Here is a 144,179-nt window from a genome sequence, read left to right as displayed (position 1 = left end):
TGAAAATTTCTCAGCACGTTTCTCGCTATATCTCAGTAAGCAAGCAGAATGTCAAAATTCTGAAAACGCCACTTTGTAGAGATTTTTTAGCCAAGTGATGTGGCGTATCTAACTCAGTTTACCCCAAAATGGCGTTTGTCATAAGATAGCACAACAGAGAATTGACCATTCGCGAGAGGGAACGAAGGCCAGTTTTCCTCAGTCATATCAGAACGAAGCAATTGTTCACATGCCGGAAACGGTCGATATGTTTTTTTCTATTCGAGTTTTGTGGTTTCTTTTCCTTTTGCTGGTTCGTCTTCTATAGGAAAAATGTCTGAATTAATTGTATTTCAAATCATTACTTAAAAATGTAGTACTGTCGATTATCTCATGTATTTATACTGTTTAGTACTTACTTGGCTTAACCAATAGTTAATAGGCATTCTGTTATGCTAATGCTACGGAAATAACTCAATTTTCATTCCTGTTTTCATATTATTTTTGCAGTTTAATATAGATAAAAGCCCCTCTTACCACGACACCATACATGTGCAATTCCTACTATCTGCAGGAATAGTACCTGGCATAAGAAAAAATTAAGACCCACTCGGATACTCCTGTATACGATTCCGCATTTTATTCAAACGATCGACGGGTAAAATCGTCACGCTAGAAACCAAGAAAAAATCATCGCGAAATAGAAAAGTGAACGTTACCGATTTATTTATATGTAATGTAATGCTCCCCATAGTCGGCTATCCGGAGTTCAAGTTGCTTATTTGACCAATCGTATTAATACGTTAAATGATAAATTTCCCAAATTATCAGCAGCCGGCTGCCCAGAGCAATTATTACATGTTAACACTATTGATACCCTTACTAACAACTCTCTATTTTCCGTGATCCATGTGGAGATGCAGAGGATTCCTTTTTCTCTAGCAGGGACATGTATCGGACTAACATTCCTTCCTTTCCCAGAAGATCTGCATTCGGACGTGGCCGGCGGCGGTATTGATCAGCTGATTATTCCCTAGCATGTCTCATACTTCGAGTATGCGTTCAATGAATGGATAGACCGAAGATGTTCAATGCATAAAAATTACTACAGAAAAAGTGAAGCAGGTGGAAAAATATGATATCGATGTCTAATTAGAGTTCACAGTGTAGTTTATCTGCCAATGAAGGTCAACAGTTTGCAATGTTCGAAGCATAGCGTTCTTATGCAACGTATACATTCCTCGTCCTTCAGAACATTTTTATTGATATACTATCACTCCGTTCTACATGCTTTATAAATATAATGATAGCTTTATGCATGGATCCGAATAACACGGTGGAAAGTGTATCCATTAAGAGATCACACAGAATTTTCACCTTAACGGGGTGGTGCGTAGAAAAAAAAACCCTAAAATCAAACGAGAGTCATAAAAAACTATACAATTACTTTCTTGACATCACCCGGCTAAATCATGTTGCGCCATGATCCGGAATGCACATTCGCCTTTTCTGTTGCTTGGTATCGTTTGTAATCGTTATTCCCCCGAGCACATATTATGTCACCATTTTCACAAGTATTCGCCATTCATAGCTACGAAAACACCCGGTCGCTAACTATAGTAGAGCTTGTTTCAATCACCGTGTCGTGATGGTGTTTTTGGAGAACGATTCTCGTTCGTCCATATGATGACTAACTACGCCTGAAAAGAAGCGCGCGCTGACATGGGGTTCGTTTTTTCATAACTTCGACTACTGCTGTACGCACTGTTTTCACTATTTGGCCACTGCTGATGAAATAACCTCAAAATTTTCAGATCTAATAAGAAAAAAAAATATTTCGCCAACACTCATACACTTGTTTGTCCCTAATGTACAATCACATACCCGTAATGAAAAACCGATGGTACTAATACGTCGACACTTGAAAAAATGCAAGTGGGAAAAGGCTGCCGTACGAGACTACCGAGAGACTACACTGAAATATATGTTACCCTTCGGTCACTCATACCAGCACATAACGAAACATGATTCTGCGCTTACCTTAAACATACACCTTATAAATCCGATAACTGGTTCTCCGGGTGTTGTGTGTTCCGTACGAACGAGCATGCCTTGACTATGGCTTTGTGCAATGAGCAAGTCATGACTGCGCCGCGATACGGTAAATAATACACAAGTACAGTTCTCATGCTCTGTGTATATTGTATAACTTATGTAAAACTTCTCCCTCCACTAAAGCAACCTTTCACAAAGCCTGTTTCACTTCGCGACTGAGCTTGTTTTCTTTCTTTTTTGCCGCGCTCTATCGTAGACACCGCGGTTGATGTTGTGTATTTCTATGCTTCATTCGTCTCATCACCACACGACTCGCGACCATCATCAGCGGCAACACGACATTCATTGGTCTTTTTTTCTTGTCAGATTTGGAAGTTATATTCCGCTGCTGCCGGGCGCGCACGATCTTCTACACCCAATCCGGATGATTGGACATCGTCGGATGGGGCCGATTGAGCTCTGGCAAAACAGATCCATATGTGTGTGCGTTTGTGTGAGTGTTTCATTATGACGTATGTACAGTCGTGCCTGCCAGGTCGAAAAAGATTAATTTTGTTTTTGGAGGGCATTTCGTTTCTTCAGTTCATTTTTTATATCGCAAGTGAATTGTAACGGTCACCAGAAAGTCAGACAAGTACACTTGCATATTGATGTAGACGGAGAAGGTTAGCAGGCACGGTTTGTAGGGTACCCAACAATCAACAGACACATAGTGTGGATCGATTCATTTGTTGCCAAATTGCTCCAGTGTCTTGGAATCGGAGCTTACGTTCCAGATGATATTTTTGTGTTTAAATTTTAAAATTAATCAACACCCTTACTGTTATTATATCTTTTCTGTCTGCATTCTGTGCAGCGTGTTAGTAGGAATGTCAGTTCCAGTGTAATAGTAGTGAAAACAGAATTAATGCCTTATTATGTGTGTTTAGTTTGGATGCTCAAACATATCTCGTAAACAAATTAATACGTTAAAACTAGGGAATCAGGTCTGGCCTTTCCATAAATATTGTCTGTGGGGAACATCCTTTGCTCAGAAGTTTAACATTGGTTTTCGTTTGTATGTTATGACTTTGACGTCGTGCTGGATAATACCTGTGCGCTAATTAAAATGGATGATCAGTATCCAGTGTTTCTGTTGGAAGCATCTCGATTTTCATGCTAAATAGAATCTGTGCGAGCAATTCCGAATTGAAATCAACGATGAAAATTAGCCTACAAATACAACGAACCCCAAATATTTGTATTACTGGTTAAAATTTGTTTAAAGCATAAATTTACAACAGCATGTTATGTAACAATTATTTTACTGTTGAACGATGAAATCATACCACAAATTAACATTAAGGTAGAACGGAGAATGGTACGAAAACAAAAAAAAATCCGCATCGTGTGTTAGATCTTTATTTAAGAAAACCTTAAATATCATTATATCTTTTAAATTAATTTTTTTACGCTAGATGCGTAACATATTTTTGTTTTTTTCGTATATTTACTGTAAAAATCGCCAAAATCCAAGCAAAATCGATTTCAATTTCCCATCGTTATGTACCACCCAAAGACCGTTTGACCCCCTTCTTCATGAACAAGCGTGGGCAATTTCTGTATATTTACCCCCTGCTCACGATATCCATGTGAACTTTTCCGATTTTTTGTCAAGTAGTATCAAAGCAAAGGTTTCAAATTCAAGGAAAATGCAGTAGTTTAGACTGCTACAACGCTGGTTGTAATCTGGAGAACTGAATGAACATCGTTCAAACAGAATTGCATAGGTTTTCTTAGCTTTTACCCAAATTACGTAAGCCGTGCAGACCAAAGTTGTATACACAGTAAAAGCTACGTTGCCCCGCCTACCCTGAGCGAAATGAATGAACCTCAAAAAGTGCGGCCACTCAGGGAGTTTAAGCCTGCGGAGGTGGCCCATATTCAACTACACCATACTCGTAATGTGGCACTGCCATTGTTAAATAGTTTCACCGACGTAGAAAAAAAAACATGCAATGCGACGTCGAATATGACAACGTTCAAACCAAGATTCTCGTATATTTGAAGGGCGATAAAACTGAAATACGCCTACATGGTTTGGCATCGCACACAACCATAGATTGGATGGAAAAATTCTAGAAGTGGCATCCGTTACGAATGATGTTCCTTCTTACTGGAATTTTGAATGAAAAGGTCTTATATTCAAAGAACGCAAACACTAAACAAACTCTGCAACCAGACGGCACATTAAGGTTCAACGAACTTTGGGTACGCGTCTATAAGAACTGAGTGCTTGATAGTATGCGTTGGAAAAATTGTGTTCAGTTTCACCTCCATATAAATCTCTAAATGAAGAAAATTAGTCTATTTATTAGATCAAGTTTCAAATCACGCAAAATAGTTGAATGGTGCTTTTGAAAAGTCGCTGTTTTTGACACACTACCACAACGTGCTGAGGGTACACAACACAGCAGCGTACTGAAAAAAACTGCAGCCACTTCTTCAAAAGCACCATTCAGCTAAGTCGATAGTCATTTTGCGTGATTTGAATCGTGATTATCTAATAAATCGACTGATTTTTTTTTGTTAGAGTTTTGAAAAGTTGTTATATGGATAATCTGGTTGCAAAGCTGAACACAATTTTTCTGACGCATACTACCAAGCGTTAAAATCTGACACATGCTTAAAAAAGTAACTTGAGCCTTAAGGGAAACCATATGCCAAATCTGCTATGGAATATTAAACTCAATTAACAATATCAAACAGACTTCGACATCTGCGGCTAAATTACAGACAGCATACCAAAGGGTAATCCTCGATATTTCCAATGCAACAGCTATTACATTGAGCGAAGTAACAATTGGTTGAAGACGGTTATAACAGAATCACTCATCAGAAACACAAAAAACAGTTTAGTCCAATTTTTATTGCATACTACCAGGCGTTTGGTTTCTTGAACCAAAAGACAAGAGTTCATCTTCGCTTTCTCGTCAGCAAACCAGAGCTATATTTGCTTCCCGGGACATCACTCGGGACATGTTACTTTAGGCGTTCACATATGTCGTGTGAACTGTTTGGAATTTTTTGTGTCTAACTAGTGCTAATTTGGGTACTACTTTAGATACATCGTCTAACTAGACACCCAGATGGTGCTAGTTACAGATGAGATGAATTCGAAACACAAAAACAAAACTTAATTAAAATTAGATCTTGTGTCCTTAACGCGCAAAACGGTTTAGTCCAATTTTTATTGCATACTACCAGGCGTTTGGTTTCTTGAACCAAAAGACAAGAGTTTGTCTTCGCTTTCTCGTCAGCAAAGTAGAGTGTTGCGGGCGCAACGTACGTCGTGGACGCTCCCCTTCTAATATCATCGAAATTGACAGTCAGCTCCTTACTCACATCTAGGTAATATTAAATATGTACGTTAGTGTAAGTAGACGGTGCAATACTTGACAGTGTCTTGTATCCGTTAAAATGTAAATGTTCCTTACAAATAATCATTGTACTCTAAGTTCGACCACCGCCATGCGCGGTTGGTTTGTTTCGGTCGTAAATAAATCGATTTTACCAAGAAAATATGTCGAGTTAATTACGCGACGTGCCCTTGAGCCGCCAAGAATTGTACGTATATTTCGCTATTCTTCGCCGTTTCTACAGCCTAAAGAGGAACAAATGAGTGTCGACTGGTAAACCTACCATCATGCCTGAACCAACTAAAGCAACGTAGGACCTATCACTGGCGCGATCACAGAGCTATTTTGCTTCCCGGGACATCATTCGGAACATGTTACTTTAGGCGTTCACATATGTCGTGCGAACTGTTTGGAATTTTTTGTGTCTAACTAGTGCTAATTTGGGTACTGGTTTAGATACATCGTCTAACTAGACCCCCAGATGGTGCTAGTTACAGACGAGATGAATTCGAAACACAAAAAAAAAAAACAAAATATATCAAACAGTGAAAACCAGAACTGCTCTAGAGAACAAGACGTGGAAGCCCACTAGAGCAAAGCAGAGGACGCAGACTGAGCGATCAACAGGCAGTATAGTGCAGAATAATTCCTCACCGATAAAAAAAGATGCTCGCACGCAGCGGCAAACAGCGCACCCTGAACAGACGTCAGCAATGATTCGTTTTGTTTAATTTGAACTACTAAAGCTGAATGGTCTCTGAACTTGAACAGCTGACAGCAAATATCTAATGGATTATTCTGGCCCTTCTGCGTGCGATGGGTTGAGCGTCGGAGAAAATCGATCCTACGGAAAGATTTTCCCGGAACGTTGGGGTCAACTTTTTCTAAAAGCGCATGAGAGTATGTTGTCTGTCAGCAGGTCGAAAATGAAAAAGTCGTTGCACAAAAATCCGTCTAATTCTCAGCGTAGGGAGATTGGTTAGGGCGCAGACATCTTCATACGGAGGAAGTTGGAATCGATTTTTCCAGGGTAACTGAGGAAGTGATAAAGTTCTTCGCATTCGATACGATTGATGTGGATGGTGCGATACGGATCCCAAATAGTAGTTCCATATTCAAGAATGCTACCAGTGTGACGTATAGTGTTGGTAGACAATATACTTCATTGAAATCGCGAGTGTTGCGTTAGATGAGTCCAGGTACAGCGTGGGCTTTACTGCCCATAAAAGCATAAGAGTCCCATATGGATTTTTGTCGAAAATGAGTTATCTGTCGGATTGTATTCTGTATCACCACTCAAATGCACAAATAAGATTACCAGGTTTGTTTAGAAAATATCGAAAAAATACCAAAACATGGTTGTCCCATCCATAAGGCTCAATGAGAATATAAATCTTCAACAGCGTTTTTCTCGGCTTGCTGCTTTTCAATATGGGACTCTTATGCTTTTATGGGCAGTTTAGCTATAACGTAATAGAAATGTGCGGTAATGCGTAACTTACGATCCAGAATGACACCATGACGGATGTTACTCGTTATACGGGAGTAGAACTCATCAAGTATTCGAACACAATTGGAGAAGGTACTCGTGTGAATGTGATAGTTCTGGATTCTTGAATATTTACACTTATTTCTGCCATTCAGGTTGATCCTGTTGGTGTCTTTTTGCGATGCACACCACCAGTCTACCATAGTTGTTACAACACGGTTAATTTTTAGATCATCTGCATACGTGACATTAAACGACGAAAATTTTCTACAAAGATCGTTCACAAAAAGCACAAATAGTAGAGGTCCGAGATGACTCCCCTGTGCAACGTCCGACGTGGAAAGTATTCAAAAGTGTAACTCCAAGTCGCACAGATGTGCTACGGCTCGTAAGATATGACGAAATCGCAAATTCGTTTTACATTCTTATAATGGAAAAATATGAGTTAGCGTGGACAATACCCATACTCCTAGTATAATTCCCTGGGTTAAAGCTTTAAAAGCTTTCTCTTCTTGTAACGTTTGTTTCAGTCTGGACACAAACGCATATGCCGTCACAACCGTTTCAGACCAATTAAAATGAATGAAATCAATGAAAATAGTTCCTTCTTTTGAAATATTTTTAATGATAGACTAGTTAAAACCGGCAATGAGGTCAGTTAAATTTTTGTAGTCTATGTATTGGCTCAGGTGGATGGGTCCAGGCTAACACAAGCTTTTAAAGTTAAGACTACCTGCATAATGGTAGGCCGGTGGCTTGTATGAACATAGTGGCTGTCTCTTACTCGATGTACAGTGAAGACCCGATGTTATCAGCACCCGATATTATCAGCCCCCGATTTTATCAGCTTCATATGAATATTGATAGTTGGTAGTTTGGTGGTCTCTAGCAGACGAACCAAGTTGAATTCGAGTAAATCCTTTCTTGAGCATATTTTTCTTATCCTACAGATCCGAAACATGTAAAAAAAAATTTAAATTTGCGCTGTCGGACGACCCCCTTAAAGAAATATAAGCTAAATAATCAGGAAAGGTTATGAGGCTATATCTAGGGACTAAAGAAGAATATTTCAAAAGCTTCGGTTTCTTAAAAAGAAAGAAAAATATATGTCCTGATTTTATCAATGTCCCGGTTTTATCAGCCTAAAATTCACCAAGGGGCTGATAAAAACGGGTCTGCACTGTATTTCAGGAGGATGTGCACCTTGGCTAGTTTGCTGTCAAAATCAATAATAATTTTTAATAACTATTATTTTAGAATCTCGCAAAAATAAGAAAAAAAATATTAACATTTTTAATTTTTTTTTGTTAAAATTAACTAATTAGGAAAACAAGAATTGTTTTTGTTATTTCTTTCATTGAATGCTTTTCAGTGCATGGACGTGGACTTTTACATTCCTCTTATCATCCCCTAAATTGCTCACGGGGTATATTAATGGCACCTTAAGGAGTGAATGTTAGGTTAATTCGATGGCGACTTTTATTGTCCACTTATGCCATGGTCAAAATAAGGTACAAAGTGAGTTTAGGGCCAAGCTATCTCTGAAGGTACACTGGGTTCGGCAATGAACCTCGGGTTGGGATTCTTTTAAGCTTGGAATGTCCCATGCCAGGACTCCCGAAGAGGTCCATATACCAGATGATCTTTGGCAGCCACTTGCAATCATCGACGAATGTTGGGTTCCTAGTACCGAATCTTACTGGCGAGAATCGGTTCTACGGTACTGAAGCCCTCAGTACTGGTAAAATACCGGTACTGAAATAATTTTGACAAACAAACTGAAAAGCAACAGAGTGAAATAAAATGATCAAAAATATACTTATAATGATAAGCTTTCATATGCTTCAGTCTATCTTCTAATCCCGCCCAGACCAGAAGCAAAAGATCGCTCTGTTATAGCTATCAATAAAGTAAGCAATCAATTTAAAAATATAGATTTTAAACCACTCCGAGAAAAAGGGGCAAAACGAGACCTTGAAATTCGAAAAGTACAGATCAGAGGTTAAAATATTCGCTCATTCTCACGACAAGCAGTTTATCGCACAGCTTTTTCATCTTTAATAGGCACGGACCCAACTTTTCACCTTTCAAGAAATTGCGAGAATTTGCTGACAATGCAGTATGGAAGCGTGATAATTTCGCAGCTTCGAACCTCGTGATAAATTAAGTTCAATAAAAACCTTTAATATATTACATTATAAAATTTATTTCCCCACATTATTGCAGTATTTTCATTGTAAGGATCTGTATCTACTCCTTTTTGTGAATTTTTGCGAAACCATTGATTATTCGGCAGTTTTACATTAGGCGCGAAAATATCATCTCATATTATACTGCGAAAAGATGAGATCCAATGCTATCTTGTCGAGAAAAGTTGGAGAGCAAACAATGTTACATCGTATGTTAGCTTTTTTATTGCTGGTCGAAGTAGGTGAAATATTGCGTTATTCTGTTCACGAATGCGAAAATTGTAAAGGTAGAGATGATTTCGAATGTATAATAATTGACCGTTCGAGCTGTTTAACCTGACTGTACAGAATACATTTATAAAAAACGAATTTGCTATCAATCCACTTACGATATGTTTGCAAAAATTAAACATATTTCGAATCAAATTCGACAAACATGCTGAAAAGATCAACAAAGTTCTTTAAATATCCTTTAAATTAAAACTAGTTGTGCTCAAATCGAATAAAAATTGAAAGAACATGTTTTTTTAAGTGAAGATAGATACTGTGATTTCGAAAATGAATTTCATTAGAATTGTCTGATACAGCGACGTTTATATTCCTATTAAAAATCTAATTCTCATTCGGTGGTCACAAAATTTTGAGAATATGTCATTCAATATATAAGAAACCCAGGAATATCAATATTTGAAATGTCAATATTTGATACATAGGTTTTGTCCGACCTCCGATCTTAGTGCAACGCTACACGCATACCTACGCCTGCAATCTCCCAATTATGTTACAACACCGGTGATAAAGGGAACCGTCTAGCCCTTATAGATTTACAAACACGGTCGCAAACCTGTACGTACAAAGGCCCGTGTTGGTACGATCATAAATCGGTCACGTTCGGAAGTCTTCACTGTTAGCAATTTATGCCTATGCATTCAGTTGAAACAATCATATTCGCGATCTGTGCGATCATTCAATAATACACTCGAATATGCAAATGGCCACACGTTTACAAAATCGAATTTGTTCACGCAAAGTTCCATACGCGCTGACCCACGCGACAATTACTTTAACATACAAACGCTTGAGCCTCTTCGCGATCAACTACACCTCTTTGATAAAGTCAACTTTATAAATTTACATCATCACGAAATACGAATATTTGATATCAAACCTTATGGAGAAACATTTTTATTTGCTGAAGGCCAACAGTAGTACTATTGGGGACGGGCATAGCGTAGTTGGTAAATCGATTGCCTTGTACGCAGCTCACCTGGGTTCGAATACCAACCCCGCACATAGGGTTAGAGATTTTTCTAACTCGAAGAGGCGAACGACCTTAAGGTTAAAACCTCTACAATCGAAATAAAAAAGTAGTACTGTACAATTCACTTTTTCATCACATTCTGCAGCGCAATCGCTCGTCAAGCATACATCAATTCCTTAGTTGTATCCCATCCCACACAATGATTCTCTCCCATGACGTTCTTATGGTCTGCATGGACCATTCAGCCATTATTCCTTTTATCACTGGCCGTGGACTGACTTGTGTTCTCATGATCTTACCAAACACGTGTCATGGTGACATGACCAGGAGCTCTAGTAATATAGAAGAATTCACTCTCATCTAGCATCTGAACCGTGCATCGAAAATTAAGTACCAGATTCACGGTTCGTGTGCAATCATCCAAGAACGCGCGCGAATATGGGAATGGACACACACACGCTAGCACGTACGCCATCCAGATGCTCACGCGATCGAACATGTTAACGTACAAACGCTCGTGCCCTTCACGATGATACGCGCGATCGTGAAGTCCCTACGCTCGCACGTATCTGAATCGTACAATGAATATCACATTCAGAACCAAGGCCCGCTGCAATTGGCCTTAAGCAGTGTTGTAGTGGGTAACATTTCCCGTATCGTTTACGTTTCGAATTTAATCTCATCACTATATGACAGCAGTTTTGACGTATAGACGTTAAATGCAATGACTTATTTATGTTCACATAAAAAAAATTTAACGGTTGTTGCTAGAACAGGAGATTCTAAGAGACCAAAGCGATATCGAAAAGTGGTTCGGCTTAGCAAACCAAATGCAAGCAAGCAAGTGTACTCTTGCCTCAAATAACAGTTGATAAAATAAGGAGTTGTCAAATGTTGGGAGAAGTGACAGGAGTATCTGATAGAATCGGTATATTCAGGTATCTGTTGTAGAGTTTTTAACCTAACGATGACAAACTCATCTACTTTTTTTTACTGTTGTTCAAGAATTCTAAATGTTTCCAGAAAAAATCAATAGTTATCTGTTCAAAAACTACGTAAACAGTCCTCACGTTATGAACAAACGCTAGAAAGCAGAATCCGAATTCAGCAGTGCCCCCCTATCAAACTCACATTCCTCTGAATTGCTTATTTATTCGAACCTTTGCCTCAAATGGCGTTCAACAGGAACTGAGGTTGGTTGCAGTGCAAGACTTCTTTCATAACATTTACAACAGCGCGTTCTGGGTTAAAGTGAATGTGCCCAAAATACCTATCTGTACAAAAGAGAGTGAGATAATGGCATTGTGCAACTTTGTGCTTATACACATAAGTAAAAATATTAAACACAAAAAAGTGCAGAAGAAGAACACGATTGAAAATACCGGTTCAATAAATAACACTTGCACAAGAAGAGCTGGTTCTGCCCGAAACCACTAGCCTCGTCGAATGCTTCACTGAACTAACGTTGATATACACATCGAACGGAACTCTGAGACTGTTTTCGTTATTGCAGGACTGTTGTGTTGGTTGGTGAAGGTTGCGCGCGGTGTCAATATTTGAAAATACAATATCAAGTCAGATTCCGGTAAGGCTTACACCAACTCCTGTTTGGGAAGTGAAATTTTTCTATTCCTTGCCTTCACTCTTGTGTGTTAGCATTGCGTTTTGCTCTGATGCAAAGACGCGTGAAACATTTTCTCGTTGTAACTACCTATATAGCTTGAGTGCAAAAGTAGGCGAAAAATGGCTTATCAGATTGTTTGCGAGGGGGAGACACTGGTCCATTCAAGCCGGGGGTGGTGGGTATAGCATTGTATGTATTGGCGCAAAATGCCACGAAAGCGCATGCCCATCTTTCGAGCTATGTATTATCGATCGATGCCATTAAAACAGATGTTTGCACCAGTAACACTATCTCTCCCTTAGCTGCACACAAACATTCGAGCTATAGGTCCCGCATCCGTACCACTTTCCCCTACCGATTGCTTCTCTAGCGGGATTATATCTGCAAAATGTAGAACAAAGAATTTTTCGCCTAACAGGTATCTCATTTTATTTCACTTTTATTTATCTCCACAGATAATTACGGCAATTAACTGTTAGCGTTTTCGCTAGGAAAAAAAAGTAAAAAGTAATCAACTGCATCCAGAGGAAAAAAATCCAACAAAATGCAAGCACGATGAAGCGCGGTCGAACAGAAGAGATTCAGTTTGGGCAGCCTCCGCGATCCGGTGGGACTGCCCCCCATCAGCGTCTCATCGCAGCGACCCAGTCACATAATGCTGGGCCCACGATACAATATCAGATATCGCCCAATGTCATTAAAACATCGACACCGGCCGAGGTTGTGGCTAGTTTGCAGTCTCAGCAGCAGCAGCAACCTCAATCGCAGACAGTATCCCAACAATCACAGCAAGTTCCCCAACAACAACAACAACAACAGCAGCAGATTACCCAGCAATCTGTACCACCGTCTCAACAGCAGCCCAGCGTTCAATATACTACTACTTGTAAGTAATCTCTAATTATAATGTACGAATCTAATTATTATTCTAAACTATAACGATGCCGATTAATAGCGGTGTTTCAGCGAATGTACTTTTAAAACCAGGCAACTCATTTAGTTTCTCTATTCTTGCCCCTCCTCCAATAACAGCCTACACCGCTGCCATCGGTAGTGGGAATCTGGTGAAAACGACTGGTCACACTCAACCTTCAGTTCCCCAGTCGACACAGCAGATCCATGTTGTCAACACGACCAATCAAGTTCGTGGCCATAAGGGTGCCCCTAATGTGACCGCCAACACGGGGCAGGTAATCACCACAATGTCAACGAATGTTATTCCAACAGCTCAGTCTCAAGTACCGCCACCACCCCAGGGACAAGCGCAATTCCAGCGACTAAAGGTCGAAGATGCCCTTAGCTATCTGGATCAGGTGAAGTTTCGTTTCGGCAATCAACCACAAGTTTACAATGATTTCCTCGACATAATGAAGGAATTCAAATCTCAAAGCATTGATACGCCCGGTGTCATCCAACGAGTGTCGAACCTGTTCAAAGGCCATCCCGAACTGATCGTTGGCTTCAATACGTTTCTGCCGCCGGGATATAAAATCGAAGTGCAAGCAAACGATCAAGGATACGCTTTTCAGGTGTCCGTCTCGGTGCCATCAACATCGTCGGCTGGGACAGCAGTTGCCCCACAGCCTTCGCCTCACAAATACAGTACAATTTTCCAGGGTGGTGGCCAAATTGTGCAAACCGGAAATACAGCAGTCAATTTGATGACCTACGGGCACTCAACTGGCTCGGTACACACGACTATTCAGCCAGCTGTATCCGGTGGGTCAGTATCGGCAAACTCCAACGTTAGCAGTATTTCAACGATTCCTCAATCGCCGCAGAATTTCTCAAGGGATCGTGAACGAACGATCTCCGGGGGAAGCGCTGGACCGAATCTTCCTCCAAATACCGGTTCAGCCTCTACAGTCCCAACTGATCCAAGTGCAATGACTACAAACCAACAGCAAAACCTTCACCGAATGATCTCCCAGCAAGTGATATCCCATCAACAGCAACAACCACCACCACCGGAACCACCCGCTGGAAACGCAACTCCCAACCAACCGGTAGAGTTTAATCATGCCATTACATATGTTAACAAAATCAAAAATCGTTTCCACGCACAGCCGGAGAAGTACAAGCGATTTCTGGAGATTTTGCACACCTATCAAAAGGAACAGAAGATCTACAAGGAAGGTCCTCCAGGAAGCTGCAACATCGGCGCGAAACAACTGACCGAAGCTGAAGTTTACACGCAGGTGGCAAAACTGTTCGATAATCAAGAAGATCTCCTGCGCGAGTTCGGTCAATTCCTACCGGACGCCACAAGCCATACACCACTTCACGTCAATAAAAATCACACTATGCACGAACCGGTACAACCGCCTCCGTCGCAACAAACGCATGGTAAAAAAATGTCCGGTAGCATGATGAGTGGGAATGTGAAAGCATTCAACAGTTCACACCAGGCAAATTTAGTGCGGTTACAAGATCGAGATTACGGGCCAAATGACAAGGATTTCTCAACGGGCGGGCCAGTAGGTGGACGAGGTGGTAGCGTAGGACTTGACAAGGAACCGCGAAATCACATTAGCAATCAAAAGTATGCCCACAATGCATCTGGAATGGGCAGCGGGCAAGGCGGAGGAAGTGCCGTTAAACGGTCACCATCGTACTCGCAACTAGGATCATTAGGTCAAAACCTGTCCTCACGGGATCGCGACGGTCCCCCAATCAAACGCCATAAGCCAATCTGTCGCGATATAACACTCGCTGAAGCTTCCAAGTTCGGCACGCTTAATGATTATGCATTCTTTGATAAGGTGCGAAAAGCACTGAGGAGTCCGGATGTTTATGATAACTTCTTGCGTTGTTTGACCTTGTTCAACCAGGAGATAGTTTCTAAATCTGAATTGCAAACTTTGGTCACGCCATTTCTTAGTCGGTTCCCAGATTTGTTGAAATGGTTCCAAGATTTCCTCGGCCCTTCAAATGTACCCGAGTGCATTCCGTTAGCATCGGCTCAACGGCAGGATCGATCTCAAGGCGAACTAGCGACCGATATTGATCTGTCGACTTGCAAACGTCTCGGTGCTAGTTACTGTGCTCTTCCAAAATCCCACGAAAATGTCAAGTGCTCCGGAAGAACAAATCTTTGCAAAGACGTACTAAATGACACCTGGGTATCGTTCCCAACGTGGGCCGAGGATTCGACATTTGTCACGTCACGAAAAACGCAATACGAAGAGTTTATCTATCGCTGCGAGGACGAACGATTCGAACTGGACGTTGTGATAGAGACTAACAGTGCAACGATACGAGTGCTGGAGGGTGTACAGAAAAAGCTCAGCCGGATGTCACCGGACGAGGTCAGTAGATTCCGGCTGGACGAATGTCTCGGAGGAACATCATCGACGATACATCAGCGGGCGCTGAAGAGAATCTACGGTGATAAAGCGGCCGACATCATCCAAGGGTTGAAGAAGAATCCGGTCGTGGCGGTTCCGGTTGTACTGCGAAGGTTGAAGGCCAAGGAGGAAGAATGGCGCGAAGCGCAGAAGGTATGTTGGTTTGTGTGTGTGGTTGAAAATGGAACCGGAAGTTAAACGATATATTTTGTCCTACAGGGTTTCAACAAGCAATGGCGCGAGCAAAACGAAAAGTACTATCTAAAATCCTTGGATCACCAGGGTATTAACTTTAAGCAGAACGACATCAAGGCGCTACGATCGAAAAGTTTGTTCAATGAAATTGAAACACTTTTTGATGAGGTGAGTTACATGAAGGTAAAAGCAACTGTCCCTGGTTGTGATTGTCAGGTTTACTACAAGAATGGTATTGTTTTTTTCTGTACTTTTTGGTGCTGATCAGCGTCACGAGCAGAGCGAGGAGGGTAGCACCAATCCGTTGACCAGTGGACCGCACTTAGTTCTACCCTACAAGGACAAAACAATACTGGACGATGCGGCCAACCTTTTGATCCACCACGTGAAACGACAAACGGGCATCCAAAAGCAGGAAAAGGGTCGCATCAAACACATTCTTCGTCAGTTTGTGCCGGATCTGTTCTTCGCACCCCGTCAGCAGCTGAGCGATGACGAGCGAGAAGATGGTGAGTACGGCTTGGCCGGTTGATTAGTTGATTGGGAATAAATCAAATGCTGTAATGAGGTTATGCGGGCCCTATTACGAAGGGCGTCGCGTTATTTCGTTGATTACTCGGCCCTCAATCGATACAAAGCCTATAAACTAGTATTAATATCTTTGATTCGTTTGTAAGTTATCATCATCATTGTGGTCGAACGTTACGGGTATTTTATATTTCCATGTTACTCGATCTAGGGCCGCCATTCTCTAGTCTTTAACGTTCGTCGCACACACATACAATGGCACACATTCAGCGAGTGCGGGGTCTGTCCCGAAATCGACGACTTCATCCAAGTTCTCTATTGAGTATAGCTTCAGCTGATCTCTTTTCCGGCATTCGCACTAAAGTTCCAGCCCTCTAAGCTTTCCGTGTCAGTAAGTTTGTAAATTTGTACAGCCGTGGTTCGCCGGTTTCCATTTTCTACTGTGCCACTGAGTATTGAATGCAGAACCTTCTCTAAAACACACCGAGCACCCGACTCTCTGCTTCCTTCTTCGCCTATTTATGGCCATACGGAGCAACAGGGAGTATCAGCGATTTGTGTACATTTTGTTGTATCTACACTAGACTGACCAGAAAAATAATGAATTTTTGAAAAATCTATCGGCCCATCCCTGAGTCAACTCCTAGTCCCAACAGGAGCACTTGTACCAAATTTGAAGCAAATCGGACAAGTCCAGCTACCAGACCAACGTGCCTGAAGTTTGTATGGGATTTTTCAACATTTTTCATGGAGAAAACCCACTAGCGCGCATTTTCGCCGCTAGGTAGCACTGTATGCATTATGAATATAAGTAATATAAAATAAGAAAGATTTAATTGTCTACAAATTTGTCGAAGACTGCTAGTCAATCCGGCTTTGTTAAAAGAAGTTATTAAACTTTTAACGAAGTGATGTCTGAGTCAGTTTTGCATGAGGCCTAGCAGTGAATGGTTGTGTTTCGGGTCTCGATTCCCACCAACTATACATTTTTGTAAGATAATGGTTAGAATTAGCTGAATAGTATGTTCAGAAGAATTGTAGTACATGATACGAGTTATATTTTGGTTGGAAAATTTTAGTTCGACATGCTACCGCATAGAAGGCGCCAACACTAACTTTTCATAGGAGACAGATAGAATATCTAGATGTTCGGAAGTATTACTGCAAAATACCTGTTCTACAACTTTGTCGAAGACACCTAGTTCCTATCTCTCTCCGTTGAAAAGTTAGTGTTGGCGCCCTCTATGCGGTGACATGTGGAACTAAAATTTTCCAACCAAGATATAACTCGTATCCTGTACTACAATTCTTCTGAACATACTATTCAGCTAAAGCTAACCATTATCTCACAAAAAGGTATAGCTTGTGGGAATCGAGAACCGATACACAATCATGCACTGCTAGGCCCCCTGCAAAACTGACTCAGACATCACTTCGTTAAAAGTTCAATAACTTCTTTTAGCAAAGCCGGATTGACTAGCAGTCTTCGACAAAGTTGTAGACAATTAAATTATCTTTCTTATTTTCACTTACAGTGATAGCACGATGCATACAGTGCCACCTAGCGGCGGAAATGTGCGCTAGTGGGTTTTCTCCATGTAAATTGTCGAAAAATCCTCCTATAGAAACCTCAGGCGCGTTGGTCCGGTAGCTAGACTTATCCGATTTGCTTCAAATTTGGTACAAGTACTCCTGGTGGGACCAAGAATCGACTCAGGGGTGGGCCGATAGGCGTCATTTTTTTCTTGTCACTATCTACACCAACAGACCCCTTGGCCATAAGTTTGCCCGTCTGTAGGCTATTGGGACTGCCTACACAAACCTAGTGTTCCAAGAAACGTGAATCCATCGACAACCTGGTTCCGTGGCCTCTTCATTTCCACCGTGGAACCAACATCGTTCGAACTGCCACCAACTGCATCCAAGGATACTGGATGAAATCTGATGGAAGGAGTGAAATACAAGACCCGACAATTCACATTTACTAAAAAGGGAGCTTTTTTCATTATTCTGTACGATTTTCACTTGCACGATTTGATTTTTCAATAAAAAGTTTGACCGGTTGACACACATTTCTGTTTGACTAATTTTTGACCGTTATATCGCAAAGGATAATATGGGTGGAAATGAAGCTTAGTCTTATGGAAGTCGCCCTCAGCCAATTTCACCACACACGTAATACTACACTGAAAAAGTTCAAGAGCTTGGCCATGACTGAAAGCTTTGCTATGGATATCAATGTGCAATGTTAGAATCAAGGTACCAGTTTATATGGACGATGATAAAATTGAAATGCGTCTGCACGATCTATTACGCCGTAGTACAATAAGTTAATTACAACTGTCATGTCAGAATATAGAGTGGTGGAATCTGTTAAGCGATCTTGTGAGCGCTACCTTGGAGAAGATAACAGAGTGCATAGCCTTTCTTCTTGTAACGTTTGTATATCATGGTTAATATTAAGTCGATTACGCACTAGGGATCATCCATAAATGACGTAGCATTTTTTGAGTGATTTTTTACACCCCCCCTCCTCCCCCATCGTAGCATTTCGTCACAAACCTCTAAATACCCCCCTGGTAATTACGTAGCTTGACGGTAGCCCTGCGCCCCCTTGTCACCGCAATTTTTTTTTTAAATTCTATTCTATTCCCCCTTTAAAAAAGCTACGTAGCATGACATGACCCCCTACCCCTCTGTCGTCACACATCATCACAAAATACAAAACTCCCCCCTACCCTATATAATGCTACGTCATTTATGGATGATCCCCTACAGAAATTTATCAGTATTGGAATTCAAGAATTTTTTGGCATCACTGTTCGGCAGAATATCAACCACTCGTCGAACGCATCAGAAGCATCAAATCACCAATGTGGATACCTTTGTAATACTACAACGTGAATCAGCTTCACCGGATGTCATCAGCCGCCCTGAAACAACAGAGCGAAGAGCAAGTAGCAGTCTCGGCATGGCACAATGTGACAGTCACCTTTCACTACCCATTGTGGTAGCATGGGAATCGCTGATTCTTCAGCAACATAAAAGTGGCTTTTCGAACCGGATAAGTTTGTTCGATAGAACTATCAATCGAGAGGTGTAAAATCGACGGACGTGAAAAAGCCGTTTGCGAGCGTAGAAAATAGTCATTGTTCGTCGGAGATCACTGTTATCGAAAGCTGGAAATAATTTTAGCTGACGATCTCTAGCCTGAAAAGGAACTGATTTTTAAAGCAGTCCGGCCGCATGATTCTACGCCGTATTCATTTACTGGAGAAACCAATAATAAGCTCGGTTCGCAAAATTGTCATAATGCTGCTATATTTTCCCCTAAGGAGCAAAAATTGGGTGAGTACCAAAATTTCTCCCCAGGGAAATTTTTTTGGTGAAACCACTCTTTGTGCGTAAAGGGCACAAATCCTAACTTAATAAAGAAAAAGATTAGCGCCGGCTTGACGCTAAATCCCAAAAAAGGAAACACACTTTATGCTTCAATCAAACGACTGGTCAAACGTGGTGTCCCGTTCGAGCAGAAGTTCAGTTTATGCCGATGGTCACAGTGAAGCCTATGCGAAAGCACTATTCTACATTTCCCCCTAAGGAGAAAAAATACGTACCAAAATTTCTCTCTAGGGCGAATGAGCGTTAGGGTCGGTTTCTGATGATACGAAGTCGAAACGCAACCATGACTTTGTCCATCATGGGGAACAAGCGGTACAGAGAAAATTATCAACCACAGGAACTGAATGTTCGGAAGCGTGGAGAAGCTCGGTTCAACAAGTTCAGCAGTAGCCAGTGCGAACGACTGTTTTAAAGAAGCCGTTCTGGTTAGGATCCATAAGAGCTCATAAAGCGATACGGTCCGGAAAAGAGCTTTGCTAATCACAGTGGCATCAACGCACGAACGCGGGGGTGGTCGATCTAGTGCAAAGCCGAGAAACACTTCAATAGACCGTAAAAAGAGGTCCTGTGTTTGAATTTATAATTGTTATAGACATCGGTGGCGATTGTGACAGCTCTTTCAATACAACTGTACGATCCTTCTCGATAGATAATTCGCACCACGATTCCGGGCGTCCACAATGACGCTGCGCGGACCTTACACATTCTAAAATTCGATACCTATGAAAGCAGTACTCGCCAACCGAGAGTGAACGAAGTTAATAGCGGAAAGCGTCATGGTTCCTGTGTGAAGCAATGATCGGGATCCATCTGAATCTGGCTACATGGACATTCACATGAAGTAAACACGTAACGTTCGATGGTCAATGAACACCGTGCATAAAGGGGTCGGCATGGTAGTCGCCAGACATCGACATGAAGGATGCTGATAGGGAAGTGAAAACGCGGGCCCGTGAGAAATGAATGAAGAAAGCAAATAAATAGATATGGGGAAGATAGATTAGGAGAGGAAAGTGTGAGGAGAGGGTGAGGAAGTGAGATGGAACGGGAATACATTTATTTGGCTCGTGTGAATTTGCCCATACTAAACGGTGCGATCACGGTGTATTTGTTTCCCGTGAGGTCGCAATCTACATTCTATCCATCGAACTACATACTTTAAGGCGCACTACTTCATGCCTTACTGCATTTATGAATGTAGGTTCGTTTCGCTTGTTACATATAGTGACATCATTTGATGAAAGGTATTTATGAAGATACATCTGTACAGGACCATATAATATGATGAGCATTGACCTCACATCCTACGATGAAGGGTTTGTTCATGTTTCTGTCGTATCTTATGAGGGCGCTGATACCAGAAGGTGGTGCTCTATCCGTATCAGCAAAGTAGGCAGATGTGATCACCATATCCTGCTTGCCGCTAGCCGTCGGTACCTCAACCATTGGCGTCCTTTTTGAATGAATCCTGTAGTAATTGGAGAGAATTTCATTAATCCATTTATCAAAACAACAGCGTTACGAGTTAGGTGGTATTAAAGTGAATTCTACACGCTCTTTCGTGAACCATCGGCTAAGGACGGCAGTGGCACCTTTTGCTTGGTGAAGGTTCAGTTGTGTGTAGAGTATGCTGCTCATTTCAACGTTGTTGGGTCATCAAGCTCTGGAGCGTATTCTGGTCGTCGAGTTTTAGACCGGGGCCGACTGGTCGCAGCCTGTGTGCTGCGCGACGTTCTTGTTGGTCTTCTCCGTCCAGTATTTGGTAAGGCTTTTGCCTTGTTTTGCTTTATTAGCGTCCTTATGCCGATAAGGTGTTGCAGATCATCTCGCATTGTAGGTTGTGAGCCGCATGCCTTGTACACAGCACGTAAGACGAGCTGCCACGGATGCACTCGTTGGCGTTGTTGCAGGCTGGCTTTGAGCAGAGGTCCGTTGTGTTTGCATTGAGCCACCCATGTGAGGCTTATCATCCCATACTTGCCTAGAACTAGCACGTTCGTTGAATATCGGAGCTTCCCTCAGCTGGCCCATTTTGGTCTTCTTACAAACGTAGTTCAGCTGGTTTTGCTGGGAGGTTAGCAGTTTTACTGAAACCTCATCTACCACCAACAGGAGCTGTACAGTTTTGAGGATAGTACTTTTTACAACTCTCCAGTGTTCTGATGAGAAATTATTTTTCTGTTTCTACACCAAGCCAATAATGTTTCCATATGAATTGACGATGTTGTCTGAAAAATACCCAATCTACGCAGCTTCAAAAGCCTCTAAAGTAGCGCCTAGGGTTTGCTCGCAGTTTTCACTCTGAAAAAAAGAAAATGATCTGGCAAGCAATATGCAGCTGCGGACAAAAACCAAATTTTGAAGCGTAATTATCAACAAAAAAGAAGGGATATATCTTTGCAATTCGTAGTTTTAAATAATAAATCAGTAAACTTTCAACAATAATACGTTCGTGTGAAAATAACATCTCATTGAAGTTTTGGGTTCACTTGCTGTGGATTCATTCATTTTCCTTGAAATAGTACATTCCGGGAAACTTTTCCCGTAAATGGCCATAGAAAATTTGAAAAATCTTGTTCATCTTCTAATAGAATCTTTTCACTTACCAAATCCAGCCAATGATATTATGATCCCAATGAAGAGCCTATTTTAATTTAAGAAATTAAACAGAAAAGATCAAGTCTACAAAAACATAGAACATTGAAAATATTACATTCTAAATCGGTTTTTCATATTTTCCATGCAGACATGGACGTCGATCAAGAGCACGAAGAAGAAAGTAAATCAACAGCAAAAAATGGCAATAAAAATAGTGGAAGCAATTGCACAAGTAGCTCCATCGGCGGAAATGGTGGCAGCAGCAGCAGTAGTAGCATCGCCGAACAGAGCAAGGATTCTACTGTGCCTATAGTAAAAGAAGAGATCCCAGATAGTACAACCGGTGCTAAAGCACCATCAACTGCTTTAAGCAGTGCACCACCCGACAATGGAACAGCATTAGCAGCAACAGCAGCAGCATCGGCCGGATCGGTAGCTGCTGTTAGTGGAAATCAAGCATCCAGCGCAGCTGCCGGAGAATCTAGTACTAGTGTGAATCGAGAGTCAACAACGGACGACAGTGGTAAGGAGAGCTCGACCGAGGATGCCATTAAAGTGGAGATCAAGCAGGAGAACGATACAGACCTACAGGTGGGTGCAGCTCAAAGCACTCAATCGTCGCAACAGCAAACACAACAGGCTTCGTTGAACGCACCGTTGCCACCTCATGCCATCAGCAAACACTTGGTGAGTATCGCGGGCAGAGAAGACTAACTGTTGGGCAAAGAGATAGAAAAACCAAAACATATGAATGAATGTTAGAATCGATCAAACACAAAGTAATAAATATCAACAAGGAATCCCTTAGAAAACAATAAAATTAAGAAAATTTAAATATTACATGAAATTAAAACGATAAAATGCGGGAGGCAAACCCAGGACATATGACAGTGCACATAGCAAAAAGGGAAGCAATTCGAACAAATCAATCTAAAAATTATAATATCTTATTTTTGTAACTCTTTATAGGAGGAAGCATACACGCTGTTTTTCACCAACAACAACTGGTACCTGTTCTTGCGGTTACATACGATTTTGTGCGAACGGCTCCGTACAATCTACGAGCGAGCACAGATCATTGCGACCGAAGAGAGAGCCTATCAAAGCACGCGTACCAATAGCACGGCAACCGCCCTTCGATTAAAACCCAAGAGCGAAATCAAGGTGGAAGACTTCTATGCCACTTTTCTCGATATGCTGAAGAATGTTCTGGATGGTAACATGGAGGCGGGTAATTTTGAAGATTCCCTGCGGGAGATGTTCGGCATTCATGCCTACATTGCATTTACGCTGGATAGGGTATGTATAGTTTTACTTGATCAATTGAGGATTTTTTGTATAGCGTTTTGACTATCACAGGTCGTTCAGAACGCTGTAAGACAACTGCAGCACTGCGTGACGGAACGAGGTGCTCTCGAGTGCGTAGAATTGTTCCTGCTCGAGCAACGCAAAGGTGGTGCCGGCGGGCTCTGTCGCACCGCAAATCGTCGTGTCGCCAACGAGCTAGCCTACCAGCGAAAAGCCGAAGCTGCTCTACAAGATGAGAACTGCTTCAAAATTTATGTTGTAAGTATTTTGTTGAACTCTCGCTATTGAATCGTGTTAATTTACACTTGTTCTCTCTTCTCAACAGTACAAGATCGATTGTCGGGTTACAATTGAACTGCTGGACACGGAGACGGACGATACGGCGCAGAATTTTAAGAACGCCCAAAACTTCAGCAACTACGTCGACCGGTTATCGAATCCGGCCGCAGCGGGAACGGGAAGCGAAAGTGGAGCCAGCATAACCGGTGGTCTCGGTTCGACCGGGTTACATTCCAACGTGGAGATAAAAACGGAGAAACCGGACGATGATATGGTAAGTGGTAGCCAAAATAATGACAAATATTTTCGATATTTATTTTGATTGCAACACGGTACTGTGTGATATGGCGCACAGTAAAATTGCGAGAAATAATTTTTTTAACTGTAAATAACAGCATCAGTTCATCTATCAGCCATCCGTTGATCTGTTTCGATTATTAAGAACTTGTTTTCAAGTTTTTATTTTAGTTTTGTTTGGGGTTGTTGCAAACTTACATCTCTTAAATTGTGGGTTCGTTTTTCGTCCTTCGTTTGGCGTTTCCAATAACATTCTCTGCCTCCATTGGATTCGCACCTCCCCTCTAGTACTAAGAACATAATCCACTAATTTGAGCTTTCTCTTCACATTGATCTTTTTTCTCCGTGCCAGGTCAAACAAGAATGAATGAAAGAATTAAACGAAGAAGAATAGGAACAGTCGTAATTCGATTATGTAGTTCAGTGATAAAACTCGTTGTAGGAAAGTCAAGGCATAAAGTTTTAACTGTAAATAACTCCAACTCATTTGCCATATTTGATTGCACAACCAATATAACTGTGGAATGTGGTATCTATTACTGCTCTTAGTACTAGCATACTCTCCTAGTGAGAGCAGCATGAATGAGTGAAGATTTGTTACTGTAGGCATTTATCATATATTGTAAATAATTTTGTTTTCCTCTCAACGCCAGTCGTCGGTATTACAAGATCTAATTAGTGAGAGTATTATTTCATAGTTTGTGCATTGAAAACGCTCGCATTTGTTCCTTACCACGAAGAGCAGCAAGGGGCAATTTGTTACTCTATATGTGAAATATTAATACATGATGAAGAAAAGTAAAGTGTTGAAATTGGATTTAATGATGCATTGGTTGTTTCAAACAACATAATGGGTTTTGTATGTTCCAAAGAGGATGAACGCAGCTTTGTCACGTACATAAAGTTGGCATGTTGGATATTCTGCAACTGCAATGGGTAGTAAAGTATTTTGTTTCTTGAACCGTGTAAATTTTTTACGCTGTTTTCACTGCATTTATAATTGTTATCTTGATTTTTTTTTAATTCACGGCCTTCAAAATAAAATAATAAATAATGAACTACGTCTCGGACGTTTTGGTAGAGGCACCTTGTGAAAAAGTGTGCCCCAGTTCTTACTAAATTGGTTACTTAATTGTTGCAGAAATAAAAATTTTAATGGGCATATTATGTTAGCATGGTATTGAAAGCTAACACGTGTTACTGGACATGAGAAGGGCTCTAATGCTTTGAACTGAAATCAACCATTATTTTGTCCTGGAAAAATATTAAATAATTCCAATCCCACCAACACTTGCATTGGCGTATGAGTGGGCGCACATCGAGCATCTTCCTTGATGGAACATAGTGACTTTGGTAATTTATAAAAAGAAAAGAATATTAGATTTGTACGTTTCGATATAGTTCCCGCGTTCACCCAGTAGCACCCAAAGTCGATTAATTTTACCTTCGGATCAATTGAAAGGAATCACAGCGAAGATATCAAATCTATGAAATGTTGAAACGTATTCCTTAAACTACATATATTCTCCAAAACTACAAATGTAAACTGTAATTTATTGTGTTAGATGCAAATTTTTAAATTTACTAATAAAGAGTAAACAATCCAATCGAGCAGTCTAGCCTTTTATTTAAATATCGCTCCACATTGCTGCTGAATCTATTCGTTCATTCATAGATTGAAACCAATGTATCTATAACAAAGAATAAGAAGAAAAACCTCAGGACAGTTCCTATAGTGCAGAACACAAAACTGAGTAGGTATCGCTTAGAGTTTTCAACTTATGCTCTTATAATTTTCAAACTATAATTGTATTGCGAAACAATCCAACACTATTTATTTGTCTTTACTTTAAATATTATGGTGTACAGTGGGATCTAGTATATTTTGTCTATGTTGATATTTTTTTCTCCTAGAGTAATGTATTTTTTACTTGCTATGATTTGTTCTCAACTAAACCGAATCAGAATTTGTTTTTTTACCTACAAATACATCGTTGTTAGGATTCTTTTAATTTTTCCATACTCTACCATTTCTTTTATAATTATTTTGGCGACAAGCTGCTCATTTATCGTGTACGTTCTAAAACAATATTACAACCATAAGTAAATAAATACGTTGAAAAATAATCTTAAGTTTGACCTGGTACTGATGAAGAGTTTGTTCTAACTTCTAAAAATCGTAACGTACCAAAATATTAAGAAATGTGTTAGACCAGAAGAGGAATGAATGTATTATTTTAATATTGCTGTGTAACGATGATTCCATTTGCTTCACGTAGAAAATTTAGGTTGGCTTTTTTTTAGTTCCAAATCTATTCCGACGGCATGATTCCGATTCCGATCAAGACATTTTATTTGCATGTTACTTTTTTCAATGTATGTAACTAGTAAAACCTCTATTTCCGAATCTGCTAACAGTATCTTTGCTTATTCTTTAAAAACAGAACTTCATCTGCGGTCCCCGGAAGGCACTGTTCCTGCAGCGAAATCTGCGTCGGTGTAAAAAATTGAATCAAGTATCGGCAATCGAAATGATGGCGTTAGCAGCGTCGTCGTCGTCGTCGACGACAACACCAGCAACAACAACGACAACAAAGGAGGATGCTGCGGCTGACAGTGTCAGCGGAAGCAGCCGTTGTAAATCTCCTCTGGTCAGTGGTGGAACGACGACCACTGGTCCGAAAAATAATAACACGGTTTCCACTGAGATTGGGACGAACAATAATAACAACAACAACATCAGTTCGAGCAAAAAAGGTGGAGACGATGCCATTATCACGGTCTCAACGTGGAACAATAAGTGTAAGACACCCCCGGAGCGATTACCTAGCAGCAATGGTGATCAAAATTATTTCGTGGACGATCGCGAGCAGTTTAGGTTAAACGTGAACAACTACAAGATTTGCTACGTACTGAACAAGGATCACATCTTCTACAAGCGGAAGTCGCTGTTGAGGGCAAAAGAGGTAAGATCAAGATTATTTTTCTTATATTTGAATAGTTAATGCCGGGCCTGATACCATCCATTGGCATATATTATTATTAGTCTTCGGTTATTATCATTAGCTCATCCGTCTTTCATGGCGGGTTTGTTTATGCGAGCTAGAAGGTTGAGAGATGTTTGTCCTTACTTTCATGTTTATTGATCAGCTCACTCGGACGTACGGAAAGTTGTTGCCTTTTTTGATTTTGGTGTGTTAGGCTTTCAGGCAAGATTGTAGGACTAGCGGCTGAGAGATAACTAATTTTTCGAAGAGTTTTATAATTGTTTATGTGATATGTGATCTGACCCAGTCGGATCAGATGAAGATTCATTTCGAGCAAAGATGAATATTGCCCACGTCCTTTATGTGCAGATTCATTTTTTTTTTCATTTAGTTTATTTGATAAGGCACGTTTACGTTAGCACAAAGGTGTCAATTTCATTGTTTTACATTTTACATTACAAACTCGAATCGACTCCGAAAACTTCAACCCGAAGTGCTGGTACGCATACTCTGTACTCTTTCTTAAAGAACCCGTAGCTAGCAATATCATGTGCCTGATTCAAACTATTTACCACGACCCGAAGCTTACCAGGGAGATTTTTCGATATGTCTGTCACGATCGAATGTCGCCCCGTCAGAACTCGAGAAATCTGTAATGGATTTAAACATTTTTTGTATTTGGCCCTTAAGTAGATCACGTAAAGTCCGGTGGCCAAGCATCGATATACCCCACACACGACAGAAGAAAAAAAACTTCCAAAACCTCGACGAAGCGGAGAAGGCTCAGGATAATCTTAAAAACGGGCTAGCTAGCTTTGCTTTACTGCGCCGCACTACACAGACTGAAAAAGAACATCTATGCGCCCTGAGAGTCGGTTGTACGACTTTCCCCCGAAAACCATTCCCCAGAAACTAAAACACCGGAGTTTTTCCCCAGAAAGAACCATTCCGTCGAAAGTACCAATTACCAGAAAACCTTTTCCCAGAAAGTATTTTTGCCCAGAAAACCGTTACCCAGAATGAACAAATACCCAGAAGTTCATACCCCAGAAAAAACCATTTCCCAGAAATTGAGGTATTTTAACTGAAGATGACTTATTTATTAGTATTAATATTCAGGTTCGGTTTTGTAATATAAGAGCTATTGATAAAATGGTATCGTTTAACCCATTATAACCCAGGGGTTTCAAAAAGTGAGCCAAATGCAGTGATATCTTCAATTCCACCAAAAAATGTATCAAGGATTATGGGAAAAATAAAATCACCGCTTAAAATGGTTTTGAGAATGAAAATATCTCGTGCAAAAAAATTCGTGCGCTTAAATAAAAACAACAAGTTTTAAGTTGTTTGACATATTTCTTCGGATTTTCTGATAGACAACACTTCTTTTACACCTGTAGGAACGTTTTGTCACATAATGGAATTATTAGCACGAATTCCAACAATAAAATTCAATTAAATGTATTGCTTACTTTTCAGCCGCCATTTGCCCCAACTATACATGGTTCAAAAATGTAAACAAAATTATAAAAAATGGCAGTTGTCTTGTTTCATAATGAAATATGAGGTGCAATGATCCCATTAGTGCAATAATAAAGCAGTTAGATGCCAAAATTCTGTAGTAAATACGCGTAAACCGATGGATAGTTCTGCGTATGAAATTTCATACGCTAGGATATAATGGGTTAATGTTGTACCATCTTCTTGATCGACAATTAAAACTTCTTTTAATTTTTTATCTCTTCTACCTGTTTTTACAGCGACGCCGGTTTACCATATCTCCTTGCAGATATAGCATATATTCCGCCGACGTGGACTGCTCTTCCTATTTGAATGCTTTCACAACCGCATAAAGTTTAAGGTCACTGGTACCTTTTAAGAGTGCATTTAATTGGTTATGGTACCCTTCTATTGCGTTTGAGGTTCTGGGTTTGTCATTGAGGGTGTTGTGTGGCATGGTCCATAATTCAGGGGAAAATCTGGCCTGTGCCTGTGCGCAGTGTTTTCCAATCCTTCGCTTCCCCAAAATGTATTTTTTATGTAATCGAAGTACGGGGGACATTTGTTCCGTAGCTGAAGCACGGATAATACCCAAGCCTTTAGGCACATCTTGAGGCTTCAAAAAATCCAAGGCCTGGGTTTGTCTGAAAGAGATTTGCATTTGCACGCTTTTCAAATAAATTCCAGATAATCCCAATTTTTGGATCCGTTTTCACCAATTTTTCGTTAGGTGGAAAAAGCACCCTATAGTACAGAATTGAGAACAATCTTTGCTATAGCGTTTGTCTCAGCGGTTTCAAAATCTGTCAATACAATCGATGGATTAATTATAATATTGTTGTTGGCTGCTATGGTTTTTATCAGTTCTAGAGCTTTTTTGTAGTTGGATTCTGATTTATCTGGAAGGAGTATGTGTACTAAGGGCAGGAAAGTTCGTTCAATGCTCAATGTTCCGATTGACCCGTGGATCGCAATTTATGTAGCAGATGTATCAATAAGGGCATGACCTGTGATCAACTCGTATGCTCGGTTTATTCGAACATAGGAGTTGACTCCTTCTTTCAAACATGAGCAATTCTTTGAATATGTATGCCAAATAGCCCTCGGAATGAAACTTGTTATCCACTCGTCTGACCGGTTTTCTCAAACATAGGGGTTAATTCATTATTTCCAGCACACTATGGAATAGCTGGAGCAAGAAGTTGGCTAAAATAGGAAAAACATATTCGAACTATCATATTAAAGATTTTTTAAAACATTCTTTGATGTTTGTTGCATAATGTACCATCGAAATTTCAAGGGGGTCCTCTACTCGCGAGGCCTAAAATTGAAGTGTTTTTTGGGAATAATTTGCGAAAGATCTACTGAATGCAATTAGAATTAGCAATTGCGCCACTATTGCTTGCGGTTTTATAGGCAAAAATTGGTTCAAAACCAATTATATTTTTTCTGTCAAAAAGGAATCGAAAGCTTTTATTTAACATATAATCATCACCCGCAGATTTTTCCATCTTTTTAATGCGTTTAAATTTAAGTACAATGCGTAAATATTAAAAAAAATACTGTGAATAGCAAACTTTTAACAAGTATTCAAGTACACATGATCTAAATGTAACGAATTGTTTATTGAGAAAATAGAAGAAAATTTTTTTTCGGTAAAATAATTTTGTGGGTTTTGGTACTTTCTGCGGAACAGTTTTCTGGGTTATGGTTCTTTCTGGGTGAAAGTTTTCTGGGCTAGTGCTTTCTGGGAATCAGTTTTCTGGGAATTAGTACTTTCTGGAATATGTGTTTCTGGGGAAAATGCTTCGGTATTTTTTTCTTCTGGAGAATGGTTTTCGGGGGAATGTTATACAATCATGTGCTGGTACGCATACTCTACTCTTTCTTAAAAAACCCGTAGATAGCAATATCATGTGCCTGATTCAAACTATTTACCATGACTCGAAGCTTATCAGGGAGATTTTGCGATATGTCTGTCACGATCGAATATCGCCCCGTCAGAACTCGAGAAATCTGCAATGGATTTAAACATTTTTTGTATTTGGCCCTTAAGTAGATCACGTAAAGTCCGGTGGCCGCGCATCGATATACCCCACACACGACAGAACAAAAAAAAACTTGCAAAACCTCGACGAAGCGGAGAAGGCTCAGGATAATCTTGAAATCGGGCTTGCTAGCTTTGCTTTACTGCGCCGCACTACACGGACTGAATAGAACGTCTACACGCCCTGAGAGTCACTGTACGAATGAAGTTTCATTATGTGGAACTTTTAAATGCTTTCACCAGTTTAGTAACTCAACAAAAAGATTTGACTTATTCACGTATTAACAACTACAAATATGGACTAGAACAGGGATTATCAACGTCTGCATTGAATTGAAAAAAGTACACTAATGCGGTTCAGTGAATCGAACGTTGGCACAGCCCCACAAACGCGTGCAATGAAGGTTACCTCAAAGTGCTTTCGACTTTATGGTCGACTGACTACAAAAATGACAATGCTACTGTTAGATATTCATTTCCTTACACGTTGCAAAATAATAGATCTAATATCAAAATTTATACATATAAAACCACCCACAAGCACTGAATCCAGCGAGAAGGCAGCCAAAAGTGTCCTGAAATTCGGGACGGCCGAAGAAACCAAATGCCAAAACAAGCAATCATCTGTGGTGGAAGAAAAGTTGTACTCTCTACACTTGCAGCAGGTTGCTTACCACGCTACAGCAGAATATTGTTATACTTCCAATGTCACGGACCTCAAAGAGGTAGAGAAACAGATTGAAGAATTGGCAGCACAAATCAAGAAGATTCAGACCGAGCTTTCCACACTACAAAACAACGTAATGAAACAGTTCGACAGGGTGCAAAATCAACTCCATAGCGCTACGCTGCCGCTAACTTTGCCATGTGCTATGGGAATCCCTATACACATGGGACAATTATGCTTCTAGCGGCAGTACACAACTGACAGAAAATAGTATGTCTGATGCGAAATCGGTCGGCAACGTTGAGGCCAAACTGGAGGCGATTAAAATGGGAGTGAAACTTGCAAGAATTGCTCCCAAAGTGTTAATAGCTATCGAATCTCCATCAACAGGTTCCCTCCTAAGCTGGTGGAAACGTTCGGTCCATTGTTAAAAGTTTCCTATGTTTCCTAGGCATCCCATACTCAATGCCTTTCGTAATGGACCGACCGGTCTATTACGTCAACCATCCTAGTTGCATTCGATAGCTTCAGCACTAAATCGGACGTCCTAGGGAAATACTTCGAGAAGCACAAAGAAGCTAAACTAAGCAACTTGAAAATAGGGCTTCCATTAGAATACCGCTTCACGGTCAATGAAGTGTTATCAGTCAATGGCTTCCGGATCCGCAATCTGGCATTGAGAATAAAACAGAAAAAGTTGGTGGATCGGTGTACGTCAGAAATGACAGAGTCGCATGACGCCTTCTTAAGCAGAAGAAAAACACTCCAATTGAAGACACCAGCCATCTCCTCGAACTGCTCCAACACGATCCCAGCATCGACGAGTCTTCTATATTATTTGACGCAGAATATGCTGAATGTTCTCTGCAGACAAAATAAATCTAAGCACTAACGATTCCGTATAAAAATCATTACATGCCAAACAACTACTCCCACCTACGAATGTGAGTGGCCTGGAATGCCATATCGACGGCATTAAACTTGCTCTACATAAAAACCAATACCATTTCTTCGGTGTAACTGCAACTAAGATGAAGTCATCCAGCCCAATCGGACCAGTACGTTTACCATCCTACAACTTCATCGAACACAGCATACCATCCACTAGAGGTCAACACAGCAAGTTCTGCGTAGGAATCGACCTGTATTTTCTGAAAGGCATAAAAGCGACACCAATCCCGAAATCTACTTTCAACACCGATACACCAATTAATCAAAAATTTGAATTCCTTGTTTTACAAACTCGAATTAACGACCTCAACGTCGGTATCGCCATTGTCTGCAACCCTAAAAACAGCTACTAAAGTTTTTCCCAAGAGTATTAAAAACTGCTGCTGGACATACAAGAACTCAGCTTTGACAGGCTGTTTCTACTGGGTGACTACAACATAAATGTGTCTCTTCCGCATCCTGTGGGAAATCATGCCGCATTAAATCGAATACACGATGCCTTCAACTTGTTGGTTCTACCAACTTCCTCTACAAGGATCACCGATGTCTCCGCCACTACCATCGATCTCCTGGTGACAGACAACGCGCAGTCTATCGTGACCTCTATAGCAATAACCAACTGCATTTCTGACCACGAAACAATTTTCCTCAATTCCGACGTAAAAATCAGCAAGCCCGCAGCCCAACGAATCACAGTTAGAGATTTCCGTGCCGTAAATATCACCAGACTCCAAGCAGACTTCCAGAGCAACAATTTTGAAAATATTGCAGATATCGTAGACACCAATCTAAAAGCTGAGCGTGTTACTTCCGAGATACAAAACCTAATGGAACTACTTGCCTCTGAAAAAGTTATTAGAATCAAGAATAGGAAATCGTCATGGATCACAGAGGAAAAAATCAGGGATCTGGTTCGCACCCTCTACTCATGCAACCCCAACCGTGTAAAAGGAGACAATCAGTGATGTGACTACGTACGGAAGCGGGACATAGCCACCACTCTCATTTCAACTTCGAAGAGGCAGTACGGAGAACGGTATTTTTCGCCTAACCTGTCAGTTCATAAACTGTGTAATAACCTGCGTCGCGAAGGCATCCACAACAACAGTAAGCAGAACGTAACAAAAGAACAAATTGAGCCGAACCAGCTAAACCGCTTGTTCTGTGACGGCCGTCATCAGTTACAACACTCAGCGCAACCTCACAGCACCGACGTAGTAGATAGCACCAACGTACATGGCGAAAATCGATTCAGCTTTCAACACACCAACAACCAAGAAATTTCCATAAAGACTGCAGAGATACAATCAAATGCCACCGGGGCGGATGGCATCCCCATATCTTTTTTAAAATTGCTCTGTCCGTTCATTCTACCGACGCTAGTAAACCTGTATAATGCAATAATTGACACCGATAATTTTCCTGCTACGTGGAAGAAAAGAATTGTTACCCCTATCCCCAAAATATCGAACTGAACGCAACCAAAAGACTTCAGGTCGATCTCTGTATTACCTGCCATATCAAAAATATTTGAGAAGATTTTGTTAGCTCAGGTCATTGAATATACGGAAAATGTGAATCCCCCGCTCCTGGTACTTACTCAATTCGGATATTGCAAACGACACAGCACAACTACAGCCTTCGTTGAAGTCACTCATAACATCTATAACAAGTTTGATGGAGGTCAATGCACTGTGATGGTTCTGGTTGGTTTCTCGCTTGTATTCAACTGCGTCAACCACCGCTAACTTCAGAATAAACTTCGAGATGAGTTTCACTTCACACCCAACGCCTGCAGTCTGATTAACTTGATTCTAGCAGACCGAACTCGACTCGTGAAAAACACCGATGCAATTTCAGATATTCCCTCCGTTACCCGGGATCATACTTGAGCGCCCTCCTGTGTTCAGTTTGTATATAAACAGCCTGCCACGAGATCTGAAGTGTCAGTATCAATTTTACGCAGATGACCTGCAAATATACATTCCTGGACCAAAGGAAGATGTAGATATGCTTATCGCGGCGGTAAATGCCGACCTGAACATTATCGAGAGCTGGGCGAAACAAAATGCTTTGCTCTCGAACCCGAAAAAAACCCAGGCCATTATTTTCTGTACAACAGGCACTGTAACCCCGAACACTGAAATAGTTTTTTGTTCGGAAACCATCCAGATAGCAGAAAAAGTTGTAAATCTAGGTCTGGATATAGATAACAATCTTCGCTGGTCGTCTCAAGTCAACTGCGTCACTGCAAAATTCTTTGGAACTTTGCACACTTTCCGTAAATTTGCTCCCATTCTGCTAATCGCCACCAATAAGAAGCTTGTTCAAGCCCTCAAAGTTTCTTTCCTGACCTACTGTGACATCGTGTACTATCCGGGTCTATAAGTAGCACAAAAAGGTTAACCGTTGCTTCAAAGCGTCCATTCAGTTTGTTTACAACTTGCGTCGAACAGAATCTACCGACACGTTGCGTAGTTCAATACTTGGACATGAACTCGATGCAAACTATCAAATCCTCTGTTTTATGCGACAAGGGTACTAGGGCAATCAACCAGAATATATCCAACATCTGCAACTGGAGGCCAACTAAACTGTACGAGAAGCTTCATCGTTCCACAACACATCACTTCGGGAAGGAAAAACGCGCTCGTTGCTGGTGCTATCGCCTTGAATGGCCCTGAGGTAACAACAGACCGCTGTCACGTTCCAAACAGCCCTAAGGGACGTTAAACTAAACTGATTATTACTTGTAACCACTAGTTTTCAAAATGTATATATCTCAATCGTAGTTTCCTTATCCTGACAAATGGCACAACCACCAGGGTATCGTTAAGGTTACTGTTACACCATTCGATTCAGTGGACTGTCAAAGACTTCTAGCAAAAAAAATAATCAGACATATCGTTCATTTCGTTGTCACTTCCTGGCATGAATAGCTGGTCAATTTTTAATGTATCCAAAGCCACCAACTACATCATAACGCTATGCGGGATGCTTCGTCAAGTATACACTTTTGTATTCGTCGGCTACGTTTTGTACCAGAACGGTCGGGTCTGGAGATGAACACGGCGTCAACATTGAACATGTTCTGTTCTGTGAATAAGATCATCCGATTTTTTCGTTTTAGAAAGTTCAAAATCTTACAACGCTCGACTCGTAGCTATATGCATTTTTACGGTACTGTATACGCGTCTGCTCCATTCTCCAATGTATCGCCGAATATTGAGCTCAGAATTCTTCTTTGAAACACACCGAGCACTCGAGAGTTTGTCTTTTTCAACCACCTCGCCTCACGACTGTACAGAGCAACATAGAGTATCAGCGATTGGTGTAGACCAAGTTTTGTGGGCGTCCATAAGCTACGGGACTTTTGCAGGCTACAAAACCATAGAAAATCCTATTCGCAGACGCAACACAAAACAGCCTTTTCAGCTCGCGACTAGCGTTCCTCTTCTATTTCCACATCGGAAAAAACACCGTTCGGATTGTCTTGTTCTCTACCAGCTATCATGAGCTTCGTTCGAGTTTATAATCTGTACGATTTTCATAGCTTCTCTTTCAAAATACACAAACATTTCTTCCACTGCCATGCGATCGACTCCTACGATGTCGACGTCCACCACGAAGTCAAGGAGCATGTGAGATCTCATGACGATACTTCCGTTTCTTTGCACATCAGATTGTCCTTTCGATCGCTATGATGAACAAATTAGGAAGTGCGTTGTCCGCTTCAGCCCACCGAACGTCACAATCGAATCGGATGTTTCTCTGGTTATTGTGGCTCTTGATTTAGACCCATCCACTCTTATTCGAATCAGCTTAACCTTCCGGCAGTCGCGCTAGTGCACTGAGTGCACGCTGCACTGAAAAGCTAGCGAAATCGTCTTAGAGCATCAGCTCTAAGACTCATTCAGTGGGCCATATGCGCAACTTCCGGAGGGTAAGCAGTCTTTTCGGAAAACAATGTTCAAGCATTCACCTTTTTCTTGTTTGCGACGAACACGAGATTCTTTCAAAAAAGGTTCGAATAAATTGTCAGCCCATTTGATTTTGCTGTCGTAAATGAGAATACGAACCTCTTTCTTTCAAATCTCGAATTTTGGTGATTATCTTCCATAGTTCGTTTCGTTTCATTGAATCGTACGTTGCCTTAAAATCCACGTACAGATGATGAGTCCGCCAGTTGAATTCCCGAAATGTAGGGGCTAACCTGTTTGGCATAAAGTCATTTGGCATAACGTCGTTTGGCATAAAGTTGGTTGGCATAATGCCCGTTTGGCATAAGAAAAAAATGATAGTAGGTCATTTGGCATAAAATGTACAGGATATTGAATGCTATTGCGGTCGTTTGGCATAATGGTCTTTTGGCATAAAAGTCGTTTGGCATAACGGCCGTTTGGCATAAGAGCCATGTAGCATAAAGTATGAAAATGCCCGTTCAAATGTTTATGGCGTTTTGATTCACAGAAATAAGTACGATTCCAAGAACTGCTCATGTTTGAAAGAAGGAATAAATTTCAGTGAGACGAAGAATATTTTGATTGATTACATAGAAAACTAAAGTAAGTATGGAATTTGTGCATTGAGAATATTTGCATTTAGAACTATGTTGGTCATCTTGCATGAAAGTTAAAAAAATTGTGAGATGTCATGCAACAAAAAATCTGTAATTGTAATCTGCTAATGATAGGCTATTTTAAAACTACAGATCTCATGTCAAATAAATTAGAGGGAACGAGCGAAGAAGAACCATTGTAATAACCATTCAATTTACGAATATTTGGATTGCTACAATTTTTTAACCTAACTACTTTTTATACAATATGAAATCTAATTCGAGATATATAGTATCTTGCTTTCCGAATGTTTGTTCTTCTGACGTTTACTTTTGTTTGCTGTCTAAATTGAAAAAAGGGAAAATCTCGGCTAGTTCATATTCACAAGAAGAAAAAAGCTCAAAGCTATAAAATTAAAAGTTAAAAACAATTTACTGCATATATGTAAAAGAAGGCAAAATCTCAGACGCTTTAAGTTATTAACGAAATCAAAAACTTTCGAAGAATTGACAATATTCATAATAATGTAAACTCTTATAAATTCATAGTTGCATTTAAAATGAATAAAATTCAAACAAATTTTCATGTTCAATAGAATGTGGAAAGCTAAACCGCAGTTGGCTGCCTAGCAGGTCTTCTAAGACAAGTTCAGTGTTGACTGTAGTTTTATTGTATTTCCGTAAAATTCAGGCAATTTGTATACAGTCATCCAACTAACGAATTTGATTCGCTAGTTGGACCGAAAATGCATCTGGTCAAATATCTAATTAATGTCAGTTTGATTGGCAAAGTGAATTTGACATGAGATTTTGACATTCAGATCCAACTATCGGAGCTCCAAATAAAGTGATCCAGTCAAAAATTGACTAACCAGTGAATCACGACTGTAGTCCATATCGTGCAATGCTAATTCGGGAAACTGCATACCAGAAAATTACCAATTTTGTATCCTATTATTTCGGTTACATGTTAATCAAATAGACCTGAGAAATTAGGTTTAATGTCTATTATGCCAAATGGCCATTATGCGAAATGGTCCTTATGCCAAATGGCAATCTATCTTCAATTTTGTTTTAATCGATTATGCTAAATGACCTTTATGCCAAATAGCCACTTGAATCGCGCTATGGTTATGCCAAGTGGCTTTATGCCAAATGACTATGCCAAACGACGTTATGCTAAATGACTTTATGCCAAATGGGCTTCCCCCGAAATGTACCAGGCTTTGTCGCAAAGTAAGCATGTGATCCGTCGTTGTTCGTCCTTCTCTAAAATTCGCCGATTGAGAATTCAGCCCACAAGCGAAGTTTGGTAAACAGAGGAAAGAATTTTAGCGGCGGAATTGAGAATCGTTATGACACAATAGTTTTTACACTCGAGCTTATGATTTTTCTTGTAGATAGGGTATATAAGGCCATTCAATGCAATGTCCACCTTCAGCTTTTGCTTGAGGTGTTTTTTAATTTCAATTAATCGGTTTCAAGTTCTTCATTTTTTAAATCCTCAGATAGGGATTTCAAGTCCGGTTTTCCAAATTCTATGGTCAGGCTCAGATTAAAACAAATTTTAAATTCGCAGACCTAGGTTTATTATTTTAAAATTCTCGGGGTAGGAATTGAAAACAATTTCAACTGACCTAGTTTCTACCTATTCCCATTTAATATTCCATTAGTAATCTCCATTCTAATTTTATCCCCTGTTTTTTCATTCTCATTTCCTTAGACCCACCCAGCAGTAACGAAAGCCATGCATCAACGGTTCGACGCCTTCGTCCAGCGGTGGCTTGAACGGAACGTCAGCGAAGCTCAGCAGGCGATGTGCAACGAGTGGCTGCTCGGCAGCACCCGGTTCGATCTGGTCAAGAATGTGACACTGATCAAGCGGATCAACGATGTCAGCCGGACGCCGTACATGCTGTACAATCGGTACAAGGTGGAGAAGCTGGACCATCAGAGCTAAACGATTGGAGGAAGTTCCCACGGAAGTAAAAGCAAAAACACCACCCCGCACCGATTGTGAGTAAACATAGTATGATATAGTATTAGGGTGAGACAAAATACTTTGCCGATTTGGTTACTGCGCGTAACGTTGTAATTATAGAAAGTAAGAAAATATTTCCTTTTTCTTTTTTGTTTTAAAAGAAAATCGTTTTATTGTCGATCATCCATTTTTATTAAATTGATTACTATGTAAACAGAGTTTTAACCTTTATGAGAGTCGATTTAAAAAAAATGAAGAAAAATACAAAAACTAACCGCTGAGAATCTTGTACAATAGAGCAATTTAATGAGTCTTGCAAAACGATCATAGTTAAACTATTGATAAAATAGTTTTATTTAGACGTTAGGGCTGTAGAGTACTGTTTTCATTATGCTTAGTTGAGATCGTTAATTTAAATGAAATGCGAAACAACAAACTATGGAATAAGGACACCATTGTGTGTGGAGCTAATAAATCACCCTAACGATTAAAATAGAGTGTAGTTTTACTAGCTGGTAAGGTAACCGATCCAATCCATTCGTAGACATTTTAATCTATCTTCTAGACTGAAGTTAGTCTCCTCTCTAGGAAGGATTACGCACGAGATAAACATTGAGTGTGGGCGTACGTGCGTGAACTGGTTGGACAGGTTAAAACAATACAAAATCTCATCAATACATCATAATACATGCTTTGTTCAAGCAACTATTTTCCTTTCTAAGCTAAGAATAAACACAAAACACATACATTTAGATTTGGTAGTGAGTACAGAAAACGATGTAAGTTGAAATGTTTTCCACTGTGAATACAAGCATTACAGCAATGTGAATATTTAAAGTAAAACAGCGAAGTAATGTCAATAAATGTAAAGTTATTTGAAAAAAATAATGTTGCTTTATTTTGTCTAACATCCGAATTTAACCCTCAAAAAGACAAGCTAAACTGGTGACCTCAACAAAACATCGCCCCTTAAAATGAAATTGAAAGCCTCTTTTTTGTCCTCTTACCAGTGAGAGAATTGAAACCGCGAAAAGGCTCGATCATTTCTATTTATATTTACACGTTCGTTGAAACTCGAAAGCTGTAACACGCCGGCCTCTGCCCCTGGTTAATCAAACATTCGTAAAACGAACATTAGTTATAAAAATCATTCTACTCGTTCAATTTGAATTGAAGCAATAGTCCAACTGACTCCGAGTCCCCATTAATTACCAAAAATAGTCAACCTAAAGTAGCAACAAATAGAAATTGCAGAACTAATGCGGAGGTCGAAGATGTCAGTAAACTTGTTGAAGCGACGAATTAATGCTAAAATCTTACTCTTGACAGTGCAGTGTATGTTGCGCACTTCGGTCTTCAGCAATGTTCGAGGACGAAGAACACGGGTTGGTGCGTAGAGGATAATTTTCCTCGGCACCACGTTGCATGGTAGGGGCACCAGATGAGTGTTAGCCTTGACGCCTAAATCTTTCACGTGGTCATCGCGTTGCAGCTTAGTTCCAGCAATATCGTGTTTGCAAGTAAATAAAGCTCCTCGTACGTTGATAACTGATAATAAAACATTTCGCAACACTAAGAACATTGATTTTCAAGTCGTCCGCGAAGAACAATTTCCCTCAACATAACGAAAACCATATTCATGAACAGCGAAAACATTGATGGACCAAGTGTACTACTTTGAAAAACCCCTGAATAATTGAAAAAGGATTCAGATACATTGTCACTTATTTGAATAGCGATTTTATGGGAAACAAGTAAGGACCGAAACCAAATGCAGCAGTAACAACAGCAGCAGCGAGAGCAACCCAAGAAGGCCATGTCGAGCACGAGCAGTGACAAACCAATAGGACACAAGAAAAGCTAGGGTTTCAGGTGCACACGCCGAAACCAAGAATTACTCAGAAGACCAACAGTCTTGGTTGCCTAAGGTGACGAAGCTGAGGCAAAAAATCGAACTGCTCTACGAATTCATGTAAAGCAAGGGTACAGTTAAGGGATCTAGTGATTAACATCAAATCCGCCGTAACAGCAGCCGAATGCTAACAGATGGCGATACTAGAGAGCTGAAAACTCCGAAAAGACACTAAAGACCACGGAGGTAGCGAAAGCAGAGACTATGAGACGCCGAAGGGTAACTGGTATTCCCGTTCTGTGAACAGGACAAGGGAAACACCAGCAGAGTAGGAGAAACTGAAGGAGCTAGGGGAGAACATAGTAGGAAACCAGGCGCAATCCAAAAGGTGAGAAGCTGATCGAGCTGAACAAGTATTGATTGATCAAGCGCTCGATCTATCGGGAACTGATACCAGAAGCGATGGGAGTAAAACCAATGTGAGAGTTTTAGTTCAAGAAACGGTGAATGAGTGCGGAAATCTGGACGAGACCACAACGGAAGACGAAGTGAGGAGCGCACTAATAGAGCAATGTAACCTGGAGAAAGAGCAAATGTCAAATCTGTCCGGGTCTCTACAGTTTCTTGCCTGATGGCCAAGACCCACGCACCTGAAACACCTCTCCGTTTGTTTAGAGGCTCTAGGGATCAATCGACCATCCGACTTTAATTTTACCGGTCGACAAAAACTGGTTGGCTGCGGTTGGCGGTAAGCGTATCGCTGCTGTCTGTGTGCCAATATGCCTTCTTTAACCTATCTGAGCAGAAAATAGGGGGAGAAGCGACACATTGCTGAAGGCAGCACAAAGCAACCGAAGTGCTTTCTCTGCACAAATGAGGGCGGAAAGGATCAAATGATGGGAGGCTTCTTATGCCAAGAGTACAAGAAGGTAAAGGCAGGCCAATGATAACGGAGCTTAATCCCAATTATTGCGATATTCCACAGCAACTGTTGTGGCGGTCAACAACAGAAACGAAGTGCGACGTTGCAATTATTGCAAAGGTGTATCGTGTTCCTCTCGATAACGGTAACTGGGTGGCGGATAGTGCAGGGGTGGCGGCAACCCATGTGATGGACGGTATCGCTGGCCAAGAGGAGGTGGATAACACACACGGTGTATTCATATGTAGCTGTTATGCTCCCCCGATAGACACCAGGGGCCCTACTCTCACAGTCACGTCACCTAGTGACTAGAAGGAAATTTTGTTCTAGTCACTAGGTGACGTGACTGTGAGAATAGGGCCCCAGAGCAGCACAATCGGATGGTGGACGCACTAAACGATTCGTTAATCGGACGAACGCCTGTTGTTGTAGAAGGAGATTTTAACACTTGGGCCGTGGAGTGGGGTAGCAGGCTGACCAACGCAAGAGGTTAGAAGCCCTGGCGTAGCTGGATATATAGCGAAGGTTTAGCTAGCACATTCCGTAAAGACGGTCGAGAATCCATCATCGACGTAAAATTTTTCAGTCCCTCGCTGCTAATTAACATAAAATGGCGAGTTAGCAGTACACATATATCGACCACAAGGCGATCCACTACACCATTGGTCGACGGAATTGCATTGTAACGCGGAGAGTGAGGACTGGCGAGCGGAAGTGGAAAATAAAAGATTTCGACAAGGACTTTTTTGTGGAAGCACTTCGTGCTGATAGCCTCGTCCAATTCCAAATGCCGGAAATATTAACGCGCGTGTGACGTAACAATGCCGAGAAACTGCCGGCGTATTGGTGGGACGAAAGGCTCAGCATGCTCCGTGCTACCTGTCTGAAAGCCAGAAGAAATGTCAGAGGGCAAGATCTGAGGCAGCCAGAGAAGATAGTATGGTGACATTCCGGGCGACCAGGGCTGTTTTTCAAGTGAGATAATACAAAGTAATCCCACCTGCTACACGGAGCTGTGCAGAGTCCGCAGATGTCCACCCATGGGGCAACGCTTACCGTATCGTGTTTGCCAACATCAAGGATCCAACAGGGTGCCAGCAGAAATGTGCGCTGACAAACTGAAGACTATCATGGAGGGCCTCTTCCCCAAGCACGACCCAACCGCACGGAACAAATCTCCGATCCAACATAGGGAATGTGCCATTTGATACTGCTTCGCTACGACCCAACCCCATGATCTCCTACACCATCGATGTAGACGATGGCAATGCTGGTGACAATCTGGTCTCCAACGACGACCTTCTTATACTGGCAAAAGTAAGCTGTAAGCGAAGAAAACTGCCGATCCAGACGGAATCCCGAAGGTGGCACTGAGGACCGCGATCCTGGCGTTTCCGGACATGTTCAGGGAAGTGTTACAGAAATGTCTGATCGAAAGCTATTTCCCGCATAGATAGAAGATCCAGAAGCTGGTGTTGTTGCTGCAACCAGGGAAGCCACTAAGAGATCCAGCATTGCGTCGGCCTACATGCCTGCTGGATACTCTTAGTAAGCTGCTGGAAAAAGCCATCCTCAACAGGCTGGCGAACTACGCTGTAAGTGAGAACGGGCTATCGCAGAGGCAGTGCGTATTCTGGAAAGGAATTTCGACGGCTGATGTAATTCGCACAGTCATCGCAAGCGCGTAGAAAGCACTGTTTCAAAAGAGAAAGGGTAATCGCTACTGGTCTACGAGACGAACATGGGGCAGAGGTCGATTAGGGTCACGGTGGGGGTACCTTTTGGCTCCACATTGTGTCAAACGCTGCGGAATATAATGTACGACGGAGCGTTTACTGACCAGGGGAGTTGAAAACGTAGGCTTTGCAGATGGTGTTTTCTTAACAATAATCGGCGACAGTCTGGAAGAAGTGGAGATATTAATTCCAGTGACGATAGGCATCGTTGAAACCTGGATGGCTGATGACAGCTGGGTACCACAAGGCGGAAATAATATTGATCGTAGCGTAAAAAAATCAGATTTTCGTGATCAGCGTCGGTGGTCACTCAACCATCCGTGCGTGTGCTGAAGCATCTAGGTGTGATGATCGACGATCGGTTGAATTACAACAGCTGTGTCGACTATATATGTGAGAAGGCTGCGAGGACAACTAACGCATTGGCAAGGTTAATACCGAACATCGGACGAGTGAGATGTAGCAAGAGATATCTCCTGGCATCCCAATACTGATATATGACGTTCCGACCTGGGCTGCTGTGCTGAACTCAACACGGAACTGGATGAAGTTGACAAGCACGTTTCGCCTAATGACTGTTCGTTTCGTACGCGCGCGTTGAACGATATATGCGGAAGCGCTTTGCGTAATTGCCGGGATGATGCCCATCTGCATCACTCTGGTTGAGGACGTAAAATGCTACCAGCGGAGGAATACATGGAATGCAAGAAGACTGGTCAGAGCGGACTCGTTGTGGCCGTGGTAGCAAGAGTGGGACCACGCGGAGAAAGGAAGATGGACTCACCAACTCATCCCAAATGTGTCGGTGTGGGTGCGTAGGAAGCATGGCGAGGTGAGCTTCCGTTTACCGCAGTTTTTGTAGAGACACTGGAAAACGCAGTTATCGAATACCCTAGGTGCGAAGGGGCATGTCTGCTGTGACAGTGGACAATATCGTCGAAGAGATGTGTCACGATGGGCATATCTGCGATGCTCGGCCTTATTCTCGACGGCGTATGACGTGAGACGACTAAACTCACCGGGTATCAGACTATCCGAGTAAATCGTGATAAGGCCGGGAGCTGAATGACTCTCGGAAACAGGAGCTAAATGGCTCCTGGAATCAGCATCTAAACGGCTCATGGGGAGAGATAAATGGTGACGTTATAGATGGAGACAAGAAGCAAGAGAGGAGTCGAGAGTTAAATCAAAGTTCAAAGGTCGAGCGATAAATCAAGTGAGATAGAGCATAAGAAAGAGGTGTGACGAAAGCACAACGAGACCCCTCTCCCCCTCGAAGTAATACCTTGCTGTAGTTCCATGGGGAAAAAGGGCGAAAGAAGAGTAAGGTGTGTTTTAGTGGTTAGACACGAACATGAGTCACACACAGTGTCAATATACTACGGGCCAGACTTTTAAAGTTTTATAAACCTTACTATAAAAAACACACATCTTGACTAAATTCAGGCTTCTATGTGAATGCGCATTTTGGGCTAGCGAGTAAACTTTATAGCACTACTAAGTGGCGATCAGCCGATTGGAAGGTTTGGAGAAACGACGGGCAAAAGATCCCGAGCTGCGGAGAAGGGTCAACGCTCAAATTTAGAGCTACGAACAGAAGCAGTACGTCTGCAGAGACGGCGAACGTGAACCCTTGGCGAGTGCAGCCAAGGGGGTAGGGACGAATCCCAAGAAATCAAATAAAATCCGACTGGTATGGGATGCGACCACGGTGGGAGTTGCTTTCAATGACATGGTTTTCAAGGGCCCGGATATACTCATATCGCTAGTGAACGTTTTGTTGTGATTTAGGGAATTTTTCTTCGGAAGGAAGATAAGTGGTCACATTGTTTCGTATGGCATAACTGTCCGTCGGATGGAGTTCAGATATACATAGTCAACGTTGCTATGTTCGTGGCAACCAGTTCCCCGTGCACGGCACAGTTCGTGAAGAACAATAACGCTCTCGAATACACGGACTTATATCCCATAGCGGTAAACGCAAGCATCTACAACCATTACGTGGATGATTTCCTTAACAGTATCAACTCGGTAGAGGAAGCAGTACAACTTGTCAAACAAGTGCAGCAGCGAGCTTCGAATTCGGCAACTCGCAGGAGGTTCTCGACTGTCTCGAGAAAACTAGTTCGTCAGACAGCATGTCACTAGTACTGGGCGATACACATATGAGCGCATCTTTCATGTAGTGTGGGTTGCTTCAGCGGATCACTTCGCTTTCAACCGGTAAAGGGTCGAAGACTTTTTGAGCAATAGCCGAGCAATTCCAACGATGAGACAGGCTCTACGAATCGTGATAAAGCTGTACGATCTTTTGGGTTTTGTGGCGCACTTTGTAGGACAGGAAAAATCTTAATGCAAGAGATTTGGAGAGCGGGAAAAACTGACCCGAGCCCATATCAGAGCAACTGATGATCTGGTAGCTGGTGTTCCGTCAGTAGCAGCAAAAACTGAAGTCGCTTCACTTCGTGCACTCTGAATCTTTCGTTTGGAGCTACAAGCTGCCACAATTAGAGCGCGCTTGCTGCAAAACTTTTGCTCTGCACTCACTCTCAACCAGTGGCGTAGCCAGAAATTTGGTTTGGAGGGGGTTTTGATGAGAATCGCAATTTTTTTGAAAATGCTAAAATTTAATATGAGTTTGATAAATTATTGAAAACTCAAAAACACAAGTAGTCTAACGGATGTCATTCCAGTCTACAAACAAGAAGGATCAACATGGAACAGTTTTCAAACCTCTATAGATTATTTTCTTGAATAAAATGTCAATGAAGTCAAAAATTGCGATCTTTTAAAGTGGGATAAATGATCTAAAAATTTTTCAACGTTCAAGATCACCTAATATAATAATCCTAGACTTTGAAGGTTTGGCAACTTCGGGAAGTTATCAACAAAAAACAGCGCCTGCTTTGATATAGAAATTTTAGTGATTGATTCTCATAGAGGTAATTATGGTGAATTAATTTTTCAAAAATATTAAGAGACATGGTGCCTTTAGCAAAGTTTTTGATAATGTCATTTCAAACAATTTTGTTGAAAATATGAAAGCTACATGAATTCAACATATAGGGATTTAAATGGACTGGGCCTACTATATTTCTCCTTAGTGAAGAAAAATTTAGGTGAAAACTATTTTTTCTGCGCTACAGATAAAATTGTTTGAAACAATCATTGCGAGTTGAGAACACAAAACCTATAACTAAATTATGGATGGAAACTTGGGTTTCGACTTCATCTCATCAGAATCCGACACTAACTTGGTGGGCGGACTACGCCAGCGCCGAATTGATGCTAGCTCCTGAAAATGGAATCACTCTTTGTGTTTTTGAGTCCTTTTAATCCCTGGGAATTATTTGTTTTAAATCCAGTTCCCTTATTTTTTGTAAGCTTCAAAGGCACCTTGAAAGCAATGTGAATTTATTATTTAATTACCGCAGAAGTGATTTATCAAATACAGTAATTTCAGAATAGCTTGTTGTAAAGGTTTTCTACTACTATATCTCGATATTCTGAATATGTGGGATATTTATGTCTTTGACAAAGTTGTTTGAAATAGCACTTTCGAAAACTTTGCTGGAGACATTAAGTCTCGACTCAAATTTGCTTGAAGAGTAATTCTTCTCTATAATAACTTCTAGGAGGATTAACCGTCAAAATTATTCTATCAGCAGATGAACAGTTTTACGTTTTGAAATTCTTCAATGTTACTTAACATCGAAATTTGGCAGTTTCGAATGAATGTGATCGTGACCGTTAAAAAATTATCGAGCATTAATTTTACTTTTCTTCATTAGTCAACCTCACAACTTGCAGTACTAGTACGTAGCACACAAAATTTTAGTACGCCATTCATTGCATCCTGCTAAGAGGCTATTCATATAGTTGATAATACAACAAAAATCCAATGCTCATAAAACCGATCCTGACCTGCTAGAGACAAAATTACATCAGATTTCTACTAGTTTCTGAAATGTTATTCTTGTTGTTAACTATATTGAATTGTTGTCTAAACTCTACACAATCTAAAAAAATACATTTTCAGCAAATGTTGAAATGTATGCAAGTTTTCGGTAAACAAGCTTATGTTTTATATGCAATCAACCTATTCAAATTTAGATTCCCATTCGAAAAATTGTCTCTAATCCATATTTTGAAGCATCTTTCCAAAAATGAGCTCATAATAATTCAGACAGTTATTTTATTTTACATTGAAGTAATTTGACAACTATGGGATTTTGGCTAAGAGATAAGTTACAAGATCCCCTTCCCACAATTTTCCAAAAGTTCTGATGACGCTTTAAACACAGTTCTCAATGTAGTGATCAGAGAATATTTTTCCAAAAATATTTTGTGGAATATTAAATTAAATTCATCAGTATCAATTATTTTTTTTCAATCCAATTAATTTTGGTTTGGGGGGGTTTTAACCCCCAACCCCCCCCCCCCCCCTGGCTACGCCACTGCTCTCAACATACATAAACGCCACCTGTGGACAGACTCCAGTAGAGTTCTTGCGTGGCTTCACACGAACAGTCGCCGATATTATCAATTCGTCTCATTCCGAGTCGACGAAGTTCCCTCAATCATCAGCGCAGATGAGTGGTACCACGTACCTACGAAGTTCATCGTGGCCGATGATGCCACCAAGGCGATAAACAGGACCATCGTTCGACCCAGAGTCACTGGCTTCAAGATGGGTTCCTAAGAAATCCGAAAGAGCAGTGGCCAAAGCAACCAAACAAGGTAGATGAAGTAGATGCATCAATCGAAGAAATACGAATGGTAGCTAAACATTTACTTGACGTCGGAGGGATTATAGACGTCGAACGCTTTTCAAGGTGGAATCGTTTAGTTCGAACGATGGCCTACGTTCATCGGGCGATAAGAAGCTGGAAGCAGATTGGGAGTAGTAAACATCAAAGTCAAGACGATCGTGAAGGCAGAGGAAACCCCTTGGCGTCAGGCACAAGCGCACGCGTACAGTGAAGACGTTCTCTGCTTCCATTTTTCGATGAGCACGGAGTCATCCGGGGACGAAGTCGGAATGGAAATATGCCATACGCGGCAAAGTATCCCGTAATATTGCCTAAAGAACATCGTATAAGCATTCTTCTGATGAATTACTACCACCAACGGAGACACGGTGTACAACGAACTACGACAGAAGTTCTACATACCGAAACTTCGGACGCTCAGTGCAGAAAGCTGATCCAGTGCCGCTGCTAATGGCACCATTTCCCAAGGAACGCCCGACCCCATTCGTTCGGCCGTTTATGTACGTTGACGTCCACTACATGGGACCTTTGAAGTTTCACACCTGACCTGAACAATCGACTGAAGGAGAGTAGGCGGTGCGCTTGATCGAGCGCGTTTTTTTTTCTCGCTTGACAGTTTTTAATTGCGTTTACAAAAATTTACAAAAACGTTTTTATAGTAGAAGCAAAACGCCTAGCGGAACATACTTTGCTGATCCGGATTCGTTTTTCGGTCATGGATACTGATCCGTCTCTGTAGTTGAGTCGCCAACTCAAGGCCAGGTGTGACTGCAGTACACAACTCTAATAATGGCATACTTCCGGAGAATTCGCTTGTAACAGCAGTATGGATGGAACCGTTATGGCCGTATCCAATTCTACGTCAGTTTCTGTCAGCTCCAAAAGATCGGCCGGCCCGGATGTTTAATTCTGAAAGTGGTTATGACCGAAGCATCTCTGCAGTTCCCGATGAAAAAGAGGGGGATGATATGCCCTGAAACTGGCTCACGCATAGATTGGAGGAGGATGTCGCTTTATATTCTTGGAACAAGATGTATTATCGGTGAGCTCGTTCTGGTTGTATTTAATTATTCAAATATCACTATACAGGGTCTTTGATTCATGATTAACTATCTCTCAAGAGAGGATAAAATTTCAATTGTGCAATTTCCTTCTGGTAAATCAAGTATCGGTTGAATTGTTAGGACCGTTTGGAGGGCATTCTAATCACGAGCACGATCATCTGTAGTGACAAAAGTCGTCGTGCGGAGTCTCTCCCCGGCAGTTGGGATAGAAGCCGCATCAATGCTGTGTTTTTGATTTCAAAATGTCATTAAATGTTTCTGTGCGTCAGGTGTAGGTTCTTAGTGTGTTTATAAAGATCACGGAGTATGTCTACCAGTTGAAACCTCTACGCACCATCTGTGTTAGTGATTGTGTGAAATATGAAGTCAGGAAAAAATATAGTGTGGATAACATCATGTATTTTGATGACATTTCTCATAGTGGAGAGCATCAGGACGGAGATCTTGGAATGCCAAAGAAGGCGCTTTTTCTTGTTTTGCTAATAATATAAAAATAATAATTTAATAGCTCAAAACTCGACAAATATCTTATTGAGGCTCAAAGGCTGAATGTCGGAATTGTAGCGATACTAGCAACACGGCTTCTATAAGCTTTAGAGTTAATCTTATCATTTGCGCATAACAGTGTATTTTCTCTTTCATGTATCTCTTTTTTCTACTTCCTGTATCACTCTGAACAAAAGCATAAGAATAAAAGCCGAGTCTTAACTGTACCGCGTGTGTAATACGTTTATTCTGATTTTCCGCCGAATTCCGTACGATTGTGCGTGTCTGATTGAAAAATCCCACAGGTTATGGGCCCAGCGCACTGAAGTCGCGAGTATTTATTCGGAAATTGGTGGCTTATTCGGAAATTGTTCGTTTTGCGCGGTTAATTTTTTTCATCTACCAAGATGAGCGAAAAACTGGTGTCTTTCACGAAATTGAATGCTTCCAACTATGAAAACTGGAGCTTCAAAATGAAGCTACTCCTGATTAAAGACGGGTGTTGGGAGGCTATCGATCGTGTGCAGCCAGTACCGGTTACCGTGGCGTGGGAGACGAAAAATCAGCAAGCTATGGCAACTGTCGGATTAGCGGTCGAGGACAGTCAATTGATCCACATAAGAAAAGCGGAAAATGCTAAAGAAGCATGGGAAAACCTAGAAAAAGTTTATGTGAAAAGGACCCTCAGCACAAAAGTTTCTCTCATGCGAAAGATTTGCCGTCTCCGGTTGGAACATAACGGTGATATGGAGGCACACATTGTAACGCTGACGGATTTGGTGGAAAAATTAAACGGCTTGCAAACAAATGCCGTTTTAGACGATCAGTGGTTGGTGGCCATTTTGTTTAGTAGCCTGCCAGAAGAGTACGAGACTCTAGTGACAGCTTTAGAAGCGAGGCCGGACGCAGATTTAACCTTAGATCTCGTAAAAGGCAAATTAATCGACGAGTGGTTGAAGAAGGCAAATCGAACGGACGGAGATAAAAATGCACTTGCAGCTTTGCATATTGCAGCCGGTAGGGAAGTTTTGTGCTATTTTTGCAAAAAGCCGGGCCATAAGAAAGCGAGCTGTGATAAGTGGAAGAAGTGGAAGGAAAACAAGAAGAAAAATTTACCCAAGGATGAAAAAGTTGATAATAAGGCTAACAGTGCTGTGCAGATCGACTGGGCGTTTGCAGCCGGTGATATAGTACCGGGTGTTTGGATTCTAGATTCCGGTGCGACGTGCCATATTGCGAACAGTCGTGATTTTTTTGGATCGTTTGATAGCAGTGTCAGAGAAGATGTGAGTGTCGCTAACGGAATGAAAGTAAGATCCGTAGGAAGAGGTTCCGGGAAATTGATTGCTGTTGACAATGTGAACAAAGGTTGTGTGATCACAGTAGATAATGTGTTGCTGGTGCCTGAAATGAAAGCAAACTTACTCTCAGTGAAGCGGTTAGTAAGCAAAGGGTACAAGGTGAACTTTGATGCAAATGGTGCGACTATCAGCCGAAACGGGACAGTTGGTGCAGTGGCCGAACTTTGGAATAATTTATTCGTAATGAAATTGCTGAATGAAACGGTATCGCTGGTGACCGAGACCGCCGAGTGCATTCATGAATGGCACCGCAAACTTGGACATAGAGACAGTGACGCACTAAAGAAGCTCCCATTAATAGTATCGGGTATGAAGATTAAAGAATGCAACTGTTCGGAAGAGTGTGAAGTGTGTATTCGTGGAAAAATGCACCGAGTGCCGTTCCCAAAAGCGTCCAACAGCAAATCGTCGGGCGTTTTGGATCTGATCTACACGGATATTTGCGGACCTATGCGTACAGCAACGTTGAGCGGGAGGCGCTATTTTCTTACGTTTGTGGATGACTTTAGCAAGTATACAGTTGTCTATATTCTGAAGCGAAAATCGGAGACACTGGAGAAACTGCGCGAGTATGTTGAGATGATTACTACAAAGTTTAGTAGGAGGCCTAAGATACTTCGCTCGGATAACGGTGGAGAGTACACTGGGGAAGATTTTCGTCAATTTTTGAAGCAGAATGGCATAATTGGTCAGTTCACCGCACCGTATTCTCCTCAACAAAATGGTATTGCGGAGCGTAAAAACCGGTATCTTGTAGAAATGACCCGTTGCATGTTGATTCAGGCAGGGCTTGATGACCGGTTCTGGGGTGAAGCCATAGTAACAGCAAACTATCTTCAAAATCGTCTTCGTTCTCGTACAATTCCAGTAACGCCGTATGAACGTTGGCATGGAGTAAAGCCGAATCTCAGTCACGTGCATCCATTTGGCGTTGACGTGTACTGCTACATTCCGCAAGAAAAAAGGGGCAAGCTAGACGACAAAGCGAGAAAGCTTAAGTTTATGGGCTTTAGCGAGGTTTCAAAAGCATATCGTCTGATCGACGTTTCGACTGGAAGGATCACGATTAGTCAGAATGTGAAATTTTTGAATAGTTTTGTGTCTGAAGCAGAAGATCAGTTCCCATGTAGCAAAGTTGTTGTACCCTTATCGAAAACTGCGGCAGAGATTCCAGCTGTGATTGAGCAAAATGAAGAAGCTGTGGTAGAGCCAGAAGAACCAGACGTTTGGGAGGATGCGACGACTGCTAATGATGAAGATATACTGAGAAGGTCAACCAGGACAACCAAGGGTCAATTACCAACTCGGTATGCTTGTTCGGCGGAAGTTGCAGTTCAGCAGGAGTTCCGAACACTAAAGGAAGCGCTGTCAGGTGCGGATAGTGCAAACTGGAAGAAAGCGATGCTGGATGAACTCGAATCGATTAGTAGCTGTGATGCCTGGGAGTTGGTCGATGCCCCACAAGGAAAGCGAATATTGGGGTGCAAGTGGATATTTAAACTCAAGCGCACTGCGGACGAGAAGATTGCCGGATTCAAGGCCAGGCTCGTAGCGCAAGGCTACAACCAGCAATATGGAACGAAGCGAGGAATGGTCGTTAAACAGTATGACATTAAGACTGCATTTCTAAACGGCGACCTTGAGGAGGAGTTGTTAATGCGTCAGCCTCCGGGGTTTGCCGTCAAGGGTGCTGAACGCAAGGTCTGCCGTTTGAAACGTAGCATATACGGATGAAAGCAAAGTGCTCGTTCGTGGAACATAAAACTTCATCATGTACTTGAAGGTGGCGGTTTCAAGAGAAGCAACGCGGATCCGTGTTCGTATAGCAAAATGGTGAAGGATAAACGCTGTTATATTTTGGTTAGAAGTAGAACGCGATAGTTTCGGTGATTTCCACATCTCGCAGCAAAAGTACATAGCGGATATCATTATGTCAGCTGGCTTATACGATTCCAAATCATCTAAGATTCCCATTGATGTTGGTTATTTCAAACAGGACACCGAAGCTAAACCTCTTGCAGATAACTCGGAATATCAACGGTTAGTGGGGAAGTTGCTGTTTGTTGCAGTGAATAGCCGACCTGATATAGCAGCTCCTGTGTCGATTCTTAGCCGAAAACTTTCAAATCTTACACAGCGAGACTGGACTGAATTGCGAAGAATTGTGCGTTATCTTAAGGGGTCGATCAATCTAAAACTTCGACTGAGTCGTCGTGAAGATAAATCTGGACTGGTAGGTCATGCTGACGCTGATTGGGCTGAATGTCGAATGGATCGCAAATCAAACAGTGGATTTCTGTTCAAGTTTTGTGGCGGTACAATATCATGGGCGTGCCGCAAACAGACCTGTGTATCCTTATCCACAGCGGAGGCCGAATTCGTAGCCTTGTCTGAGGCATCGCAAGAAGCGATTTGGCTTCAGCGACTTTTACGTGATTTGGGTGAGGACGTTCACACGGTTCAGCTGTATGAGGATAACCAATCTTGTTTAAAAATGATACAGTCGGAAAAATTTAGCAACCGGACGAAGCACATCGATACGAAGTACAATTTCGTCAAGGATTTGAATACAACTGGAGCTATCAAGTACGTGTACTGCCCATCAGAACAAATGGTTGCTGATCTGCTCACCAAGCCAGTGGCACGTATACGAGTTGAACAACTTCGACGATTGAGTGGCCTGGAGAATTAGGAAGCCAGTGTTGAGGAGGAGTGTAGCGATACTAGCAACACGGCTTCTATAAGCTTTAGAGTTAATCTTATCATTTGCGCATAACAGTGTATTTTCTCTTTCATGTATCTCTTTTTTCTACTTCCTGTATCACTCTGAACAAAAGCATAAGAATAAAAGCCGAGTCTTAACTGTACCGCGTGTGTAATACGTTTATTCTGATTTTCCGCCGAATTCCGTACGATTGTGCGTGTCTGATTGAAAAATCCCACAGGAATTCACTTTCACGGGACGTTCGGAGGGAACCGTTATTACCCAAGCACGATGCATAGCAGTCAACGAAAGAGAAAACTTTTCTCTTTTGTTTGCTGTCAACGATTGTGTTGGGCGATTAGTGGTTCGTCCTGAATTGTCCTCCGAAGTGAATTTTGACAGTTGAGCCCTAATCATAAACCTAATCATATGTTTGTCGAGAATTTAAAGATAAAAGTAATGAGCGAGTAAAGGCGCTTTATTCTAGGCTTATTAGCCAGGGCAAGGTGTAATTACCTCTGTCCCATCCCATCCCAAAGGACCAAAGAAGTGACAATAACCTTCTTAGCAAAGTCACTCCCAACGATTTATCATATCCCCTTCAAACGGAAACGGTTGGTACGGTTGTCCTCGTTTCTTCCTCCCTTAATGTTCGAAAAAATTCGTTCATCAAATTATTCATTATTTGAATAATTTAATTGCCGTTTAATTTTGAATCATCTTTAAACCCAACTCTGCACAGTAGGCCTGGCCGTTTTAATATTTGCGTCATATGAAAATATGCTTCAAATATAAATATTGACAAGAAAAACACTATAGAATAACTGTAGTGTTTTCCAGGATGCTTTTCAATACTGGCTGTGTAAGGGTTAGAATAGAATAAAATAGTTGGCGTCCACTATATGGGACCTTTGGAAGTCAAATTAGCCGAAGTGTGATGAAAAGGTGGATTTGCTTGTTCACCTGTCTTACAATACGGGCGGTTCATCGGAGGAGAGCACGAAGTCTTTCAACAACCTCCTGTGTAATCGCCTTCAGGAGGTTTGTGACCAGGTGAGGTGCCCCACTGGAGGTTTTCTCCGATAATGACACAAACTTTCTCGGAGCCAACCGCCAGCTATCGCAGAAGAAAGAAAAATTCAAGGCATCGTCAAGAACTGCGCCATCACGTTCAATAACGCACATACACAGTGGCACTTCAACGTTCCGGTAGCCTCGCACATCGAAGCGTATGGTCAAGCCCGTAAAGGTTGCGATGAAGGCAGTACTAGATAGTCCCCAACATACTAGTCTGTTTTAATTATTTTCGGAACAAATAAATAGATGCAGCCATCTACTGTGAACGGTTTCTCTTGGTGAATGTATATGATAGCTGAATTTTATTCGAATAGAACGGTAAAATGGAACACCACGAATTAGCCAAATTGTTTAAATAACTGAAACTTTGAATCTATGTGTACATCTGACCAATGTATCTATTTCTTACTCTTTTTCTTGCCGCTGCCTGCAGCAGGAGCTACAGGCGTGGCTCCAGTTAGTTTAGCTAGTTTCTCCTTCAGTTCCAACAGAATTTTAACCTCCGGTTGCCAAACCGATTTATCGGAGTTGCCTTTCAGCGTGCGCACTTTCTCGCCTTGCTTGGCAATTTCCGCTTCTAAAGTATTAATATTGCAAACATCGGAAGTAGCAACAGGGACAACAGGCGAAGCTGGAACATCATCAGAAACCGAGGATGCGCTTTGCGATGTTCTCGGCTGGCTCAGCGTTAGTAGCTGTTTTTTCAGCTCGAGCAGGATGTTGACCTCCGGTTGCCAGACGCTCTTGTCGGTTCCGCTGGACTTTATTTTGCGTACTTTGGCTGCCTGCTCATCCACCGCGTGCTGGGCTTCTTTTAGGGAGGTGAAAAGTTTGCTGCTAGGTGTGGTTTTGGGCACAGCTGGTTTCGGCTCGACTGATTGCTGCTGTGTTCCGGCATATTTTTTCTTTAACTCATCGATTCTAGACTGTTCGATTTTGTTGAAGAGAACGGCTGGTTTGCCGATCTTGTGTCCAGCTGGTAGCAGAATCCGCATCTGTGGTTTTTCCGGGTCGATGTGTCCAGAGGGGATGTTCAGTTGGGTGTACAGATTGCGGGCAGTTGTCGGCATGAATGGGAAGATCAGTGTGGCAAGAAGACCTAGTGAAAAGGGGAGCTATTAGATGTCTTGTAATGACTTTTTTATAACCAGATATTGGTTTGAAAATGATAGTTTAAAAAGTCCTAACGCAAAATTATTAATTTACACTTTAATACTCACAAGCAAAGTTGACGCACAACCCGATGACTGTTCCAGCACGTGTCTTCTGATCGTCGGTTCCTTTAACTAACACCCACGGCTCTTCCGATTGCATGTACTGGTTACCGTAGCGGGAGATTGTCAGTAGATGCCGAATACCATCCCGCAGCTTCGCTCGCTCCATCTGATTGACGTAACCTTTCAGTTCCCGATTGATTAACGCCAGCAGGGTGTAGTCTTCGTCATTCAACACCATCGGTGGCACGGTCGAGTCGAAAAACTTCTCGCAAAACACGAGCGCCCGGTTGACAAAATTACCGAGATTCTTCAACAATTCGTTGTTGTTTCGAGCGGCCAGATCGTTCCAGCTGAAGCAAGAATCCTGACCTTCCGGACGTGATGCGCCCAAATAAAAACGCCAAACATCAGCTGGAATGCCCGTTTCCTGGGCATCATTTCCAAACACACCGATTCCGCGACTTTTGCTAAATTTTCCATCTTCGTAGTTTAGATATTCGGTGGCCATGATGTGCGATACAAGTGTATGACCTTTGTCTATTCCGATAAGAGAAGCTGGAAACATTACCGAGTGGAACGGAACGTTATCTTTTGCCATGAACTGGTAAAGATCGACTTTCTTGTCCTGATCCGGTTGCCACCATTGCCGCCAGTCTTTACTGTATCGACTGGTCATTGAGATATAACCGATTGGAGCATCAAACCATACGTAGAATACCTTATCTTCGTAACCTTCCAGCGGCACCGGAATTCCCCACTTCAGATCTCGAGTAATGCATCGTGATTTCAAGCCTTCTCTCAGCCATGCCTGAGTGATCACACGGGCATTATTCGTCCAACCATGATCCACACGTTCAACCCACTCACGCAGTTTTGGCTCGATTTTTGGTAGATCCAGGAAAAATTGGCTCGATTGACGGATGATCGGAGAAGTGTTGCACACTTTACAACGTGGTCGCACCAGTTCGATTGCATTGATCAACTTTCCACAAGCATCACATTGATCGCCCCGAGCATCTTCATAACCGCAGCCCGGATAGGGACAGGTACCCTCGACAAATCGATCCGCCAGATAGCGAGAACACTTTTGACATAGTAACTGATCTACAGCTCGAGTCTCTATATATCCTGCGTTGTACAGATCTTTGAACATATCTTGCACAATTTGTGTCTGCTCCGGTGTTGTCGTTCTACCAAAGTAATCAAATCCGATACCGAACCATCGATAGATCGAGTTATGGATCTCGAAATACTTGTCACAGATTTGTTTAGGTGTCATATTTTCCGACAAAGCCTTCGTCTCCGTGGCAGTGCCATATTCATCTGTCCCGCAAATGTACAGCGTATTATACCCGCAAAGTCGCGAATATCTCGCAAAAATATCAGCCGATAAAACGCATCCGATGATGTTTCCCAAATGAGGAACATTGTTCACATACGGCAACGCCGAAGTGATCAAATTGTTCTTCTGTCCAGCCACCGGCAGTACCGTTTTAGCTTCTACTTCTGCTAACCTTTCGCCAACATCCACGAACGATTCTTTGGCCAGTTGCATTTCTTCCCTCTGCACGGTAGATGCAATGTTTTCAGAAGTATCCACCAGGACCTGCCCTTCAAAGTCGATAATGACCGGATCCAGCACAATGTGATGCAATCCTCCGTACCGATTGGAATGCTGCAAAGAAGCAAAACTTAGCTCCTTTAGCGGAAGCTGCTCCAGAGCTGCCTTCACTTCCGGCATTGCATTTATTGCTCGGTACCATCGCAACAAGTTGTCAATGTCATGCGCTCCCTTCAACGTACCATCAGGAGCGAGTAGGCTCCATACGGAAATGTCGGCCGAGGTTAGTTTCTCCCCCGTTAAGAACGTATTCTTGCTTAAGCAATCATCTAGGAACTTAACCAAAGAGTTCAGAATCGGCTTAGCGTTTGGATCCTGTCGACTTCCAACGGCCATGTTATGTGTCAAAGCAGGAGCTAACCGGGTGCTTGACCACTCCAGCCACTCGTCCCGCTGAACGACCGGTGTTTCTCCTTGCAGTAAATACTTGGCTGCTGCATCCGTGGAGAATAACTGGACCCCGGACGGCAACTGAAGGATGGGCAAATGCTTCATGTCTTTCAGTTCGGCATCTAGAAAAGAAAACAACGCTTTGACTTAATTGACCTTTCTTTATATCCAAATATGGAAGATAACCTAATCAAAAGCTCCTCAACTTAGGTAGACGGCACAATTTTACATCCACTTACCGTTCAAAGATACAGTTTTCACCTGTACATCCTTTTTAGCAAAGTTTGCACAAATCAGTAGTTTCAAGCCGAAAGGATTTCCATGATTCGTGTAGATAATCATTGTTTCCAGCGTTCCACCCTCACAATTATCTGATGAAACTTTATCCGATTATATCGCGAAGAGAAAAACTACCACGATGCGTGATGATTAAACTGCTGTGTGCGGTTTGATGTGTGTTTTAATACGTGTCCGTGTGCGATCGTGGCCAAAATCTAATTCAAATCAAGATGACAAAATGCAGGTTATCTGAATATAATATTAACTCGTACATGCTTGTAGATTGTATGTATATTGGGAAAGCTACGACCACGGCAGATTATTTTTCAAAAAATCATATCGTTTTAAAAATATTTAAATTTTAACATAGTATTTTTTTAAATCAAGTGCTAAAATTAATTTACCTATTTCCTGATATCTTGAGTACGTGCAAACAGTGGACGCACGCGCAATTTATATTTTGCACTATGCTGTCAAAGTGACATAGACTCAGACACAAGAAAACATCGCAAAGATAAAATTGTTTTAAAACGTAAACATAAAGTTAGAGCTGGTGATTTTTCTCGAAGTTCAAGTAGTGTTAAGTTTTTTTGGTGCTCTTTTGTCGATAAAGGTATGGTTTATTCAATTATTTAATCAATACTATGAAGGTTAATAGCGCAGTATGCCAAAAATCGGTAAATGGCTATTGTAATTATGGCCAATCCTCCATATGTTCAAACAACAACACGCAAAATAGGGTTGCAACCGCTAAGATCGAAAAGAATAAAACATCGAAACGTGTACGTGCTAGAAAGAAACTTTAAAAGGGCGTAACTCAGATAGTAAAAACGTGATCATAATTTTTTTCACTATATTTAGGATGGTACATTGCGTGAGCTTTGTGCTATGCAACAGCGGGGGAAGTACACTACAATCACAATGTTGTCTAACATAGGCAATGCTTTTTCACATAAGCAATATAGCCTAGCATCGTTAATACTTTGTTCACATTAGCGCTGATATCAAGTTATCCTGCGATATTGCATACCATATCACCTGATATTCCATACATTTAAATGCCACATCGTTTTTGCGTGATATAAACGAAATCAAGTCAAAAGCGACTAGCAACACGAATAGCGGAATTGGACGCACTCATTTATTAATGTAATTTTTAAAAAATCTGAAGATCACCGCAAGCTTTGACCTGCAAAACATTTCCGAAATTCAATGCATTACTTTGAAAATCCACTCCAAGTCAATCCTAAAGTGATTATAAGTGGCAGAATTTTGATTTTATTGTACTCGCTTGTTAATTCCCACATTTTACTTATTGGGTATTTTTTACTGTGATTGAATAAATTGCCCTAACCTTAACCTGAAGTAAACTTTTGTTTCGTGTGCGTGCGTGTTAATGCTAGTTTAAAGAGCCATGGGGAAAGAAGACACACGTGGTTCCTGCGGATGTGAGACTGCACCTGCCAAAGGAAAGGCCAAAAAATCGAAGAGAAGTGCAACTATCTGACGGATCTCCTGCGACAGGTGACTGATTTGGTTTCACGTTGCATGCGTCAGGATCCGTGAAACACAGATATCAACCATTCAAGGGTGTCTGTTCCACTGCGAAAACTGCTCAGTCCGTGGAAACTTCATCCCTAAATCTTCGAAAGCCTCCAAACCAGCTTATGACAGCCAAACTATCGACAAGCTGGAGAAAACGATTTAAGATTTGTAAGCGCAGTTGACGATAATGCAAACTGAACTAGAAGGCGCTTGAGTAGTAGTAGATCAATCATCTCCAGTTCAGTCCAGTTTATGAGAGCATCTGAGAAACGCGACAACGAACGTCTGCTCATTTACGAATCACAAAGCTATAACCACTCGTCTCTGTCTCACTACCTCGGACGGGAACCTGGCCGTGGTTTTTGGTTCCTACGCCCACATGAATTCCGGATACGATGGCACCATTGTACTCACCAGCGCCAACATGTTTCATCATCGATGGGTTGGTGGACGTCGTACGCTAAGCCTAAAATGAAATCATTTTTTCGGTCGAAATTAAAATTAGTCTACGACGATTTTCACTACTACGGCTAGCGTACGACAAATTCTACAGTGACCCTACAATGCTAGCGTTCATCAGTCGACTAAAAGCTGAAATGTTAACACACCAGCGAGAGTTCACGCACAACGAGACACATGTTTCCGGTGAACCGTCCCAGCTTGGAGAGAAAAAAGAAAAGAACGACGATCACGACGCTCAGGACCGAGAGAGACAAAATTATGGAGCGAACAGAAAACATCGAGCAGCACAGTTTGAGCTTTTCAAAGACCTGTACACCGTTGATGCACCGCGGGAAGATGAAGACGAAGAGTTTGTTTGCGATCGAGTACTACCCGATAACGACGAAGCGAATGAAGACACTACAACTACCGAAATTCTCACTGCTATAAAAACAAGTGCACCTAGAAAAGTGTTAGTGTTAGTGAAGAAGAGAAATACCGATGATTCCGCTCGCTCATATACGCCTATCTCGCTAATCAACTACAACTACACATGACAATCCTTTATCGTCAGCACATGGCAATCCTTTATCGTCGCTATCTTTCGCACTATATCTGCGAACGATCTGATCGTGACATACGCCGACGATATCAGCGTAATCGCTACATGCGAGCGAAAGATAGAGCGAATATACGACATCTATCGTTTCTCTCGCGTCTCAGGAGTGAGATTAAGCCTAACAAAACGATAGCAATAGATCTCATTGACGGTAATCAGCTGACCGTGCCATGGCTGCAGACAACAGACACTGAAATTTTAGGCCTGACGTTCGCCAATTCAGTTCCACTTATGGTTAGATTGAACTGGGACTCTGAGGTGGGAAAATTTTCACGCCTTTTATGGCTACATTCTCTAAGCACACTAACCCTTCTGCAAAAAGTAACACTACTAAACACCCCCAAGATTTGATACATTGCTTCAATCTTGCCATCATTGAATGTACATACAGCAAAGCTGACTGCGTCAATGCGGACGTTCTTGGGGCGCGGACTACTATCACGCGTACCCATGCTACAACTGGCGAAAGGAGACAGGCGGCTAAGTCTCCAACTTCCTAGCATAAAACTAATCCGTTAGAATCTCCCACAACTCTACCTCACATACAGCAAAACCCTACGGTGAATCTTACTCATAGATTCTATATTTATAATATTAAGTTACCAAGAATCGTGTGGCAGAATGCGCTCGTTTCCGTTGAATGGCACCGTATATGGTCGAACATACACAGTACAAGAGGACTCTTCACAACAACGAGCTGACTTGTTCCTTTTGGTGAACGGCACAACCGAACACTGGCAACTGTTATACACAATTCAACGATCGGATGGAGATCAATATTATGGACATTAGCAAACATTTAAGAATAAAAAAAAACAACGATCCAAGATTGGTCCCTTGAGGTGCACCCGACAAGTTGATGAAGTAATATGACACGTTACTTTCTAATTTCACAGACAGAGAACGATCTACGAGATATGATTTAGGTCACCCTATAAAATTTGACGGAGCGCCTAGCCGCTCGATCTTGGCTAGATACACGATCAAAAGCAATGCATTTGCTCATCTTTTCTGTATAGCCAAAGGGGCTGTGGTTATCACTTCATGCTTTATTGTGTGTGGTTCAATATTGACTTCCGGTGTTCCATCACCATCACCAGCCAAATCAGGCTTCTCTGAGATTGGCTGCAATATTATTTGCTGGAAACATTCCACTAAGAGGAAAGAGTAACTTCCGACGAGTACCTTAGATTGTTTCAGAGGGAAAGCGATACCTTCACGTGAACAAAACATTATTATAAAAGGAAGCCCGATTGGTCAAGACGATTCAGTCACGCGAAGCAGAGGACCGGCCATTTCTCGAACACATTCAGGCTTTGGTTTTAATTCTAAATGTATAAAATAAACACGCAATTTTATTTCATATATCATGTAGTAAATTTGAATAGTTTTAGTTATTTAAATATAATAACATTCATATAAAATAAACTACTTTTCGAAAAGTCCGAAACATCAAACAATTTAGGTCAAAATATGAATGCAAATGTTCTCAAAGTTCAAATTCCATGTTTACTTCAGATTTCAATAGTATGAATAATTACCGAGAAAAAGTACATTCCGGAAAATGATATTTCAGAAAATGGTACATTCCAGGAGTTGGCTATTCCTGGAAATGACCTACAATAAAACATTGTGTTAAAAAATAGTATCTCAACGCTACAAAATAAACCGTTCCAATCTTGCATTCATTTTCAGCTGAACCATGGGTGAACGAAAGGGTCAGAATCATTACTACCCGCCGGACTACGATCCGAAGGTGGGTAGCTTGAACAAATGGCAGGGAACACACGCTCTAAGGGAGCGTGCCCGCAAAATCCACCTGGGTATCATCATTATCCGCTTCGAGATGCCCTACAATATTTGGTGCGATGGCTGCAAGAATCACATCGGTATGGGCGTTCGGTATAATGCGGAAAAAACGAAAATAGGAATGTAAGTTATCTTTTTTTTGTCTTAAACATCCAAGATTTTATTGTTCTGAGACCAACTATTCAAGGTACTATTCTACACCAGTTTACCAATTCCGGATGAAGTGTCATCTTTGCGATAACCATTTTGAAATTAAGACTGATCCGGCCAATTTAGACTATGTAATAGTATCAGGAGCACGACGACAAGAGAATCGCTGGGATCCAACACAAAATGAGCAGATTGTACCGGAAACAAAGGAGGTTCAGAAAAAGCTTTTTGACGATGCTATGTACAAGTTGGAGCATGGAGCAAAGGATGTGAAAGCAGGAGAAGATGCGAAACCTATTTTAGGAATGCTCTACCAAAGAAATACCAGTGTGTGGAAGGACAACTTCGAGGCAAATAGTCGACTTAGGGCAGAGTTCAGGGTATGGTTTGGAAAGATTTCTATTGTCAGAAAAATCAAAATAATCTATTACAGGCCACCAAGAAACAAATCAAGCAGCAAGACGACAGAGATAAGGCTTTACTGGCTAAATCTAGTCTGGACATCTCGCTTCTTCCTGAGAGTGACTCGGATCGAAAGATGGCTGCCTTGATGAGGCTGCATTCGGCTAAATCTATTGCAGAAAAGGATCGAGAGCGAAGGGATGCTATCCTCACCAGACCAGCCTTGCCTTCAACATCAACGGGTGAATGTTCCAAAAAGATGAAAATCGTCAGCGCAAAGTTGGAACCCAAAAGTTTGGGAATCGTCAAACGGCCATCATCGGCATCGTCTGTGTTGGCATTAATGCCTAAGCGAAAGGATGCTGTGGCAAATGAAACCGTTGATGCGAAGAAACCTAAATTGTTACTTTGTAATTATAGTTCCGGATCTAGTGACAGTGATTGAAGTAAATCGAGTTAGTTTTTACTTGAACAAACTATGTATAATTAACATAAAAATCTGTTTAATTTATATGATTTGTTATCTTACCTTTTACGAATCAACCGGGTGCTCTTCCGAATGATGACTGACTAGTATTGCAGGTTTCCCGGTTCGATCAAGGGTCGTCATTATCCAGTTGTTCATGCGTTTTTACACTCCTGTACTAGCTGGTTGTGCAGGTTCTTTTTCCGGTCATTGGTTATTGCCGGTACCGTGGCGTTGTTTTGTTCAGCTGACATTGTCGTTCCCCAAGTTGACGCAGAGCTACTGCATGCATTTCGCTTCTAATATATTTAGGTTATTAAATAAATTTATTTGGGAAAAAGTCATTATTTTGAGTTACACCACAGTCAACTCTACCACCAACAGTTCCGATGCCGGTTTGAGTGTTGCAGTGTCTCGCTTGTATTCTTTCGTTCATTACTTTTTTGTGCTGCAAAACTACCAACAGCTTGTGTATAGAAATGCCGCTGTTCTATATATTTAGTTTGCGGAGTTATTCGAATCGGTGAGCTTCCAGGCAGTGAAGATTTCTTCTATTTTTCGCATTACTTTTACTCTTTTTTTATGTTCGTATTCAAAAAGGCTCAGACTAGGGGCAGATGACTCTAGGAATGTATAACAAATTTTGCATCAAATTAGAAGAAAGTGCATTTCCATTCTTGCACCAACTTTGCACTCCCTCGCAGAAAAGATTGTTTAACAATCGTCCTACGCTGATCCGATCGATATTTTGTTGAATGTATGGCTGTTTTTTGTAGGATATTGACATCTTACACGCAACGCAAAATACATTTCACGCAAAATGCATTACGAATTTCTATTTTGATGAAAAGAAGTACATTTAATTTCGTTGATTTTTAAAAATGCATCACAAGTGATCTGTCTCTAGAGCTCAGGTCATCACACCGATCCATGTTCTAATTAATGGGATCCAGCTACGTATGCACCAGTCTAGCTCGTTTTTTATATTTATCAGCTAATTTCAAGATATGAAAGTCATCCGTTCTCATTATGTACTCCATGAGGGCTCATATTCGCTTAGTTATAGTCGTTGAATATGTTCCTCTACTTCAATTGACGGTTTGTTTCTCCTAGCGAAATTTATCGCCACCATTGATGCCTTCACCGCTTTTTTACTGCATCCTCGCATAGTCTTTGGTCGACATAGAGTCGAGATAATGATAATTCCCTAGTATATGATTTCAATAGACGCATTGTATGTTATGTTCCCTAATCAAATTTGAGTTGATGGTGTTCCCAAAGGTGTTTGAATCAAAATTTTGTTTTTTTATTGAGACTGAGATTGATTTATACCAGGCGCATTGTTTGTGTCGAGATTATCTTGTCTAATTGGTCTCTACTTTGTGCAATGATTAGTATTTCATCTGCATACACTAAAATTATTAAAAATTTAATTTGTTGGTGGACGACAAAGGAATCGTCGATTTCGTCTTGTGCTGCTTGCAACGCGTCTTCCATAATTAGATCAAACGAGGTTTTTGACCATCCCACAAAGTCTGGAAGTTGTCTTCTCTTATACACTTCACCACCCTTGCAGTCAAATGAGGAAACACGGTTTTTTTTCTAAGTATCTCGGGGATCTTTTAAAGAGATGCGATATCAAATGATTTGCTGAAATCAAGAGCCATGAGTATTGAATCGTCACTGACATTCCATCTTTTCTCCAAGCATCGTTTTGTAACAAAAGCGTGATCCATTGTAAACCTTTCTTGCAGAAATGCAGCTTGGTGAGATCCTATGGGAGCCGTATTTGCAGTTAATTCGTTCATAATCCACGAGGCGTATATCTTGCGTAACTTTTCGTATTGAAACAAGTAGCGTTTTTTTCCACTTGAGTGGGATTTCGTTTTCCTTCCATATTCTCTTGATGATTTGAATAAGTAATTTTATTGTGTTTTCTGAGGCGTACTTCAACAACTCCATGTTTATGTTGTTCAATCCAGCTGCTTTTCCGATTCTTTGATTATTGAACTTAAGAAGTTCCAGACATCCTTTGGGGAAGCAATATTTCAACGGAATCTGCTGCCAGTCAATTTTATATTTTGGTTTTGTTTTGTGCCGTTGATTATTCGATATTTTGCATGTCTTTTTAATTCTCTTTCGTAATTTCAAATGTTGCAGATTTTCAAAAAACTTCACTTGCTCTCTTTTACCGTTTTCTTTATTGAGAAGAGTACAATTATTGTTTGCGTTCTTGCGATTCTTTATCTCCGCATATTATATAGGGCTATTTTTTATCTGAAGGACCATTTCTTGATTTTTCAAGCATTTTCAATGTTTTAGAGTGAAGAAATATTGCCGCCTGTTTTCTAATAATACGTTTTTCAAATAAATTCTTGTTTGGAAAATGGTTCTATAAGCTGTTCATCTAAAAAATGTGTCGCCGTATTTCACATTCGCCGGAAAAGAAAATATTTTGTTTTGAATCTCTGAAAACCTTCATGAAACACTTAATACATTTTCAAATACATTGCTTCATTTCAGTGTACCAAATACCCTTAATTGCAAGAAATCTAAATTGATTTATTGATACCCATATTACATTTCAATACACGAAAAATACACGAACACGTCATTGAATACGGCAGCCTGATTCGAAAATACCTAAATGAACCTCCCTTGGATTATCGATTCCAATTCGAACTGTGAATTTCAATAAATTTTAAGTAATTTGAGATGAACTAATAGCACAGACTAACAGACATAACACTCAAAAACAAAGCTTCGCCCGCTTTAACGGTCATTTTAAATATATTTGTAGTTGGGACTGTGGCCACATTTGAAATTATGGCGCCACTGACATATGAACAAGCATATGGGGGATAGACCACTAGTGAAAAATTGTTCCCAAACCTGAGGGGTAACCCACCAGTAAATGAGTGATTGGGACTGTGAATAAAAGGTGGAGCTAGTGTTCTGGGAAAATTGTCGGATCAATGTTTTTTGAAGGAATTCCCTCATAGTGTTATGTCTGTTAGTCTGTGCTAATAGTGTTGAGACTTGAAAAAACATGCAAAGAATGTACTTGTCTTCGTCAAACAAACCGAATTTTTAGGAAATTAGAGGAGACAAATATATGAAAACTGTCCAAAATTGTAAAGGATTTCGGCCCATGTGTATTTTAAATGGTACCCGGAATATTCCCTTGGCGGGAAATGAGTCTCCCCAAAAATAAACTATGTAAACTCAACCGTGTAAAACGTCACTTCCCACACGCAAATCCGGCTGGGAAACATTTTAACATAAATTATTTACGACGGCAAAAGTGGTGTTTTATTTGATTAAAGATACGGTGCTATTTTGATACTGTTGGTATTTTTTAGAAGCAGCAGAGTAGCTTGACAGTTTGGAGAGATCTCGATGGAACATTTTCTCTGATCAAAACCGACATAAATTTCGTGACCAATTTTCCCTTCTGTAAACTAGCATTAAGGGTCCGAGTCAGGTTGGTTACCCAAACCCGACCAGGAGAAAATAACTGGTCAATAACCCGAGTATAATATTTGCTGGTATTCCAAAACTTGGTAATAATTGATTATTATACCTCATTGAGGTATTGAGCAGATATTTTTCAATACCTGCTTAAAAACTCAATGAGGTATAATGCTTTATTTTAGTATTAAAAAATACTTAACACCTACGTTGAGTTCTTGAGATAATTTTTCGATTAAGGGTGGTTTACTCATGAGAAGGCGGAATTTCTCGTGAAAAATAGAATTTTTAAATGAGTAAAAACCTTCTTAATTGAAAATTTATCTCGAAAACTCACGTCTGTATTTTTCACATAGAATGCGTATGCAAAAAGTGAAAGAGACGGCGCCGGTGGTTGAGTGGTAAGCGTGACCGCCACTCATTCCAGTTGGCCTGGGTTCAATGCCAGCCGAGGTCGTTGGGATTTTTCTGAGGTGAAAAAATCTGTGGTCACGTCTTGCTTCGGAAGGGAAGTAAAGCCGTTGGTCCCCGGTCCATGAAATTGGTGGATCGATATCTAGTCCAGGTAGTGGAATCACCTCTCTGGCGTCGGTAAAGAAGTATATCCAACTTCTATACTCCACTAACAAAAATATCCTCCTCCCGTGATACTTGTGGAGTGCGCAATAGTATATACGGCCTCTAGCAAAAGCAAGTATCGGACTAACAATTCCTTCCCTTTCCTTCCGCGATCTACGTTCGGGCCTGGCCGGCGCCGGTATTGATCAGAAACACTTTAGGATTACCAGGAGTTGCACATTGAAAGATGTTTCGCTAATCCCAAGCATAATTATTTACTGATTCCCTGTGCAACTTCAGCTAGTCCCGATCAATAACGGAGTAGCAGCCAGGGCTGGTCGCACAAGCTCAAGAATCTGTATGCAAAGAGTGAAAGAAATCGGTTAAGTAATTTTTGAATGGCAGGTAACAGTCGCTAATATGTTTTTCAGAGACGTTCTACAAAAAATTTCGTCACCGAGTCGTTTGTCAATAGTTTTGCATAGAAAAATTAAAGCATGTTATTAAAATGATACACTCCGACACGAATGCACCCCTCCGGTGTAAATTGTCGTTAATAAACAACAACAACTGTGCTATACTATAGAAAAATTTGAATCATTTGTTAGACCTGCCTCACGCAAAGTTCTTAAAAAATTCGCAGAAAAGTACTATGCAACTGAGTATGACACAAAAAAGTGTTTATTTTTTCACGCTAAAACCCTTAACCCTCCACTACGCAAACTAATGTCAGTGTTGTTGTGTAGAGCATCGAAAGTAGTCATAATGATGGCATGGCAGCATTTTATTAGTCTACATCGAACACTTTTGATTTGATTTTTGTGCATAATTGGCTACAGAATATTTCTTATTGCTAAAGTGTGTTAGTGATTGTATTCTTTGATTAAAGTCCTACAAAGGCATAGGTGAATTTGGTTAAATTTTTTGAATATTTTTAATAGCGTAAAGAAAAATGGGGAATCTGGGGAAAATCTGACCTCTAAATAGGGGGTAAATCCAACGGCTTTTCTAATCATGTTTTTGCTATGAAATTGTTTATTTATCAAATTAAGATTTTATTATTTTTTTAGCCAATGGTTCGTAATTACAAACGAATGACACAAAAACGTGATGAATATAGTGTTTTCTGTTCTCTAATAATGATTCAACTCACTCACTTTTAAAATTATATTTATTTTATGATGTTCACTGAGCGGCGTACAGAGAGAGAATGGCTTACTAAAAGTACAGTCTTTATCGTGAGACACGACAGAGCCGATAGGTGGGGAGGTGCAAACACAGGGTGTAACTGAATACTATAACAGGGTGTAACTGAATACCATAACATCCTCTCCACTTTTAAAATTAAGATCTAATCGAAGTTCATTTCAAAATCCTTAAACCTAGCAGGAACGTGAAGCGATCGTTTTGGTCTCTCATTTGTAGTCTCGATAGGTGTTAATGTCTCTTTCTCCTTTATCGGGCGAACGCGCGTAGTAGAAGCAGGCGATGCGCGATTACGCGCCATTGAAGGTGATGCTACTGGCGGCGTTTCAATCGTAGCAAACTCTGGCGAATTCAAGTTTCTTGCTTGACAGTCATTCAAATTTTCATCTCCAAGCCCAACAGTTGGTTGCGTTGTGTTCGTCAAAGGAATGAAATTTGTTGAATCGAGCGAATAACGGTAGTGTGTCGTGTTCGGTTCTTTACGTGGCTTCAAGTGTACTAAACTGCGACGATAGGCTACACCGTCAACGTTGACCAGGTAAGATCGCTCGCTCAAACGATCTGTAATCGTTCCAGCACTCCATTGCTTCGTAGTTTCTGGTTGTAGCTGAGCATAAACAGGAGAACCAATCTGGAGTTCCGGTAACATACGCGTTTTATTATCATAATTACGTTTGAAACACTTACGATTCCGTTCTATGGCTTCAGGTACGTTTTTAACAACTCGAGGAAGTAAATTGCTTACAGATGTTGGCACACCGCAACGTGTGGAGCGAGAAAACAAACGGGCTGCAGGACTGGAACCAATCTTGTTGGGTATGTTTCTCCAATGTAGTAGAGCAAACCACAAATTAGTGTTAGTTTCTTCCGTTTTTTTAATCAACCGCTTTGCAATCTTTACAGCTGCCTCGGATTTTCCATTTGCCTGTTGGTGATGAGGCGCTGATGTTACCCATTCGAAATCCCAATCACGAGCAAAGCGAGCCATTTTTGCGTTGGAAAAATTTGTAGCGTTGTCACTAATCACTCTCTGAGGTTTACCATGACGAGCGAAATTCTGTTCGCAGACGACGATCACGGATTCAGGCGTCAGATCTTTCAAAATGTCTAGTTCGAAAAAATCAGAATAGTGATCGACTGTTACCAAAAACTTACGTTTGATGCCACGATATTCTGCTTGGAAAACATCCATCGAGATGAGCTGAAACGGGTAAATTGGTATGTAGTGACTCATCATTGGCGGATTTGGTTGAGACGCTGCGTATTTGGCGCAAGTGGTACATTCTCTGACGATATCCTTGATCTGCATCGACATACCTGGCCAAAAGAGATTAGCCCTGGCCAATTTTAATGTAGACTCAACCCCATTGTGGCTGACGTGGCAGCTGTCTACAAGTTTACGTCGAAGAACATGCGGTACGACTATACGATCTCCACGGAACACAATTTCATTTTGTGTAGCTAGCTCGTTGCGATAATTAAAGTATATCTTTACGCTGTCGGGTACGCGGTCGGCTGTCGCGGGCCAACCATGCTGTATGAAGCCGATGATCCGTTGCATCGTCGGGTCCTTTCCGGTCTCAGTCCTTATTTCATCCAAACGGCTATCCGAAACGCACAGATACTTACTCAGTTGGAGCCCTTCCACTTCTTTCGAAACTTTATATATGTTAAGTTTTTTGAATTCATCACTCGATTCCGTTTCTAGGGGTGCACGAGACAGAGCATCTGCGACGACATTATCCTTGCCGGAAACAAACTCGATGGATAATCGGTAACGCTGTAGGTTGAGCAGCATGTGCTGTAGTCTACGTGGAGCAGAAAGTAGTGGCTTCTGGAACAAACTGATGAGCGGCTTGTGGTCTGTCTTGATCACAGTCTTTGGGTTACCGACGATTAATTGGTCGAATCGAGTGCACGCAAACAAAATAGCTAATAGCTCCTTTTCAATCTGAGCATAGTTCCGTTCTGTCGGTGTTAGAGTCCTCGATGCATACCCAATAACTCCATCTGTTTGGTAGACAGCTACCCCAAGTCCGAAACAACTTGCGTCACATTCGATCGTTAGAGGCTGGTTGACGTTGTAATATCGAAGAGTTCTGACATCCGCTACAAGTAACTTTACTCGATTGAATTCCTCGTCTTCTACAGACGTCCACTGCCATGGTACAGATTCAGTAGTAGCGATTTTACTTTCGTCCGGTTTTATGCCTTGGTTAGTTAAAACGTGACCATAAAATTTAATTGACGTCTGACAAAGTTTTAATTTGGATCTATTTAGCTTAACGTTGTGTTCTTCTAAACGGGTCAAAAGCATTTCCAGGCAATTATTGTGATCGATAAGAGCCTCCTCTAAACTGTCGCCTGTTCCGTAGACTAGCAAATCGTCTGCGATGCACTCTACTCCTTTAAGCCCTTGTATGACTTCCTGGAGTCGCATTTGGAAGATTTCTGGAGCAGGAGCGATTCCAAATGGCAAACGAGTCCACCGGTAGCGACCAAATGGTGTCCAGAATGTTGTTAATTTGCTACTAGGCTCGTCTAGTACCACATGCCAGAATCCTTTCTTGGCATCTACAGTTGAGAACACTTTAGCTTTATCTAATTCCGGAAGAATTTCGTCGAGCGTCACGAATTGCAGATGTGGTCGTTTAAGTGCCTTGTTGAGCGGTATCGGATCCAAGCAGATTCTTATGCTGGTTGCTTCCGGACTACCGCGTTGAACAATGACGACGTTACTGACCCAGTCCGTATGTTTAGACTCTTTGATGATCAGGCCTTCCTTTTCAAGTATTTCCAACTCTTTCTTCAACTTCTCACGCATAGCTATAGGCACTCTGCGTGGTGGCTGGATACATGGGGGAACGCTATGGTCCACTTCCAAAGAGACTGTTCCTGGTAGTTTTCCGTAACCAACAAAGATCTCATCGTGGGCCTCCACTATTGTTTGCGCTTTTACTCGATAGATATTCAACAGTGCGCGCGATGACTTGACTGACTTTGCAGGTTCGAAGGTAACCGCTTTGCAGAACTTGACAAATCCCAGAACTTTGGACGCTTTAGCTGAAAGCAGAGGACGATGGTCACCTTCAACCACTTGTAATACCAGCGTATATCTTCGACCCAAACGACGACAAGGAATCTTCACTTGTCCGAGTACTTTTATCGGATGACCTCCAAAGCTCTGTAGGCGAAATTTAGAAGGAAGCAGAATCGGATTTGTTTGTTCATTGAGCTCCATTAAACACTCGCGACCGATCAGACTGGTATTGGCACCCGTGTCTAGCTCACACTTTACCATTTTCCACGTATTAACAAATTTTAAACTGAGGTCTGCTTGTACATTTCCGCCATTTTGAGTGTTGTCCACAATTTTGCCGATTTCATATTCGTCTTCAGTTTCTTCGGAGGATGCATCGTTCGCCGATTCTTCACTTTCACTAGCACTAGTTTCTTCCTTGACCTCTTTTACACGCTTGTACTTCTTCGTTTGGAGCATCGGGCGACGCTTGTTGCAAACCTTTTCAAAGTGGTTTTTGTTGAAAAAGAATATTTCGCAGTGATATACGTACGAAATATTCTTTGTATATAAACAATTTGCCATTCACGGGACGGCAGTTGACAGTAAGAACTGTCATATGGAACGTGCTATAAAAAGCTCTGAGATGTCATCTGACAGAACGTCATGTGACAAAAGCTTCAAGTGGGTAACTTGAGCTTTTGCATATGGACGCCGCGCATAGATGTGTTGTTTACTATAGGCAGAGGGTATGACAGGGTATGGCAGTCAATAAGGGACTGTGATAAACAGTGCATGAAATATCAATCGATATCGAACTATGTTAGCATTATATAACTTGACGAACAAGAATCAAATAAAGTTATCTCAAACCTACCTACAGAAATACTTCGTGTTTTCTTACGGTATTATCAACAGGTTATGGGCCCAGTAGTTAACTGGAACTAGCCACCTGGACTATTGTAAAATAGTTGTTTTGGAAGATACACGTTTCGGGTAGAAACGGCCGGCGAGAACCATCGTTCCGGTAGCAGCGGCATCCAGCGACGACCAGCGTTTCGGGCAGAAACGGCATCCGGCGAGGACCAGCGTTTCGGGTAGAAACGGCCAGCGAGAACCATCGTTTCGGACAGAAGCGACATCCGGCGAGGACCAGCGTTTCGGGAAGAAACGGCATCCAGCGAGCACCAGCGTTTCGGGAGCAAGCAGAGGATGGCGACCCAGCAGCAAGCTGGAGGATCTGCCGAGAGGATGGCAACCCAGCAGCAAGCTGGAGGATCTGCCGAGAGGGTTACTCTCGAGGACAGAAGAGGTGGTGGCTACGAGAGGGGAACTCTCGAGCGCACCGTGCCGACGACGGCATACTTCGGTAGCGTCAACCGCGAATCGATATTCGACGGTTCGGAGTTGCAGTTCCCAGCCTGGAAATGGCGAATGGAACATCATCTTATAAAGATGAAACTCCAGCACACGTTGCTACGAACGCCCGAAGAAGAGGACTTCTACGAACCAGTAGTAGGTGCCTCGGAAGAGCTAGAAACAGCCAGGAAGGCTAAGCTCAGAAAACGGCTTGATGACGACGTCGAAGCATTGGACGAGATTGTCATGATGGTCAACAATGATGTTTTGAATAAACTCATTGGGCTCAACTATGCGAAAGAAGCCATGGATACTCTGGTCAGAACGTACCAAAAGGGCGGTACAGCCGCTATGGTTAATATGCGGGACCGGTTGTATACCATCAAACAAAGACATCACGACAAATTGTCCATGATTTTTGATGAGTACGATCTGATTATTCGCGAGCTAGATCGTATGGGTTCAAAAATGACAGCATCGGAAAAAGTTCATGCTCTACTGATCTCCATGCCAGACAAGTACCGACACGTCAAAGGCGCTCTGATGGTACTGACGAATGAAGAACTGTGTGCCAAGCCGATCATGGAGATCAAACGAATGTTTATTGATGCTGAAGCTGGGGAAGAGAAGCAAGCAGAAATAAAAAACGTTGCGCTGTCTTCAAAATACAAGCCAAGGAGAGAGGTAACACGATGCTTCGGTTGCAACGAAACTGGGCATTTTAAAAATAAATGCCCTCTAATGAAAAAGTTTAACGCGAAGGAGAAAGATAAGTTCAAGAAGCAGCAAAAGATGGAGCCTAAAAAGAGCTTTGCAATGATGACCAAAGCGGATCGTGGTAGGAGAGTCAGATTCGTAATTGACTCAGGAGCAAGCGACCATATGGTTAATGACGAGAAGCTGCTGGAAGATGTCCAAGAATTAGAGAAGCCAATCACCATTTCGACAGCGAAAGCGGGCCAGAATTTACGGGCAACAAAATTTGGAAAAATGCGATTAAAGAGTGTTGTGGGTAACAATACAATAAAAGAATTGAAATTGTACAACGTTCTTTTTACTCCGGGTCTTGAAGAAAATCTCCTTTCGGTTAGAAGGGTTAGCAAAAATGGTAAAAGGGTTACTTTTACGGATGAAGAGGTTATCTTTGAATTTGAAGATGAAGTAATTGCTTCAGGAATCTTCGTTGATGGTTTATTCCACCTTGATCTATTTCGGGAAGAAAAGTCGGCGGAAGATGGAACAAACTTAGCATTGTTCGGAAAGAAGGTGAGTTTGGAAACATGGCATAAAAGACTTGGCCATATCAGTGATACGAGTTTGGAGAAACTAATTAAGAAGGGAATGGTTGAGGGTATCAATCTAACTTCTGGAAATATTAGTGAAACAAATGTATGTGATGGTTGTATGGCGGGGAAGCAGGCTGCATCCAAATTTAAACACTTGCAGCTGCCAAGATCAAAACGACCACTGGAACTCATACATTCGGATGTTTGTGGAAGCATGGAGCAGGAAACCTATGATGGCTATCGTTACTTTGTAACCTTTATAGATGATTATACGCACTTTCTCGTGGTTTACCTCATGAAACAGAAATCGGAGGTTTTCGAGAAATTTAAAGAATTCGAAGCAATGGCGACAGCATTCTTCGAAAGACGTATTTCAATGCTAAGGTGTGATAATGGAGGGGAATATACAAGTAACGAATTTCAAGCTCATTGCAAAAGAAATGGTGTTAGAATGACGTTCACTGTTCCATACACACCGCAGCAAAATGGTGTAAGTGAACGTATGAACAGATCTTTAATGGAAAAGGTCAGAGCTTTGCTTTACGAAAGTGGATTAGCGAAAGATATGTGGGGAGAAGCATTATATGCAGCAACATATCTAATCAATAGATCTCCAACAAGTGGGATAGAAGAGGACAAAACTCCGTATGAAAAATGGTTCAAAAAGCGACCAAACTTGAATCATTTAAGAGTTTTTGGGTGTAAAGCATTTAAACAAATACCTAAAGAGAGGCGTCAGAAATTAGATTTCAAAACAAAACCTTTGATATTTGTGGGGTACGCAAATAATGGTTTTAGATTATGGAACAAGGATACGCGTTCAATAGAAATTGGCAGAAATGTAGTATTCAATGAATCTACCAGAGCCAATCAAGATATTGACCACACAAACATGGATTTCGTAGAATCATCTGGTCAAGATTTAAATAGATGTACACGCTTAAACCAAGGAGAACAGAACGAAGACAAGGATGCTGCTATACATCCTTCTGATGAAGAACAGCATGAAGAATGCACACTCGAAACAGAGCAAGATAATCTAGATTCACTTGAAAAATCAGTTGGCGAAACTGACTATGAAAGTACAAATGAAAATCCAACAGACGAAAGAGAGGACGTCGATGATGGTCAATCATTGCGTCGCAGCAAGAGGGAGAGAAAGATACCGGGTTGGTATTCCGATTATACAGCAAAAACAGCAATGATTTTCAACGAAGAGATTCCGCAAACTATTGAGGAATTGAAGAAAGTTTCTGATTGGCAAGAATGGAAGCATGCTATTCAAGAAGAGTTTGATGCATTACATCAAAATGGCACTTGGACAGTGGTTAACTGTTTGCCAAAAGGAGTTAAACCAATTAACTCAAAATGGGTTTTCTCAATGAAAGAAGATGGAAGATATAAAGCACGATTAGTGGCAAAAGGGTGTTCACAGCGTCCTGGATTCGATTACTGTGAAACATTTGCACCAGTCGCCAAACTAGAGAGTGTTCGGTTAGCACTAGCCCTTGCTAACGAGCATAAATTGTTAGTACATCAAATGGATGTCAAAACTGCATTTCTACATGGGAAGTTAGAAGAAGAAATATACATGAAACTTCCACCAAACGTAAATGGGCAAAGACAAACTGTTCGTCTACACAAATGTTTGTATGGATTGAAACAGGCAAGCAGATCTTGGAATAAACATTTTGATGATGCAATGAAAACATTAGGTTTTGTCCCTCTCAAAAATGACAACTGCATCTATAAGTCAAAATCTAGAGGCATTATAGTAATACTATATGTAGACGACATTTTACTACTTGCCAAAAACATCGAAGCAATTACGTGGATTAAAAAGAAACTTGGAAGGTTATTCCAAATGAAAGACATGTTAGAGATTAAGCACTTCCTGGGAATGGAGATAAATCGTGATTTGGAAAGCCAGACTATTGAAATTTCTCAAACAATATACGTGGAGAAACTTCTTAGTAGATTTGGGATGGCTGATTGTAAACCAGTGGGGACACCATTGGATATCAACACGAAATGGTCAAAATCTGAGGCAAAAATCACTGAAGAGCCATACAGAGAACTGCTGGGATGCTTACAATATCTTTCACTAACTTCTAGACCTGATATTTGCTCTGCGGTAAACACCCTAAGCAAATATGCTAACTGCGCCACCGATTGGCACTGGTCAGGATTAAAACGAATATTGCGATATTTGAGGGGAACGAGCAATACAAAAATAATTTATTCATCAAATACCGAATATCCAGCTTTAGTAGGATTTGCCGATGCAGATTTTGCAAATGATCCTGATGATAGGAAATCAGTTTCAGGATACGCATTTCTACTATACGGTAATCTTATTTCGTGGTCAACGAAACGACAACCGACTGTAAGCTTATCAACAAGTGAAGCAGAACTGATAGCACTTTGCGCTGCTACGAAAGAAGGAGTGTGGTTAACACAACTTCTCAATGAATTGGATGTAAACATAACACCATTCATCATAATGGAAGATAGCATCCCATGTATCAACATAGCACAGGAGCCAAGATCACATCAACGGATGAAACACTTGGATATCAAATACCTTTTCATCCGGGATCTCATCAAAAATGGTAAAGTAAAACTACAGTTCATCCCAAGTGTCGATCAACCTGCAGATGCCTTCACTAAGGGGTTACCTAAAAATATACACAGAAAGTTATTCGGTGTATTGAATGTGCAAATTGTGGGGAAGTGTTGAAAAAGAATATTTCGCAGTGATATACGTACGAAATATTCTTTGTATATAAACAATTTGCCATTCACGGGACGGCAGTTGACAGTAAGAACTGTCATATGGAACGTGCTATAAAAAGCTCTGAGCTGTCATCTGACAGAACGTCATGTGACAAAAGCTTCAAGTGGGTAACTTGAGCTTTTGCATATGGACGCCGCGCATAGATGTGTTGTTTACTATAGGCAGAGGGTATGACAGGGTATGGCAGTCAATAAGGGACTGTGATAAACAGTGCATGAAATATCAATCGATATCGAACTATGTTAGCATTATATAACTTGACGAACAAGAATCAAATAAAGTTATCTCAAACCTACCTACAGAAATACTTCGTGTTTTCTTACGGTATTATCAACAGTTTTTACCTTTGCAACGATGACATTTTTTACCCAAAGCTGGACACATACCCTTAGAAAATTCGTGTTGTTCACCACAAAACTTGCAGCGAGGAAACTTCTTTTTAGAGTGCGAGATTTTTTTAACATCCGTGTTGTTTGGAATAACCAACTCCAGTGACCGTTTGGCGGCTATTTCTTCTGCTCTGCACATGTCAACCGCTTTTGATAAGGTAATGTCGGTGACGGTCAACATCTTGGTGCGTAACTGCCCCCACTTGTTGGCGGTTACCACCTTATATGTGATAAGTTCTGTTTCCAACGTTCCTAGTTTAGCAGATTTGGCGAGAATTTTTAAATGGGTGACGAAATCATCGATAGATTCTTCTGACGACTGAGAAGCGGAGAAAAAATCTAATCGATCGATAATTATGTTGCGTTTCGCCGTGATCTTATCTTTGATAGCTTTCAAAGCGTCAACAACACTGTTCTGTTGCTCTAGCGTCAACTCGAAGTTAAAATACTTCCTTCTCGCAGGTTCGCCAATCACAGACATAAGGAAACTGACCTTTTGAGCGTTATCCACACTTGGCCAGCAGTCCATACCAACGGCTTTAGTGTAGCTGTCCCAGCTTCTCTCAAAAAAAATCAAAATTTTGCTCCATATCGCCTTCTAGAGCTAGAGGTGCTGGCTGCGGAACCGAAATGTTCGCTCCTAACGACGGTCCTAATGATGCTGTTGACGATGTGGATGCCGACGATTTTTGTGCTGAGGTTAAACCCATCATGAGCTGTCCAAACAGCTTCGTTTGGTGCTCCAGAAACTGATTAAACTGGTGTGGATCCATTTCAAAGAGGATCTCTTATTTTCACTGCACTAATAGAAACAAGATGGCGGCGACGCTGCGCGACTTGTTCAGACACGTTTCCCAAAAATTCGTGTAAAGTTCCACACTTTTCTCGCGATTTCTCCAATGACGCCGAGAAACTGTATTCAGAAGCACACTACCACTTCTGACACCATGTTTTCTGTTCTCTAATAATGATTCAACTCACTCACTTTTAAAATTATATTTATTTTATGATGTTCACTGAGCGGCGTACAGAGAGAGAATGGCTTACTAAAAGTACAGTCTTTATCGTGAGACACGACAGAGCCGATAGGTGGGGAGGTGCAAACACAGGGTGTAACTGAATACTATAACAGGGTGTAACTGAATACCATAACATATAGTATTCGTCGAGCAGTTGCTGCGATGCAATGAGAATGTTTTTACGTGCTGCTCCTCGTGATTTTGTCATTCCGAGATCGATTTTATAACATTATATTCATTAGTTTATCATTGAAAAACCATTAAATTTGAGTAATATTTTTACTAAATCAAACAAAAACGTAGGAGGTCGGGCTTACACTACCATTTTTGAAAATAGCAAAAATGTACTTTTTTGTAAAACGCTTGCATCTCAAAATTCTTTCAAGGTACAAATAAAGTGCTATGCACAAAAATCCGATGTAAAATAAGCGGTTGTACGTCATTTCCCGGAATACCACTTCCCGGAAAACTATTTCCCGGAATGTACCATATCCCGGAATATCGTTTCCAGGAATGTACCATTTCCCGGAAAACCATTTCCCGGTATGTATCATTTCCCAGAAAACTGTTTCCCGGAATGTATCATTTCCCAGAAAAACTATTTCGCGGAATACCATTTCCCGGAAAATAAAAAAAAATCGTACCTCACCAAACACACTTATTTTTAGAAGACCTGCTATGCAGTTAATTGTGTTCTAGGAGATTTTACCTACTTTAGAACATGAAAAGTTGTTTGAAAATATTTTTATTTTTTTATCTTGAGTGGTTATTGTGGTAAAAAAACAAGATAGCGACAAGATTGCAAAACTGTCATTTTAAAGATTTAAGGGGTTATATACAAAGTTGTGGCGAAAAATTCAGCTAAGTTGGTGATTTTTTTAAAGTGTTATATGCAAATTTTATTTGAAAAAACGAAATGCTGTTCGTTGGTAGCATTATCAAAGATAGAAAAAAAACAAGTTTAATTAAAAAAAATATTCAAGGTTGTCGGAGTTATGGCACATCCCCCTAAGCTTTTTTTGGCAGAGGTTTGCGGTGAACGCTCTCCCAGCTAAACCGCTCAACAGAAATCCAAAAACTAAAAAAATTATTGAAGAAAAATAAATTCCCGTGTACTTGAACGGATCGGATTCCCAATAAAAAAAATTTTCTTGCAAAAAAAATATGTTAACCAAAAAACTGAGATTTGTGGTGTTCAAAATTGTAATCAAAAATTCACTGCAAAGAATCGAAATTTTTTTGATGAAAGTACACGAGAATGTAAATTAAAACAATTAAAAAAAATCGGATGAATAGTTTTTGAGATATCACGTTCACCGCAACGGCACTTTTCAGAAAACTTCATTCCGAGATAATTGCGTTTAATGTTTTGTGTCCACTTCATTCGTAGAAGACCCAGCGCGCTACAAACGGCTGTAATTTAAAATCTAGTGCTCCGATCTGGATGAAATTTCGCACAGATATTTTTAAAAGTATGTTCATTCAGAATATTCAATGATTTTTTTTCGATTTTTTGGGTTCCAACTTTGTATATAACCCCTTAATCTTTTCGATTCCGCGATGTTAGGAAAATTTATTTAATTTGATCAATTTACGAACAGCTTACGAACGACTTGTGGTTTTGAACCAAAAAGAAAATTAGGAGGATTTAAAAAAATCGAGTGGGGAATAAAAAGCACCCCAATGGATGGGATATCAATGAATTAAATGGGTATCAAAATAGTAATACTTTCCAATTTTCCCACCGCAGGTAGTGAAGGGATGAATAAATTCATGATCGTCTAATTCCTGACTAACAGGCCCTATATTTTGCATGATATTTGTTGCAAATTTTGCGGATTCAGTTAAAATGGTATATTTTCAATTCTTTTTCTACTTTGAATCGATTTCGTCGCGTGATAATGTTGAAAATGCTGAACAAATTACTTGAAATTAATGTTTTTGTGCTGCATCAATCGTATTATGAATCCCATTTTTGGGATCTTGATTCATCTTCTTATTGCGCAAAGAAAAATATGCTTATACCGTACTCTAGAATGGTGTAAATTCGTACGCTCAATTTAGAACGCCTCGAAATGCGGCCATCTTTGAAACTTAAAAGGCAGTATTTTCCACAACGTTGCCACTATTTTTATGATAAGCAATGACTCGTACTCTAAAAATGCCCTGAATACTAGGTAAAAGGCAACGAAAAAATATAAACATTCCCTAAAATTTAGTTATAAATATTCCTGAAACGTATGAACTTCTATAGATTGTGAATGAATCTGTCTGAGATGTTGCCTTCTTATAAATATGCATTCTTCTTTGGAATTTTTTGTAGAACGTTATTTTAATCTACATGAAGTTTCCCTGAAAATACTCTTGGACTTTTATTGATTTTTATTCTCACTAATATTTGCTTACAGTAACAGTGCATTGAAAACGTATTCAGTTATTTTAAATTTCACTTAGTATTAAAAATTTCTATGTGAATTAGACTTCTTTGAAACAAGAGCAAATCAATGAAAATAATTTTAGAATTTCATTGATTCAAATACAATAAATACAATGAAATGGATTTGCCTTCTTTAAAATTTTCTCAATATGTTTTTGAAATGTTATTAATTTAAAATTTAATTACGACCTTATTTGATATAGCCTTCTTTTTAGCATAAGCTGTTTTCTGGTCCTTCGATTGATAATGATTTCAAATAGAATTACATATGCATAAGAATTAGTTTTTTTTTAAATTCATTTACATGATCAGCGAGCAAAGAGAAGCTGTGAAGGGAACCAAACAAATATGTGAGTAGCAACATAGTTCCAAATGTTCTCAAAGTACTTCAGATTTCAATAGTAAAACAAATTGCCGATAAAAAGTACGTTCCGGGAAATGGTATTCCGGGAAATGGTACATTCCGGGAAATAGCATTCCGGGAAATGGTATATTCTGGGAAACGATATTCCTGGAAATGGAACATTCCGGGAAATGACATTCCGGGAAATGGTTTTCCGGGAAATGATATTCTGGGAAACGACATACAATCAAAATAAGCATTTTACAGCCAAAATCATTTACTAGGTCGGATTTGCGCCACCTTACCCAAACTATATCAAAACTGATCTAGATCTATTTCGCTTTGCGATGTTTCGATCAATGCAGAGCAGACCGCCGCTGTTGTCTTTCGTTTCGTTGACAGAACGGAATGTCACTTTTTGTACAATTTATTCACGATTCTAAACGGAGCAAACTCGGATCGTATTCGTCATATCTCTAATAAAGAAGAGAAATTTTATAATAATAATCGTTGTTTGGATGCTGTAATCCAAAGTTGCTTAAAAATTAGCTATTGCTGTTTTCAACCAGTGTGTTGTCTGTGTAAATGTGAAGTTGTGGTATGAATTAACAAATGTGAAAAAAGTGATGTTCAATCGTGTAGTTAAGTTTCGCAAAAAGATTTCATAAGCTGACCACTCCATTATTGGCACATTCACGATCACACAATAGATTGCAGTCGGGCAGAGAACAATAGTCTTACACTGTTGTAATCCGCACCCTTTGGCACTGTCATAGCTGAATATTACGGGATCCGATGGAATAGCGGAGAAAAATCGATTTTTTGCTGTGTGTCATTGAGGCAGTTAGACCTTTCCTTTTTCACGTTTTATTATCGACTACCGAGGTTGTTTGTGGCGAGAGTGCAAGGTCTTCGGAAATGGTTCCACTTTGTAATAAATAATCCATTTTTGTTGTAGCTGGTTTGCGTGTGAAGAATGTCACGGGGCCAATAAAAATTAATCCACAAGTTTGGCTAATTGAATGTGTGTCTGTGTATGGTCCAAATACCGTGTAAGAAGAGAGTAACAAAGTCAGGTTAAAATGCTTGTATGTTCGGCGGCCACTCCGTTATGTAGAAACGAAAAGAAGCTAGCAAGTGTAAAAATTCAGGCAAAGAAACATCAGCCTGCTGTCGTATGTTTGGAACTAGTGTAAAGAAGAGAAGAAAAAAGCATCAGCTAGCGCCAGTGTGCTTTGCATGAGATCCCGCTGAATCGACCAACCGACCGCATATTAAGTAGATCAGCAGAGTGAAACTAAAAATTCGTCCAGGAAATGGCCCTTTCCTCCGATCCATACGAGCAGAGGCTGTATCATATGTTTCAGGCACACGATGTCACGTCCTGCGGTAGATTGGACCGGGAAGCACTGTTGAAACTATGTCTGACACTAGAATTGAAGGAACGTGGCCAACTGCTGGTCAAATGTTTACTCAACGAGGAAAAGATTCGTGTTACATTCAAAGAGTTTCGAGAGGGGCTACTGCACATTCTCGGCGAAGAAGAGCATGCAGGTCAGCGGCAGAAACCAGGATCCGCAGCGGATCAGTTAGGTAAGCGATTGTCTACTGTGTTGTGCTGGGCTAGCGCAATATGTTGGTATAGACCGCACACCAAGAGATGTGCAATTTAAATTCATCTGATTCTGATAATAGAAAGCAATAGCTCGTCGAAGAAGTACATCTAATCTGAGTCGGTTTATTTTTAACATTTTGCAAAATCTAAGACAACAAAACAACAACATACGAGAGGATGAAGTCATTGAACTGTGAGCACCGTCTAAATCTATTTCGACGTCATTTGTTTCTGTGTTTTCACTGATGACATTCGAATTGCCTCTGCGTGTCTTTTCAGCGATGGTGACTCGGTGACGAGTCAGTGAAACTAATTCTGCATTATCCTACGATTACAGACTAATCGTTACTCGTTCTGTTGTAGTTGGTTTGTATGGCTTTTCGAATAAACTTTCCAAAATGAACATCAGCTGTGTTTCTGAGCAAGAGTCTTATATTCGATGATTTCTTCAATTTTTTCTTGATTTGATATACTGCCCATAATCGCAAGTCAGTCCCATGTTCTATGGGATTCCCTATCTACATGGGACTGACTTGCGATTATAGGCAGCATAAGTCTTTGTAAGAATAAGCAGCAAATTATACAGGTTTTAAGCATGTATAATTACAGTTGTAATCAACGTCGGTTCCCTACTAGTAAGAAGAATACTTTTAGTTGTTATCGCGGCCATCCCAACCAAATGTTATGTTGGTAATGCTACCGATACCGACATGACAGCAACTCTACAAAAATTACGCATTATCTAATCATCAGGATAAGAAAGAACAATTGGGTTTTGCAGCTCAACCATCTATCTTTCCCACAGTTATAGTGTTTTCGTTTTTGCGTGGTGTTACAGCGGTGTAGAGCAAAAAAGAGAAACTGATTACACCCAAGTTTGAATGAGTGCAGCACCGACTACACCAGTGTAGTACACTACTAAATGCCGAAAATGCCATTACATTCCACCATAATCCGTTATGAGTCGATAGAGGTAGTCGTGACTATTCGTGTGTCAAATCGTTGCCATGAATGAAAAAAGAACTATGACGTTTGTTGATGATGGTCATGCGATAAAATTGGTAATTTATTTGTTTGCAACCTGCGATTGACATCATCGCAGCGGTTCGCCCAGCTCCATCATTGGACGATTGTCGCCGCACCTATATCTGTGGTTGTTGGATGAACATTGCATTGTAACGGGGAAATAGCACGAGTCGATTCACCTTTGAAGCTGAACTATCGATTTTCAATCATTCCACCTCGTTAGAATGATTCCTTGTTCCCGCCTTCTATGATACGTGGAGAACACCCACCTCAAGGCAATGGAACAGAACCAAAGGAAAACATTACTGTTGATGTTCAAAGGGCGTAACGGTAGGTTTCGACAAATCGGTAAAAATGTTATGAAATGGGGTTTTGCACTTTTTAAATACTGGCCAGTCTTTAAAGATTGTTTTGATTGATGATATTCAAAAGTTTGCGCCCTTTAAATTTTCATGTCTGAATTCTTTAGAGCAAGTGGGAATAAGTAGGTCAGCACTTTGGTGGGTCATTTCCACGCCCCACTTTTAGTGACGAATTGTGAAAACTCACGCGACGATGTTAGTTACCTGTCGCTTGTGTAAAATGCGCTGTAAATTGAGTTACATTTTTCGCTTTCAATTCTGCTTGAGTATTCTAACCCGCCTTATTCACTCCCCTTGTAATTTTTTTTCCCAGCCATTTGAGTAGATTTGTGCGCCGATGAGTTTTCGATTGGTGGTGGCGTAAGCGTCACACTAACTGATATCCTCCCGTTATGAGCTGTTAACTACTTCTTTAAACCAAGAATCAATTCAGCACTAACATCGACAATTTGCAGTCATTTCACTTTTTTGCCTTTCTCTTATCGAAAGATTATGCAAGCACACTAAAAATCTAACCCAGCACGAAGGCCCGAGTTTTGTATACCTTTTGACTCAGTACGTCGTGACAGGAAAATGGAGTGTATATGTTTCCAGCTGTTTCGCGATCTATTCGGATAGCGGTCAATCTACCTTACTCTGACTGAGCATTCCTAGGTGGTTAAATTTCTCTTTCAAGATACCGTTCTTCTTATTAAGCGGCCAAGATCCTTCAACGGTTCGTCGACACCAGCTCCTCGATGTAGTCTGGTAGGGTGCGCTTATTTGAGCATTCAACTCTGTTCAATGCCTTTACCGCAAATTTGCTATTGAAGTGCCACTTTTTTCTCTGTTTATTTGACACGGCTCAACGCGTTAGCATAACTGAGCCGGCAATCTTTTAAACTTTTACAATATGTAAAAATAATTAATATAATAATATTTATTTTTTATTCGTAGCGTCTTGTTGACGCAGGTTACTGCGGCGTGTTGAGATTCTTTTCCTTGGCGGTGAAGCTCTAGCTGCGTTTTCGCCTCATCAGAAACCGACACTAACTTTTTGTCGGAAAAGATTAGCGCCGGCTTGACGCAAATCCCTAAACTTAGCTGCGTTGTTCGCCTCATCTTGGGGATTATTTGGTCTACCTTCTTATCGTACTCATCATGTATGAGGGAATTGGCTTGGTCACGGCATTCTCACCACATGCGCTCCATTAAAAAGCCCGGGAAAAGTTTCTGCATGTATCATTCGTAACGGAGCCTACTTCTCCGAATGTTTGCATGTATCTTTTAATCATGGTGCTAGGAGTATGTGGAGCCAAATCATGTACGCGAACTTCTATATAGTCATTTTCGATGTATACGGTGAGGCTTTATTTAACATTGATGCATCCGGCGGGTTGTTGCATGCTGTTTCGCGAAACGTATGACTCACCTTGGCTGGTATATTTGAACATAATCATCACGCAATGTTTGATATGATGCATTTGTAGGATTTTCACTTCTACCAGATTGAGTTCCATTTCCACTTTTAGTAACTGTTGCACTTCCCATATGGATGGTCTTACGGGACATTTCGAAAAACCAACAACAACAGAGTTGGCCCAATGTAGGGCTGTTTTTGGCTGGGCACCGACACTCATCACTATCAAACACTCAGCACAATGTATTGTTGCGATGTTTGCGCAGTAGATATCGACCGATTGTTTGCTTTGCAAAGTAGACAAAACGACATACGTGCGGGAAATTTGTTTGCCCTGTTGATCACAGAAAACAGTGTCGCCTAACTGGACAAAACATTCAAATGTTATTTTGGATTTTTCATTGTGTAACATTTTTCTTTGTTTGTTCTTGTGTGCTTGTGCGCAGGTTGGTTGATCCATTTTTTCCAATGGAAGAAAAAGGTTGTATACTCGCAGGCGTTTTGATCTCATGCCAAAAGACATTTCGTTTCCCTATACTCGTCAGCGATTCAGAGCTTCTATGCTTGACTAACCAAGACATCACTCGCAGTGGCGTAGCCAAGGGGGGGTTTTGGGGGTTTAAACCCCCTCCAAACCAAAATATTTGAATTGAAGAAAAAAAAGTTTGACGCTGACTAGTTTATTTAAATATTCAAATAATAATTTTGGAAGTTTATTATCTGTTCATTACATTGAGAACTTAATGTTTTGAACGTTATGGGGACCTTTTGTAAATTGTGAGAATGGGATCTTGTAACTAATATTTTATTGAGGATTCTATAGTTGATAAATCATGTAAATATCAAGCAAAGTAGCTCAACGAAAACGCCTACATAGAAACTGATGAACAATGGCGTTTTACGCTTGTCTCTAACCGGTCAGAATCGGTTTTTATGAGCATTTGATTTTTTTGGGTTATCACTTATATAAAGTATCACTAGCTAAGATTGGTGAAATTTTTTCACGTTTTTCGCTATTGATGATGTACATTTGGGTATCGAATTGAATGGTGTCAAGATTCAATAATTTGGAAACCATCAGCTTTTGGAGGTTTAATATTTAACAGCATAATTTTGTTGATTAATTTTTCCAGTTGGATGCATTACTAATTCCAATCAAATTTAGTTCGAGACGTGTCTAGTGTCTTCAGCAAAGTTTTCAAGAATGTTATTGCAAATAGCTTGGTTGAAGATATGAATGCAACCCGTATTTGTGCATTATAGGCCATATTGCACTACGAATTCCCCTACTAACGGTAATAGGCGGTAACAAAGAATTTCGGAGAACACCTTGTAGATGACGTTTACTATCCCAATATGCAAAAGTGACTTCAACGCCACTTTGGTCAAATTTAACCTCTTCGTATTTTTAAGTTCACTGTGAAAATTCGCATCTTTCAGTGCAAACGACTTCAAATAAAAATTAGAAATAACATGTTGAAATGCGAAAAACAAACTGGCGAAAGCATGCTTTTACCCGCACCATGCAAGATTTGAAAATCGATTTCCTGAAAAATATACGTCACTACGGTAATTAGTTGCAAAAATCCCTCTTAACACCATTTTTATAGATGGGACATACTACTCCCTACATCATATACTTCGATAAAATCTCCTCCTTCCAGATCTTCAAAAGCACCCAGTGGAGTGCTCTAGCCAATTCCTCTACTCTGTGTTTGAGTAGCTCACATGACAGTTGATCCACAGAGAACAGACGTCCATCTTCAGCATTCAACTTGTGTAAAATCTCTAACGGTTTCGATGGTAGTTTGGATATCTAAACCAGGTGTGCTACTGTCATCATGTTTTTTGTGGCTGAGTGCGATAGAATTGACAGCGGTTATTCCTCTACCCAGTCAAACTAGTCCGGAACCGATTCGGACTTCTAGCATGAATTCCAGCTCAAATGCATCAACCGATAGAGTCGGAATCGGTTGTTTTCTTTGAGCTAGATTCCATGCTGAATCCATCCAGGATTTCGAACCGGTTCCGGAATCGATTTGACGGATAGTTGGGATCGGTTGGTGTGGCGGCGCTAGTATTTGTTGTACATTAATTCAAATGTTTACACACGTTTTTTAAATATTTTTGTTCGATCATGGATGTCTGTTCTCTGTGGTTGATCATTGCCAGCGGTTCAACCGTCCTATTTTTTCATGAATCTTAGGTAAATCCGGAATCTGTCGTCGACTGCGCGCGTCTCCAAACTGATTCTTGCAATACTCTTGTCGTCTACTGCTTCGCTATTTAGGTGTTCGTCATAATATATTTATCAATCGTGAGAATTTCTGCACATTATTTATAAGGTGTACAGACTATCCTGTGCGATAACCGGTTTATACAATGCCGCTGGCCTATCACGATGTTTATGTCACCGATGACAAGCTTAACATTCCGCCATAGGCAGCTATCATAGACATTAGACCTCTCCACATTTTGAAAAAGTTTTGAAATATACATGGGTCAGCTCAATTTTGTGTTCTAGGTGTGAATTTAAGAACTTTCGCCAAAAATGGCTTAATTTGGGCATGATTTAGAGGTGTCTCCAATCAAAAATCGTGTTTTTGCTATGTTTCCATGGTAACATCACTTACACTCTGATTTAATAGGCCCTACATGCCCACATATCATTAAAGGTTGTTCCTTACACATATCTTAACATGTTTTAACAGGTGAACATAGCTTCAATCGCAGTAGAAAATTTGTTAACTGGATTTTCATATAGAAAAGTATATCCAAACCAAGGAAAATTCGCCATTTTTGGCGAAAGTTCTTAAATTCACACCTAGAACAAAAATTTGAGCTGACCCATGTATATTTCAAAACTTTTTCAAAATGTGGAGAGGTCTAATAGACATGCACCAGCTGCGCATAAAATGCATCTTTCTCGGTTTCGTGAGGTCAGTGCACATTGATAATGCTCTAGTCGAAGAAATGGCCTTTGATCCACACTACACACATCCTTTCGCTGATCGCCTGCCACTTGATCACCCGTTGGCGCATTTTGCCCAACTCTTGTGCCGTCGCTCGATCCCCGCATTTCCACACCTTCTGCCCCGTTTAGCAAAGCTCCTCAAATGCAGCGGTTTCGAGGTTTCGAGTTTTCAGCTCATCATTTTCTCCTTGATTGTTAGTAAAGTGGTGTTTTTGGGCCACTCGTTGAACTTGACCTAACCTGTCTCGTAGTCCGCCACCCAACATAACTGACACCTGCGACAGGTATTAAGTTCTGCCTACGGTAGAGTTATAGCGCCCATGCCCGCTCGCACCATCCCATTTCGCTATTACTGCAGAACACGGTAGTACCCAGTCGATCGCGGCCTACAGATTAAATGTCATCAATAGACCCGCCAACATTTTTGAAAAATCTATGATTTTCGTCAAAACCCCCTCCAAACCAAATTTCTGGCTACGCCACTGATCACTCGGTATCAGCCAGTTGCTTTAGGTGTTCACACACGTTGTGTGAACTGTTTGGATTTAGCATTTAACTGGCGCTAATTTGATGTTTGATTTGATATGAGAGCCGTGGAGATCACTCGCTGATGACAGACTCCACGTGAAAACTAAATCACAGCTACCAGATTTTTCCTGGGACCACATTTTTTGGGAAGCATTGGGTTATTTTTTCGAGGTGTCCATGTAGTGTTTTACAATAAATGTTTTGTTCATTACGAAAGCCCAAAGATGGTTCATTTCGATGGTCTGTACTCCAACTCTCCGACCATGAAAAATATGCAGCAGTTGACCGGCCGTAATTATAGTTATCCTTCGACTAGTCAGTTCTGGATTCACAACACTTGGCAGAGACCAGTTTCAAAAAGCGACTAAACGGGAGGGTAAGGGTAAAAAAACACTTTTTTGCGAAGTTGTTTTAGAAATTTGGGTGAAGCCAATTGATCAAAACTTTTGTACATTATAATGTATCATTTCAATAACATTCTGTATTTTTTCATGCAAAAATTTCGACAAGCGACTCGATGACGAAACTTTTTGTAGAACACGATTTGCGGTGTTAACTGATCTTCCAAAACTACATAACCGATCTATTCCAAGCTTTGCTTGTACATTCCATATAAAAAATACCTAACCCCTACGTTGAGTTTTCGAGCTAATTTTTCAATTAAGGATTTTTTACTGATTTCAAATAAAAACTGCTATTTTCAAATAAAAATTGCTATTTTTCGTGACGAATGAATAAACAATTTAAAGTCACGTAAATAAAAGAAACAAACAAACAAAATTATGTCAAAAACTCATCTAGCGGTAAGGTATTTTTGATATGGAATGTACAAGCAAAGTTTGAATCGCTTGTCGAAATTTTTGCGTGGAAAAATTACGGAATGTTAGTGAAATGATATATTATAATATACAACAGTTTTGATCAATTCGCTTGACCCAAGTTTCCAAAAAAATTCGTGAAAAAATTGTTTTTTTTTTACGCTGAATCCCTTACCCCCCTCAAAGACTAGTGAAAATTTATTGCTGAGGCTATGCTAATAACTAAGGCTAATTTTCTTACAGTAGTTTACAGTAGTTCATAATGTTTTAAAATATTATTTCAATATATTCTATAGACAGTTTTATGGGTGAACGGAGAACAGTTAGTCTAGTTATGTAAGGTGTGCATCGAAGTACATTTGGAGCAACATCAAATGTTGCTTCAAGCTGTTCTCAACGCCTATTCGGCAGTTTTCACGCCGCCACCCGCGCTACGGCTTGGTAAGGCCAAACTGGTGTCGAAGGGTCTGACGTATTCTTGATGGTCACATCATTTAGCGTTTCTGCATTAGAATCGACAGATAGCCTTGGTTGATATCCTGTAGGGAATATTTATAAAATTATATATAAGGTCTTTTTCGCTTTAGATAATTGATTTTCGATCTTGTAAAACACCTTGTGCGTCTCACCAGAGCCGTAGCGTGCGGTGGGCCAGGTTGTCCCCGTCTGTTCGAGTCGAACCAGGCGGACATTCGGTTCGAGCAAACTTTATGGGGAATAGTGGATAAATATTTCTTATGTCCTTTATGGGAATAGATTCTTTTCATGAAACCCTAAAATACCTGTACTTGTCTAGCTACTAAGCATAATGATAATAGAAAAAATGAGGATTTACCTGATCCCAAATGTAATGAATACATATATTTACTAGAGCAGGGAAAATTGAATCCTGTCATAAGATAGAGATGAAACAGTACAGTTGTAGAAAAAAGTATTCGCGAGTAAGGAATAATACTGCTAGTATGTGTCATGTACCCGAATAACGGGTATAATTTTAGTACAGCGCTAAATTATACCCTAATGCATTCGAGACGTCAGTCTCATTTTGCAGTGTGATGCAAAGTGATTAGAAGAAATGTTTTACTTAACGATAAAAAAGAGCTTCCTTTTTCCCCGTTTACGGTTCAAGGTGTTTTACGGAGTTAATAGAACGTTGGTTCTTGTTTTCTCTTCGGAAGTTGCGCCTATGCTGGATCACCTCCCGGTCGGACGGGTCTTAACAGTATGTTTACCGTATCATTTAATAGTCGATTGATCCGCTTCGAACTTAGGAGACAAAAAGAAGATTAGGATGAGACAGAAACGGATTCAACGCGAAATTTGTCAATATGACGTAGATCCCAAATATGCATGTGTATAGGAGCAAACATGGAAGGACAGACTCTAAACCGCCAAAATGCTCATGGGAAGCCGCGTGCGTGGTCATAGGTATGATTATAAAGCATTGCACACACTGTCAACGGTAGGTGTACAGTTAATGCATATAGGTTGCAGAAATAGGTTGTTGAGACAAACCGATTGCACACTGACAAATAGCAATACTAATAATTTCTAAGCGGTCTTTGTGAATGTATTTGTTTTTACAGTTTCATAAACAGTTGATTGTTGTTTCAGATGGGCTTGCAATAGTCATAGATAATTTAGCATTCTTTGATGGTTCAGCATGTGTTGGTAGTTTGACAACAATTTGTGAATTAATTGAAGATGATGCGGCTGCCGCATTTGTTTTAGTTGTTGTAGGAGTTTTTTCTTTGGTAATTCAGCGGAAGATTTCCCGTAGTGTGCAGATTGTTTGCAGTACTGACAAATGGGGACTGATTATTGGAAGTACACAGCGTAGTATGGGCACAGGTAGAGCCAGGTCGCAGTGTCACGAAGGAAGGAATAGGGCGCTTCGGCCACATTCTACGTACTCGAAAACCGTTGTTAATTACTTGGAAAGAATTTCACCATTTATCATCTCCAATGGAAAGAATTTCTCCGTACTGCAACATGAACTAGTGAATCGTGCTATGGATTGTATGCGAAGACAGATCATGTAGTCGTACCTCGATTGCGTTATCTTCATAATCATGAATCTTGACTCTAACATTGTCACGCTCAATATAGTGGCGCATGTTGTTAACGGAAACAAATTGTTCGGCTAAGCGCAGTATTTGTATTGAGTTTTGGATCCTATCCGCACAACATCAAATACATGGTAAAACTGGATAGAAAAAAACAGCAGTTTGCTCATTTTATCTTTCAGTACGTGCTCCACTTCTCGTATGGGTGGTCTAACTTTTGGGCCTCGAAAATCGACTGCGGCAGTGCAAATACGCTGCACAGAAATCTCATCATCACTGAAGGTCATCACGATCAATACAATCCTTACTGTCGGAACGAGAATAGCAGTTCTTGACTTGACTTTATATATTTGTAATTTCTAACATATTGACTTTTGAATGTCCACCTCGGCTGTCATTCTGATGCTCAATTTTGATTATACGGTTCAGATGAAGGAAAAAAGTGAGCTTTCCCATATCACTGAAGTCACAGACTATGGTGCACTGAAACTTGTTGTCTAGTCTAGCCTAATTCCTTGTTGTATTGCCCATAAAAGCATAAGAGTCCTATATTGAAAAGCAGCAAGCCGAGAAAAACACTGTTCAAGATTTACATTTTCATTGAGCCTTATGGATGGGACAACCATGTTTTGGTATTTTTCGATATTTTCTAAAGAAACCTGGTAATCTTATTTGTGCATTGTGATTCAGTGGTGATACAGAATACAATTCAAAAGATAACTCATTTTCGACAAAAATCCATATGAAACTCATGCTTTTATGGGCAGTGTACAACGATCAAGTTTTTGCAATTCGATGCCTATGTAAATTAAACTAGCTCTAATCATTAATTTCCGATGTCTAGTGACCACCTTCACGCAAAAGAATTGTGCATGTTTGATTCCATAAATTATTTCTTCATTTTTAATCGATAAAAATTCTTTATTGTGAACCAAGGAATTTGTTAAACCAAACTTAATTTTTTGGTTAGATCAACCAAAATATCTTTTGAATCAATCTTACAAGTTTTGTTATCTGTGCTTATCGAAAATCGACAAAATTATTGTTTGTTCCAAACAAATCAGTGATTCTAACAAAAGCATGCAGCTAATTGATTCAAAAGGACTGAATGCATTACATCAACAGTCCTTGTTGAATTGAAACAAATAAAAAATAAAAGTTGCTACGAAGAAGAAAACTTTTTCCACGTGCGTCAATGCTGGAGAAATTCTTATTAAATTCTAGTAAATTCTTATAGTGCTCAGATTTTCCGGACTCGAAGGGCGCAAATGCAGCTTGAAAATAATCATGATGTCGCACAAAGGTTAGTGAATAAATTAAGTCGAATGCACACGGTGCGTTTTATGGTGCCTTCCTCTATTCCAGGACTCAAACAAAACACCGCACCAAAGATAAATAATACCCGTTCGAAAGGCAAGTTTCCTGTACTTCACCATCTCTGGTCCAACAGGAAGACACAGCGCATTCGTGCGCCTTCTGCAATCTTTTTGGAAAAGCCGAGACTCTGAAGCACTACGTTATAGCGCATATCTGGAATAAACCACGCGCACGGCCAAAGGTACTACATAAAGGGACGGTGATTGGAATCGTATGCGCTGCATGTAATAAAATTTCATTTCATTCCAAGCAAACCTACTCCGGAACAGGTTTGGAATCCCTTATGGATTCTCGCTCAAATGCAACAAACGATTGAGTCGGAATCGGTTGTTGCCTTTGAGCTGGAACTCATAATGAATTCCTAACCGATCCCGGAATGGGTTTGACTGGGCCATACTGCATCCATTCAGGATTCCGAAGCGGTTCCAGAATGATTTGACTGCGTAAAATTAATGCGTTTGTAGCCTGTTTTTAGAGAAAGGCCAATAAGTCAATGGCAAGTATTTACTTTGTGAGGTTCATTTGTACTGATGTTATCTGTTGTCAGCGAGTAATGGTTTGTTCTAAATTTGTCACCATGACAGTTGGCCTTTGGTTCCTATTAAAGAATAGGCATATTTTATATACAATAAAATTGGTTTTGCTTCAATATTTGCTATGCATTGATTCAAATATTTGTTATGTTTAAAACAATAAAAGATATTATTTGATTTAACAAAAATGTTTTTTGTATTGAACATTTGACATGCATTGATCCAAATATTTTATTAGTTTTATTCAACAAAACGAGCTCATTGATTCAACAAAGTTGTTTGTTGTTTCGATTGTTGTTATGATAAAATCAATAAAAAATTTTGTTGGTCCAACTATTTTCCATGGTTGATCCAATAAATTCTTCAGAATTATTTCAACAATTATTTTATTTATATAAACATGTATTTTTTATTGAACACAGAACAACTTGGTAAATTTATTATTTGAACCCTCATATTATTTGACATTAAAACTTATTTTTCTGCGTGTTCTTTCAAATGACACCTATATTGATGAAGATTTTCACTATTTTGTTTTATCCGGAAGTAGCCATCTTGGATTTCAAAATTGCTTTTATCATTAATTTCGTATGTTTATTGACCACCCCCTTTGAAATGACTCCCATATTGATGATGGTAGTCTGTTTTCTGGTAACCGGAAGTATCAATCTTCAAGATTGAATCTTGTATATCACAATGACACTAATCATGAATTTCCCATGTCTATTGACCACTTCAAATGACACCCATATTGGTGACTATTTTGCGATAGCCGGAAGTCGTCATCTTGGATTTCAAAATGGCGTTAATCGTCCATTTACGATGTCTACGGGCCACCTCATTTCAAATCACAAAATGAAACGGGTGTCAGATTCTATCGAAACCCATTCTTGAGCTTGAGCTTGTGAGCTTGTGCGACCACCCCTGGCTGCTACTCCGTTATCGATCGGAACTAGCTGAAGTTGCACAGGAAATCGGTAGATAATCTTACTTGGGATTAGCGAAACATCTTTCAATGTGCAAAACTCCTGGTAATCCTAAAGTGTTTCTGATCAATACCGGTGCCGGCGAGGCCCGAACGTAGATCGCGGAAGGAAAGGGAAGGAATTGTTAGTCCAATACTTGCTTTTTGCTAGAGGCCGTATATACTACTGCGCACTCCACAAGTATCACGGGAGGAGGATATTTTTGTTAGTAGAGTTATAGAAGTTGGATATACTTCTTCTTTACCGACGCCAGAGAGGTGATTCCACTACCTGAACTAGAGTATCGATCCACCAATTTCATGGACCGGGGACCAACGGCTTTACTTCCCTTCCGAAGGAAGACGTGACCACAGATTTTTCACCTCAGAAAAATCTCAACGACCTCGGCTGGAATTGAACCCAGGCCAACTGGAATGAGTGGCGGTCACGCTTACCACTCAACCACCGGCGCCGTCTCTATCGAAACCCATTCTCTCTCTCAAAATTTTTTTTTTATTCATTTCGTTTATTTGATAGGCACAAATGCGTTAGCTTGGCGGTGCCAAATGCTTATGTTTTTACATTTTGGATATCTTAAACTAGGAGGCTACAATGTTGAAATATTTTTTTACAAAGAAAAAAAAGGTTTACAGCTATCTTAAGACTAGAAATAAGATTCAATATACAAGAGAGGGCCAAAAGATTTTTTTATGAAAAATTTAAAACAAGGAATTCACTTTGATATTCAAGAGGGGGAGAAATAGTATTTTACGAAATATTTTACGGTTATCTTAAAACTAACAATATAGTTTAATACACAAAAGGGGGAACAAATATTTATAAGAAACTTCACAGAAATCTTAAAACTAGGGATTCAATTCTATTTACAAGATGGAGGACAAGAGTTTCAATAAAGAGTAAAAATTATAGCTATCTTAAAACTAGGAATACATAATACTAATTTGAATTTTTTAACTAAAACTTATGCTTGGTCAAGATATTCAGAGGGAGGCTTATTTCCGCATCAGTGTAGCAGCAGTTGTATCAAGGACAGGGGAGAGACAGGGAAAGAAGAGCAAAACTTGCAACTTTCGCTCGAACGGGGGTTGTCTCAAAATTAATCCACAGTAATGCAAAACAAGGCTGATTATTTGTAGAATGCGTTCAATTAAATTCCAAATTTTCGGTGGTTCGCTGGGAGTTTAGTAACAAAATTGATGCATTGGGCATTTATGCGCTTAGCTTCGGTCGGATGTTTTATCAATCGTTTTTTACATTGCACTGTCAAAAATCTCAAGTATTGACAGTAGTATTGATCGTGTAACAACAACTTTTGGATTATGCTATATTTCACCCTAAGGAGGAAAATTTGGTAAAAACCAAAATTTCTCACTAGGGTGAAATTTGTTGGTAAAACTTTTGGATTTCAATTGCAGTCACGACACACCGTTTATTGGAGGTGCCAAATGTTTTGGATAACTGTCTGTAACAGAATATTTAAAAAGTTTGTAAAAGTCTGTAGCTGGTTTTGTAAATCTCAGTTTCATTGTAGATTGAAAACAGAACTCATGTACGAATACAGCCATTCTAGTGCAATTTGGTTGAACAATATATTACTGTTTTAAAGGTCTGTATGTGTTTGGATTCAACAGCATGTCTAAGAAACCGTCAAAATTCTGTGAAATACAGACGTCTGCACATGTGGCATCGCTGACGGTTATGTCCCGAACATTATTCACCCATTGATCTACATGTCAAATAACCACAAAATCTCCGATTTTGACCGTATCAATGTGGTTACCTAGAAAATTCGTAACGTTGGTTTCAAACGTAGCGATTTTAAACGATACTATAGAAAATCGAAGGATGAGTCATCCCGAAACATGTATTTGTAAAGACTTATAAATATCCTTTTTAATGAAATCCACGCCGAAGCTAAATTTATAACTGCTACATTAATTAAACATTTTCTGAAAATGCAGCCAAATAGATATAATTAAGCTTAACGGGATGTGGTATCAGTGTATTGCTTTCACTAATTATGAAACCCCAAACGATTGTTCACGTTGCACCCAAACGTGCTGATCTCCAAACACCCAAAATGTCATTTGCAGCGAGATAACAGATAACACACGACAACAAGTGGCGCACGCTTCGCCAACAAGTGGACGATTCATAGCTCTGACGGAACCTGACATCGAATATTTGAAAATTGATACTCGCAAAAGTAGTGCGACTATACCACAGACAAACTGCCGTGACACTCTTCTCTACATCGCCATAAAGTTAACCATGAACCACACAAGCTGGCGCTCAAGTTGAGGCATGTGCCAAGGGATAATAAAAGAATTTTATGTCTATTTATCTGTGCGTACACCTTCATGGCTACCAATTGTGAATTGGCTAATTCAATCCGTCGCTGTCTGATGCACTTCGCCAATTGACGATGTGCGCACTCTGTGCTTTGTTAATAACGAAGCCATTGATGCGGAAATTTTGCATTACCTTCATGGACCCCTTAGACTGTGTCGTTGTTGTGAAGGAAAAGTTATTCTTATGATAACTGTAATTTCAGTACCTGTCGATACGATCATAACCATGTTGGTGAAGTGGTTGATCAATTTGGGCTTATACGAGAAACAAAGCGAATACTGTTTTTTACGGCGCAATCCCAAAACGGCGCGATAAATTATTAATGAACCATCTGATGAGTTATTACTGGTGGTTTTATGTAACTCACCTTTTCGATTGAATCAACATACCAAAAATTTCCCAGTTTATGACCCCCTAATTGTCAAATCACAGGTATCAGAGAAAACAATCACGCTCGCGGCTGCTTATCATTATTAGCCTTTCTTTGTGTTTCTTCTTCGAAGCGATAAGTTTGTTTGTTTCTTCTTTTTTGTTGTTGTGGGAATCAATTATATCACCTCGTTATTTCGAGGCTCGATTGGCAATTGGTAGCTGCACGCTTTGTGTTAGGTATAGCAGTGCTAAAGTTGTTGGTTGAATGCATTCGATTAGATTACCATTAGAAGCTTCAAACTCTGCAGCTGTCGATATGCCGTTGTGAGCCGGGGACGCCTACGCAAGACGTTCGGGTCTGGGAGCATAGAGCTCGGTTCGGTGGATGCGAACAGCTACCCACCAGTAGAGCGATATAGCGTAAACGCGATGAGGTGAGCAATCAGTTAAGTGGGCTTGAAAATTATCACGTTAGGCTAGGAAAATTGTCCGGTGTGTGTGTGTAAGTAACAAAAAAAAAAAACAATTTTATTTCTGTGAGAATTTTTTCCGACTTTATATCTGAAGAATAAAAGCCTCTTGATAGATTAACGATTATTAGATAAAAGTACTCTGCTCTGATAATAATTGGGTAAATATTCTAGGACGACACTGTATTGAACATTGAAACGGGGCAAAATGATTTTTTATGTTAAAGTGTACTCAATCCGATTTAACTGTACCTTTACACAGTTAAATAGAATAGTACAACACCATTCAAGATTTGCCTTCGGCGTTCTGTGTTGTTTAGATTCACAAAAAGAGTAATTTTTTCCACTTCGTAAGTCTAACAAACACCAACACAACCCCAGGCAAGCGAATGCTGGAAAGTATGAATTGCTTTAATTAGTTGTCAATTTTTTACCCGTTCATGGTGTCTGTGAAATAAACAAAAAACGAGACACAACACAAAATTGGGGTTGAACGTTTACCTGATTTAGGAATCAATAATAGGACAATAAAGATAGATAATTACTATTTTGACAGCTACTCTAAAATCCGCTTTCCGTCCCCGTGTTTAGTGTTCGACTCATAGTTTTTTTTAGTTTGTTAATAATTATGGTTTCATTATTTTGGTTCATTACACAGAGACGATACGTATTCAATTTGTTCATAATTAAACATGCCAAAATCAATCCAAAATTAAAACTACTCAGTTTAACTATATAAAGAATCGACTGTACACTCTGTCAAAATCGAAATCCAGATTTTAATCTAATTGAACATTTGATGATCATATTAGATTCTCACGAGTCACTAGTTTTATTAACGGACCACTTCAGCATAAATTGTGCCTATCGGTATCACCACATATTCACTTTTGTAGCATTGTCGAATATCTTATCCATTTCACTAAAGCAAGATAACTATAATTGCACAGGTTGACTGATATAAATGACATTGCTTTCGTTGACATCAATCTTTATGACAGCCCAACTAATTGGAAATAGCTATATCTCGGAGCCTCACTTGCACACCAAAAAAATCTGAATTTTATCGTTGAATTTTAATTGCAAACATGACACAATTCAACGAACCGTAATTTACGAAATGACGGAACATTACCGCGTTTCGTTTAATTTTACATGAAACTTATACTTTACATGCGCAATGACATAAAATTACACTTCCTACCATTCAGAACAAACGCTGTATGTGGAGTAAAATTACATGATTTGCGAAATTAAACGTCATGTAAAATTAAAATCAAACGTAAAACTAAGTCATTTTTGATGCTCGTATATGTCAGGGTCAGGAGACGTAAATTTACACTATTTTTTCTAGGTGTGTGGTTCATGAAATGGCACGACCTTTGAGTTTTGATTTAACTCTCGACTCATTTCTTGATTCTTGTATCCATCTATTACGTCGCCGTTTAGCTCTCGTCCCTGTGAGTCGTTTAGATGCTGATTCTTTGAGCCATTTAGCCATATTTCCGTAAGTCATTCAGCTCACGTCCTTATCATGATCTACTTGGATAGTATAGTCCCCGAAGGGTGAATTCACTCTACTCCGACCGATAGTTCCCCAACGGAGGAATTTCTCCCGAAACCGATACCCGTTTCCTTGAGCCATTTAGCTCCCAGCTTTATCGAGATAAACTCGGATATTATCCTACTCCGACTTAGAGTTCCCCGGCGGCGGAATTTCTCTCGGTACCGGTGTTTGTTTCGTCAACCAATTAGCTCCCCTTTTCGTCAAGATTTTGTAGGGTAGCTATCCGGTAAAATGTCGAGGTCGGTCCGGCGATTCCGGTGAAGCCTGATGTCCGGTTCACTGGCGGCCAGACGACTCGAACCCAGTACCACGTCGCATACAACTCAATGAGTCATCCGAGTTGGACTCGATCTATACCGTTGGAGAGTTCCCAGGCCGCGGAGTTTCTCCCGAAACCTGATTTGTGGGTCCATGGCGGCGTTCTAGCCAATGGCGCTATTGTGTTGGTCCCTTCGCCACTTCCTCTGCAGCTCGGAAAGTATACTCGTAACCACTCTGTTGACAGCGTCCCAGATATACTCGTCGTGGCACATCTCTTCGAAAAAAATTGGAAAAATTCTTCGGATTTCGTCGAACCTAGGGCATTCGAAGAGCATGTGTTCCGGTGTCTCTTGCATGTTCACACACTCCGGGCAAAAGGGTGATGAAGCGTGTCCAAACCGGTGCAGGTACTTCCGGAATCATCCATGGCCGGGCTGTATCAAATTGAAGTTCACCTCTCCATGCTTCCTATGCACCCAAGCCAACACATTTGGGATCAGTCGGTGGGTCCACCTTCGTTTCTCCGCGTTGTCCCACTCCTGCTGCCACTTATTCAACGAGTCCGCTCGGACCAGTCTTCTTACTTTTTTTTATTTATTAACAGATTAAGGCCGAAGTGGCCTGTGCCGTATACAAAAGATTCCTCCATTCCACTCGGTCCATGGCCGCGCGTCGCCAGCCACACAGTCTGCGAAGGGTCCGCAAATCGTCTTCCACCTGGTCGATCCATCGTGCTCGCTGCGCACCACGTCTTCTTGTACCAGTCGGATTGCAATTGAGAACCGTTTTCACCGGGCTATTGTCCGACATTCTGGCTACGTGCCCGGCCCACCGTAGTCGTCCGATTTTCGCGGTATGACAGATGGGCAGCTCCCCCTACAGCTGATGCAACTCATGGTTCATTCGCCGTCTCCATGTGCCGTCTTCCATCTGCACTCCACCGTAGATGGTACGCAGCACTTTCCGTTCGAAGACACCAAGTGCGCGTTGGTCCTCCACGAGCATGGTCCAGGTCTCGTGCACGTAGAGAACTACCGGTCTAATCAGCGTCTTGTAGATGGTCAACTTCGTACGACGGCGAACTCTGTTCGACCGAAGTGTCTTGCGGAGGCCAAAGTAAGCACGATTTCCTGCCACGATGCGTCTACGAATCTCTCTGCTGGTATCATTGTCGGCGGTCACCAGTGAGCCCAAGTACACGAACTCTTCAACCACCTCGATTTCGTCGCCACCGATGCAAACTCGAAGCGGGCGGTTCTCATTCTCTTCTCGTGAACCTCTTCCTATCATGTACTTTGTCTTCCACGTGTTGATGGCAAGTCCGACGCGCTTGGCTTCTCTTTTCAGTCTAATGTAGGCTTCCTCCATCTTCTCAAAGTTTCGTGCAATAATATCAACGTCATCGGCGAAGCCAAGTAGCTGAACGGACTTTGTGAAAATCGTACCACTCGTGTCGATCCCTGCTCTTCTTATTACACCTTCCAGCGCGATGTTGAATAACAGACACGAGAGACCATCACCTTGGCGTAACCCTCTGCGTGATTCGAAGGGACTCGAGAGCGCCCCTGAGACACGTACTACGCACATCACCCGATCCATCGTCGCCTTCACTAATCGCGTCAGTTTGTCCGGGAATCCGTACTCGTGCATAATCTGCCATAGCTGATCTCGATCGATATTGTCGTATGCGGCTTTGAAGTCGATGAACAAATGATGTGTGGGCACATTGTACTCGCGGCATTTCTGCAGTACTTGACGAAGAGCGAACACCTGGTCCGTGGTAGATCGTTCGCTCATGAAACCCGCCTGGTACTGCCCCACGAACTCTCTTGCAATTGGTGATAGTCGACGGCATAGTATTTGGGAGAGTACCTTGTAGGCGGCGTTCAGCAGGGTGATTGCTCGGTAATTACAGCAATCCAGCTTGTCGCCCTTTTTGTAGGTAGGACACACGACACCTTCCATCCACTCCTCCGGTAAAATGTCCTCCTCCCAAATCTTGGTAATCACCCAGTGCAGCGCTTTAGCCAGTGGCTCGCTTGGTATTTGGTCAACCCCAGCGGCTTTATTATTTTTGAGCCGGGTGATCTCCTCCTGGATTTCTTGGAGATCCGGAGCCGGTAGTGTAATGTCTTCCGCGCGTGCTCCCAGGTGCGTTACCGTGCCATCCTCGTCGTCTGCTGCATCGCCGTTCAGGTGTTCTTCGTAGTGCTGCCGCCACCTCTGGATCACCTCACACTGGTCCGTGAGAAGATTCCCGTTTGTATCTCTGCACATGTCGGCCTGTGGTACGTGGCCCCTGCGCGAGCAGTTCAACTTCTCGTAGAATTTCCGTGTGTCTTTAGCGCGGTACAGCTGCTCCATCGCTTCGCGATCTCGGTCTTCCTGCTGGCGCTTTTTGGTCCGGAAAACCGAGTTCTGCCTGTTCCGTGCCTGTTTATATCGCACCTCGTTCGCCCTCGTGCGGTGTTGCAGCATTCTCGCCCATGCTGCCTTCTTCTCTTCGACTAACTGCTCGCGTCGTACCAGTCGCTTCTTCGGTCCGGGCCCACCGTACCTAGTGCAGTGGCTGCGGTGCTACCTATGGCGGCTCGGATATCTCTCCAGCCATCTTCAAGGGCAACTGCGCCTAGCTGCTCTTCCGTTGGTAGTGCCACTTCCAGCTGCTGCGCGTATTCTTGAGCCACTCTGCCATCTTGTAGCCGCTCGATGTTTAGCCGCGGCGTTCGGCTTCGACGAGAGCTATGCACTGTCGAAAGTTTTGAGCGTAAGCATACTGCAACCAGGTGGTGGTCCGAATCTATATTCGCACTGCGATAAGTGCGGACGTTTGTGATGTCCGAGAAGAATCTATCGTCGATTAGAACGTGGTCGATTTGATTTTTTGTTACTTGGTCCGGTGATCTCCAGGTGACTTTGTGGATATCTTTGCGATGGAAGAAGGTGCTTCGGATTACCATTCCACGGGAGGCTGCGAAGTTCACACATCGTTGGCCGTTGTCATTTGATACGGGATGCAGGCTGTTAGGCCCGATCACCGGTCTGTACATTGCCTCCCTTCCTACCTGTGCGTTCATGTCGCCGATGACAATTTTCACGTCTCGCAGAGGGCAACCGTCGTATGTCTGCTCCTGCTGCATGTAGAACGTTTCTTTCTCGTCGTCGGGTCTCCCTTCGTGTGGGCAGTGTACGTTGATGACGCTGTAGTTGAAGAAACGACCTTTGATCCTCAACTTGCACATCCTTGCGTTGATCGGCTGCCACCCGATCACACGTTGGCGCATCTTGCCCAGCACTATGAAGCCGGTTCCCAGCTCGTTGGTTGTACCACAGCTCTGGTAGAAGGTAGCCGCTCGATGCCCGCTGTTCCACACCTTCTGTCCCGTCCTGCAGCGCCACGATATCGAAGTTGCGGGGGTGTAGCTCGTCGTAGATTATCCTGTCACATCCTGCGAAGCCGAGCGATCTGCAGTTCCATGTTCCGAGTTTCCAATCGTGATCCTTTATTCGTCGCCTGGGTCGTTGCCGATTGTTCTGGGTCTTATTCTCTTCTGTATTATTCGTTATGTTGGTTTTTTAAGGGGCGGCTTATAGGGCCTACGCCAACCACCTGTCTCGCCGGTGGGCCATCGTGCCAGGACTGCTTAAGGTCCCACCTCGGCACCAGGACAGGTTTACACCTTCCGAAGAAGGGTAACCCCCCCTTCTCTGCCAGCATACGACTAAAGTTCCCACCGGGGTTGGTTACCCGATCTTCACTAAGGTTACTCGTATCCCAGTCGACGCCACGAGGAGGCCAGGGCGAGGAGTTACTGGGCAGGAAGCTAAGGACCGCAAGTGGGGACTATTTTATGCCTTCAGGTACAAGAGGCTTACGCACTGCCCAGTCATTGCCGACCAGTCTTCTTACATTATGTACATTTTCCGATGGTAGCATTCCATGTCCTCAGCCAGAGTGATGCAGATGGGAATCATCCCGGCAATTACGCATATCACCTACGACGATATCGTTCTCGCGACACGAATAGCCATTAGGCGAAACGTGCTTGTCAACTTCGTCCGGTTCCGCTTTGAGTTCAGTGCAGCAGCCAAGGCCGTAGTATTGAGAATGAGACAATCGCACCGATGGGATAGATTGTCCCCGACGCTGATCATGACACGCTGGATTTTTTTTACGGTTACAGACCAGCACTACCTTCATCTTGTGGTGATAGCTGCAACTTGAGTCAGCCATCCAGGTTTACACGATGCCTATTGTCTCTGCCGTTAACATATCCACCTCCTCAAGGGTCTCGTCGATTATCGTCAGGACAACATCGTCTGCAAAGCCGACCATCTCAATTTCCCTGGGCAGTTCCAGTGTTAACAATCCGGTGTACATTATATTCCAGAGCGTTTGACCGAGTATGGAGCCCTGGGGTACTCCCGCGGTGACCCTAATCGACCTCTTCACCATGTTCGTTTCGTATTTAAAATGTAAACAGAAGTATTAGTTGAACTAAACCAAATACATGCTTTCGAACAACGCCAATTTCAGTTTAAAACAGTCATTCGTCAAGTTTTAAATTCAACTAAACGTTTTGTTGTTTCAAGAAGGTCTGATTCTTCTGAGTGTAGCACTGTTGAACGGGTTCTTCACGTCTATCGTTACCACGGCGGAGTAGCGATTACCCTTTCTCTTTTGCTTCAATGCTTTCGTCGCGCTCGCGATGCCTGTGTCTACCGTCGATATCCCTTTCCGGAACCCGAACTGCCTCTGCAGTAGTTCGTTCTCACTTTCAGCGTGGGGCGTCAGCCTGTTGAGGATGACCCTTTCCAGGAGCTTACCGAGAGTATCCAGTAGGCATACAGGCCGATACGATGCTGGATCTCCTGGTGGTTTCCCTGGTTTTGGCAGCAACACCAGCTTCTGTATCTTCCATCTATCCGGGAAGTAGCCATCGTCCAGGTATTTCTGTAGGACTATCCAAAACATGTCCGGAAACGCCAATATCGCAGTCTTCAGTGCAACGTTGGGGATTCCATCCGGTCCGGGAGTATTTTTCGCTTTCAGGTCTTTCGCCACTATAAGGAGCTCGTCGTTGTAAACTCGTTTGTCACCAGTATTTCCACCGTCTGAATTAACGCACGGTATAGGCGGCCATGCGGTTGAATCGTGCTTCGGGAAAAGACTCTCCACAATAATTTTCGGTTTGTCGGTGCACATTTCGACTGGCGTCATTGGACCCTTGATCCTGACCATAACGACACGGTAAGCATTGCCCCAGGGGTTAGCGTCTACTTCTGTGCACAGCTCCTTGTAACAGGTGGACTTGCTTAGCACTATCTCGCGTTTAAAAGCGACCCTGGCCGACCGGAATGTTACCTTACACTCTTCGCTGACTGCCTCAGATCTTGCTCTCTGAACGCATCTTCTGGCTTTTAGGTAGGCAGTCTGGAGGATACTTAGCCTTTCGTTCCACCAGTACGCAGGACGCCTTTAGTTCCTCGGCTCCATTTTCCTCGGGATTGTTATACATCACATGCCCTCGCTATTGTTTCCGACAGCTCATCGGTACTCGGAATTGGAGTATTTTTTGTTTGTTTTTATTTGCGTCACTTTAAATATAATTTCATTCATTACGCGGAATTGGAGTGACCACGAAGTGCTTCACAAAAAGGTCCTTGTCGAAGTCCTTTATTTTCCACTTCCGCTTGCCAGTCCCCACTCTCGGCGTTACCGTGCAATTTCGCCGATCAATAGTGTAGTGGAGCGCTTGGTGGTCACTATGTGTGTATTGCTCACTAACTCGCCAATTCATGTTATACATCACCGAAGGACTGCAGAATGTTATGTCGATGAGGGTTTATCGACCGTCTTTACGGAATGTGGTAGCGGAATCTTCGTTGCACAGTCTCACATCCAGCTTCGCCAAGGTTTCCAACAAGCTGTAACCTCTTACGTTGGTCAGCCTGCTACTCCACTCCTAGCGGTAAAGTCTCCTCCTAGAACACAACCGGCGTGACAAACACGTTGATATACAAATGCTTGAGCCCTTCGCGATCATCCCCGTCATCTACACCCGCGGTCTAGTAAACATGATGGCATCCCAGTGATAAAGTGAATGTATCAGCTCCTATAAATTTTCAAACGCGGTCTCAAGTGTGAACCCAAAAAACTTCCGCACTCGCACGATCATGAATCGGTCACTTCTGGATGTTTCTATCCTTGATATCAGCAGACTAGGTCCATGCCTTCAATTGGATCAATTAAAAAAAGAAAGCTCTCATATCCACTGGACATCACGTTACATGGCGACATGACCGAGGACTCTAGTGATATGGGGTAACTTACTCCCTGTCAGAATGTGTATTGTACACCAAAAACTAACTATCACAATGAAGGTCCGCGTGACCATCCAAGAATGCACGCGTATATAGGAAATGCCACACGGTTAAAAAATCCAGTCTTGTACAGTCACATGAACGCGAGCACACGTGACAAACAGTTAACATACGAACACTTAAGCCCTTCGCGATTAACAACGCACACCTACGTTCGCGATCGCGCAAACTTAATAACACCCCGGTAATAAGGATAACGTTTTAGCACTCACGAAGTTTCAAACGATATCTCAAACACGAACCTACAAACGTCCGTTTTCGCGCGCTCATGAATCGGTCACGTCCGGAAACCATTACTCTCTGTCCTAATAACTTAGGTCCATACATTCAGTAGGATCAACAAAAAAATAAAGCGCATATCCACTAGACAACACGTTCCATTGCGACATCACCGGGCACTCTAGTGATATGGAAGATCTCACACTATTTTAGCATCTTAGCAGTACACCAAAAAATAAAGTATTAGACTCACGGTCCGCGCGCGATTATCCAAGAACACACGCGAATATGCGAAAGGCACACGGTTATAAAATAGAATTTATACACGCGAAGTTACATACACGTTAGCACACGCGACATACAAACGCACACGCGATCGAACACGTTAACGTACAAATGCTCGATCTCTTCGCGATGATACACGCGATCGCGAGTTCCTACGCCCGTACATACTTGAACCGTACAATGATTATCACATTCAGAATCACGTCCCGCTACAATTGGCCTAATGCAGTGTTTTAGTGGGCGACATTGCCTTCTCGTCTGCAAATTGTAGTATGTGATTCTGACGGGGAGCCCTTCCGAGAACCTAGCTCTACAGCTCCAGTAGGACAACTCTCGAAAAAAATATCACTATAGAAACTTGAAAACTCTTGTGAGTCAACTAGAGTTATCGCAATAAACTCATATTTGAAATATGGTTTGTGGAGCCAATTACCATTTGATTTAGCTGTGTTCCGAAATAAAAGTCAAAATTGTTGCCGGTCTACTATCTATGCGAGTAGTGAGGTCATGCTGGGGTTGACACTATCCTTCATGTTCAGACCCGGATCGGTGTAAAATCGGAAATGTTTCAACACAACCTAGTACCACCAACTAGATGGTGACGAGTTTTGAACGTACCCGGAGACCTGCCAGGGTGTTGTCGGGACGGAGGCAGTTGTGATGTTAGCTCATTTCAAGTCGCCACCCAAATCGTGATCCATGTTCTGCCTGTTGACGTTCGCCATGGCCAGTATGCCATAATCATGATGTTACTGGCGTCGATTCTGATGTGCCGGTTGGCACTCCGGTTGGGCTTTTTATTGCCAAGATCATAGATTATTTGAATCTTAGGACCTTAGCAGAAGCGGCACAGTCTCGCTTCGTCGGAGCTGCTTTCGGAGTTATGGCTTTTTTTGAGGTTTAGCAAAGCCACGTCCAATCCTCACCATATCCTAGCAAGACTTCCCAACTCGCAGTAGGACCGAGGGTTGTGGGGGTTGTTCATTAGTAGGTTTTTCGCCGACCCAGCACATGTTCATCAGTTAGACTATACTACCGATTTCGTCCATCGTGTGCCAGAGTGAATGACTTTGAACAGAGAAGATAACTCTGAACCCTACTCCTCTAAACTTCACCAAGGAGTCCGACATTTGCTTGATCCCCCGAAATTCATCCACTTGACTTTTTTATCCCTAGTAACAATTGAGGTTTTATGATACTCTTTAAGCCCTTTTCAAAACTTTAAATGCACTTGTAGTGTGCTATAAAACCAGAATTGTTATTTGAGATGCGACTACTTTAACAAAAAGATATCCTGTAGTCAATTATGCATAATAATCAAATCCAAGATTGTAAAAACTCATTTGTTTGAACTCGTTTGTACACCTCAATGTAAAAATGCTGTCATGCCACTATTATGATTATTTTCGATGATCTACACGACAACACTGATATTAATTTTCGTACTGATTCCGACTTTCGATAACAGGGGGAGGTCAGGTTTACTCATACGGTCGAATTTTTCCCACCTTACCCTATATATTCCTTGTTTTGACGTGAATCATGTTTTTCTTATTCTTTTTGAAAGGTTTTTTTTTTGGATCGTATTCAATGGAAAAAAGACAGAGATAGAAAAACCGGAACGATGATAGTTCACCTTTTATCGGATACACTGAGAAAAGATATGTCCCAAAGCAGGAATAGAAACTCCCGGTCTCTAGTTGGCTGCGTTAACCACTCCGCCATCAAGGAACTGTGATGATGTCATCACAGATTCCCAAACAATATCGTGATCACCGCCACAGCCCCAACATCCAGTGGATCGCGTTCAGGCTTTGGATATTATTATCACTGTTTGCTTCCCATTAGCTAGCTCAGACACCACCAGACTTTAATGACGAATAAAGCTATGGGGAAGCATATTGAAGTCTGCCCTTTGCCGTTAGCATCTGCCGTTGGGCTTTGAAGGAAAACTGAACTGTACAAACACTGAAGAAGTCGGCAAGAGGTCGACGAAATACGTATATGTAATAAAAATGTCTGGAAATTTTTTGGTCGAATGGAGGGGAAATCGAAAGTTGGAAGCCGTAAAAACGACGAAAAGAGCGGTCAGCTGTTTCAAGCGGAACCTTAACCTCTCCGTTTGAGATGTCGGAAGCAAGCTGGAAGTGTAGTCTACAACTGCCTTTAAAAAGCTTACTGAACAAGAATATTATACATCGACTGGTAGAAGAAAAATGGCAGAGATTTTTAAACATATTAGGCTGTCAAAGTTCACAAAGAAATATCTCATGTGGCAAGCCATCTGTTCCTGTGGTTTGAATAACAACATTTACATCGCAACTAGAACCATCAATAATGAAATTTATATGCAGGAGTGGCTGGAAAAACGTCTGTTGCCTCTTCTCAAGCATCACAATTGTTATGTTTTATTTTGGCTTGATTTGGCATTTTGCCATTACGGGGACAAGACCATGGAGAGGTATGCTGCGAACAACTGGTCCGGCCTTTCGCATTTGGCTTTGCTATTTAGATCTTCCGGGTCGATTCGATCAATAATTGTCAAATTTTCATTAAATGATTCTGAACTATAAGTAAGATATTAGAATTAAATTTACTTTTTAGGATATCTGGAAAATACAGTTGTGAATTTATACTTCAAGAAAAATGAACATTTTTTCTCTAATTTTTTTATTTTATTTTGTTAACTTTTAAGTATGAACAATGAACATGTTCGAGCCCTTTGTGATGATGATCCACGCACTACGCCCGCTATCTCGAAAACATGAAAATGCCCCCAAAATAAGTTGATAAACGTGATCTCAAGCGCGAACATACAAATGCTTGTTTCCACGCGATCATGAAGTCTTCACGACCCCATATCTGAACCGTACTCTCAATATATATCAAAATATATATATAACCCTTTTCAAAGGTTAGTCTTGTGTCAAGAGGTGTTCTAGACTGGTAAAAAATGCATCTTTAAGTGGCGAATAATTGGATAAAGTAGGCCGACCTTACGAAGAATATTGTTTCATAAAAGATTTGAAAAATATACAAAAAATGATGATATTCAGCGATTTTTTCTCAGCTTTATATTCTCACTGTTGGGCATTTATAAAGTTAACTTGATAAAAAAAATTAAATTTTTTCTGAGCAACTCCCATGCATTTATGAGATCAGAATGAAACATCAGATTCTAGTCTAAAATATTCCACCAATTATCCCACAGTATCTACGAAGATAAAAAAATAGGTTTCAATATTCCAAATTATGCGATTGATGTAACTTTCTTACAGACTCGAAGTTATTTATTAAATATCATTTTTCCCCAAAATTTAACATGCACTATCTACAATTTTCCCAGGCTACTCAACTACGCGGCCGTGCTCACCTACTAACTATTTAGCAGGTACAGTTTTCGCGTGGAAGGCACGAAAAAGGCTTCCGCGACTATGGGTTTGCTCTGAATTATAAACGCAGTCGTTGATTTTGTGTGTTGTTTTAGTTAGCTTTCGCTATATGAGTATTCGCTGCTGCTCATTGCCATCAATAACCGCGGGTTGGTTAGTCGGTCGGTAGTACGAAGTTTTCCCCGTAGCACATGCTACCTGCTATTTCGCTCCGACGATCGCCTGAGTGCAGTCACGACCAGTACAGCTATGCCGCAGGCCATTCCAACTTTGTCATGATAATCATATTTTGTAAGCTTCTTCCCCTTCGCTACCCGCCTACCGATCTATCCTATTGGGGTATCTCCTCATTAGATGTTTTAACATCTTTCTTATTTTTCGTTTTCTTTCAGATTCATCTGACGGCCAGAATGTGTCAACAGGTTCACCCACGGCTGTATCACCGAGCACCGCCTTCTCCAGCGGCAGCAATAGCAGCTCGGTCTCAGCGGGTAGCATAATTTCCAACACATCGAAACATCCTCATCACCCTCATTTTACCTATCAACGCCAGGCAGAAGGCAAAGATGCTCATCGAGGAGAGAGCAAATCAGTCGGTAGAGTTGTCACCAACAAAATCAGTAGTATAGTGCCATCCTGCAGTGAGCAAGACATCGTAACGACAACACCAACTACTACTAGTTCCACAAATCCGATAACAACCGCATCAGATAACGAGAATGAGTCATCCGATCGGGAAGTATCACCAAAGTTCATAGTGGGAACCAAAAAGTATGGTCGCCGATCACGCCCTCGGGATGATATCAACGGATTGGATACATCGTCTGATTTGAGTAATTCGGATAACGAGTCTGTTCCCCCCTCGCAGCAGAGAAACCCGAACGGCAACAACAAAAACTCCTCGAAAGTGCAGCGATCTGTATCGCAAAGTGACATCCACGGCACGAAACGACGTCGACCGATGAGTGGAGCTAGGCTCAAACGTTGCGTTTCACTACCGACACACCGCCAGCGACCGGATGTTGCCCAGAGCAAATTGAACGCCAAAGCCGTTCGAGAACAGTTCACTATGGACGATAAAATCGACAAAAAGATTTACTTCCTCAGGTTGTCGGAAAATTTGCGCGACATTTGGGATTCTCTGGTCGGTGGTGGTCATGGTGCATTATTGAATCAATCCCAGCTTGAGGTCGTTTGTGAACGGGTTGGCCTGCAGAAGCTTCCAGCCAAGCTGGCCGCCCAGGAAGTGTTTTCCAAGCTGTCTTTACAATCCATCGAGGGAATCAGTTTCGAAGAGTTTATTGCGCTGCTGCAAAGTGACACGGATATCCTTCCGATCGGTGACGGGGGTATGGATGGTGTCGGTGGAAGTACGAATAAAGTTATTACCGAAAATAAGTGTGCTGTCGCAACGCGACTGTTCGACGAGAGTGACACTTTCAAGGCTCAGGAACTGGATCGCGACAGTGTGGAAGAGACGGTCGGATTCAGCGTGCAAATGCCAGGTGTGTGTGTTTGTGTTTGTTTTTCGGTGGTATTTTTGGGAGTATACAATATGATTGTATTTCAGATTGGACCGCGGAGATCGGGTCTCTCTCGTCGGCTATTATAGTTGATATGTGGGAGTCGGCTGGTATCGTAGATGCGAGGAATTTGCTTCAGGATCTCGGCTTCTACGACGAGGAAATTCAAGTGACAAATTTGATTACTGCGTTGGAGGACGAACAGCAGCGGTTGGGCGACAGCAACGAAACGTATGTTATTGTGAAGGTAAGTTTGCACCTACGTAACAAATGTGCGGAAATTAGCAATGGTAATGGAATTCCACGGACGATCGATGGTGCTTTGTTTGTGTGTACCTTTTTAAAGTGCCAATTATTCTTTACGGACTGTTTGCAGATTACCTTCCTCTTTGTCAAAATATTTGCTCGACAAATTGGTTCGTTTGAAATGTGAAAAGAGGTGTTTTGAGAAAAAAGTTATTTTATTGCCATTTATGGCAGTTAGTAATTTAAAAAAGTATTTGATTCAGTGCTTACGGATACTGTTCTTGAAAAGAATTCTTGAATAGGGAATAAACAGAATAATAGATAGATTGCTGTAAGCAATCAAATTATCAAATGGTGCAAGTCAATTCTGAAAGCCCTGCGCAATATAGCCAAAGCTTAATATGAACTGCTAACAATTGACGTACGTATAGAAATTCCTAGATTTGCTAGTTTAGTAACGGTGAAAAGCTCATTCTTTTAAGTCCGGATTCAATGATGTGTAGTCCGTCAAATTGACATCTTCTGATAACTGTTTTAGGACAGATTTACATGCAATCAATCAGGTTTGAAAACTTTCCAATATATTCTTTTGTTTTCAAAGAAACAAGTCATTCTCTTTATTTTTCTTGTGTATTCCCGGGATCCGGGGATTTTCCGGGATTTTTTAATTTATTTCCCGAGTTCCGGGAAGCTGAAAACCGTCGGGAAAAGGAAGCTCTAAGCCTCCTTCAATTTCCACAGCTCACGGACGGTCAAATTTCGGGAGTTTTACGTTCAATAGATTTCTCGTGCCAGTTGTCGACAAACCGCAGGGCGTACCCGACGACTCGTTGAAGTTTGCAAAAGCTACTGTACCGAGGGAAAATGGAAGTGGTTAAATTTTCATGATAAGTGCGACTAGGACTGCTTTAATTTCTGGAAAATCTGTATCTGGAACGGCTGCAGGCTGCAATCTGACAGAATGCGCAGGCGAGGAATTCCACTCAGGATCTCAGGTAGTTGACCATGGGAAACGATACCGGTAGGATTTATTTTGATGTTGATGCACTGCCATCTGAAGCCATCGATTTCTTCTTGAATTAAAACAATACGATTTCGGACGAACAAATTAAGTTCATTTAGCGGTTTTTTGATCCAGGCTAGAACAATTTTACTGGCGCACCACAGACCTAGGATCTTGACGACCTCATTCGCTCCGCATTCTTGCAACGGTATTTTGGGGCTCACGTTCTTCGAGTGGTACATGTTGGAGGAACTCTATCGAATTACAATACCATTTGTGGATGGGAATGCCACCGCGTCCCAACAGTTGTTTCAGTTGCCGTTGTGCTTTGATTCCGACACCGAATTGGCATCAGACAGCGGATGGTCCATGTAGACCTCTTTTTTATTATTTCGGCTGAAATCATCCTTCTCTTCCGCAGCCAATTGTGTCAATGCTGTACAATAAGTAACTGTGTCCAGTTTCAGTAGACGCAGCGGTTGCGAAGTTCATTCACGCCAGAAGATAGTGTTGATGTTCAGATGCCATCGGAATCTGCACGAGTGCCTTTTGCACTACCGGAACGACAAGGAATACGTCGTTCAACGCAAAATTGGATGGGAAGAACTTCGCGCTGCCATCGAATACCACCCATTTTATGGTTGAACCGGGGGGGCGCAAGATGTGGCAGGTAGATTGTTTTCTGGCCCGGCGTGTCATCTAATTCGATCACTTCGTGGCAAAGACAGAGTCTGGTATAACAATCTGTTCTCTTGCATCAGAAATCTTTTCAGTGCTAAATCTCGGAAATCGTCCAGCTTGGCAATGATTTCTTTGAATGGGTGTTGTGCCACAAACCTCCCTGTCGAATCTCAAAGTGAGATTCGCAAGCTACTTCTCTGAAGAGTTTGGGGATGTTCGGCGATTGCTCGATTTGCCAGAACCACTGCATCATGGTTTCGACCTCTTCAATGGAGACCATTGGTGTGCTGCACTGGAGCTCCAACGACATACCACCCTAGGTGAGTTTCTCGCAGCTGTGGCATCTTGTCGGACAGGCTTACATGTCTTGGCTTCAGGGGTGCGAAGAACCATTCTCCACCGGTGGTTCTGGGTTTTTTGCAGTCATTTGGGCTGTAAGCAGACACTCGGGATTGCTGAAGAATGTAGACGCTCTGAATTGGAATTTGTCACGACCCTGGCTTCGCAACTTATTGATTTCGGTAATGAGTAATAGATAATAGCTCGCTGCTTCTTGACACCCACACAGTTGGCTTGATGGTCTATCGCAGTGGGTGCTTTCGATGGTTGCGGCTTTGGCACTTTGGTTACCATCGATGCTTTGGATTGGACGTCATGCTCTGGGACTGGCGCCACATCTTCATGCAACAAACTGTGGTGACGAGCATCAAATTTGCGACACAATTTTGAGGAAAAACACCTTCTGGTGAGGTATCCTTTTCGTAGGCAGTTGTAGCAAAGCCCAGCGATTCACACCTTGTCTTTTGTTCACGCCGAAGTGAACATAGTATCGGGAAATTATATTGAGCGCTAAAATCGACACCAGCTGACAGTGTGCCGAATTGAATAATTTTCCACCCGTGGCACAGATGAATTTCTTCTCCTATTTCGGTCAACTGGCACACACGTAAACCGAAGGCAGCTAATATCATTGTGGCTGATCGGTCCAACAATGACTTTTGCAGTCCGGTGGTTTCTACGCAAATTCGTTGCCGTAGCAGCACCGACTGAAGAGGATCGCACACACTCGGGGCGATCATCATCTTTTACTCGTCAGCCCATACCATTCCTGTGGGACCAGACGGGTAGTACTAAGTTTATTGCCGAACAACACAGTCCAGCACAACTGACTGTGCGTCGCGCTCGCCGTGCACTGCATCCCCACAGACCGGGAATTAGAACATGTGAAATTCAAATATAACATGTAAATAGTGTAAATAAATGTTATTTTGTAAGCGACTTTCTGGTGTTGTGTGGACTGGACAGGTCCGAAGAAGGCGGAAAAGAACGCCCTTTTGCTGGCCTGTGCGGGGCCAGCCAAGCTTGTTTTCGATTCTGGTGCTGTTCGTCCGCCCTGTGTTTCACTGCTTTTCTCGGGCTTGAGTATCGGCCAGATCCCGGTGTAAACACTCTATTCTGGGATGTGGAAAAGAGATAAAGGTCTAGCACTAAAAGTTGCGGGGGAACCGCCGCAAAAGTCACAAGCCAGCTCAGTCTTCATTAGATTTGCTGAGGCTGCATGACTGTTCTGGGATGGTTACGGCCATAAGGATGTTGACTTTGAATTACTCGCTGCTGGAACTTGTATCTGGTACGCGGCTATACACTTCTCCTGAACCTGGGCTCTGGATGTTAGGAACTGCATGGTTTGCTTGTTACTCGGAAGTTCTCGCTTTTAGCTATTGTGTGGACTCATAAGCTCGTGTCGACTTGTCGAGTTCATTCACAACAAGAATATGATCTCCGACACCCGGTCATCTGTTGCTTGAGGTAGGGTAGGCTCTCTACATGGCAGTTAACCTCATTCACCAGTGCACAGTTGTCCAGAATGAAAATTTTCTGCAAAATTTTGAGATTTTACTAAAACTAACCACTAACCAGTCTTTGGAGAAGTTTTCGTAGTTTTTGAGAAGCTTCCGTTAGTTCAAACAGTGGTTTTAAACCTTTTTTGTTCCATGTATCGCTTTCCGAACATTGATCTTCCTGATGAAAAATAATTACCATCATTACCCTATCAGGAAAAAAAATTATTTTCGATTGGATGGAAACCATAATTTTCCAATTATAAACATGCTCTTGAGCAATCTCAGTAAGTATCTCAATCCTTGACACACTGGATCAATATATAAGGACAAATATCCGACGGGAATGTTAGGATAACAAGTTAAAATTTATCCCGCATAATTCACCCACTACAACAGTGTAATGTACCCCTAGGGGTGAATTCACCCCGGTTGAAAACCACTGTGTTAAAACATCAGTTAGGGTGGTTCAAATTTTACCAAGATCAAAAAATTAACTATTTAGTCATTCTAGCTAGAGCCAAGCGAGCTTCAGCAATGTTGTAGAACGACAAATTTAAGAAAAGTTTGTTGAAGGCAGCTCTATCTTTCATACTTTTCATGGATAGATTAGAAAAAATGAAAACTGAAAATGTTATATAAAAAATTTGGTTTTTGGTTGACCCTTGGTAGTATGCAGTTTTGGTTTTTCATTAACAGTACCAAGTGGATATTTTTCTTCTTAGGATGCTACTATGAATGAGTTTGTCGTATCCACAACGTCATCCTAGACGTCTAGTTTAGAAATTGTTGAAAAATGTCCATGAAATGTAGTCACCAAGTTTTCCAAACAATGGTCAAGAGTTTTTAGAGTCATTTTGTGAATTCCTTTGTCGATATTTCTCTTGGTACTCATGGTGCTATTACTCGAGGTTCGAGTGTATATGCAATATTTCTTTGGACAAACTTTTTAAATTAATAATAACGTTAAATACCACAGAGAACGACTTAGTTACGGCATTTCTTATTTTTCGCGCGTCTCGATTAACCATTATTTTCTCCGGAAATATAGGACTTACAACATTGTTTCGTGAACCTAAATGTTTGTAAATTAATGCCAAAATATAACCAAACGAGCGATCTGGCGATTTTAAACATTCAGTTACTTTTTTATGCGAAGAAGACCGAATATTTTTTTTATGTCAGGAATGTGGTCGAAACAGGCTTAAATTGCAATTTTTGAAAAATTCTCACAATAAAAATATTGCAAATTTTGACATGCTCTTCTTGCCAAAATGACGGCATCAGCTTTCAAAAAAAGTTTAAAAAAAAAAATGAAATGAATTTTGGAAAATTGGCGGTTATACGACTTTGAATATCCACTGCTCACGTAAAAAGGTCGACTGCAGATAGTCAGAATGGCCGTTTTACCCCGTATTCTTCCTACAATTTAAGAAAAAAGTTGAACCAGGTTTACCATTTAGGGAAGAGTTCAAATACGGCTCATCCAAAGTAGCTATTAGTATACAGTCCGGGGAATAAAGAGAGTAAATGCGCTATAACCTAGGCTCATTAGCTTGGCCGGGGCTAAATACCTCTGTCCCATCCCAGGAACCAAAGGAGTGACATTAACCCTCTTGGCCAAGTCACACCCAAAATCAAATCAAATTGAAACGGTCGGTACGGTTGTCCACGTTTCTTCCTTATTCAAGGTTCAAAATGGTTCTTCATTAACCCATTATAACCCAGCTATATTAAAACTTTTGATAATTTATAAAATACTTCGTGAGCCCTCATGTTATGCTGAATGAAGAATGGGAAAAATAAAATAACCTCTTTGAACCGTTTTGTTGCGCAAAAAACAAACGTATGAAATATCACACGCTGGGTTGATCATTACAGAGAAAATTCGGCTAATACAATCGGAATATCTTCAACCTGGCGAGATCATTCATTTAGCAGCTTTTTTGAGTGATTTTAACACTTCTCTCCTCTTACGTGCCATTTCTCCGCATGATTGGTTCGTTGCATCAAACCATCTTTCTCTCAATCTTAGAAATTATTTTAAGATGAAGAACATTTTCGTACAAGAATTTATATAAAAAAGATTCTGGTTGGAACCAGGCATGATTTGCAACGTATTAAGCATTTGTTAACCTTGAATGCACTGATTCAACGTTAAAATCAGCGAGAAAGTTGTGAATCCTCTCCGGGTCCTAAAAAGGAAAAAAATGCCTTAGGAAAAAAAGATTTCGGCTCAGCCTAACGCATGAAATTTCATACCTTGAACTACCAGCATAATTTTCGCAATTGTTCTACCAATTTCTTCCATTTTTTCGCACTGAGCCACATCTTTCACACCTCTCATGTCCATTGGTTCTCAATCCAAAACAAGAATTAGTGATTTAGAAAAGAAATTTAATAATATGTATTGTTCATATTTTGGTTTGAATTTTGTCCATCTTTGACATTCGAAAACACAATGGAATTTTATAAAGAAATATTATTGAGCATACACATTATAAATCATAGGATATTAATTAATCCAGAAATGTGTTGTTTTTGCGTATGAAATTTCATACGCTAGGACATAATGGGTTAAATGAATAATTTAATTGCCGTATAATTTTGAATCATCTTGTGGGTTCGGTCGCGGTTTCCTGGAAGGTGGTGCCTTGTGGTAGACAGATGGTGGGATGGGCCGCGGGAAGCCTCCCCACATCTTCGAGGAGTGTGGCGGATGGCCTGCGTTATCCATGTTATTGTTCAAATGCGGTCGTATGGGTCGGCATTCTTTAGGAAGAGGAGGAGTGCCTCCTCCCGAACCGGGTCGTTGGATAGGATGTCCCGTCAGTTCGTACTGACGCCGCAGGTCCTCTAGTTCTCGGCAGTTGCACAGCAGGTGCTCGACGGTGAGCCGGGTATTGTAGGAGGCACATTTTGGGACGGGATCGCTGGACACGATGTTGTTCCCTCTGGCTGTCTCGGTCGATTTTTGTTCCCTCTGGCTGTCTCGGTCGATCCAAGTGTCGGTAGATTTTTTGGGTAAGATTTCGAGCCCAGCCAACATTTTGATCCACTTTAATAAGTTGCAATTTAATTACCCGTACTCTTAAGCGACATAAATTGATTACATAAAATGCACAGATTCCTTCTATGTGAACAAAAGTGGAGGCCATATACGTACAAAGCGGTATATCAGTACGATGAAATATACGACGAATTTTGATCTTATCAGAAACATTATACGATCATCTATGTTTTCTTTTTGAGTTTGTATATGATCAGTTATACAATCATACCTAGAGATTGCCTTTGGATAGTATGTGGTAGCAATCAGTATTTTTTAAAAATAAATATGAAAATAAAAAAAATATGGAGATAATTTTCATAATTTCCTATAAGACCTGCTGCTGATGTTTCATAATAACTGTTTACTGTTATCTGTATTTTCTGTATATCAATTCCATATCAACATTAGAATAGGGCTAATAAGATTTGTAAACAAACTTTTGTTTTGCTGATTTTTCTTAATTTGTTATATTTTCAACCCCGAAGACATTTGAAATTGATTCTACCAAGGGTAAAGATGTTGATTCATGTGTATCTTTCATGAAATTCGACTCGACAGCGGAGTAATGAGCGAAATAGGTTTGTTTATAAAAATCTCATTAGCCCTTTTGAAGAATTAATATTGAATTATTAAATTACCTGCTACTAGTTACTTCCAGTCTCGATTCCAAGATTTTCGTATTTCTAGAGTAATCGTTATGTACTGATCTATCTATACACTGTCGAATCGCGACTCTTTTTGAACATTTTCAATTTTTTGTGATTGCGATTTGGAAATGCCATAGGTTTATCTTAAAGTGGCACTCCAAAAATACTCGGTTAATGATTTTATTGCAAACATTTTTTTCATAATGAGCAAAGCGTACATTGTTTATTGTGAACAATTTTGCAGTTTAATCCAATTGCAAATCGATTCATGTACAATGTATCAATGAACATACCAGATTTAAGTTTTAAGTTAGAGTGGATTCAATTATAACTTTATGTAAACATTGTGTTTGGATCTTAGATTTGCATTTTATGTAAACTTTTTACAACATAACATGATTTTTTCTTGAATTATTTATAATTTCGATTTAATCTGTCATTATTAGTAATTTATTTTAGACATTTATATACGATTGCTGGTTTGCTGGGAGATCTCTGCCAGTGGTTGATGAATCCGTTCTGTAAACTGGTGTTGAGCTCCTTGATGATGTCAATGGTTGGGGTCTCATCTGGGAGGCGGGACTGCGCCCGTCTGCTGATGAGTGCTAATCGGTCGGCGTCTGTGTTACCCTTGATCCGGCTGTGACCCGGAACCAGTGGGTTTTGGAGTGTCTCGATGGCCTGAACGAAGGGATGTTTGGAGGTCCCGCTAGCGACGTTCCTCAGTACTGAGAGCGAGTCTGTGAAGATGACCGTCGGTGTATCGGTGGATCTTTTGGCCATTCCTACTGCAATGGCGGCAGCTTCCGCCGAGAGAACTGAGCTGGAGGGAGGGAGGCGGAGAGCCTGCTCCCCAAGCCGCTGATCCCCGCTCCTACACCGTCATTCGCTTTGGAACAGTCGGTGAAGATTTGAGTGTGATGTGAGTATGTTCGGTGAATTAGCTGCCTATATTTAACCAGTATGCTGCTGGACCAACTTTTATAGTTCGAGCAAGGCTGTCGTCGGTGTTGGGTCTGGGGTCGTACCAAGCCCGCGGTCTCCCCCGGTGAAGAAGAGCGTTTGGTGGGAGGTCGTTGCTGGGGAACTCTTGGTACAGGTTGGAAGCAGTGATGTGAAGAGGGCATTCGTCCCCCGAAGTTTTCTCCAGGAAGCTTAGTGCCCTTCTGAAGGCCACCCTGGTGCACCCATAGCGGCAGGGTAGTACTCCGGCCTCTACACAGGCAGCTTCGGCTATGGGTACTCGGTAGTAGACCGGAGGCTAGCCGCACCGCTCCGTGGTATAGGGGCTCAAGGATGTCGGAGCGTTCATCCAGGTTCCTGCAAGTCACCTCACTTCCGTAGAAGATTCTACTGTGGATAAGGGATCGTCCGACGTTCAGCGCTACTCGGCGGTTGTTTTTGAGGTGGTGGGAGCAAATGGTCGGGACTAGCCGCTTTCTGCTCTCGCAGTCTTTTTTCAGTCGCTGGAAGTGTGGTATCATTGTTACGGAACCACTGTACCGTTGAGGAGGATTGGACGAGCGTTGGCAGGATTATATGTGCTGCAGCAGTGTGTAATGGTGCACTTGGTGGCGTCGATGTTGAATCCGGTGGCGAGTGCCCATCGGTCGACTGCGTTGACAGCGGCCTGCAGAGATATTCTTGTCAGAAAAATCTCAAAGGGGTCCCGTCAACTAGGGCAATTCCCTTGTTCATCCCTTGCGGCCCGTAGGACCAGTGTTTGCTGGTCGATTTCGTCGCCCCATTATTCAGTAATTTGATCTCAACGTGAGTCTTTCGTTCCCCTCGTTCGTCCTCACTATCACTGTCCGAGTTGGAGTAGTAGCTCAACAGCCACGTTAGATTCCTTCATGGCCTGAACCGCATCCTGAGTGCTGGATTTCTCCTCCTTGACCGCTGTTGGGGAGATGGCCAATTACCTTCAATCCGTCGATAGTCCTGAGCAATGGTAGCGTTGGAAGGAATTCCAATTCCCAACATCGAGGGGCACTGTAGCAACCCAGCCACAGCACAACCAAATTTCGTTCCTATTCCAGGGGAACAACCAACCGTGGAACCACCAGTAAATGGTTTTCGGTTTAAAATCCGGAACACACCATGCGTAACTTAAACAACGCTTTTATTTGCTACATACTGGATACACATGCTACTAGATTTATTTAAACTTAAACTAAAGGAACATGTTACAAACAAATTAAAATTTCATGCGGATCCACCGCGCATGCTTCCCGGTGAACTGATTGCAGAATGATTTCGATGGTGACTGATCGGTGCTCCAAATTTGGATCATCATCAGACCTTCGGCAGCAGTGATGCGATGTTTTCCGTCGGGTGTGGGAGCGGGAGATTGTTATCAACTCTCCCCGCTCTTATCAGTGGTGTCTTCGGGATAATCGGCCGTCCTTATCACACGCACGGTTGTTGGTTTCTGTCGATGTGTTGCTGGTGGTGATCGTCGAAATCGTCTCTGGTACATCTCGCGCTGCTACCTGCGATGGCAATCACCACACATATCCCCATATGTGGTTTTACTCGCTGTCGTTCGTGCTGGTGTGATATAGTCGCAGGGTTGTAGTGTAGGGTGGCTGATCGTACTTCCGAACATCCTCACCCACCCAGAAATTCATCAAATTTCTGAAAAAGATAAGAAAAAAACGGATCCTCTTCGATGGGATGGGATAGTGGAAGGGTGGGTTTCAGTTGGACGTTTTTGGTGCATCGGGTCCAGTGTCTTCATCCGAGAGTGGTAGGATGCAAATCTTTTCCACCGGTCGAGAAAACAGTCCTGTGGCTGTCCTTAGGGTGACTACTCTCACCACTCCATCTGCACCTGGATGAACCTCGCAAATTCTTCCCATCTTCCATTTCATGGGAGGTTGGTTGTCTTCCCTGATGACTACTAGCCTTCCCACCTCAATGGAACTTGCTGGTTTCCATCGCTTCGTCCTCGCTTGCAACTGACTGAGGTATTCCCTACGCCATCTAGTCCAAAAGGCTTGCAGCTTGCATTGGATGAGTTGCCAGTGGTTGAGTCGATTAACTGGTACCGTAGCTAGATCTGGTTCTGGTATAGCATGGATAGACGAACCGATGAGAAAATGCGCTGGCGTCAGTGGTTCTAGATCGTTGGGATCGTCAGACATTGGTGTTAAAGGTCGGGAATTCAGACATCCTTCCACCTGAGCCAGCAATGTAACGAAATCCTCTGGAGACACAGGTGTTTCACCTACTACCCTTAGCAGGTGATGCTTGGCCGAACGAACTGCAGCTTCCCAGAGGCCCCCGAAATGGGGTGCGCTTGGCGGATTAAAGTGCCATTGAATTCCTTCTTTCGCACATTCCTTAGACACTGCATCATGGTGATCGCGATTCTTTAGCATCTTGAGGAACTCTTGCAATTGGTTTCGCGCACCGACAAAGTTGGTTCCGTTGTCGGAATACATGTCCGTGCATCGTCCTCTCCTGGATACAAATCGTCGCAGTGCTTGAAGAAACCGGTTGGTAGAAAGGTCTGTAACGAGCTCCAAATGAACAGCCTTGGTGCAAAGGCAAATAAAAATGGCTACGTATGCCTTAACTGCTGCTCGTCGCGGCACAGGCCTTATGTAGACAGGGCCAAAATAGTCAACTCCGGAACGGGAAAACGGGCGGGACACCGTAACTCGTGAGGCTGGTAGGTCTCCCATAAATTGTTGAACTAGTGTTGGTTTTGAACGAAAGCATCGTTGGCATTTATGCACGATGTGTCTTGCAACACTTCTACCTCCCAATGGCCAAAACTTGAGTCTGACTACTCCCAATAAAAGCTGCGGGCCAGCGTGGAGTAGTCGCTCGTGATAGTATCGTAAAATCAATCGAGTAAACTGATGTTGTGCGGGTAAAGCGATTGGATGCTTGGTGTTCTCGGATTCGAGAGAGTGCCGCAATCGACCTCCTAGTCTGATTAGCTCATCATTCGAAATAAATGGATTGTACCAACGTATCGGGGATCCCCGTGAAACTGCAGTACCCTTGGATAGAGCCTTCCACTCATCTGCAAAGACCTCTTTCTGCACTCGACGGATCAGTGTGTTCTCCGCCTGTCTCAATTCGTCCGTGGTAAGAAATTCTGCGCAATTTCGATCCCTTGCTGGTACTCGTAGAAGATTCATCAATCGCAACCAGTATGCAGTACGGCGAATGAGATCACTATACGATGAAAATTTTCCTAGATATTCTTGGTTGAACTTCTCGTGAACCGAAACAGTTCCAGCAACCACCGTGCGTCGCTTCTCTTCCTCTCCCTCGTCTATCGGTTGATCCACGACATTTTTTGGCCATTCATGCTGCTCCTTCTCCAACCAGCATGGACCTTGCCACCAGTAGGTGTTCTTAAGAATATCTTCCGGACTGATTCCTCTAGATATCAGATCTGCTGGGTTTTGAACTCCTGGGACGTGTCCCCATTGACAGCCCTCCGTAATTGTTTGAATTTTCGCCGTTCGATTAGCGACAAATGTAGTCCATGTGGTTGGAGTCGCTTGAAGCCACCGTTAAGACACATGTCGAATCAGTCCAGAAGAAGGTTTTTGTAGGTATCCTAATCGATTGCTTGACTTTCTCATATAGCTGGGCTGCTAAAAGAGCACCGCAGAGCTCCAGTCTAGGTATAGTTTGGCACTTCAGAGGAGCCACCTTTGATTTGGAGGATAGCAGTCGGACTCTAAACCCCCCTTTTGCATTCTGACTCTTCAAGTACAGACATGCACCGTAAGCTTTCTCTGAGGCATCCGAGAAGCAGTGAATCTCGATCTTCAAGGCTTCCGGTATGATCACGCAACGATCAATTCGGAGTTGGTTGAAAAGCGGAAGTTGTTCGTGGTATCTTTTCCAGGACTCACCCACCGTTGGAGGTAGTGGCTGGTCCCAACCTAATCTGTTATTGGTATCGTCTCGTAACGTCCACAATAGCTGCATAAAAATCTTCGCCGACGTAATAGCAGCTCCCAAAAGCCCCAAAGGGTCAAATAGAGTGGCAATCACAGACAACACATAGCGTTTAGTTAGCGGTGTTGCAGTGTCCAGGATGGGAATCGTGAATTGGAACTTTAACGTATCCGTAATTGGCATCCATGCCAATCCTAAGGTTTTAACTGTCGGGTCTGGGTCCAAATCGATACCATCCGAAGTCCGTATTGCTAGCTCCTCCTCGGAAATACCTTCTAGCACTGAAGGGCAGTTCGATGCCCACTTTCGTAATCGAAATCTTCCCCTTGACATCATCGTTTCCAACTGCTTTCGTAGCTTCAGTGCTGTATCGACCTCGTCTGCGCCAGTGATCACATCATCCATGTACGTGTCTTCGGTGAGCGCCCTTGCAGCAAGTGGAAAGTGGTTCTCCTCATCTACAGCCAGCTGTTGAATCGTCCTGGTAGCCAAAAATGGTGCTGGTTTGGTACCATACGTAACTGTATTCAGCTCGTAAGTGTCAATCTTGTCTGTTGGCGTGGCACGCCAAAGAATACACTGAAGTGGTCGATCTTGTGGGCTTACGTTGATCTGCCGGAACATTTTCTCCACGTCGGACACGAGCATGATCTGTTTGGTCCGACTTCGTAAGATTATTGATCGTAGATCCTCCTGTATCACTGGCCCAACCAGCAACACATCGTTGAGCGATACTCCCGAAGAGGTCTTACAAGAAGCATCGAAGACCACGCGAACCTTGGTGGTAGTGCTCGATTCCTTGACCACCGGGTGGTGCGGTAGATAACACCGTTTGACTGATCCTGCAGAAACATTGTCGACCTTACTCATGTGCCCCAGCGCTAGGTATTCCTCCATGAAGGCAGCGTACTGATCCCGTAGTGATGAGTCTCTTGCCAGCCTACGTTCTGTTCCCTGAAGCCGTCGGATTGCGATGTCCCTTGACTCGCCCAACCGTGGAAGTACGTCTTCATTCTTGGGTAAAGCGACGGTGTACCGACCGTCTGGATTTCTTTGAACCGTACGTAGAAAAAGCTCCTCGCAGCGTTTCTCCTCCAGTGAGTGAGCCTTACCAGACTCTACCTCCTCACAAGACCAAAAGCGAGACATCAACTCGTCAAGCCCATCCAATGTAGATACGTTGCAATTAATGTGTAGGGCTTGGGTTGAAACCGAAACGCCGCCGCATATAACCCATCCGAACACGGACTCGTTGAGAGTCGGTAGGCCTTCCCCAATGGAAATTCTTCGACCGGTTTCAAAAAAGTCGAAGAAGGATTCGATGCCGAGCACGAGGTCCACTGCGCTAGACTCGAAAAATGCAGGATCTGCAAGTTGAATCCCATCCGGTATTATCCATCTATCCGTGTTGAGAGTAGAGGTTGGAAGGTTGACCGTAGCCTTGGGTAGAACTAATAAACCCAACTCTCGAGAAAATGAAGATATACGTGACCGGATCACCGCACGTAACCTGTGCTTAACCTTGGTTCCAGTTTGTCCAATTCCGAGGACTGATATATCCACACGATCACGAAATATCTTTAACCGCTGACTTAACCGCTCCGTAATGAAGTTGCTTTCCGAGCCCGAATCCAGAAGGGCGCGAGCGGGAAGTCGATTACCTTCCTCGTCCTCAATCAAAACAACTGCTGTAGCCAGTAACACCTTAGAAGAATACTGGTGAGTCGAACCAGACACCAGGACATCAGTTGCAGCCACATTAGCCACTTGAGTTGAAGTAGAGGTAGTTGGTTCCTTGGAAATTGGTGGTTTACTGCTCGCAGCAGCTGCTGCAACCTTAGAATCCTTATTTCTCTCCGACTTAAAGCAGACCAGTGTGTGGTGACGACCCTTACAATTTCGACAAGAGAATTTAGATTGGCAATCCCTTGCCTGGTGTCCTGCCCTGAAGCAATTCCGACAGAGTGCATGAACCTTCAACAGTGCATCTCTGTCCGTTACGGCCATCTTTTGAAAAGCGCTACACTGGTACAGTAGGTGATCCGCTGAACAGGATACACAGCGCCCCCCAGACGCTTGGGTCGAACTATAGCTGGTCCTCACTGGTTGCTGTTTCGGCTTCAGTTGTTGCGCTGCCTGTTGAACACCCCTAGTGTCAACCGCTCTTGACGGTAAGCAATCCAAAACCTGGATTCTACGCCGCAGAAAATCCGACAAATCTACCAGCGTATCATTCTCCTTTGAAGCGGAGACCTCTTCCCACCCCCGTCGAGTGACCGGATCCAGTCTAGCAGTGAGAATGTTGACCAACAGCAAGTCCTTATAATCCGCCGGTTGAATCACCTGATCGAGAGTCTGCACGATTCTTTCGAAGCCTTCAACGAGAACGTGGAGATCTGTGACTGATTCCTTGGAGAGTGTAGGTAGATTAAAGAGCGACTGCACCTGCCGCTTCTTCAATTGCTTGCTGTTGTTGTATCGCCTCAACAGCATTTCCCATGCCACCTGATAATTGGCTTTGGTGATTTGGAGTGGGTCGATCAAGCTTTTAGGCTCCCCTTGAAGACACCCCTTCAAATAGTGGAACTTCTCCACCTCTGGTAGGTCCACCTTCCAGTGTATAAGCGAAGTGAACAAGTCCCGGAAGCTCAACCATTCGTCCACGTCACCATTGAATGTTTGAAGTTTAATTTGGGGAAGGCGGACGTGGTCTGAGGTCCCATGCGGCACACCATCACCTGCTCGAAGAGACTGCTCCAAAACCTGGGGTTCCTGAAGCTCCTTGACCTTGTCCATTAAGAAGGTCTTGACCTCGTAATAGTTGTCACTGAATTCCATTCGCTCCTTCTCGTACGCCGACCCTTCGGCGTTGTAGTCATCGTGGGATAGGATTTCAACAAAGGTATCACTGAAGCTTTCCCACAATTCTTCCAACTTACCAAGGCGTACTTCGATATCAGTAACCGTGTTAGACTCCTTGAAGGATTGTACAAACCGCCAAATATCGCTGAAGGATAGTTGTATTTCCTTCAACCTTGCCGTCAACGCCCGCATTGACGGTGGTTTTTTGTTTGAAGACGAACTTGCCGCAGGCATCATGCACTTCACAGTAAACAGAAAGAGAGAGGCGTGGTGTAGTTATCTGTGAAGAATCCTAGCTTCGCTAGGCATATACTGCATGAAGCTACTGACCCGACAGAACAAATAGCGACGCTCCAGTCCTATCAGTCAGATAAATCAGTCTTCACAACGTCGTGACGTCACATCAAATCCTCCAAGGATATTAAAACTCGCAAATCAGCAAACAAGTGGAGCGAAGAGGAAAGAACGTGGTGTAGTAATCGAAAACCTCCGGCTTCGGCCGGGCATATACCGTGCAACTCACCACACAAACCAATAACGGCACCAATTGTTTGATAAGTTCCAACCAAATGCAAAAAAACGGTGAAATATTCCAAAAATGTTGCAAAATCACCAGTTCGAAGACTTATTTGTGCCGAATAGGCAAACAGGGCTCAGCAATAGTAGTGGTAACACGAAGAGGATCAATTCAAAATTAAAATGGTGTATTTCTGAATGCCTAGCTTCGGTAGTACACTAATTGTAAATTTACCTGAGCAAAAAAATCGCGGCGCCTCCTCTTCGTACCACGGGTGTCCTTGAGTTGCTCCTAGCGTAGTCGATTGGCTTAGTTGATCCTTGCAAAGGACGGCTTTCCTCACCGTCAGCGGTGTTGCGATAATTTCATACTCGAGGATAACCGCGCCGTGTAGAAATCGTAGGCCAAATTGCCGAACCACGGCAATCAACCGTGTTTTCCAGCAGATGATTCCAGTTGAGTCACACAACAGCTCCAATGAATGGGTTCGGATTAACAAGGGCATAGAAAACCATGTGTGAGCTTGTTGAATTTGCCAAGTTCGGCTGGACATATAGAATGCAAGAATTCACTAACCTGGACAAAAATCCAATCCGCTGGGTCCAAGCCACGTGTAAACTAGCAGCAGCAATGGCGGTCCGTCCAAAGCGATGCCGATTCCAGGCGCCAAGCGAGTTGTTGAATAGGCCAATTGTTCGTTGGCACGATGGCGACCGCTATTGAATTCCTGCGGCTTCAGCAATGGCGATTCCTAGCGTCGGTGTGGTACCAGCGTCGACCCAGTGCCGACAGCGTCCTTTCCAAGGCGGTTCCGATCCGGCTCGAAGGACCAGAATGTTGGGGAGATGGCCAATTACCTTCAATCCGTCGATAGTCCTGAGCAATGGTAGCGTTGGAAGGAATTCCAATTCCCAACATCGAGGGGCACTGTAGCAACCCAGCCACAGCACAACCAAATTTCGTTCCTATTCCAGGGGAACAACCAACCGTGGAACCACCAGTAAATGGTTTTCGGTTTAAAATCCGGAACACACCATGCGTAACTTAAACAACGCTTTTATTTGCTACATACTGGATACACATGCTACTAGATTTATTTAAACTTAAACTAAAGGAACATGTTACAAACAAATTAAAATTTCATGCGGATCCACCGCGCATGCTTCCCGGTGAACTGATTGCAGAATGATTTCGATGGTGACTGATCGGTGCTCCAAATTTGGATCATCATCAGACCTTCGGCAGCAGTGATGCGATGTTTTCCGTCGGGTGTGGGAGCGGGAGATTGTTATCAACTCTCCCCGCTCTTATCAGTGGTGTCTTCGGGATAATCGGCCGTCCTTATCACACGCACGGTTGTTGGTTTCTGTCGATGTGTTGCTGGTGGTGATCGTCGAAATCGTCTCTGGTGCATCTCGCGCTGCTACCTGCGATGGCAATCACCACACATATCCCCATATGTGGTTTTACTCGCTGTCGTTCGTGCTGGTGTGATATAGTCGCAGGGTTGTAGTGTAGGGTGGCTGATCGTACTTCCGAACAACCGCCTTGTGCTTCTTGTGCAGTTCCTCTGCCTATTTGTTGATATTCTTAACTAAATCGCTCAGTTTCTGCACCTTGACCGAGTGCAGCTCCGACAGCCGCTCAGTCGTAGACTTGAGGATAATCCAGAGTGGAGAAAATGTGCCACCCCCGCTGGAACCGGCTTTGTTCGCTAGCTTGGCCAGCAGCTTCGAGTTGTGCTCCTCCCGGTTGGACCGTTCGCGGAAGTATTCCGCCAGTTCTTTGGTTGCCGAGAGTCCATATTTCATGTTCTGGTATATTACCTCGTAGCCGTCAGCATACGATCCCGGGAATTGGTTGAGAGTTTCCTTTCCGTTGGACCCCGTAACGTTGCTTTGTTTTCCTTTCCTCCCTATCGCCTCTGTGCTACTCGTGCGGTTGTCCGAAGTTGGCAAGAGGTGCATTCAATTGGTTCGACAAAATTGAATGGGAACACATCGACTTCTCACTACCGTTTACCTCGCCCTTTCCTCGACAGGATCACTACAAATTTGCACCATAAAACCCGAGGATCGGTTCGCGCGATTTCGGCATTGTTCAAGCACAAAAATCGAGTAGAGTCCCGACCGAAATTCCTCCCGAGGCAATTTAGGGCACACTTCTTATTCCTTTTCTCGAACTGGTCTTATAGCGGCGGGCGTGTGAGAATGTGGCTCGTGCGGGTCAAATCACAAGTTTTCCACCCCGTAGAGGACCACTGTAGGTGGATTACTATGCCAACTTTTCACCATAATGTCCCAAACTTCTAACGTCAAAAGGGAGCTGCCTTTTCCACATGCAGCGATTTTTTCTTCCCCAGCGAGAACGTGCTTTTCTGCTGGATGAAATTCTCAGCCGATTCCTTCACGTCACGTGCCGTAACCCAAAGCCGATAGCAGTCATTTGACGACAAATTCCCGCCCAGGCCTTCGTACTGCATCACCAAACACTACACAACGGAACCGAGCCGAAGGAAATAGGTCGATCCACACGAAATACCCGAATTTTCGTCGCTCAACTGCGCGGAACGATGGACACACCTTTTTTGATCGCGGCCATCCTATTTTTCTCTCTTTTTTTCTTTCTATCTTTGACGTTTTTACCTACGGCCGGTTTTTGTTGCCAGACAAATTTTTGCTTGTACGCGAGTCAGAGATGCCAGGTACTTTTTTCAAATGTCTGCAATAATAATTTTAAAAGTCTGGAAAGAACAAAAAATGTCAGGAAAGCTAGTGTAACCAAAAGCTTTTATATTCAAAAATCTGCAAATATCTGCAACAAAACTAAAAAATCTGCAAATATCTGCAACCAAACTAGAAAATCTGCAAATATCTGCGTCATCGAAAAAATCTGCAGCTTAAATTAAAAGTCTGCGAATTTGCAGACTTGTCTGCAAATCTGGCATCTCTGACGCGAGTGTTTTTATTCGCACACCTTCTTCTGTCGGGTATGCCGTGCACGCTTATCACAATTACCTCAATGAACCATAATTTAATTCTATAATTTAATTCAATATGCACATTATCTTAACTATTATACAAATATTGTATTTTCTATTATGTTGCTTACATAACACCTGTCAATTTTCAAGCTCATGTGAAACTCAGAGCAAAACCGTATGTCTAACACCTCCACTCTCCCACATTTCCCAAAAGTTGGTCGGTTTCCTACATTCAGAATATGGAGATTTGTACTACTTATTCAGTGCCTCTCAGATTGATGCCCTAGCTGCCCCCAATGATGTGATGGTCATTTGCATCACTGTCGATAATGAGCGAAAGCCCATTGCTGCTACAATATGATGCAACGCTTTTGAGATCATCAGAAGGAGATTACTCGTTATGCGATAGATATCCCGAGCAGAGTCTGATAACAATTTGAGAACTAAACTTGATGTTGTGATGTAGTAGGTAATGATTGCTCAAGTTACTATCATTTTGGTCGTTTTAACGGTTGAAACATCAAAATCGATAGCAGAATAAATTGTCCTACGACATCAAACAGAAAACTATTTATGCTATCAGTGAAAGCAAATTGAAAACTCATTGAGATGTTGAAATAGATGTTGTTTTGATAACAAAATAAGTACCTAATCAATTTGATGTTTCCCAAAGAAATAGAAAAAAACTTTTTTTTCTAAGAAACGCAAAGCATCTAAGCACATTAAAATATGATGCATATCGGAAAAAGTTTAAACCAATATCTAAATAGGATTTCAAAATATATTGTCTATTTGCTGTAATTTTGATGTTTGACTTTGCTCGGGATACTGAACAATAAATCTGCGTTTTGTCTATGTCAGAGTAACTATGACTGCACAGATATCGCGAGTTGTGATCTCCGGTATAGGGGCCCGTACACTAGGCGTTAGTAATGTCATTACTGAGCAGTAATGTCACTTATAATGAACGTGTAAAGCGAGTAATGATGGAATTCCCATACAATTCCAGTAATGTCATTACTTAGTAATGACACTTTTATTGCGCGTGTTAGGGGCCCTTATAGCGGGCCTTACACGTTCAATATTTTTGACAATACTAGACAGTATTGACTAAAGTATTGTACGTGTAATGGAAAATAGTTGTATTGACGATGTACGTTTCAAATGGGATTGACGTATTGAAGCAATATCGTCAATACTCGTATTGACAAAAATATTGAACGTGTAAGGGCCGCTTATGAGATGCACGTCAATAGTCGTATTTGCAAGAATGCAAGCACGAGACATTTCACGTGGTTATGGGGTTTTTCATTAAAAAAAACCCGGAGCAGTTTTCTAGCAGAAGAGAAGGCCACTAGAAGTGCTTCATTCCCACTTCTGCTAGTTCAATCCACTGCTCCTCATTGTCCCACATGACTGGAGACAGGTGAGGGTCATCGCTATCCAAAAACCAGGAAAACCAGCCTCCGACCACAACTCGTATCGTCCGATTGCAATGCTGTCCTGTATCCGGAAGTTATTCGAAAAAATGATCTTGTTTCGCCTCGATAATTGGGTCGAAACAAATGGCTTATTGTCAGATACACAATTTGGCTTCCGCAAAGGCAAAGGGACGAACGATTGCCTCGCGTTGCTCTCAACAGAAATTCAAATGGCATATGCTAACAAAGAGCAGATGGCATCAGTATTCTTGGATATTAAGGGGGCTTTCGATTCAGTTTCTATCAACATTCTTTATGAGAACTTGCACCAGCATGGTCTTTCACCAATTTTAAATAACTTTTTGCTAAACCTGTTGTCTGAAAAACAAATGCATTTCTCGCATGGCGATTTATCGACTTCACGATTTAGATACATGGGCTTTCCTCAGGGCTCATGTCTAAGCCCTCTCCTCTACAATTTTTACGTGAATGACATTGACGAATGTCTTGTCAATTCCTGCACGCTAAGGCAGCTTGCAGATGACGGTGTGGTCTCTATTACAGGTCCTAAAGCCGTCGACTTGCAAGGACCACTGCAAGATACCTTGGACAATTTGTCTGCTTGGGCTCTCCAGCTGGGTATCGAGTTCTCCACGGAGAAAACTGAGCTAGTCGTATTTTCTAGAAAGCGTGAACCAGCGCAACTACAGCTTCAATTAATGGATCAAACTATTGCTCAGGCTTCAACATTCAAATATCTCGGGGTATGGTTCGACTCTAAAGGTACCTGGGAATGTCACATTAGGTATCTGAAACAGAAGTGCCAACAAAGGATCAACTTTTTCCGTACAATAACTGGAACATGGTGGGGTGCCCACCCAGGAGACCTAATCAGGCTGTACCAAACAACGATATTATCAGTGTTGGAGTACGGATGTTTCTGCTTTCGCTCCGCTGCGAACATACACTTCATCAAACTGGAGCGAATCCAGTATAGTTGCTTACGTATTGCCTTGGGTTGCATGCACTCGACTCATACGATGAGTCTCGAAGTGCTGGCGGGCGTTCTTCCGTTGAAAAATCGATTCTGGGACCTCTCATATCGATTGCTCATTCGATGCGATATTCTGAACCCATTGGTGATTGCAAATTGCGAAAGGCTTGTCGAGCTTAATTCTCAGACCCGATTCATGTCCTTGTACTTCGATTACATGGCACAGAACATCAATTCATCTACGTATAACGTCAACCGTGCTCATCTCTTAGATACTTCTGACCCAACTGTATTTTTCGATACATCCATGAAGGAAAAGATTTGTGGAATTCCGGACCATATTCGCCCACAAGTGGTCCCAAATATTTTCTATAACAAATACCATCAAGTCGACTGCGCCAAAATGTTCTACACTGACGGATCAATTCTCGACGGGTCCACAGGCTTCGGTATATTCAATGAAAATCTTGCTGCCTCATTCAAACTCAATGATCCTGCTGCAATTTACGTCACAGAATTAGCTGCCATTCAGTATACTCTCGGGATCATTGACACCCTGCCCTCAGACCATTACTTCATCGTTTCGGATAGTCTCAGTTCCATTGAGGCCATCCGTGTGGCGAAGCCTGGAAAGCACTCACCGTATTTCCTGGGGAAAATACCGGAATATCTGAGTGCTTTATCTGAAAAATCTTACCAGATTACCTTGGTTTGGGTCTCGCTTGCTGAATGTAATCATTGTGTTTGTGAGAACGGCTATCACGACATCGAGCATGTTGTTTGGCTGTGCGCAGAGTACTGTGTTGCCAGGTCCCAACTAATAGATTCCCTTCGGGCCCGAGGTAGATCACCCTATGTGCCAGTCCGGGACGTCCTGGCAAGCCGTGACCACCCCTATATTTTTCTTATCTATATCTTTTTGAAAACTATTGATATCCAAGTTTAATACATTTTCCCCTCTCTCATTCACAGTAGAATCTCACCAACCTATCCCTGTATCTACAATATGACATTGCTTCACGAGTCTTCGGTGCATACCCTTCTTGATAACCGTCTATCCAGAACATCATGACATACCTCACATGCAGATGATACAGAGAACATCATGACAGCATCAGAGTGCCAATAATTATCCGAAGTATCGACCCTCCCCTCGCCCCTGCGATTACAGGCTGGAAACTACAACACTACAACAAAGTGTGCATATCCGCCACAATGATCAATCAGCAAACGACGATGTCAATTACACAATATGTATCCTACTTCCTACCTTTTTCCTTTACTTACATAAGATGGGAAGCAAGCCGCCCCTAAATACGGCTTTCTTTTCCCCCACGTGACATGTATTTAAAAAAAAATGAATTATCGGCCTCGTTAAGCTACAGCATTTGGGCCTAAATAAACGTATTTAAGATAAAAAAACAAGTTACCACATTGAGCGTGACATCAAGATAATCGAAAAATATTTATTTATGATCGGATGAGTTAAGTGTCATTTGGAACCTGTCAATTTCCCATCTCATGTGAAACTCGTTCAGAGCAGCACTTTATGTCTAACACCTCCACTCTCCAAAACTTCGCAAAAGTTGGGCGGTTTCCTACATTCAGAATATGGAGTACTACTTATACAGAGCCTCTCAGATTAATGTCTTAGCTGCTCCAAATGATGTGATGAGCATTTGCATCACTGCCAATAATGAGCGGAAGCCCATTTCTGCTACAATATGATACAACGCTTTTGAAATTATCAGAAGGAGATGACTCGTTATGCGATAGATATGCTGAACAATATATATATGCTTTTTGTGTATGTTGTTACCGACGGTCAGACTGTGACTTCGCAGATATCGCGAGTTGTAAGCTCCTGTATGAGATACGCGTCAATAGCCTTATTTGCGAGAATGCAAGCACGAGACATTTCACGTGGGTTATGGGGTTTTTCATTGAAAAACCCCGGGGCAGTTTTTTAGCAGAAGAGCAGGCCACCAGAGGTGTTTCATTCCCACTTCTGCTGGAGCAATCAACTGCCCCGGTGTTTTTCAACGAAAAACGTAATTCGAGTCATGTAAATAAATCGGCCGATATTGCGAACTGGAATAATAGGTCGAGCAGTAAAGTTCTAGAAAACTATCTCAATCTCTGTTTCATTAGATTCTATATCTATTTTTGAAGGGAACGAATCACTGCGACCAGTATTTAGATCTCTTGTGGTACCCGATTCTATGACACTATTCTTTCCCTTTTCCAGGCCTCTCTCGCGCTACACAAAGCCGAAGTTGGCGCTTTGCGGCAGGCCTTCGTTCAACTGGTGGAGGAAAACAAAAAACTCTACGCAGATAACAAGGAGGTTAACCAGCGGGCTCTGCTGATCGCACAGGAAGTGGACGAACGGCACAATTCGTTGGAAGCCGCCACAAGGAATAAAATCCGTATGTTGGAGCAGCGTCACAATGAAACGATCAAGGAACTGTCTTCTCAGCTGGCACATGAACGAGAGCAGCTGTCAAGCGTCAGCACGGGCATGGAGAAGCGTATCCGCGCTCTGGAAACGGAGGAAGCTAAACAGAAGGCCGAGATCGGTCGACTGACAGCGGAAAACAAAAGCTTACAAGTTGAGCAAGATAATCTGACTAAGGAGCTGACAGATATGCTTGATAAGAATATTAAGCTGAATAATCATATGGCTGAATTGGTAGAGAATAATCGAAATGATTTCGATGACGGAATCGGTGGAAAGGATGATCCGGAAGTATTAGAGCTAAGTAATAAGATTTCACTGTTGAGGCTTGAGAATAAGGATTTGAAAGATAAGAACGATGAGTTGAGTGCTGAAATTGAATCATTAAACTTCGAGTTGACCAAATTTAAGTTGAAGAGGAGTAGTGTTAACAGGACCAGCACACTGGAAATGTCTCCGGTGGTGCTGGATACGACCGGGTGTGTCGAGGAAAATGCAAGTGCAGCTAGGAAGCGGCAAGGTGATTCACCCAGTAAAGCGCGACTCTCTGACGAAAGTCCACGCCTTGGCAAATTCCGCAAGTGCAGCAATGATTTGGAAAATGAGTCGGACTCGAGCGGAGACTGGATGGCCCTCCAATCTGAGTTGGGTATACAAGATGATAGTGCAATAGCATCCTGCGGTATTTCGCAGGATTACTCCAACATTAATGAATCCACCTCTAATGATAAGGAAATACGAAAGCTGAAGGCGAAGATTGCTGAATTGGAGAAGAGATTGGAGGAAAGAAGTGCTTCTACTAGCGAACAGATTGAAAGTGGAAGCCAGGGTGCTCCGGCGGATCAGGATTTAACAGAGCATGGTAAATTGAAGGCTCGATGCGATGAGTTAGAAGCTAGTTTGGAACAAATGAGTAAGGAGTACGAAGCTTGTGAAGATTATTGGCAGAACAAAGTCAACGAAGAACGTCAACTGTTTGAGGAAGAACAACGAATTTCTGATGATAAATTCAACGAACTGTTGAAGAAGATGGCCGAGTATGAGGAACAGTTTGCCGGACAAGGAAGCAGCAAAGTTGAGGATGGTAGGCTTTCGCCTATCGAGGAAAAAGATATTCTCGAACAGCAGTATCTGGATCTGGAGCTGGAACTGCAGCACGCTCAACTGATGCTTGAGGAGAAGAGTCACGAAGCTGATAAACTTCGTAGTCGAATTACCGAGTTCGAACAGTTGGCTAAATATTCGTCGGAAACAATGCTGTAAGTATAGTGTTTTGTAAGTGATATACTTTTCTAACGGTAAATCTTTCAGTGCCACACCACCCCGGGTAGACACTCCGGAAATGGATAGTCCCGCGAGTTCGCCTATTAGCTATCTTATGAAACAGAGCACCATACAAGCACCGACTCGAGATTATCAGAATCCCAACTGGTGTCAGCCTTTGAGTAGTGGTCCGGTTGAAGCAATCAACAGTATCGGCCAGAACGCTCCCCGTTCACCAATTTCGCATGCGGCGATCGGGGGGGACGAGCTGAGCGTTGATGATGATCCCGGCTTCAACCGTACCATTTCTCCCATTCAGAAACCGCTGATGACGGCTACGGCCGCTACTTCGAATAGCGATGTGGCTTTCTGTGGAGGTGAACATCAGGATTTGGTCGATTGCTCGGATGTCTGCTCGATTAAATCTGCTCGGAGTGCGCACAGTTTGGCCTCCACACACAGCATGTGAGTCTATCTTTGCTTTTTTATAGTATGTGGTATTAAGAGGGAGCAGTTCTTTTAATGTTTTTATTTAGTTGTTCTTTTAATGTTAGCTTTGATAGGATAGATTGTATGATCAATAACAGAACTATACCGAGTTGTGCTTATTTAACAATGGGTCATTCAAAAGTACATAAACATTTTTATATTAGTTTATTCGGCTCTAGTTACCATGGATAGATATCCTGATTATCGATTCATTCCAGTCACAAATCCGTATCCCAAACCGATGTGGCGATGGTAAACCAAGATCAACTGAAACCGTTACGGCTTATGCAGCTCCAGCTGCAGGATGAGATCAAAGAACTAACACAACAACGGGACTGCTTGAAAATGGAATTTCAGCAGCTGTATGAAGCGAAACCAATACTGGCTGAAGCTTACACAAAGCCAGCCCATCCGAATCAGCGACAGAAGATTCAACATCTCGAGCAGAAAATTCGGCAACAGCAGGCAATGCTGAAGAGGCAACAGATTTATACGGAAGATGTCCTGTATCGTAAGTGGTTTGAGCTTGCAAATTTAAACTCATCGTGTTTTGAAATTTGTCTTTCTTGTTCCTAGAAATTTGGCAACAACAGCGTAACGAAATCACTGATTTACGCAAACAGTTAGAGGACCAACGCGTGCTATTATCCGAACAGGCGAACCGATTGGCCAACAACGATAGATTGGCTGCGAAAATGTACCTAGAGAATGCGCAATTGTTGGCAAAGGTGCACCGGTTGGAGCAGCAGAAAGTGCGTGCCCAGATGATGCAGCAGCTTTCGCAAGCGACGGCCAATGTGCACCACCAGGCGGCGCATCATCAGAGTCAGCTCAGTGGAATCGTGCCCGGTTTTCCCTAGTATGCACTGTCGGGCCAGGGGAGTGTTTTAATGTGTCATAATCGTAAGGTTGGGGTTTTATTTTTGAGTATCTACGAACCATTGTTCTATTGCTGGAATCTTCGTGTCGCTTGGAGAAGCAAAAAGATAATGGTCATGTTCCAATTATCGAACTATTTCTAAAAAAAACGCACCAAATTTATTTATTCTACTTATTTGTATCAAACTTGCAGACGTGAGATCTGCAGATTCTGCATGTTGGAGTAAAATACACATAATTTATTTTATACCTGATTAGATAGAATTAATTCCATCCAGCGTTGTTGTAGCATATATCAAATTGTTGTAATTAATTTGTTTCGAGCAAACATGCCCGTATATTTCGTCTATTTCAACTATGCTTGAAAAATGTGCAAAAGCAACCTGATATAGTTATTTTTTAATCGAAACTAAATCGCCTCAAATCGACTGAATAATACAGCGGGCGAAATTCTTTTAGCGCAGGTTCATTTTGTTTTTCACGCAAAATTTGTTATTAATTGAAAGCTCAATATTTTTAGTTGAAAGATTGTTTGCATTAAGATTGTACAAGAACATAAAAAGTTTAACATGAACTTCAGTTTTTACAAAATGCCGTGGAAAAGTTTTGAGACAGGAAAACATAAAATCCTTTCATATTTAAACGACAATGCAGCCAATATTAATTCAATTACACGAATAATTGTACAAATGGAATGCAAATAACAGTTTTACAAAAAACAGTGAGCTTTCGTGCATTAACTAGCCAACAAAGTGAACGTGCGAATTTGTAGGAATTTCGCCCATAATCATGGTACTAAAATGTAAAAGACAATTTGATAAGTTCTGTGATGATTAACCAGCAGTTTTTGGTTGTTTATACCTACTAATATAACATCACGATATGATTGTAAATGATTCGTTGGAAGAAGCGATCGCTTCTACATCGTGCTACGAATTGGCCTTATTGCGAACAGTTAACCGTCATTGGTTTTTGTACGAACATTGTGAGAGAGAATTTCAATGTATGGATTTACAGCACGTATTTCACTATTCGAAATTGGGTTCCTACGTAGTAGTGGACGTGGCATGTTCGAAAGAATTGTAGCCTACTCCTACCACCCGCAGAGGAAACATGCACGCCGAAAAAGATACCTATGCTAAAATCAATTATGCTGTAGTGATTCGAAGAAAAGAGATTGGTATGTTGTCGTTAGTGTTATTATAGCTAATTAGGGATAAAATAATAAAAGACATATGTAGCTATCGTTAGAGCAATCACCTGTGAAAATAAACGGTATCTAAAAATATGCAACTTTTATATTTGTATTTATCTGATGTACACCAGCATGTATTTCAAAGACCCAATGATGTCGTCATTCTAAACTTATTACTAACAGTCGAATCGTTACAATTTTTTTGTTAAAGTAATAATAATAAAATGAAATAAAACAACGATACAACCAGGGGGTCGTTGTCTAGCATGCTTATCGTACCGAACATCAGCTGGACCGGAACTGATTATCACGGTTAAACAGCAATAAATAATACCTATTACAAATATGTCAACGACTAGTACACTGCCGTAATACGCATATTTGTCCCATGTTCTATGGGGTTCCCTATATACATGGGACAATTATGCGTATAACGGCAGTACACGAGACATGCGAAACCGCTTAACCTATATTCTCTTGAAGTGAAGTAACCAAAAACGGGGTCCAAGATGCTGGAAAATCGTAGATGCAGCGTTTGGCATGACAAATTAAAATCGAAAACTGAAGCGACACGGTTGAAGATCTTTTGTAGGCCTGTAATGGCTCCATGCATACTACAATCAGTGTGTAAAAATGATAATCGGAGCATAAGGTAGTTACGTGTTGTTCGAGGAAGGCACATTACGTTAATCTGTTCTAAGATAGCTTGGCAATCCAGATGACGCAGCACACGACGCCAGTCAAACCAGACCATCGGCAGGAGAGAGAATAAAAAAATGAGCATTTTTTTTTATCACGACAGTAAAAATTAACGCTTTATAACGAAAGCACGCGTCTTTATTAAAGCACGTGATGCCCTCTAAAAACCAATCCAACTGAGCTAAATTCGGACAGTTTTGGTCAGGGATTGCCTGCCCGATAAAAAATATTCACTGGTTGAACCCGCAGCTGGAGAATCTTCGATGTTGTTACGACGAATTGGAGAAACCATATTTGGAGATCTGTGATGTAGTTCTCCGAGACCAGCGAGAGGACTTCAAGCGCACCAACATCCAGACTGAGGAGATGTTTGATTCGCTGTACGTGAGGATCCAGTCGGAGATGGCCGAATGGAATACAAAGGAGGAACGGTTGGCACCCGTTTTCAATCCCCCTTAGCATCCACCTTAGCAGCCGGTAGGCAGGAACAACTCGACACCTCATCTGCAACCTTCGATGGTAGTTTGGAAACCGGTACTCTTTCAAGTGCATATTCCAGACCATCATAAGATCGATCAGGATGTCATTAATACTAATGAATATTCTGCAACCTGGAAGGTGCTACAGGATGCGTACGAAGACGAACGACTTATAGTCGATACGCATGGAGACGCTTTGCTGAACCTGCCAAAGATGAAGTCTGTACACAGATTTCACAAAATATTCCCTGGCATCCCTGGTCAAGTTCCATCCCAGTTAAGCTCAGCCGGAAATTAACAGGAATTCTGGCTGGTTCCAGATCGCATTCCGGCTTCAGTGACACAACCGATTCTAGTTAGAATCGGTTGTGTCACTGGAGCCGGAACACTAACTGGAACAAGCCAGAATTCCAGTTAATTTCCGGCTGAACTTAACTGGGATTTTTCGAGGACGCTTCAAGCTGCATAAAGGAATATACGTCGCAATTAATTAAAAGTTCAGCCTCTTTTGTTTAACCAGTTCCTGTTAGGCGTCTGCACTGGACTAGGCAAAGACGGAGGAAATGGCTAAATTCGCAATCAACGAAGTTATGAACCGCGTGTGAACCATCAACTTTAACCGGTCGTTTACAAAAAGCGCTCACCGCGAGCTATCAGGATTGTGCGAAAACTTATCGAGAAGGAAATGAGAACGGCCGGTGTCCGTACCGAAACCCATTTGAACAAGGCTATCGGGGAATCAGAATACCTCTATTCCGCATTCGGGTTCGACTGTCCCATCACCGTGATTGAGGGAACTCTCCAAACGAGCAATACGTTGAACACGTACGTACGTACTAACTGTTCTTCGATATTCCTCGGTAGGTCTATGAAAATTGTCTCGTACTAAATACAACTTATACAAATCAAAAATAGCTTTTTTGAAACTGCACGAGTTGGTTAAACAGCTGAAAATGTTTGTTTCCTGTTCGATATTCCGTCCGTTTTTTCCGTTTCCGTTTTTTCGAACCTAACGAGCCATCTGCGAAACCAGACGAAAATCAGGAATTCACTGTGCCAGCTGGATCAGTGAACTGTGCGACATCGCCGGTGCTACTTTCGATTGCAGAAGTGCTTGTGAGCGGATATGGAAACGCGTTATACGTGCCGTGCTTTGTTAGACTCAGGGTATGACTCGAATCTAATTTCCGAGGCGTTTGCTAAACTGTTAAACCTAACCATGGAACGCATAAACCTACACATCAGTGGACTTAATAACGCCAAAACTCGCGTTAAAAACAGACTTTGCACTAAGATTAACTCACGCATTAATTCTTTCAATGTCTTTCTAGGTTTTCTGGTAGTTCCAACAATTACCACCAACTTACCGATGATGCAAGTGGACATCCGTCCTTGATTAATTCCCGCTGGTGTTGCCTTGGCTGATCTATCGTTTCATGTTCCCAATCAAATCCAAATGATCATCGGGGCAGAACTTTTCTTTAGTCTCATAAAAAACGGTCATATGAAGCTTGCAGCTGGAAGTCCTATGTTGGTTGAGACCGAACTTGGTTGGATCTTCAGTGGGTCCGTCAAGGAACACTCATCTGTTCCACAATCTGCGTGAAGAGCATATAAATCGTATTCTAGTGAAGTTCTGGGAATTGGAAACAGTCCAGGAAGCGTCGTCACTGACACCAAAGGAGCAAGTCATTGAGAAGCATTTCGTAGAAACACATTCTCGCGACGATAGCGGTCAGTACACTGTCAGCTTACCATTCAACGATAACAAAGGTCTACTTGGTGACTCGTTATACCGAATTTATGGCTTAATACCAGGCTCTGGGCCACATAGTCGAAGTCTTCGACAAACCCGATGACGGCTGTTTCCTATCTCACCACGCTGTATACAGAGAATCGAGGTTTCGAATTTAACGGAAGCAAATTTCATCGCTGCTCTAAACAGCTGTTCATCAATTCGTATCCTCACGAACTGATACGTAAGGAAAGGATCGAAAATCCCCTGCAGGCGAAGGTTCAGCAGCACACAGCCTGTGACTAGCCGTCGGTACAATAAAGAGAACGAAGCATTGGACCTAAAAATCGACGGTAAAGAAACACTGAAAAAATGAGCAACATTCGCTGTATTCAAGTGAACCTCCACCAGGCAAAAGGTGTCACAAGCGTCCTTGCCCGGAGGTTCACCAAAGATCGACTAGACATCGCTCTTCTACAGGACCCGTGGGCAAATAAGCACAAAATCTTTGGCTTAAATACCTCAGCTCACAAGATAGTTTATTGTAACGTACAGCCCACGCCAAGAGCTGCATTTTTGATAAACAGAGCAGTAAAATTCTCTCCAATTATTCCATTGCCCTCGTAAAGTACTGCAGAAGCACAAACAAGCCCTTTATCATTGGGTGTGATGCCAATGCACATCGCACAATATGGGGTGTAGCGGATATATAGATGTAATTAAGGAAAATAAAATTACAAAAAATAGTGCGATCAAATTAGTGTACTATTATAATAATAAGTCTTCGATGAGTGAAGGTAACTGTTCAGTCGATAAGCAACCCTGAGAAGCAAGGTGAGATACCAAATGTGAAAACGGTACTTTTCATGGTACGACGGTTGCCATGGATATGAGTGTTAAATGAGAGTGTGCGAACGGAAAGACGATGGGAGAAACTCTAGGAGAGAAAGAGAGAGAGCGTGGGTATAACGGAAAAACGACTCACCTGTAAAAGTAGGCTTTGAAAATATTTTCGTTCTTTTGGAAAATAATTCATTTACGAACGGACGCGTTCGACAATTCGTGGAAACAGCGGAAACAGAAGTTCTTTAAAAAAATGGCGTCAAAAAGGAAGGCGGAAATTATGCTCTCAGGCCGGTACTGATATAAATACCAGTGTAGCACGGATATAAATACCAGAGGTGAGTACCTACTAGAATGCCTTTCGTAAAATGATGTCAATGTATGTAACTAGGGAGCTGTACCTATATTTATGAACGCTGTTAGGAGTGAAGTACTAGACCTCACGTTATGCAGCGCTCAAATAGCGGAAAATATAAAGAGTTGGAACGTTTCTGACGTACCTAGCCTGTCGGATCACCGACACCTAAATGTTCGCCATACAAGACAATAAACTCGCAGCGCAAAAACACAGGGAACTAAGGAAAACAAATTGATGTTTATTCCACTCACACCTGGAACAGTCGAAAAGAACAAGGAGTAAGATCCACACCTGACAGCAACAACGAAGGTCAACAAGAAGAATCCATCGCCGCGAAGACCCGTTTAGGTTGGACTGTCTACAGTCCTGCGGTAGGCAGAGGAAAGCCTACAAGTTTCAACTTACATATCTGCGAGTGTTCATCGGACAACGAGCTGCACGAGATGGTCAAACAATATTTCACTGTGGAACGTCTTGGCGTGTCAGTCGACAGTGGTTAGGACTTGGAAGAAGACAAATGGGTCAATAGTATTCTGGAACAAACAACAAAACGAGCGAAAATAGGTTTTGAAACAGGATTATTGTAGCGTTATGACTACGATCAATTTCCCGATAGCTACGGCATGGCAGTTCGTAGATTGGAGTGCTTCGAGAGGCGT

General features: G+C 41.8%; 5 protein-coding genes across 12 annotated transcripts in view; 3 read left to right on the top strand and 2 right to left on the bottom strand.

The window, feature by feature from the left end:
* LOC131684502 (paired amphipathic helix protein Sin3a) overlaps positions 1 to 39,133 on the top strand; it is a 52,467-nt gene extending 13,334 nt beyond the window's left edge. For 3 of the 6 annotated variants that reach the window (XM_058967436.1, XM_058967438.1, XM_058967439.1), the window contains exons 2-11: positions 12,451 to 12,881; positions 13,028 to 15,495; positions 15,562 to 15,720; positions 15,806 to 16,046; positions 22,214 to 22,752; positions 23,035 to 23,364; positions 23,425 to 23,631; positions 23,699 to 23,926; positions 26,394 to 26,915; positions 38,383 to 39,133. In XM_058967436.1, the coding sequence (XP_058823419.1) occupies positions 12,551 to 12,881; positions 13,028 to 15,495; positions 15,562 to 15,720; positions 15,806 to 16,046; positions 22,214 to 22,752; positions 23,035 to 23,364; positions 23,425 to 23,631; positions 23,699 to 23,926; positions 26,394 to 26,915; positions 38,383 to 38,619 (5,262 nt within the window). In that variant the 5' untranslated portion in view covers positions 12,451 to 12,550 and the 3' untranslated portion in view covers positions 38,620 to 39,133. Of the gene's footprint in view, positions 1 to 12,450; positions 12,882 to 13,027; positions 15,496 to 15,561; positions 15,721 to 15,805; positions 16,047 to 22,213; positions 22,753 to 23,034; positions 23,365 to 23,424; positions 23,632 to 23,698; positions 23,927 to 24,301; positions 25,561 to 26,393; positions 26,916 to 38,382 lie in introns of those variants that run through there. The other 3 variants (XM_058967441.1, XM_058967440.1, XM_058967442.1) reach the window with 3 other exon arrangements.
* Positions 39,134 to 54,883: 15,750 nt separating this feature from the next.
* On the bottom strand, positions 54,884 to 58,626 carry LOC131679241 (methionine--tRNA ligase, cytoplasmic). The gene is made up of 4 exons (XM_058959920.1): positions 58,526 to 58,626; positions 58,082 to 58,336; positions 55,835 to 57,964; positions 54,884 to 55,713 (listed from the first exon to the last, which is right to left on the bottom strand). The coding sequence occupies exons 2-4, from the start codon at positions 58,182 to 58,184 to the stop codon at positions 55,013 to 55,015; spliced, it is 2,934 nt and encodes a 977-aa protein (XP_058815903.1). The 5' UTR covers positions 58,185 to 58,336; positions 58,526 to 58,626; the 3' UTR covers positions 54,884 to 55,012.
* Positions 58,604 to 63,558, top strand: LOC131679242 (coiled-coil domain-containing protein 130 homolog). Its single transcript, XM_058959921.1, has 4 exons — positions 58,604 to 58,734; positions 62,422 to 62,658; positions 62,723 to 63,065; positions 63,119 to 63,558. The coding sequence occupies exons 2-4, from the start codon at positions 62,429 to 62,431 to the stop codon at positions 63,530 to 63,532; spliced, it is 987 nt and encodes a 328-aa protein (XP_058815904.1). The 5' UTR covers positions 58,604 to 58,734; positions 62,422 to 62,428; the 3' UTR covers positions 63,533 to 63,558.
* A 7,435-nt stretch (positions 63,559 to 70,993) lies between these two features.
* Positions 70,994 to 72,287, bottom strand: LOC131679350 (uncharacterized protein K02A2.6-like). Its single transcript, XM_058960064.1, has 2 exons — positions 71,076 to 72,287; positions 70,994 to 70,999 (listed from the first exon to the last, which is right to left on the bottom strand). The coding sequence occupies exons 1-2, from the start codon at positions 72,285 to 72,287 to the stop codon at positions 70,994 to 70,996; spliced, it is 1,218 nt and encodes a 405-aa protein (XP_058816047.1).
* Positions 72,288 to 81,881: 9,594 nt separating this feature from the next.
* On the top strand, positions 81,882 to 139,499 carry LOC131686224 (blastoderm-specific protein 25D). Of its 3 annotated transcripts, XM_058970471.1 has the most exons (8): positions 81,882 to 82,035; positions 82,396 to 83,030; positions 110,816 to 111,928; positions 111,994 to 112,193; positions 135,371 to 136,839; positions 136,892 to 137,308; positions 137,551 to 137,843; positions 137,909 to 139,499. In XM_058970471.1, exons 2-8 carry the CDS (start codon positions 82,754 to 82,756, stop codon positions 138,190 to 138,192), a joined length of 4,053 nt encoding a protein of 1,350 aa, XP_058826454.1. In that variant the 5' UTR covers positions 81,882 to 82,035; positions 82,396 to 82,753; the 3' UTR covers positions 138,193 to 139,499. The 3 variants fall into 3 exon arrangements, with proteins under 3 accessions (XP_058826454.1, XP_058826453.1, XP_058826455.1); XM_058970470.1 differs by having other exon boundaries at positions 81,882 to 83,030; XM_058970472.1 differs by lacking the exons at positions 81,882 to 82,035; positions 82,396 to 83,030 and adding an exon at positions 110,544 to 110,714.
* The last annotated feature ends 4,680 nt before the right edge of the window (positions 139,500 to 144,179 follow it).

Source organism: Topomyia yanbarensis, chromosome 2 (genome assembly GCF_030247195.1).
Source record: "Topomyia yanbarensis strain Yona2022 chromosome 2, ASM3024719v1, whole genome shotgun sequence".
NCBI classification, from domain to species: Eukaryota; Metazoa; Arthropoda; class Insecta; order Diptera; family Culicidae; genus Topomyia; species Topomyia yanbarensis.
Note: the sequence above shows the minus strand (reverse complement) of the source record. Positions and strands in the feature narration are given on the sequence as shown.

Excerpts from the sequence above, each read along its gene's own strand:
- LOC131679241 (XM_058959920.1), bottom strand. The coding sequence starts at position 58,184 with ATGATTATCTACACGAATCATGGAAATCCTTTCGGCTTGAAACTACTG. Across the intron at positions 57,965-58,081 it reads GAAAACTGTATCTTTGAACG|ATGCCGAACTGAAAGACATG; the intron begins GTAAGTGGATGT and ends TTTCTTTTCTAG. Across the intron at positions 55,714-55,834 it reads GTTGTGCGTCAACTTTGCTT|GTCTTCTTGCCACACTGATC; the intron begins GTGAGTATTAAA and ends CCTTTTCACTAG.
- LOC131679350 (XM_058960064.1), bottom strand. The coding sequence starts at position 72,287 with ATGCTCCAAACGAAGAAGTACAAGCGTGTAAAAGAGGTCAAGGAAGAA.
- LOC131686224 (XM_058970471.1), top strand. The coding sequence starts at position 82,754 with ATGGCCCTTTCCTCCGATCCATACGAGCAGAGGCTGTATCATATGTTT. Across the intron at positions 112,194-135,370 it reads AAACGTATGTTATTGTGAAG|GCCTCTCTCGCGCTACACAA; the intron begins GTAAGTTTGCAC and ends TCCCTTTTCCAG. Across the intron at positions 136,840-136,891 it reads TATTCGTCGGAAACAATGCT|TGCCACACCACCCCGGGTAG; the intron begins GTAAGTATAGTG and ends TAAATCTTTCAG.
- LOC131679242 (XM_058959921.1), top strand. The coding sequence starts at position 62,429 with ATGGGTGAACGAAAGGGTCAGAATCATTACTACCCGCCGGACTACGAT. Across the intron at positions 62,659-62,722 it reads GAAAAAACGAAAATAGGAAT|GTACTATTCTACACCAGTTT; the intron begins GTAAGTTATCTT and ends CAACTATTCAAG. Across the intron at positions 63,066-63,118 it reads GACTTAGGGCAGAGTTCAGG|GCCACCAAGAAACAAATCAA; the intron begins GTATGGTTTGGA and ends AATCTATTACAG.